Here is a 125,000-nt window from a genome sequence, read left to right on the forward strand (position 1 = left end):
TGGAGCCACCCATAGTGGACGTTTCTTCCTGCCCCCCACCCCCCACTCAATTAACCTAATCAAGACAATTCATCACTTTCATGCCAAGTGACCTGCGTTCCAAATGTTTCTGGATTGCACAAACTTGATAATTATATTAATCACCACAGTACTCAAAATTGTTTGTTTATTCTTTTTTTCAGCCTCCCTCCCTATGACTGGTGACACCAACATACTGTTTTGAAACCATAATATGGAATCTTGCCCAAGACATTGAGGAATTTATGATCCAACTCTCTAAACATCAGGAAAATATGTTGTCTGGTTGATTTTTTTTAAAGAAGAGCTTCACTTAAGATCTAGGTCCAGCATGTGAATTGAAGAGAGAAATCAAAATAATGAGCACATACCCACCATTGGACTGATGCTTTAAAACTAACATTTGTCCTCTGAGATCATAACAAATATTTTAAGCTTTCATCTAGGATCAGGAGGCCAAATTAGACTTTGTAACATAACCAGTAGACATTCATTCTCTCTCAGCTCTAGAGGCCTGACATTCCAAGACGAAGTCCCAGCAGATTATATCCTAGTGACCCTTGTGCCCCCGGATTTAAAAGGCTACCTCTGGATATGTTTCCATGTGGGCATTTCCCCCTCTACTTCGCACTGCCTTTTTCTTTAAGAAAGCCAGTCTTCCTGGGCTAAGGCTTTACCTCTATACATCCATCTGTTCTCGGTGACCTGCAAATGCCCCTGTCTTCAGATACGGTCGGGTCTGAGGCTTTCATATATGAATATAGAGTGATGGACTCAATTCAGGGCATTACATTCTGATGAGATGTCAGGAGAGAAGCAAAATACTTTACATCATCTTCCGAGGAAAGACCTAATTTTTAATTATACATAGGATAGATGTAGTCTGGTATAGGAGCATGGTGTTTTTCTTTTTCTCACTTGCTGATTATATATGATTACTGTAGGTGTATGATGGGGATGGTAGGTAAGTTCAGAAGAGAAAAATTATAAGAGTTGTGTCTGTGGTCAATTTGGGTGGGCCCCAGGATACCCAAGAATCCAACCATTGTTCTGCATATCTCTGCAAGTCTGAATTTGGATGAGATTAGCGCTGGACCACAGTGTGTGAAGTTCTCATGCAGCAAATCAAAGATGTGAATGGAAGATGCTGAGTTTTCCTCCAAGAGAAGAAGAGATTCCTCCTGTCTGTCTGTCTTTTTGAAGGAGAACGTCTTTCTGTTCTGGAGGTCAAAGAACTGAGACTCACAGTTATTTCTTGTTTCTATGGATCCCTCTCAGTCCTTCTCAGTGTCAAACTGGATCTAGATGTGGAAAGTGGATTGTGGTTGATTCAGTTTCTCTTGGGAACTCTGACTCATGCAGATGTGAATCTCCAAAGCCAGCGGTCTACTCCTCCTTACTTGTTCATGTGCATTGTGACTCTTGCCTACTTAGTCATGGTTGTCATCCTGTTGTTGCAAAATTTAGAAATCAGAAAAATCTCAGCCATCATTTCTAGTTTTATGACTCCTTGTGTGAATCAGAAGCTTGAGTGATTACACAATATTCAAAAGACGAAGAAAAGAGTCTTCTGAACTTTCTGATGCACAGGCCACATGGCCTAGAAGGAATCATTTGTCAGCTGTGACATCTAGATTCCTCCCTCTGTAAAACGGGAATGAAATATATCCCCTTTCATCTCACAGCATCTCTTCAGATCTCATGATAGCACATGTCAAAGTTCCTTAAAAGTATGAGTCTGTTGTGTAACAGAGTTTGCTAGGAATGCTGCATGGTGTACACATGACTTTGTTAAGATGGGTTTATCTTGAATTAAATGTTTCTACACCTGGCACTGGAGGTACACCTCAGCAGCTAACAGCACTTGCTGTTCTTGCAGAAAACGGGGTTGGGTTTCCAGCACCCACACGCTGGCTCATAGTCATCTGTAATTCCAGTTCCACGAAACCCGGTGACTTCATCTGGCCTCAGCAAGTACTGAATGCACATACATACATGAAGGCCAACACTCATACATTAAAAATAAATAAACTTTAAAAAATGTTTATAAGTTTCCAAAACTTAGGAAACATCTTTTGGAGGTAGACACCTTTGGGAAACTTCCAGGCAGCTAAGGCCACTCTTCCTTCTCATTCACTGTCCTGGCTGACTTGGGAAATTCAGCAAAGATTCACTCTTCTAGCGAAGGTTCTAGAATTCTTCCATGACCAATGTTTCCATAAGGCACCAGAGGACCAGAGGAGGCACATGCATCATGGTAATCTCCAAATGACTGATCCTATGGGCTAGCCTCTTCTATAAAGGTCACATCTAGATGGTGATTGTCCCATGTAACACAGAGATGTTGGTGGAGTTGAACATATGGAGTATGAATCATTGCTGTTAACAATGGGAGCACAGTTTCATCTCAATTAGCTTTCCTAAGATGTTTTCAGCATGTCTTTCAGTATGGTAAGCCCTAATGGTCAGAATGATGGGCAGTTCTTTTTTTCTTTTTCCTGTATAGAACTCTAGACCATGGGGATGAACACTTCAGAAAAGAGTGAATTGCAAGGAAGAGCAGCATCAAATAAAAAAAAATGTCAAGAGTAGAAAATATGCTGAATTAGTCTACTTTCCTCTCAATCCTTTCTCACCTTCCACCTACCACTCCGAGCAAGAATCCTTCTGAGAATATTTTCTCAACTATTTTTTCTTTTGTTCAAATTACACAGAAAAAAAGAATTGTGTGATTAAAGCCAGCAGAAGGTTTTGTGTTTCTTTTTGTCACTGAGTCATAAAGAAAGAAAACAAAACACACTAGGCTCAACCTAAATCTAACCAATCACATAACTTTATTAAACACAGCATCAACAGAAAGAAAATATGTAGTGCTTTCCCAGGAAGGAATAGTGCCAAGAATAGAGTAATTTTCTGGCTTTGTCTTTGATATCTATAAATTTTGTTCCATGTGGTTCACTATGTTACTGAACAGCTGTTGATATTAAACATGAGGAGAAAATCACAAATAGACAGTAAAATACATCAGGGGTTAGCAGATACTAACTAGCCATACCCCACAAGGACCCTATTCATATGTATTTTAAACCTCAGACTAAGCAAAACATTTTCTTTTCTATTATTCTATCTCCTCATTTTTTTTTTTGTGGCCAAGTGTGTATTGGATACAAAACTTGTTCAGACCAAAACTTGGCATGTGAGCTCTTGATTTGACTGCAGTTGGGTTACCACCAATTTGCAAAAATGAAGTATGAATAATAATCTTACTTATGAGAGTGCAAAGTAAAATAAATCTTTGCTTTGCCATCTTATCAAGGAATATAAATCGATCTGGCATGCAAGTCAACCTTAATTTCTTATGTAAAGGTTCCAGATGTTGTTACAGCTCTGTTTTATAAATATAACCAGCATGTTAGACATAATGATAGATCTAAAGATGCCATAGATCTCAGACATGGCTCTTGCTCAATGAACTCCATCCAAGCCTTGAGCCATATGATTCAGAAACTCGACTGGGCTCACTTGAGAGCTTTGCCTCGATGCCTATGCTTCTGGCCACCAAAGGCTCACTGGTGAACCTCCTCCTGCTCCAGCAGAGGATTGGACATCAGCTCCCAGCAGCTCCCCACTTCTAGTACCCTCAGTTCCAGGGAAATCTGAGGCCACTGACTTCCACAGGAACCTAAGCACATGGGCAGTGTCACATAGATATACAGCATTAAAAAACAATAAGAGTAAATCCATAAAAGGGGAGGTTTACAAACGTTATCATAGCCTGCACTGAGACTAGCCTGCCAGCTTGACAAGTGAAGTAGGCCCAGACCCTCACTCAGTGTTGCTCCTTTCCCTGCTTATGTCAGGCTTTTGGGCAGATGTTTTTTTCCTGTTTGCAACCAGCGATCCCTCATCAGAAGTTATCCCCAACCCATATCCCTGCCTTGGTTAATACTTATTTATCTAACACATGTGATCATGCCAGTGTGCATGTGCATGCACGGACATGGAAGGGCAACTTGCAAGAGTCTATTCTCCATTTCTACCATGTGGGTAGGTTCCAGGGGTCAAAGTTGGGGAGGTGCTTTGGCAGCAAACACCTTTACCCACTGTGGTATTTTCAATAAGAATGACCACCATGGGCTCATATATTTGAATCCTTGGTTCTCAGCTTGTGAATTGCATAGGAAAAATTAGGAGATATGGCCTTTTCTGGGAAATGTTTGCCACCAGGAGAGGCCCAAAACAGAGTCTCTCTCTTTCTACCTCTTGTGTGGGGATCAGATATAAGCTCCCAGAAATTGCTCCAGAGCCTTACCTGCTTGCCTCCTGTCATGATGTTTGCCAAGATGGTCACAGACTTACCCCCTGAAATGGAAATCACTCCCCAAATTAAATGCTTTCTTGTTATTAGTTAGCTTTGTCCAGATTTGTGTTCACTAAGCCATGCATTGAGTTACCTCATCAGCCTTCCTGGCTATTTTTCCTCATACCTCAGTCTTGTATAGTTCTGCACCAGGAGTGACTCTAAATGCCAGGGCATGGAGTGTCTACCCTATTGAAAGTTGATTGTTCTGGGTTGTATAAGGTCTTTTCTATGTACATATATAGTAAGCTTGATATATAATAAGCTTGATTTATAATAAGCTCCTCCTGAGCTCTCCTACATCCTCCCGTCTCTTGTCCTTCTTCACATTCGTTCTCTTGGTTTCAAGATGGTTTCATTTACACTTTCACATTACCTGTGCATTAGCATTTCATGTGTACATGTCAGATCTCTGACCCATGACTGAAAGAAAATTGTTGTCTGTAAGACACAACACAATTTCTTCCAGTTGCATCTGCTTTCTTGCAAATGATGTCGCTCCATCCTCATATCTGTAAAGCATTCAATGTGTACATAAACTATAGCTGTATGTATTCCTCTGTCGATGCGCACCTAACCAAACTGCCACAAAAATGCCACTGTGCACGTATCTTTGTGACATGGTTGACTGAAAGAACCTAGTGGGGAAACCCCCACTCAACTCCCGATTCTGCGTGCACCCAAGAATCACGAACAGAACATAACACCTTGATGTAACAACAAGAGGTATTTTAACGGCGGAGCTCAGGTTTCAAAGCTCACAAACAACTCTTTGGGCTATTTGACATACATTACATGAATCACAGGTCTCAAGTTTTATTTCCTTTCAGATAACATCATGAAGAAATAACCCACAGAATGGGAGAACTTCTATCTATCTGACAGAGAAGATGAATCGAGAATATACAAAGAACTCAGGAAACAATGTAAGTACCAATTAAGCAACGAAATTCATGAATGGGCTAATTCAATGAGCATACGGTCCCTCAAAGATAAAGCAGGAGGGCAAATAATCACATGAAAGATGATTAACTTCACCACCCTTGGAAGAGATGCAAATGAAAATTACTCTGAGAGTCCATCTCACCAAAGTTGAAATGGTGTCCTCAAGAAAGCAAATAAAAATAAGTGCTGGGGAAGATATGGGGAAAGGGGCTCCTAGTATACTCCTACTTGGAATTTAAACCAGTCCAGACACTAGAGAAGAAAAAAAAGAAGCTTCTATTATGTTCTCAAGCTATCCTCCACCTAGGTATCTGTTCCAAACTTTGTCTTCCTATTTGAGGTTCTATCCTCACCTGGGATCAGTGGCACCAGATGTTTTAAGATTAAATTAAACTACATTTTATTTTAGTGTATACATGTAGTCTCTTTGTGTGTCTATACCACATGTGTGCGGGTTCCTGTAGAGGCCAGAAGAGAGAACCAGGTCCACTAAAGCCAGAGTGACAGGTGGCTCTGAGCTGCCCAGTGTGGATACTGGGAACTCAACTCAGGTCCACTGGAAGAGCAACGAGCACTTTCAATTGCCAGCCCTCCAGCTGGGCATTGGTTTCTAATGTCCCTTGCTTCTCTTCACCTGGGATCATCTTCAAGCTCACTCCTCCAGCCCCCACCCCAGCCATCCGTGCTCAGACTTTTTGATCCCCTTCTATCAAATCTGGCTTGAAGAGGTTTCACTTTTCTTTCAGCATAATAAAAACCTGACTTCCTTGATGTCTCTATTGTCTTCCAATTCGCTGAATTTCTCACCCCCCCCCCTGGCCCCATTTTATTTTTTGTCTGACATATTGAATACTTTAAGACTGACATTGGACCTGTTGCCATCAGCCATCTTGGATCTCTTTAACTCTTTTACACACACACACACACACACACACACACACACACACACACACACACAAGGCCCTGTTCTCTGCTGCCTGTAAGAAGGTGAAATCCTAGGCACTGCTGAGCCGTTGTTTCCTCTTCTCTCCCCTTGGACCACTGCAGGCTACTGGAAGAAATGGTACAACCTTATATGATGGTGCTAATGCCAGATTAGAATCCTCCACTGGCCTCTTGTCTCCCTTTGCATTGACTCAGCTTTCTGGTCCTTAGAGTCAAAATCAAATCTTACCCAAGCTCCTTTGTTTCCCACTCAGTCCCTATGCCCACTTTCCCATAACAACCTCGTGTCCTACTTCAATCTGATGACTGAGGTCATCACAACTGATTCATGCCAACTTTCTGCCTCAATTCAGTCTTTGCTTTATCTCAACCCGCACCCTTCCTTCCTCCCTGGAATCACAGAGGACACGGTGTCGCTTCTCCATCCCCCCTCCTCCCCTTTCCCTCCATGTGCTTAATTCCTCTTTCATCTTCTAAGTCTTCTCAACTCGTTGCTGTTCTTGAGGTTTTGAAGGCTAGTCTCACAGTTGGGTTGGCCATTGTCCTAGAACTCATATGTACCCTTCTCTCAGTGACTCCATGGCATAAATCAGGTTGTCTGATTCCTGTTGTGAGGTCCTTGGTGTGAGAAGCTAGATTCTACTCACTTGGTGCTTAGTGAAAGTCTGGTCCCATAAGGGCATAGTTTTACTTATCTGCTTTAAAAAAATAATCACATTTTCTTTCTTAACCATGCCGGGCTATATTCCCTTAGAAGCCTGGACTAAAATCAAAACCTAAGCAGACCAACGAGCTGGTATATGGTTCAGTGACAGAGAGCTTTATTGGCATCCACAAGGCCCCAACTTCTTCCCCCAGCACTTCAACCAACCAACCAAAGTAACAGGAACAAAAGCAAGATGAACAGGTCCACAGCAGGAATATCTCAGTCTCTCATACCTTTTTATTATTATTATTTTTAATTAAAAACATATGCATGTGCCTTTTATTAAAATACAGATATACATAATATCAATTTTTCTAGGACTTTATGTGTTAGAACAGATGTTTTAATTCACATTCTTAGTGCTGTCAAAACACAGGGTTTTACTTTTATCAAATACCCTTTAGTGTTTCAGCTGGAAGGATAGACTATGTAAACTCTGTGGCCATTGCCAAAGGAAGGCACTAGTTTAGTCAATAATTATAACAACAACAATACTACTAATAATAAGAACAGCAGCACAGAGAGTCTGCCCATGGAAAAATATCAAAATCAAATCTGATAATCTAGAAGTATTGTACTACATAATACTTATTTGATTTGACAACTCCTAAAGACAAGAATTTACCTTTAAGTTGACTTCAAATAAAATCAAATAATCAAGTAAAATTGTATAGAGTTTGTTCTTCCTATCCAGGGGTTCTTTATCTGTGGAGTTAATATATTGTGAACCCCAAATTTAAGACTGTGTAAATTTCCATGAAGCAAAACTTAAAATATCCATGTTGTGGAGGACCCTGATGAGTCTACAGGAAGTGTGTCAGCAGGGAGGAGTCCCTGCTGTGCTCCTGCCAGGTCAGGGACCTCAGCTTCCCTGGAGCATTTTCAGGGACTTTACCCTTCAGCTTGTGCTAGTGCTTTGTAATTGAACCCACAGATGAGAATTTCATCTGCACAGAAAGTGGGCAGACATTCTCCTCGCCATTATTCCCATGACCATGCATGCAGTCACACTGCACATTGTAGATACTTTGGATTAGAAATTATAAGCGACCTATGGAAGATTGGAAAGTACACAGCAGGAATTCACATGTGCGTGATGAAGAATATAAACACAGTATTTTGTGGGACAGTTTTAAGCATCCATTGGCATTAGCATCCTGATCCTGGGACCAATATTTTAGCGAACCAGCGGAAAATTTTATTTATTTTATTTATACCACTTAATACACTGAATTAATTGAACTTTCTTCTGACACATAATTTCACATGTGCATAATGCATACTGACCTCATACTGGCTGTTTTCCATCTCTCTGCCTCCCCCACCAGCCTCTTCCTCCCCACAAAGCTCTCTGACATTCCTGTCCACTTATTTTGCTTTGTGTCTCAAAGGATTAACATTTTTAAGACTGTATTTTAACTTTGATAATAGTTTTAGATTTACAGAAATTTTGTAAAACCTATAACATTTCTTCATGCTCCTTTACTCAAATTTTCTTTCAGGTCAACACTTCACATTATCATGCTGCATTTCCCTCCCATATGGAGCCAATATTGATTTGTTATTTACTCTACTAATCAACCTCTCGCCACTGCACATCAGTTTCACTAGTTCTTACAAGCAATGCCATTTCTGTGTTCCAGAGTCACATTCTAGATGCAGTATGACAGGGACTAGCTGTGTCTTTTCTGTTTTAACTGTTTTTTTTTTTTTTTTTTTTTTTTTGGAGGGGGCCTCTCAAGCGGTTTTCCAGAGGCTTAAAAGGTTTTAGAAGGACACCCAGCAAGAGAGTCCTTGATCTGATTTTGATGTGTTTCTCATGGTAAGGCTGAAATGATAATTTTTGGGGTCAATGCCATTCATCCAGCATGGATGGGCATGAGTCATATGTCTGAGTACCAGAGATATTAACCTTGATCTCTGTGAACACATGATTTTCTTATCAGTCCCTGGGCTGATTCCTTTACTTATCATGGAAGGGACAAAGCTGTTTGGTTTAGCTCCACGTTACAATAAGGACCTTGAGGCAGGAGAAAGTGCTTTGAAATATTGGTTGTCCCATACTCTAACTACCTCCTTGCAAATACATAGACATAGACATAGACATAGACATAGACATACACATAGACATAGACACATAGACATAGACATATAAATAGTAACCAATATCTTGCAGTGCTTCCCAGTGCTAACCATCCTTGTATTACCAGGGTTAGCTACATGCAGGGTGTGATAATCCCTCTTGTGTTTTTTATATTGTACCTGTGAGCAGCTTTGGAAAAATTCCACATCAGAATAGCCAATCAGCCAACCAAGTAGTCAATGGTGAACTATACAACTAAACATCTCAATTTAAATGCATGTTTAAAATAAAATTTTCTTTTCTCAAGGTGTTAATTTTGTGTCAAACTTTTATGTGCCTCAAGATTCATGGACACTTTTCAAAACTTTTTAAGATTTACATTGTATGTGTATATGTATGTGTATATGTATATGGCATATGGGTGTTGCCCGTGTACGTGTATGTGTGTCTGTGGACAATATTCCCAAAGAGTCCAGAGAAAGGCATTGGAAGCTCTGGAACTGGAATTACAGATTGTGGTGAGAGGCCTTGTGGGTGATGGGAATCAAACCCTGTCCTCTGGAAGAGCAACCAGTGTTGTTAACCACTGCACCATCTTCCATGGCTGCTTTTTGATCTGACACTAGAGGTAATTTAATAGGCAATTGGCACATCAAGAAAAGTGGTTTGTGACTTCAAAAGACTACAATATGTCTGTGTAACAGAGGTACTTACTGTTGAATCACAGAGAAAGCAGAACTTGCTGATCATCTCTATAGCTGGTTCCAACTAAAGCAATTATTGTGATTATCAGTATAATACACACACACACACACACACACATATACATATATATATTATTGTCATACAAATTAATACTCTTAGCTTTTAAAAATAGTGAATATATTTAGACCTTAGTGGGAGGCAGACTTTGTGCTAAATGATCTCAATTCATGCTCAAAAAACTGTAGGTTAAATCCCACTAGTGCATTGCTAGTGACATATTTAACAAGTTTTCAGAGCACAACAACTGAGCAGTGTTACACTAGTTTTAACTCTACAAGCTAAATCTGGCTACCTCCACCCCAGGCAAAATCCTCATGATACTTGCATTTCAGTACTAACATGGATCTGTGAGCTCCGGGTGTTTTCTGGTCACGCCTCTTGGACTCTCTTCTGGTGGAGAATCACCACTTCCTGTCTCCTCCCACGCCTGGAAGGAAGTCCAGGCCTATTATCTCCCCTGCTCTGTCACTGGCTGATCAGCTAGCTTTATTAACCAATCAGGGAATGGTTGGGGAGCAATGTTTACACAACATTGAGACAGGAGACTCTCAGAGTAAGAGTTGTAACCAGATAGGGGTTATAAGAGTCAACACTTGAAGGGTAATCTTTACATAGTGCACAATAACATCATGCCCACAGTACAATCCTACTCTTGTGAGACACACCTCCCACAACAGCAGAGTGGCTTAATTAGTCTCCAGATCCACATGGCTAGATTTGAACACTGGATAGGTTGTAGTTGAGCAGTACTCCCTCAGGTGTGATATTTAAATCCTAATGCTTAGCGTCTCAGAATGTAACTATATCTAGAATAAGTCATATTGTGTCCTTGCCCTGCATTGTCATACCTCATAACGATACACACAATAGATTCACTGTGATGCTTTATGTATATGGGTGCTTTGCGTGGATGTATGTCTGCATATCATGTGCATGAAGTGCCCACGGAGGCCAGAAGAGGGAATTGTATCTCCTAGAACTAGAGCCAAAGATGGTTGTCACAGACTATGTGACTTACCTAATACTAATTCACTCCCCCACATTCTGGAGGCTAAAAGTCCCAGAGTGAAAACCAGACCTGACAGGTTCAGCTTACTCTGAGGCCTTTCTTTTTGGCTTGCAGAGAGAGCTACCTTCTTATTTTAACTTCCATGTCTATTCTCTTGAAGCTAATTCTTCTGGAATCAATAGGTCCCAATTTCCTTTTATTTTTAAGGACACCGATCAGATTGGATTAAAACTTAGACAATAGTGGCTTTGCTCTTGTGGGTGTGTTCTCTACCAAATTCAGGAAATACATATGATACTATTTGAGAAGTGGGTCTTCACTCATCTATCATGAATGGGTCAGGTCCCTATACAGTGAATTGACAAGGAAATTTGTCTGTTTTGCCCTCCTGCTCTCTGTAATTCCGTGATATTCTGTCCTGTCTTTCAGAAAGTAGATTGTTTATTGGACCAAAGGCCCTGTCAGAGCCTGGGACTTTCCCAGTACCCAAAATTATAAGACATGAATAGATAGTTAGTATTGTGTAAGAGTAACACAAATAACTAAGGTGGGGTCATGTTCTGACGTAATCATGTTTCTCAAGATCTTAATTTTAAAACTGATGCGGAAGAAACCATATGTAGAGAATTGAAACTGGGCCCATCTTTCTGATTTTGTACAAATACCTGAAAACAAGGCCTGGGACTTTGATGTTATTATAGAAAAACATGCCTCAGCATATAGATTTGGACAATTACTTTTTGAATGAGACACTAATGGATTTAAAATATGGAAAAATACTGACAATTGACTGAGTCAAATTAAAAAGTCTTTGCACAGCAGAAGAAACAACATACAGAGAGTTAATGGGCTACAGAATGGGAGAGACTCTGCCAGGTTCTCATTTAACATAAACTGAGTATCTCAAATGTATAAAGGACTCAAAATATTGAGAACACAAAGAACATGTAACCCAACCAATAAAGCGGCCAATGAAATAAAGAGATGCTTCAAAAGAAATGTCAACAGTCAGTGAATACCCGAGGGGAAAGTGCAGTATCCTTAGTCATCAGGGAATAGCAAAGTACAATTATATTATAATCCCATCTCACCTCAGTCATAATAGTGATCACGGAGTGAAAAACAGTCAAATAAATAAGGAATGTTGACAAGGATGGAGGAGGGGACCTTCCTGCACTGTTGGTAGGACTGTTAACTAGTACTGCCACTATGGAAGCCAATATGGTGGTTTCTCCGCATCCCAATCATGACATCCAGCTTTACTCATCCTGAGATTGTACCTGAAGGTGTCAAACGCACCATGTGATGGGAAACACAAGCTCACTCATGTTGATCATGGCACTGTTGATGGCAGCCAAGTTCTGGAATCATTTCAGGTGCCCCCTACCCCCTAAGAGATGAATGGATACTGGAAGCATCGGGTAGAAATATTACAGACTGCAAAGCCCTGTTCCTCACAAGGAAGAACTAGACAAGGACATTTTCAGGAAAAAAAAATCATGGAACTGGAGTTTTTATAAGCAAGCCTTGGGACAATCATGAGTTTCCTCTCACATGTCAAATGTGAAGAAGTAAAAAGATAGTATGTACATAGGAGGAGTAAAGTGGTCAGGGGAACAGGGTGATGGGTATCCAGGAGAGTAATGGAGAGTATCCTCGTGCCTGTTGTACACATGTCTAAAAGCATCACAGTGAATCTATTGTGTGTATCGTTATGAGGTATGACAATGCAGGGCAAGGACACAATATGACTTATTCTAGATATAGTTACATTCTGAGACGCTAAGCATTAGGATTTAAATATCACACCTGAGGGAGTACTGCTCAACTACAACCTATCCAGGGTTCAAATCTAGCCATGTGGATCTGGAGACTAATTAAGCCACTCTGCTGTTGTGGGAAGTGTGTCTCACAAGAGTAGCAAAATCTCTAGCAATTTTAGTATTACTTATCACAGAAGATGCGACTGTAGGATGGTTTTGCTTCACATGACAGAATAAGATATTAAGCTCATATAACCACAGGAATGACACTTATTGCTTTTATTTATTTATTTTTTTACCTCCACAAGAAGCTGGCATTAAAAGAAAATTTAGTGGTGACAGCTTCTGCGGGCTGACACGTAGGCTTTGTGTGCTGTTCATTCAACCCCTGCGATAACTCCATTTGTTCACTTAGCAAATATTTGCTAAGTGTCTATATTCTGGGGATTTTTCTAAGGACCCTTTCAAAGGAGACACTTTAATCCTAACCATAGACAAGAAAGTAGCATCAAAAATCCAATGAAGTGACTTGACCTCAGGCTCATCACTTAAGGGGAAAGAGAACCAACTTGGAGACGGCAGGTAGAAGTCAGACACATCTAGATCTTCACCTGAACTTTTAGATTTGTCTCCTTTACTAGCTTTCAAAGTATGTATCCATTTATTGATAGTTACATTTAAATTTGCTTTCTTTTTTTTAAAGAAAAACAGTCACTACGATTGATGATAAGCTTCTCATTGCTCTCTTCTCTTCCATCATAAACTTCCTGGTATAGCTCTGTGTTCATGTCTTGCATTTAAGCCACGCAGTTTAAGATAGTAAATAAATCTGCTTGCTTTATGTTCTAGGTTGTGAACGAGGAACCCAAGACTCTACCTTTAAAATGAAAAAGTTCATAAACCCAGAGGAACTGGAGAAAGGAATTCTAAGAACTCCCAGACGGACGCAACATTGGTCGATCCATTAAGTGGAGAAGTCAGAGGAAATAAGATCGCTGAGACAGTGAATGGGGCTCAGCTGCATTCCTGAGGACACTGGGGAAGCTGACACCATACACCCAGCAGAAGCAGACAGCAGTGGTGTCAGCTTGCTCAGTGGCTGGATCAAGAGCAATAGAAACTGTCAATCATCTCTGTCTCCTTCCTCAAGGGTGCCATCAACGATTCCCTCAAACTAACATGAGCAGTCCTTAGAGGAAAGAGCAGGAGACAGATCTTGAATTAGGTGAAGCTGTAGAGGATGCATAGAAGTATCACTGTCACTGTGGGTAGACGCAGACCTTCTCTGAAGCCACAGCTGGTGTGAGGGCTATAGAGGAGAACCATGGTTTGAGTCACACCTGTGAGGCACCCATTCTATACATTAAGGCCTGCTCCTCCTCATGGCACTCTGAAAGAAAATGGGTCTGACAAGTCCATGTCCCTCTATCTAGAACCATAGCTCATACAATGGACAAAGAGCAATCTCTCTCTCTCTCTCTCTCTCTCTCTCTCTCTCTCTCTCTCTCTGTCTCCCTTTCTCTCTGTGTGTGTTTCTCTGTCTTTCTCTGTCTCTCTCTATAAATCTCTATCTTCTATCTATCTGTCTGTCTGTCTGTCTATCTATCTATCTATCTATCTATCTATCTATCTATCTATCTATCTATCTATCTACATAATGGTGATTACCATCCCAGAAGAATGTGACTTCTGAGACCAACCTCTCCCTTCGGTAACCTCTAGATGGAGATGTAATCTCGGACTGTATCCCCACTGCAAACACACAGACATCTTCTCAATCACATAACAGGGTGAAGATAGCATGAAGCAGGGTTGGATACCTGTATCATGGAACATATTCCACGTTAGTATGTAAACACAGATATAAATGGTTCCACATGTGTCAGTCAACATATCTGACATACATATACACATATACATACATATATATGGACCCAGTCTTTTGGATGGTATTGTCTACAATTAATGTATGTCTTCTCTCTTTTGTTAAACTACTCTGGAATTAACATTCTATATATCTTCATCTACATCTATATCTAGTTTATAGCTAATCTATATCTACAGCTACAGCTATATCATCCATATTTGTATCTGTATCTCTACCTGTGTATCACTGTCATTGCTGTGATAAAACATCGGACATAAGTAACATAAGGTAGAAAAAGAATCCCCCTTCATAGTTGGGGAGCAACAGTACATCAGCTTGGTGGGAATCGGGCAGAGGAACATGAGATGGTTGCCAGGAAACCGAGAGAGAGGAAGCCCAGTGGTCAGCCACCCTCTTCCCCTGTTTCTTCAGTCTTGGATTACAGCCTATGGGATGGTGTTGTCTACCATTGACGTAGGTCTTCCCTCTTTTGTTAAACTCCTCTGAAATTGCCCACACACATGCACTTAAATGTGTGTTTCCTAAATGATTCTAATTCCAATTCAGTTGATGTTAAAAGCTGGCGATAGCAGCTTATTTAATCCTGTGGTCAACCCAGACACACATTTTCAGTGTCTTCGGAGAGCACCCTCGGTTTTTTGAGAATATATCAACTAGGAAACACAGACATTGAAACATGAGATTGAATAATGTGAGCAATCGAAGGAAATAATTCAGGGGGACAGAATTACTTAAAAGCTGCCAATTACATTGTTAAAATAGTTTAAAGGGTGTTAGTCTACACCCAGCAAAAATAAGCCAGTGTGAAAACTATCAATTCACGATTAAATAGCTTTTCACAAATTGAAATAAATTGACAAGTTTCACTGCTGAAGCTTTAATAAAAGTCAAAAGACAGAGGTAGACATGTGGGAGGTGAAGTTCAGAAGTGCCATCAGAGTACAGGTAAAAAGACAAATGAAATAAGGCACTTGTCCAGTTTGGTTTTGTTGCCATGATTAGACACTGAGCAGAACCAGTGTCTCCTGTGGATAAAAGGCTTTATTTGGCTTCCAGGGTATAGATATATATAGTCCATGGAAAGACACCAAGACCAGGGAGGAACCCTGCTTATTGGTTTGCTTCCCCCGGGTTACTCAGTTGTCTTTCTTAGACAGCCAAGGTCCACCTGCCTAGGGATGGCACTGCCATCAGTGGACTGGACTGGGTTATATCAGTAATCATGAAAACATACTACAGGCTACACCCATGGAGAAATTCCTCGATTTCCTCTTCTTAGGTACGTCAGGTGGACAGCTAAATCTAACCATGACCACATTCTAAAAGGTAGTAAATGTCATGGAGAAATGACCAAAGAAAATCAGAATTTAGACTGTAAGAACATAAAATATATTTCAAAGGTGTAACTGTAGCCACCAGAAAAAGTGTTAATAAAGGGTGTTGATTGAGACTAATTCCTCTGGGGAATAGACGTGCACCATCAGAAAGTAATTGACTTTTCAATCATTGCCTAGCACATGCTGACACACATTTATGTAGCAAAATGATATCTAAATAGTATGCACATGAAGTTAAGGGAGGAACGGAGATATTACCACTCCAGAGGAATGGGACTTCTGAGACCAACCTCTCCCTTTGGTAACCTCTGGCTGGATATGTAACCTTGGACTATATCCCTAACATAAACACCCAGATGTCTTCACAATCACATACCAGAGTGAATGAAGCAAGAGGCAGGGATACCTGCACCATGACAAGTATTTTATGTTAGCATGTAAACAAAGATATGAACGGTTCTACATGTGTCAGCCAACATACCTTCTGCCCTCCACTCCGTGTCTGCTCAAACAGCTCTACCCAGAATCCCATGTTGAAGAACCTGGAATGCTACATTAAAGTACTCATTGTATAAGGATTGTGGGAAGTGGCTGAATGGCAGGCAACTGGTAGTCTACGTGGTGCCTGGTGACGTGGCCTGGTGAGTGACTATCTCCTCACTGTAACAAAATACTCAACGTGAGCTACGTAAGGGAAGAATGATGTAATTGGCTCATGGTTTCAGAACGTTTGTTATTGCTTGACTGACTTCAAGTCCATGGCAAGAATATTATAAAGAAAACAGAGTAAAGCAGGTTTATGTCACTCATCCGTAGGTGACAGGAAACAGGGAGTGGAGACTTGATACTGCTTTAATCTCATTTCCCACGACACATCTTCAAATCAGGCCCAAGTTTCTGCCACTGCTGCTATCTTCCAGAGGTCGACTCAGTCAAGTGTCCATACACAACAACCTACCATTTATGTCAGAGCTACTTGTATCCACTCAGCAACACCATCAACTAAGGACTGAGCCTTCAACACACGTGCCTCTAGGGAATGGTCCAGCACAAGCCATGGGTCCCTGTATCTAGCCTAGCATTAAAGGAAGTGAATAGAATCCCTTCCCAACTTGAAACATTTGGCTGGAGGCCAACAAGGTCGGAGTTGCTGGGCAGTGATTCAAGACCTTGCAACTCTGAGAGGATGGATGCTGCTGTTCTCGGTTCCCAGGGAGTCTACCACTACTTTAGAACAGGCATTCCCTCCCAGCAGTTACCATTCTTACTTGAGCTGGGGAAAGGCTCTACCTTGAAACCCAAATCACAGTATTTTAAAAGGAAGTTTGAGAAAGAAAGGCATTCACTTTGCATTCAGAAAGGAAGAGGGTTCTGCTGAAGGCTACAGGGAAGCCAATGGGAGGTGGCTGTTGCATTTTGTGGATAACCCCAGCTGATACCAAAAGGACTGCTTATTGACACTGAGACTCTTTGTCAAGCTGTATGACATTCTAAATTGCTTAGTGTTTTTATACATTTAAAAACAATTATTGAAGATCCCCAGATATTTCTCAAAGCCTCTTCCCTATTTAAATTGAGGTTAGAAGAAAGGAAAGAGAATTTTTAAAGTGTCTTTAATGACAAAATTTGTCTTTCAGATCCTGCCAAGTTGAACCAAGAAAAATGTTTAGGAGATACTGAGTGTCCCTTGTTTTATGCCCTTTCTGGAGAGTCCTTGCCATGCATGGAGGGCAGAGAAGTTCCTGTCAGGGAGAGACTGATGTTTCTCTTTCAGCCACGCCTTGACATCCCCCTCTTGAACAAAGAAAACCTCACACCAGGGAAGACAAATTCTGTGTCCTTGTAGATCAGGATACAAGGAGTGTCACTTTACCCTCAGGTGTGAGCATAGTTAAAACATTATTATTCAAGCTACAAATGACCAAGCACTGCCCTATCCAAGCTAGGCTCAGTGAGACAGCCAATCCCCTTTCGAGAGCACCCAATCTGATGCCCCATGATCTCTGAGCCCTAAAACCACTAAGACCACCTAAATCAAGCCCAGATGCATTCTAATCAGTCATTCCTGACATTTAAAAACTTTTCTAACACTCTTACCAATCCAGTCTAGTTTCCACGGAGTGTCTTTCTCCAGGAAACCATAGTAAATCTAACTTATTTGGCTCTAGGGGGATTAGCTTGGTTTTTGCTGAAGGCTTTGATAGGTCTTAGGAGTGTTGTGGCTCTCTCTTCCCTTGCTGATTTTCCTTGTCTTGAACACTAAAGAGCAGTGCCTTCCATATTCCTGGCTGTAATGTCTATGTTCTCTACCTATGACCCTATGGATGCTTTCTATGGATCTCTGATAACATTCCCTGTAGACTTTTCTTTCAGTTACTTGTATGGACAAGAGAGTACTCCTGCTTCACAGTGCTAGGACTATAGCTTTCTAAACGCTCTTTGTAACCAAACAAAGAGTGAATTAGCAGCACAGAGCTTTGAAGACCCTAGGTAAACCTGGCAAGATTTCAATAACTTAGTTCACTTCACGATTTTTATAATAGTCTCTCCTAGCTATATAACCTCTCAATTTACAAACATAGCTTTTCTACATATATTTCACTGAGATATTGAATCCAATTTTTAAAATCTGCAAAATTAATAACAACAATAATAATAATAATAATAATAATAATAATAAAATAAAAACAAGAAGCCTGGAGGACAGAAAACAAAGAATCAAAAATAACACATGGGGCTTTGAAGTCCTGACTTCAGTTCTTTCTTTGGCTCTGATGATGGAAAACTAAGTCACAAGTCTTCATCTAAAGAGTTCTCAACTCCAAAGCTGTACCTCACCTACTCATATGGATCACCTCCCCTTTTCCTCCTCCTCCCCACAAGCTCTCTCGCCCCTCCCCCATGCTGGATAAGAGCTCTAAGACTAAGCTAAAGCTGCAAACCTCCTTTAATTTTTTTTTAAGAGTTATGGTTTTGCACAGTAGCCCAGACTGGCATTGAATTCACAGCGATCCCCCTGCCTCCACCTCCCAGTGTGGGGGTGGGGGGACCAGGAGCCACCAGCTAAGAATAAGTACACTAGAGTTACCCATGCTCTGAATGAGATGTTGAGAAGGCCAGGCTGTCAGTTGACCCGTGGTTCCGGGGAAGTTTCAATTCTTCAAACTGGGGGTTGGGGGGTGGTGGTGGGGTGGTTAGAAAACCCCCAAAAAAACAAAAGAAAAGAAAAAACACCACGTCAGTTTTAAAACTGCTTGGACAGCAGATTCTTTTGGTTCTCCTGAGTCCCAGCTTCGAATCATCGCGAGGGCCTGTTGTGCTCCTCTGAATGTGGGAATGATCTAGATGGGGGGAAAAAGAAAAAATAGAAAAGTGAGGGCTGATAGAAAAAGCTCTTTCGCACCTTGGCCATCAGCTCACCTCTACCTTCTTGGAGTGGGGTGGAGGGCATTCTTATGAACTCCCTGGGGTCCTGGGGGTGGGAAAGAGGGCAGGAATGAAGGCTGGGCCCCAGCATCCGCAGGAGGATAGGCTGTGCTGCAGAATAACCCCGAGAGAGCCTGGGCGGTGCAGTCCCAGTTGCCTGCAGAGCCCAGCAGCCAGGAGAAGCTGGCTTTGGATTCTGTCTTTGAAGAGTTCTCTGGAAGTTGGAGGGGCGGGGCAAGCGGCGCTCTCCTGTCCTACTGGAGACTTGCGCGGGAGTGTGAGCAAGAACTCGGGCTGGCAATCACAGTCCCAGGGGTGTCCCACTCCTGGGCTGAGGTGGACACAGGGTGCTGCCCACGGGGTCGGTAGGGCGCAGGCGCCGGTCTGGCAGAGCGCAAGGGCAGAATGGAGGGGCTGGTCTTGCTCAAGGCCCTGGTCACCCGGCTGCTGTTCCTGTTGCATTCCCTGGTCGCCGTCTGGAGAGTGACCTGGGTGAAGGAAGAGCACCGTTACTGGCTGCTGGCCCTGCTCAACCTCTTGCTGGTCCTGGAGACAGTGCTCACCCTCAAGTTCAAGCGCGGACGAGGCTACAAATGGTGAGAGTGCCCTGGGAAGGGAGGGCGCACAGGGTCCCGGGCATTGTTCATCACGGTCTTAGCAGGAGGAACCAAAACCTTGTCTCGGGTGTTTGTGGTTTCCTTGCTGGTATTTGGGCACCCTTTGGTTCTCCGTGGAGTTTGGTCGGCACATGGGATACCGATGCATCTTTTAGGCATGCCAGTGGTACCTTGGGTCCCAGCGCAGCACTGGGAAGGATGGAGCCCGGACGGATGGACTTAATTGGCTAATCAGTTAAAACCATCTACGCTAGAGGAGTGGAGCTGATTGCTGGGTGTCCTGCTTTCTTAAGTTAGAGTGCGAGCCAGGGGCCTGTCATGGATGTCCGTGCAAGAACCGGGATGCCTTGTGGGGCAACAGAGATCCATGAAGAGCTGAGCGCTCCTGAAGCCTCTGCCGCACAGTGCCGCCCCTCCCCCCACCATCAGCACCTTTGGTTTTTAGTCTCTTCCGCTCTCCATACCCCTCGCTGCGCCTGAGGTTTTAGCCACTTCCAATTTCTTCCAACCCCAAACGTCCCCAGCTCTTCCAGTGTGGAGCCAGTTTCAGGTGTCTGGGTTTGGTGGCTTGGGAGCTTGGCAGCCTACTTCGGGAACCAGGCATGGTTTGTGCTACAGACACTGGGGGAGGGACCAGCAGGTAGCGGGTTTTGTCTTAACCTCAGCATGGAAACTCTCTGGGTTCCTCTGGCGGCTGTAATTCCCTCTATAGACCCAATGCAAGTGGAAAGGCTAACACAAAGGTTGCCTGGCCATTTGCAAAGAGTACCCACTGATGCCCACTCTTACCATCCAGGGCAAAGTTATGCCTCGCGCTAACCACCCCCCCCTTTGCTGTTGCATTAGCTGTTATGTTCAGGAACAGAGAAGCCCCCTTCAACAACAGTGCCAAAAGGCTATATATTTCATTGTCACTGTGGGAAAAAAAATGGGCTTTGAAGCTGATATGAACCTTAAAGTCTCTGCTTTTGAAAAATGTCTAGGATTGTCGATGCTGAAGTTCATGGAGGGACCGGGAATGGTAGCAGAGCAAGGATGGGCTTGGTACTTCCTAAAATCCCTTCCACAGACAGTTTATTAAGCACGAGATATTTGTGGCAATTTCTAATCGGACTTCTTGATATCACAAAGAAAAATCCTATTCACTTCCCCAAAGAAGTCCGATTCATATTGGGGGGAGGGGGGAACAAAAGAGGGGAAAGTGTAAGTTATCCCACACTCTTAAAACAGATAAACCTGAGATTTGTTTGTTTGTTTGTTTGTTTGTTGTTGTTGTTTTTGCGTGGTTGAAATACACTAGAGTAGACTTATCTTCTATCGCAGGAGGAGGTCTGAGACCAAAAACTGTCCGTGTAAAGTAGTCCTGACACCAACCACGAGTGCTTCTGGGACAAATGTCAACCTCAGACTCAGAAAGGAGCCAGCTCAGCAAAACCTGAAGTAGCCCATTAGCCGCCAAGAGTAGTCCAGGGCCATTCTGGGCTGGTAGACTATTAGCCTCTTGTGTGCATTTTGCCTGACTGCTGATTCAGGCTGCTGTGGTGTTTCTACCCAAGAAGGGAAAAATCATCTGGACAAAATGTGTGTCAGTGAGTCAGATTTCTGGGTAACTGGAGCTGGGCTGGGTTTAAGATGTGGGCTGCAGAACTGGACTTAAAGTGGAATAGGTGACGGGCATTCCTTCCTTCTTACTTGCCATGTGGCCCCAAGGAAGTCACTTGATGTCTGTTCCAGATCTGCAAATATGTATGTCACAGGCTGTTGAAGAATTATGTGGACATATATGTGTTGATGGTTAATGAATTATAAGAGGTTTTCTTTATCTCCCATTTTATTCCCTTTTGTACATATTAAAACATTCTATATTAAAATATCAGCTATTAAAAGAACATTTTGTTCTTGTGCAAGGAACTTTAACAGAGGGATAAGTCAATAAACCATTCATTCAGAGTACAAAAATGCAGAAACGATCTTCTATTTCAAACTAGAGACCTGTGCGGTGTGTGGTACATTTGAGCACTGGCTCAGAGAACATTTGCGGGCTTAATCCCATCCCAAAGAATATTTGAAAGGAAGCTGAGGGGAAAAGTTGATATGTCTAGCTTATTATAAAAATTCAGGGACAAATGAATATTCGTTAAGTGGTACAAATGACCCACAGAGTTCCTCCCAATGCCCACGGTACACTTTGATGTTACCATACATAAGCCGTAAGCCACTCTGCAAAGATGGCCATTTGCACTGTAGATAAAAACCACAGACAACTATGAGAAAAAAAATAATGGTCTACTAAAAATATACATGAATTATCCTTGAACTATCAGGACGATGAGATGGGTTTCGATTTGGGATCTTTTACATTCTAGCTAGGTTGGAGTGTTCTGAGAAAAACACAGCATAATCATTCGCTGTTTGACAGCGTTAAGAACAGTTTTCTGTCCAAATGTTCCATCGGACAGACACAACACATATTATCTATATGGCAAAATGGTAATTTTATTTAGTTGTGTGTGTAGAGTCACATGAACTGAGATAGTTAACTAGGTAAACTTTTGAACCGTGGGCCTTATATTTTGGAACTTGCCCTTAGAACCAAAAGTATCTGTATGTAGAGGAATGAGCAAAACCACTAACATCCCATCGTACTGGGGAAAAATAAAGGTGAAAACACCACGATTCACATTAAAGGACTAATTGGAAAATTATGGTTTATTTATACTGATGCTATTGAAAACAGTGTGGTAGATTTTAACCACTATACAAGAGGGCTAGCCACAGTGTGTCACCCGGACACTGCAGGTACAGACTTCTGTACCATGGCTCATTTGCTATCAGGATGGACTTGGAGGAGAATTATATGTTTTCCCAATTGGAGACATTTGTTATTTCCATCCAAGAATAAGAAAGAAAGTAGCTGACTGAGAACAATTCCAGAAAAAGGAGAAAGAGGAAGAAGAAGAGGAAGAGGTGAGAAATTATTCTTTAACTCTGTTTTCTTGATTTTTTTTTCTCCATTATCTAGGAAACAATCCTATGAATTGTCATTTGGGTAAAGTCAAAGCACACAAGACAGGGTTTCGGTTGCTTTGCAGATAACAGAGCTAGAGAGGAAGAGTCCATCTCAGAAACTGTTGCTCTCCCATATTAAAAGATCCATCGAATCCAAGAGAATCCAATCGTTGGCTAGGACAGAGTAGAGCAAAGAGAACAGCTCGACCCTGTAGGCTGAGGTTAGGATGCACACACAGGGAGTAGAAACCCCATTACAACGACTATTACATTCAGGGACTTCCTTTGGTCTATTCAAGGCTAATTAGAATAATATTCATTTTCTTAATATTTAAACCTGGACCCTAAAAAACTAAAAAGAGGGATTTGGCACAAGTCCCAGTGCTGTAAAGGACAGCGGGGACTCAAGCTCCTAATGGAGCAAGCGTGCACATGTCTCTAAGGACATCTTCTCAACCCTTTGGAAGGGAAATGTGGAATTAGATGCTGAGCCAGCTGCTGAGGGACAAGGAACATTACGGCATCCCGGATAACTTGCCAGCTGGAGCAGTTGATGCTGGAATCCTATAGAATCTGGAGGGTGGATCTGTGACACACCCTTGTGAAACCTGTAAGAAACCCCAGGGGGGCTTGTTCTTCATCCCCTCCCCGACTCTCACCCCTGCCACCCAGTGTTACCTGGATATTCACTTGTGTTTCTGCAGGATGGAATTCAGCATCACTTAGTTTCATTTTTTTTCTTGATTTCTATTCTCAGTTGTCTGGGCAATGATCCAGTGGATCTGAGAATTATCATTTAGGTAAAGTCAAGCACAAGGCAATATTTCACTTGCTTTCCCAGCCAATAGTGATAAAAGACTCCTGAAGGGATAGAAAAATTACCCAAGATTGCGACAAGTTTGAAGCCTGGTCTTTTGGAAGGTATCTGGGAATTAAAAAAAAAAGTTCAAGTTGAATTTACTGTCAGAAGTACAGAATTCCAAACACAGATCTTTCTTCATCCAAACATCAATAATACAAAGTTTTGGGTTTTTTTTTTTTGAGCTTTTGAGTTAGTAGGTGTGATCCTTCCTGTCTATCCCTTTTGTTTCCTTTATGTGTGATAAAGCAAGAACTATTTTTTTGTGTTTGTTTTGTTTTCTAGACAGTTCAATGCCATCCTGGTGACCTGTGCTGATTTTTCTTCTCCTGAGTGTTGTAATTATTGGCATATGCCACCAAACCAGGCTTGACAATTATTTGTGTGGCAACTAACAGCAATATTATGCCTGAAATTTGTTGTTGTTGTTGTTGTTGTTTTATTGAAGGAAATACATGATTTTACAATTCATGTTTATATGAATCTAAAAAAATAAGTGAATATTGAAATCAACAAAAAGGAAAGTGAGAAAATCGCATGAGTGTTTTTCTGAAGGAATTTCATTATTATTAACAATATAAAAATAGTATATTGAACATTTTATATGTTTCTGCATAACTACAATTAAATTCATACTCAGTAGTCACCGACTAACTCTATAATTCATGACAATAAAATATACCTAGTTAGCAATAACTGCATGCCAGGATTTTTAAATAAAAGGTAGTATTTTGATTAAGGGCACAAATGTATGGAATGATTGTCATTATGACTCTTTAGCATTTGCCAAGTTTCAGGGTCTGCCAGATTCTGGAAACATCGGTGAGCCCCTATAATCCAACAAACACAGTGATTGCTTTAGGTTGCCCTTTTTACCATTTTCATGAGGGAAACCGAGGCAAGGAGTTGCTAATCTTTTCACCTAGGCTCCGAGCACTGGGACCAAAGAGTATGGGAGTCAGGAATGTTTTGAACTCTCTTCCTTGTCTGCTGCAGTCTTCAATATCCCAGAGGAGTCAGAGGCTGATAAGCAACAGTGGAGAGGGGAAGGAAGATCAGGTAGGGTCTTTGAGCAGCAAGGGGATCAAACGGGCTGAGAGCTGCATCAGAAGGGAGGATGCAAAGCCCAGCTAAATAGAGGATGCTCTCTGCTGGCAGAGCACAGAAACCTGAGCAGATACCTCAGGTGGATGCTCTGAGCCTCAGCCTCCATTCAAGCACAATGAACTTCAACACTCCTTGTATGTAACAGGTGTGTAAATGTGGAAGACAGGGAAATAATAGATGAAGTAAGTTTCTGCCCTCCAACCTGACACATTTTTTTAATCAAAGGAGTCAGAAAATGACTAAGGAAGGCTGTAACTGATAAACCAATGAGCTAACATATCCGTGAACGGACACTTGGTATAAACAACAGAGGCCTGTGTGGTGTGGACTATGGAATGAGAAACACTCTGCTCTGATTGGTAGCTCGAGGGGCTCTGTAGAGATTGTGATGATATCTGAGCAGAAGTTATAGGAGCGAAGAGGTCTGTGTTCCTTATGTTTCTCTTGTTGTGAAGAAATACCAGGGCCAAGGCAAGTTACAGAAGAGTTTGGCTTCTGATCCCAGAGGGTAGAGTCCATAACAGTAGGGACAGCATGGCAAGAGGCCACAGGCATGGCGGCAGTGGCCGGAAGCCGAGAGCTCACATCCTGGACCAGAGACACAGATCAGAGAGAGTGAGCTGGAAACGGTGTCCAGGCTTTTAATCTCAATGCCTCTGTCAGTGATATACTTCCTACAGCAGCACCACACTTCTTAAAACCACCCCAAACATTGTCATCAACTGGAGACCAAGTATTCAAACACCCCAGACCATGGGAGGCCACCACAAGGGCAGGCATATTAGAATCATCCAGGGAAAGAATATGACGGGGATAATCCTATGTGCTTTGAGATACCAGCAAAGCATTGTCAAATGACTGTGTCATCTTTTTGCTGTGCTCCTTTAGCAAAACAGTAGTATTTGGTTTCCCCCTTGGTCTATAGACTACCAAGTCTCGGGTTCTTGGCCATCTGAGCATGGGTTTCATCTCATGAAGTGGGCCTTAAATCCAACCAGATAGTGTTATTTGTCTTCAATCCCATTGATCTTTGGAAACCCAGATGGGCTGAAATAGTGGGGCATTTGAAAGGAGAGCCTAGAGGCTTCCAGGTGGTCAATGCGGACCACGAAATTTCTCTCAGGATATAGACGACACTTGGCCTAAATTCATTTGCTGCTCATGTTTCCTGAAAGTTCTCCAGATTCCTAGTTTGTTTAGCAATACTTCTATGGCTAATCAGATTTTCCAGCCCCATCTTCAGGGAGTCAGTATATATCCTGAGACTCAAGACATGATCTGTATTCTCAATACTTGTGGAAACGTGCTCCAGGCGATGCATCTTCTGTGTCCCCAGCCTCAATCTCGGTGTAGAAAGTTGAGTTAAGGTTGCAGTGACTTTGGAAGCACACATTGAATGGCTCCCTTCCTATGATGTGTTTTTGTGTCATTCTTGTGGAGATCCAATGCCAGTTCTCCTCTTATATTGCTTCTGTGATGGGGTTTCAAGGCAAAGTCACTGTTTCATGATGGACTGGGGACAGATGTAATTGTCACACTTGAATGAGACTTGGGTATCAAGGAAATTGAGATGCTGACTAATGACCAAACATTGTCCATGAGAATACACAACTGATAATGTATAAAACGGAAATCAAGATGACAACCATCTTTAAAGATTTTATTTCTTTTTTCTTTTGTCTTAGAGGGGAGAAAAGAAAAATATCAATACAGATAGCTCAAATACATCAGCACAAAAATAGTCTTACTTTAAAATTCTCAGTGCTTCTTCTCCCAGCAGTGACATTATTACTTACACAGAATTGGGACAAATGTGAACTGTTTAATTTTCTCAATCATTAGAGAATTTACATGGAGGGGGAGTTTCTTGTGTGGGTGCCTTACCCTACTTTGTAAAGTCTTCTGGAGTGTTAGTATTGGGAGACTGAAGCCCCAGTCTCCCAGTGTATCAACAATGTAACAAATGTATCAGCTGCATTTGTTTTGGAAAACCAGTGTTTCTTTTCTTCTAAAAATCATAATGCAGGTAACATAAGAGGTACTTGTTTGAAGGTTACATAGAAGGGATATTTAGGACACAGGAAATTACTCATACAAAGTGACAAAGTGGCAGAGTAGGTGGTGACTTGATTCCTTTTCTCTAAATGTAAATTTGTTTTATATATATATATATATATATATATATATATATATATATTATATACATGCATATATATCTCCACATATATATGTATATACATATTCTCTCTCTCTCTCTCTCTCTCTCTCTCTCTCTCTCTCTCTCTCTCTCCACACACACACACAATCTTAGAAGGGTGTTATATTTTAATTGTGGTTTATGTGTTCAGCCTCAAAAAGTTAGATGATTGTGTGTATTAAAGATTAATAATTCTTAAGTGAATAGAATTTCTCCTCTAACTTGCATGACCATCCCTGATTGAGTTATTTGTAGTTTCTCTGCTTTCTATTTCCCTGGGTATCCTTACTGTTGTATAAAATATTATGGTTCACTTGGATTAGCCACCTGACAGCTTGGTTGGGTTATTCTTGAGTCGTCTCTGGTGATGCTGAGGAGGAGGATAAAGGTGATCATTCCAGGGTTCCAATGGAGATGATAACAGTCAGCAGCCATGGAACACTGGGGACATACTAAACTTTATACATATCTACTACCTTCTGTAATCCTCAAATGACCTTATGAACTCATTTGCCTTTGAAATTCCAACTTAGTGTGATTTTTACCAATGTCCGGCAAAGTGACTTGTCTAAGGGACAGCAAACCAGGATTCCCATTTCATTGTCTCTTCTTGCTATGAGGGATAGGACACTTTCCACAGGGCATGACAGTTCACAGCTCATCCATTCATGTGGAAGCAGATGTCTTTGTAAAGACCAAATAGGTTATGAAGAAAAGAGAGACCGAAATTCTAGAGAGCTTCAGTTTGACTCTTTAAGGATTCAACCTTGTCTATAGAAAAGAGTAAACATTATTATCTTTATGTATAAGGAAATAAATTATAATATTACATACATAAAATTCATGATGTATTTTATCACAAACCACAAAGTTCCTATAATGGTGACCAATTTCATTTCACTTATGCCTTAGTAAACAAACATTTATTCTCAACCAACAAGCCGTCCTCATATAAAATGTTGCCATGTCCCTGAAGAAATATGAGGTTTGTCCAGCTACATGTGTGTGCTTGAAAAGTGACAAAGGCTCTCCAACAAATTATGTCCTGGGTGCAGGAGAATTAGATGGTCAAGATACAAAGCCAGCTATTGTCCAATGGAGAGGAAGAGGAAGAAGGACACTGATTGAGGAACTATCATGATTGTGCTGACGTCTGAGAGAAGAGGATAGAGTTACTGACACAGGCTGAAGAAACTATGGTGTCAGTGATTCTCGAGGTTATGTTCAGAATCCGTTCATGTAGAAAGATGTCACAGTTTTCCTCTGCTCAGAAATATTTTATGTTAAGAATTATATATGGGTCCTCAAGTCGATCCATACCTTTCCCCTATCACTAGTTTAGTTGTGAGGCAAGGTCCAGAAGTTCAAATACCTTTATCTGATTGTAATAAAGATGGCCTTGCTTCAAATGTGCTTTGAGATTGAGTAAGGAATTTTGAGGTTGAATATGGCATGTAGAGAACAAGTTTCCCTTTCCACCTCCATCATAATTTGCAAGTATGTTTTTTTATTTAAGAAATATTAGCAACTGAAATTTTGTAATTTGGAATTTTAACATTCACCTTCAGAATTATCTCTCTGGGCAAAACCTTTGTGTGAGCAGTCCCTGGGGAGCCTCAAGTAGTCAATGATTCTATTGCAATGTGTAGTCCGTTCCCAATCTTTTCATAATTCCCCTCCCTCTCTTGCTAGAGCCTGCTTTATAGACTTCAATGAAATAACTGAAAAAAAAAGAAACTATCATCTAATTGACAGTCATTCAAATATGCCCAGTATATTTTCTTGAGGGGGGGAGGGTTCCCTTGTGCTTACAGCTACACAGTAATGGCCTCCCTTCCCTGTTAAAGGCACACACAAGGGATCTGGGGATGGGGGTAGAGGAGAGGGGTATGTTACTTTAAAAATAAATGGATGCTGGCTGGGGTCAAGATAGTAAGTTCTTAGGAGTTCAGAAGCTGTGGCTTTACAGACTTGGGACCATTCTACATGTTATAGATGGGCAGGTCAATAAGGCCCAGCTATAGACAGGAACTCATGGCAGGCCCTTGATGAGGAGCCAAGATGGAAGTCACGCAGAGAAACCAGCCCATTTACAAAGGGGCCAAGAATCTTTAAATCATAACTCAGGCCCTCCCAGAAGGACAACTTGGCATAGTTTCTTAATTTCCAAGAAAACAATGTTTCCAGAAATTATATTGGCATATTTAAGGGGCTTTACCATCAGATTTTGAAACTTGAGAGTGTGATCCTTGTATCTGTATTCTGTTCAGTAGAGTGTAAAATACCACATAGTGAAATGGAAATTAAATCAGTATTCATGGAGAAGTAATTTTTGCTTCATTTAAATATTACCCATATCCACATTTGTATGTATGATTAGGAGCCAGAAAAATTACAAAAAGAAAAGAAAACAAATGTAACAAGTGATATTTGGTTAATTTCCCTCTATATGTGTGTATATAATGATCTATGCCTAAAATTGAATAGGTGTTACATTTTCAATAAGAAAAGAACAATAGGTGTCATTTTTAGAAAGAGCAAAATGGAATCCTAATTCTAGGCTAATGCTGAATTGAAATAAATAAAATCCACTCCAGCCTTTAATGTGCTAAATGTCACGACATAATCATTTTATGAAAAGTGTTATAATTTGTGGAAATGACTACTTTGTATGATAAATAGCATTTTAGTTTTATTATGAAAGGGAAAGAAAGAATGCAGTGAGTACGTCTTTTGAAAAACTTGGTGCAAAGCTGGATGCGGCATTGTGTGCTTACAACCCTAAGGATCAGAGGTTCAAGGTCATCCTGAGCTGTCCAAGACCCTGCTTTAAAAGAAAAAAAAATAAAATAGGGAGAGGGCTCAGAGTTATGTTGAGCAATACATACATAGATGCTCACATGGTCAAGAAATGAGACCAGGTAAACACATTTGTTAATAGGCTAATAATTACATCAGTATGCAAAGGAAAAACCTATGAGATGTTTCTTTGGTATTAGAAAAGAAAAGTTCAAAGGACGTTTTAAGAAAACACAGCTGAGCAAGACAATTTGGTGTTATACAAAAAAGCTGTGTCTGGCAACTTTAATTTTCTGACCAGATTGCATTAATTGAGATTATAATACATTTGAGTTTCTCCAAACAGCTAATTCATTGATGGTGGGCTATTGTCAGTTCTGCAAAGATTTTCCACTTGGATGTTTCATAGTCCTTAAGTGATATGAGTCAGTGTCTGGCAGTATGGTGTGTGGTATTTTTATAAATAACTGTCCAGAAACCCAACTCATTTGATTTCTGAGCAACCCAACTCATTTGATTTCTGAGCTGGTTATGTCTTCTTGAGGCATTATTCAGCATGCTAGTTGCTTGGAGCCTAATTATTCCCAAAGCCATCAAGGCAAACACACACACACACACACACACACACACACACACACACACACACACGCCAAAATTATCTGGTAGCTCTTAGGAAAACTGATGTGAATTGATTCAAACCCTCCTTGGTTTCCAAGCTAAATAGTATTGATGACATAAAATCCATAATACTGTAGATTTCGGACGACAAGGTAGCTCAATGCATAAAGGTGCTTGCTGCCAAGCCAGAGGACCTGAGTTCAATCCTCAGAACCCACATGATGAAGGGAGAGTATCAACTCCCGAGAGTTATTATCTGGACTGCATGAATATATGTGCCATGCATGCATGCAACAAACACCAAATAAACACATTATAAAAGCATCTTAAAAGATATTCTGGTCTCCCAAATTAATATATTGTGGCTATCTTCTCAGAGTGAGAGCAAAAAAACAAAACAAAACAAAAACAAAAAAAACAAAAAACAAAAAACAAAACCCAGAAAAAAGACACATTAGTTTCACTAAATAAAATTTCTGATAAAAATTATTAACTTATGGTTTTATTTCAATATGCTATTTCTAATCAAACCAGGATCTGTATCAAATCACTGTTTGTAGAGAGCCCATATGAGCCACACCCTCTTAAGGGGGAAAGGGCACCCTTTAATTAGGGGCAGAGAGTCAAAATTGTGTGTGCACTAAAATAGAGAATTACTTGGAGGAAGGTACATAACTCAATGATATCCAACACATAATACACACTAACATGCACATGTAATTATAAATTTTGAAGCATATGAAGAAAAAAAATGCATAATGGGAAGGCTTGCAACTCAAGTGACCTGGGAAAGTTTTGTAGAGGAGTCTTTATCTTGTTGACGACAGCCAGGGGAAGGACGTAATCAGACTCCATTGAGGCAGAGGACATCCCAGACAGGCAGACATGTTTCTGAAGGCCTGAATCTCCCAGTGTCTTCATGGCCCTTGAAGAATATGGTAAAAGCTTAGTGAGGAAGAAACATAACTCAGCCCAGAGGTACACAGAGTTGGGAGCAGGCTGTCTCATAAAGCCGACAGCAGGCAAGTGATCCCCACAGCTCTCCACCTTGCAGAGGTCAAGTGAGAATCTAGCACTTGTGGGTTGTGGTGTTCTCAGCAGTGGCAACAGCACCCTCTGATGCAAGCAGACCAGTGGTTTCTGTTTTATTTGCATACAGAACTGATGGGGAAGACAGAAGTTCTGTAATTGAGACTCTGAAATGTTGGTCACACGGGTCACATTGCTCTACTAACACTCTGAACTGGTCTTATGTCTCAAAAGGCAAGTAATATACAGACATTTAGGAAAGGAAGGCAGTATTGCAATTGAGCTCTTCCGAGTGTGACCGCTGCTACTGACCATTCTGCCTTAGAGGTAATGAGTCATTGGACTGGAGAAGTTGTGGGGAGGGGGGCTCGGGAGTCAAGATCACATGCTGCTCTTCCAGGGAATCCAGCTCTGGTCCCTAACTTCTACTTTACACAGCTCACAACCACTTTAACTCCAGATCCAGGGGGTCTGATGCCATTTTCTAGCCTTTGTGGATACCTGCTTACATGTGGTGTGCATATACAAACACACATATACACACATGCACAAAAACATATATTAATTAACCTTTTTTGAAAAAGAATAAATGTTGAATAATAATTCTCTAAAGATCAGGGCTCAAAAAGTATTTTTCGAATTAACTAGACTTCCATAAGTAAAAGGTCCGTGTGCATGTTTGTAGATTCATCATTTTTATTCAGTCAGTAATTCCTTATTCCCAAATACGAGCATTTAATCAGTTTAGTATTTGCTGAACAGACAGTAACTGAGCACTAAACAAGGTAACAATGTGCTGTCTTGGAGAAGAGGATGTTAAAAATCAGGGAAAGGCAGGGATCAGGAGACAGGTGGTCTGCCTTCAGAAAGCTGATATTATGAAAGCCAACCTAACATCCACGTGATTACAAAATAGCACCGCATTCTTTGGGTCTCATGGACAATGCAGATTCCAAACACTGCCTGCTGTGCCCTGAACGTACAAGTCGGATATAAATAGGCAGACATGCACAGAAGAGTGTCCCCAAAAGGCTTTGGTTGTTAGGGGGCAAGGAGATGCCCATGTGTAAAGGTGTTCGCCATCCTTTTTTCAAAGCTCAGCCACATTAGGCATGCTGATCTGAACAAGGGACATAGTTTGTTAGGGGAGGCAGTGCATAGAGTAGAATGTGAATTATTCCTCAACCTGAGTCTCTCTTCTCACCTTCTTGTGTGTCACAGAGTCCTAAGAAGGAAGGGTTGAAGAAAGGAATATTCCCCAAAACTGTTTTTGCTTTAGCAGCACTGGGGCTGGAAGCCAAGGCTCCAGAAGAGCTATACCACTAATCTATTCCACATTTTCTTTGGTTTTATTTTGCTTTGTTTTTAGGTAAACAGTAAGTTGGGGCTGAAGTTGCTGGTCTTGAAAGGATGTGCTAGGGGTAAGGCACAAAAAAACAGGTCCCGGAGCCCTGACTATGGGGTGAATGAGGTTAGACTTTCTATATTTCCTAACACAGAAATTCTTGAATATTGAGTTGAGAGAGAGAGAGAGAAAGAGTGTGTGTGTGTGTGTGTGTGTGTGTGTGTGTGTGTGTGTGTTTGCTGAGCTAATCTCCTAATTAAGGGGAATACACTGAAAAGGGATAATGATACTTTTTCTAATTATAGAAATGGATCTAACGCATCAGAGATATTAAGGTCATTGGTTTATTTTCAACTTCCTTTGAGTTCTACTGTGTTCTGTGCCTAGCACCTCCCCCAGATTATTATTTTAACAGTATTACTGGGGATGTTAGGCTCGAGATTAACTTGAGGTTAACAAACTTTTGTTTTGCCAACATTCGCTATGTCCAAACACAAGCAATTGACATATGCAGCTTGCCCTCTGACCAAAATTGACGTTCTTCCTCGTGTCTCTCAGCAAATCTTCCTCATGTTTCCTGTGATACATAAGGTCAAAGAGTCGATGGTTTCTTTCTTTTAAGAGCATGCCCGACATGAGTTTTTGACATTTCTCTGCAGCTCAGACATCTTCCAAGTTAGAGTTTAATAATATCTTGACCCATAACCTTTTGCTTCAAAATTGGTTTTGGCAAGAAATCAAAAGTAGAAGAGTGTCTATATTAAATATTGATTTTTAAAGACGTTTTTCTTGCCCTTTCTATTTCTTTCTTTTTCTCAGAAGATTAAAGACAATAACGAAGGTTAAATAGCCTTTTAAAACTTCACCCATTTTTCCTTTTTCCCCTGTTACTTTATTTATTTATTTATTTATTTATTTATCTCTCTACCTTATAATAATGTCATTTGGGTAAAGTTTAATCTCGCAACTACAAATAAGTACTAAAAACATTTTTACTAAAAATGAATTAACTTAATAATTTGACTTTGAGATACTCTTATCAAGAAAGAATTTAATCCAAAACCAAACACAATTTGAAGAAATAAGCTTGAAAAAGAACCTTACTTGTCTCTTATTATTATTTATCATCATCATCTTTGTTTGGTTTTAAAAAGAAAAGTCTTAATATGCATCACGAATTGGCCTCACGATTGCAATCCTCCTGCATCTCAACCTCCAGGGTACTGAGATTACAGGTGTGCATCACTGTGCCCAACTTATTATTTCAAATTATCTAGATTCACTTCCATTGCCCACTGTACTGGTTTTATTTCCTTTCCTGTGATAGAAAACATCCTGGCGCAAAGGCAACTTAGAGAAGAAAGGCTTCATTTGGTTTCTGATCCCAGGTCACAGTCTGTTATTATGTGGAAGTCAAGGCAGGAACTTGATGTTTCATATGCACAGCCAGAGCACAGAGAGGACAAATGCTTGGGATTTTGCATGCTTCATTCGTAGCTGTCTTCTTGCTTACACAGTTCAGAGGGCAGGCATAGGGGATGGTGCCACCCACCTACACACTGAATCTGCCCAACTCAATCTCAGTCAAGAAAATCTCTCTCACCCATGCCCACAGGCAACCCAATTAGACAATTCCTCTCTAAGAGTCTATTTCCTGGTGTCTTAGTCAGGGTTTCTATTCCTGCACAAACATCATGACCAAGAAGCAAGTTGAGGAGGAAAGGGTTTATTTGGCTTACACATCCATACTGCTGTTCGTCACCAAAGGAAGTCAGGACTGGAACTCAAGCAAGCCAGGAAGCAGGAGCTGATTCAGAGGCCATGGAGGGATGTTCTTTACTGGCTTGCCTCACCTGGCTTGCTCAGCCTGCTCTCTTATAGAACCCAAGACTACCAGCCCAGAGATGGTCCCACCCACAAGGGGCCTTTCCCCCTTGATCACTAATTGAGAAAATGCCTTACAGTTGGATCTCATGGAGGCATTTCCTCAACTGAAGCTCCTTTCTCTGTGATAACTCCAGCTGTGTCAAGTTGACACAAAACTAGCCAGTACACCTGGTGATTCAGGATTGTGAAACTAAGGGGCAGAGGTAGAATTTCTCAATAAGCACCAGGATAAGCTGTTGTCCACTGAGCTCATCCACCTGATGCTGAGGCATACTGATCCTCACCAGGCCAATGCTGCTACTGTGTGCTAGCATGGTTTTGTTGCAGATTCATATTCATAAGTGAGGTAGGATTTGTAAATTAAATGATATGATACAAGTGACTCCTAGTCCAACGAAACTGCTTTTAACAAGGGAAGGGAGTTGAGAGGGCTCTTTTAAACATGCATGCTGAGACAAGGCTATGCAAACACATCACACAAAACTTCTAATGTAGGAGCTGGAATGGGAGACTCACTGAACCCCCATCACACTGATCCTCTGTCACCATAAAACTCTGAGAAAGTCAACTCCATTGGCAAGGCCATGCAAATTGACCCTTGGTATGAAGAGGTGATTGTCACCATGCTTTTGCTGCTGTGTGCATTGGAAAATGAATTAGGAGATCGTCAGCTCAAGTCATTTGAACCTGAGTGTGTCTCCATTGGTCCTCTCTTCAGAGCTCCTTCTGAATTTTGAATCAGGAAATAACAAATATTGATGTGATGGTTTGTATATGCTCAGCCCAGGAAGTGGCACTATTAGGAGGTGTGGCCTCTGTTGGAGTAGATATGTCACTGTGGGTATGGGTTATAAGACCCTCATCTTAACTTTCTGTAAGACAGTCTTCTCCTAGCAGCCTTCAGATGAAGATGTAGAACTCTCAGCTCCTCCTACACTACGCCTGCCTGGATGCTGCCATGTGTCCCATCATGATGATAATAGACTGAACCTCTGAACCTGTAAGCCAGCCCCAATTAAATATTGTTCTTACTAGGGTCGCCTTGGTCATGGTGTCTGTTCAGAGCAGTAAAACCCTAACCAAGACAATAGAACTAACCTCTCGAAAGCTCCCAAATGTTTAGATGTCTTTTTTCTTCATTTCTTTCTTTTAATTTTTCAGGTTTAGCACATGCACAGGAGATCAATGAACCATTCTCCATCCTTGTCCCCACCATTTGGATTTTGTGTTTAGTAAGAGGTTATCATCTGAGAGCTCAGAAGTTCAGGTCGAAGATCAGGGGAAAAATTACTATCAATTTCCTTGAAATTACAAAGTTGAAATAAATCCAGGATTTGCTCTGGCTGCAAAATTTGCTTTCTGTAAAACATCTTAAATAGCAAATAAGCAGTGTTGTGCCTGAATATAATTGATGGTGTCCCAGGATGCCATATTACAGTCAGCTTTTATTAATTGGATTAGGGATTTGGTGAGAATGGCAGCTGGCAGCAGCCTTGCAGTTACTGTGTGCCTCTGTAATCCCTGTGGCAGAAATCATGTAACAATAACCGAGGGTGACTGTGACTGGGCTCAGGCGTTTTCTTGGCTTCTTTTAGGTAGGTAGGTGTGTGTGTGTGTGTGTGTGTGTGTGTGTGTGTGTGTGTGTGTGGTGTACAAATGAGTTCACATTGTGGGAGTTCATTGTGTAGGGGGTATATGTGCACATGGAGGCAAAGGGCAGACATTGGATGCCCTCAGCACGCACTCTTCAACTTCTCAATTGAGACAGAGTGACACACTTGCAGCTAGAATTTAACCATTCAGCCATCCTAGGCAGTTAAGGTGCCTTGGGATCTGACATTAGGTTCTCAGGCTGTACAGCAAACACTCTACCTGCCGAGCCATCTCCTCCACCTCTTAATTGTCTTCCCTGAAATTTTAAAAAAACAAAAGCTAAAGCCTCTTTCTCTGTCCTCAGGCTTTCTCCGGCCATCTTTGTGTACCTGGTCAACATCATGCCGTCCCTGTGGCTTCTTGAAATGCACCATGGAAACCAGGTATTTGTTCCTAAAAAGATGGTGGCTTTGAGCAGCCATCCACTCGCAGAATAGTGATTTGTTTCGGTTATGAGCTTTTCTATGGGGGTTGGAATTATCTAGAATTCAAGATGTAAGAGGCCAGGGGCAAGAGAGAGTGACTCCATAATCTCATTATTATTATTATTATTTCATAATGCGATAACGAAATAATAGTGATTGCTTCTGGGTTATGATTACTTGACTAACACTTCTTGTCAGTGATTTCTTAGTTTGCTTAGTTTGCCATGATTAAAACCATGACCAAAAGCAACTTGGAGAAGAAAGGGCTTATTGGCATATAGGCCTGATCACAGTTCCATTGAGGGGAGCCAAGGCAGAAATTCAAACAAGGCAAGAGCCTGGGGCAGGCACTAAAGCAGAGGCCATGGAGGGGTGCTGCTTACTGGCTTGCTCGCCATGGCTTGTCCATCCTGATCCAGGACCTTCTACGTGAATAATCCATTAACAAAATACCTCCTTAGCTTTTCAATAGGCCAGTCTGATAAGGCCATTTTCTCCACTGACTTTCTCTCTTCTCGGGTGACCCTAGCTTGTGTCAAGTTGACCAAACTGGAGCAAGTACAGTAATCTTTGTCTATGATCCACCCTCCTGTCCCTACAACACACTAGCTATGGTTCATGGGGGAATGTGAACATGATGTGTGTATGTAGTATGTGTGTTGGTCTGGTATACAGGCACATGCATATCTATAACTGTGTTCTTCCTGCAGAAGCGAATGGAAGACACAGGATGCTCTCTGTCACTCTCTTCTGATTCTCCTCAAGGCAAGACCCTGTCCCTGAACTCTATCAGTAAGCCCCCAGCGATTCTCCTGTGTCTGTCTCTCTCCCTGCCTGCTCTGGGGACATGAATCATGCATCAGAGCTTACCTTTCATATGGTTGTTGGGATTTGCACTCTACTCCTCATGCTTGGACAGCAAACACTTCTAGTCACCAAGCTATTTCCCTATCTCTGTGAATGTGATTTAACTCCTGTATCTTTAGTGAATTCTAAGAAGTTATGCTATGAGTCTTGCTATGCTAAAGCCTTGTTCTGGCATCATTTGAGAATATAGTTCTAAAAGCAAAACTGAAACTAGATTAAACAACACTTTTAGCTATTCCCACATGAATGCATTCAAACTTCTAGGGACCATTGAAAACACAGGGCGATGGGGATTCCAGGAGACCAGCTTTTGGTGTTTGTTGAGTTACAGTAAAACAGAAATCTTTGGGTTGGCGAGAAAGCTCACCAGCTGTTAGGAGTTTCTGCTGCTCTTGCAGAGGACTAGATTTCAGATGCCAGCATCTGGGAACACCTGAACATCTGGGTATAACAAATCCCAGATCTCTAATGACCTCTTTGGACCTCAACATGCACCAGCATGCAAGTGCACACACACACACACACACACACACACACACACACACACACACACACACTTTAAAACAAAAATAAAATGGAACCTTCCTTTAGAGCCCTGATATTAAATGTAAGGAAGTTATATTATGAAGCCCATCACAGGGAAAGGGACCGCATATATCCAACCACATATGACCAATCCAATTGGCTTCCAATCCAATCCCCTTTGGAATGCAGCTCCCATCATTCTGGTTGGTTTGTTTTCTTGAGTCACAATGTAGCCTGGTATTTGCTATATACCCCAGGCTGGCCCTGAACTTGTAGTAACCCTTCTGCTTCACCTCCCTGAGTTTAGACATTCCCCAGCATACATGGCTTATGTCCCATTTTAGACATTGACCTGCATCCCCCATGGAACTGTCTGGCTCACGGCCTCAAGACTAAGCCTGTCCTTTGCTTTGTTAAATCTCCTGCACAAACCTAGGGGGCTTCATTGATAAAATGCTTTAGGCAAGATCTGCTCCAAATTGTCCTTGCATGGATTTCTTCATTACAACTGTTGTTTTACATCAGGGTTGAGTCTCCGGCTTCTATGTAACTTCATCTAAAAAGGCTTCTTCCTTTAAACTTGAGGCACACGGAGAGCAATTTACCTCCGTGGATCCCTTTCGAAGAAACTCCCAAGCAAATATCAGTCCTAAAGCCATGAAGAAAACATTTCTCCTCCTCCTCAGATCTCTTGCTAAAACTCATTAAAGTCTGAGGCAGCCTCCATGTCTGTATTAAAGAATGTTTGTAGCCATAGATTGGTTGATTCAAGTCACCATATGTTTAATAAAACGACCACAAAGAGAGAGGACCACTTGAGTCTTCTTTAAGGACTATGACAATAAGCCATGGCGATTTGAATCAATTTCCTTTCTTTTTTTTTAATATTTTTATTAGGTATTTTCCTCATTTACATTTCCAATGCTATCCCAAAAGTCCCCCATACCCTCCCCCCAACTCCCCTACCCACCCACTCCCACTTTTTGGCCCTGGCATTCCCCTGTACTGGGGCATATAAAGTTTGCATGTCCAATGGGCCTCTCTTTCCAGTGATGGCCGACTAGGCCATCTTTTGAAACATATGCAGGTAGAGTCAAGAGCTCAGGGGTACTGGTTAGTTCATAATGTTGTTCCACCTATAGGGTTGCAGATCCCTTTAGCTCCTTGGATACTTTCTCTAGCTCCTCCATTGGGGGCCCTGTGATCCATCCAATAGCTGACTGTGAGCATCCACTTCTGTGTTTGCTAGGCCCCGGCATAGACTCACAAGAGAGAGCTCTATCTGGGTCCTTTCAGCAAAATCTTGCTTGTGTGTGCAATGGTGTCAGCGTTTGGAAGCTGATTATGGGATGGATCCCCGGATATGGCAGTCTCTATATGGTCCATCCTTTCGTCACAGCTCCAAACTTTGTCTCTGTAACTCCTTCCATGGGTGTTTTGTTCCCAATTCTAAGAAGGGGCAAAGTGTCCACACTTTGGTCTTCGTTCTTCTTGAGTTTCATGCATTTAGCAAATTGTATCTTATATCTTGGGTATCCTAAGTTTCTGGGCTAATATCCACTTATCAGTGAGTACATATTGTGTGTGTTCCTTTGTGATTGGGTTACCTCACTCAGGATGATGCCCTCCAGGTCCATCCATTTGCCTAAGAATTTCATAAATTCATTCTTTTTAATAGCTGAATAGTACTCCATTGTGTAAATGTACCACATTTTCTGTATCCATTCCTCTGTTGAGGGGCATCTGGGTTCTTTCCAGCTTCTGGCTATTATAAATAAGACTGCTATGAACATAGTGGAGCATGTGTCCTTCTTACCAGTTGGGACCTCTTCTGGATATATGCCCAGGAGAGGTATTGCAGGATCCTCCGGTAGTACTATGTCCAATTTTCTGAGGAACCACCAGACTAATTTCCAGAGTGGTTGTACAAGCTTGCAATCCCACCAACAATGGAGGAGTGTTCCTCTTTCTCCACATCCTAGCCAGCATCTGCTTTCACCTGAATTTTTTATCTTAGCCATTCTGACTGGTGTGAGGTGGAATCTCAGGGTTGTTTTGATTTGCATTTCCCTGATGATTAAGGATGTTGAACATTTTTTCAGGTGCTTCTCTGCCATTCGGTATTCCTCAGGTGAAAATTCTTTGTTCAGCTCTGAGCCCCATTTTTTAATGGGGTTATTTGATTTTCTGGAGTCCACCTTCTTGAGTTCTTTATATATATTGGATATTAGTCCCCTATCTGATATAGGATAGGTAAAGATCCTCTCCCAATCTGTTGGTGGTCTTTTTTTCTTGTTGACAGTGTCTTTTGCCTTGCAGAAGCTTTGCAACTTTATGAGGTCCCATTTATTGATTCTTGATCTTACTGCACAAGCCATTGCTGTTCTATTCAGGAACTTTCCCCCTGTACCCATATCTTCGAGGCTTTCCCCTACTTTCTCCTCTCTATAAGTTTCAGTGTCTCTAGTTTTATGTGGAGTTCCTTAATCCACTTAGATTTGACCTTAGTACAAGGAGATAAGAATGGATCAATTTGCATTCTTCTACATGATAACCGCCAGTTGTGCCAGCACCATTTGTTGAAAATGCTGTCTTTTTTCCACTGGATGGTTTTAGCTCCCTTGTCAAAGATCAAATGACCATAGGTGTGTGGATTTATCTCTGGGTCTTCAATTCTGTTCCATTGGTCTACTTGTCTGTCGCTATACCAGTACCATGCAGTTTTTATCACAATTGCTCTGTAGTACAACTTTAGGTCAGGCATGGTGATTCCTTTCTAACAGATACAATCATACAATATGGCTATCATCCACAATAACAATTCATTTCTCTCAAATGTTTTCATAATGTAAATGTATTACACAACTAATTGCTACACAGGTCAAAAATCATTACAACCAATAGCATGCAATCAAAACCTCACTTTTTAATAATGATGATGATGATAGTAGTGGTAATAGTAATAATAGTTTTGAGCCTCAGGCATAATGTCTGTGATTTTCATAGTACAAAAGAAGTCAAACCTTTATTGCTGGAATTTGACACTGAACATTAAAATGAATGTCTAGAGATTGAAGCAGGAAGGACAAGCAGAGACAGAAGTCAAAAATGAGAGAGATGAGAATATTGGGATTATCTTTAAAGAAATAAGTGGCATTGCAGAACTGAAGGCGACACAGAAATCCACTCTGTCCTTTCGTGATAATCACTTTTGTTGCATAGGACCTGATATTTCAGAGTTTTCAATTAGATTTTCTTACTAGATTTAAGGACCCCATTCATTAAGCCAGGGGCAGCCATTTCTGTTTTATAGAAGAAAAACCCTAGGGCTTAGAAGGTTTAAATTCAGAACCAACACTTGGTCCAGAAAGAACACACTCTCTAAAGTTTCTGAGGAGCTTTCATAAGAATCATCTGAATGTTTCCACGTTGGAAAGAGTCATTTACTTTCCATTGATGGAACCATGACTAAGAACACGCTCTGCCCTTGCAGAAAACCTGAGTTCGAATCTTGCCACCCACTGGACCCACACCTTCCTGTAACTCCAGCTCCAGGAAATCTGACACTTTTTCTGACCTCTTCAGTCACCGGCTGGCATGTGACATGAAAATGCAGAGAGACTTACACATATGCATAGTTAAAATAAAATGTAAATCATAATTTCCACTACTCCCCATTTATTTACATCCCAATTGTCCTAGATGACCAGTTTCATACCTTCATTCCCAACATGATATAATTTAAACAAATGTTAACAAAACCATTCTGAGGATCACAATTCTAACCCCATGTGAGCACTTTTTCTGACAGAGCACACTGAAAATGATGGAAAGGGCCTGTGATGTCCTTGTTACGTTTGAGCTGAAAGGATACATTAGGCTTTAATGACACAGCCATAAATACGTAACATTCTGGTACTATAATGACCTTCATAAAGTCCCTTGTATGACGATTCCTGAAATGACAGGCCCAAAAGCAGAAGAAGTCAAGTTAGGGTTAAGGATTCAAACCTGTATGTGTGGTGGCCTTAATGTCGTGAAAAGGAAGGTTCTGTTAGTCTAAAATGGAATAGCAGGAGAGCAGAGGAGCTCAATTACCACGATGTTCATGAAAAGTCCTTTGCTGCCAAATTAGAAAGCACTGCACTCAGGGGTGACATTTCCCATAAATAGCAAGGTGTCTGTGGAGTTTTAGAGATAAAGGGATCAGATCCTATCATCTCTCCAGTTTTAATATACAGTATATTTTCATGCCTATAAAAAGGTGATCACATTTTGTTTCTAGTGACAATTACGTAATTAAGCTCACAAAGGTAAACTGTAAATGGTGATTTGGGGTCTCGACAAAAGATTAAGTGTTTTGTCACCATTACCTCCTCTTGAAACCTTAGTGACATGAATGTATACATGTGTGTACACAAACGTGTGCATAAACAACAAACACACATAAGCATAGTCACATAGATTCACACACATGAACATATGTGCACATAAACATACACACACATATAGGCATTCACATATGCTACTCACATGAACGTACATGTATGTGCAATTGTGCACACACATATGAACACACACATGTGCATCCATACACATACTGACTTGCACTTTCACTTGCATATACTCACATCCGTATGTACATGCCCATCCCACATGAACGTACATATATAGTGTGCATGCTCCTAGTTACTTGTGATGTGTGCAAACACAATTCACTTGGGCTCAGAGCAGAAAATCATGGCCTCTTGGCAGACTCTTTTGTCTATTTATCAAATTGTTTACAGAATAATAAATGGCATGGTACCAAGAATAACTAAGAAAAAATTATTTCTTATGGTTTGAGCTCTTTTTGTTCCTCAATAGATTCTCTTAAGTAATATGTAGTCATGGAGTGTGATAGTGATGGTGACAACTATGGTAATAGTGGTGGTGGAGGTGGTGGTGATAATTGGTGGTAGTAGCTCTCTTCCTCTGTCTGTTTGTCTGTCTGTCTCTCTGTATGTTCTTTCTCTGTCTCTCTGTCTGTCTTTATTACTATCTCTCTGTTTCTCTATGTGTCTCTGTCTCTGTCTCTGCCTCTGCCTCTTTCTCTTTCTCTTCCTGTGTGTGTGTGTGTGTGTGCGTGCTTGCGTGCGTGTGTGTGCGTGCGTGCGTGCGTGTGTGTGTGTGTGTGTGTGTGTGTGTGTAAAACATTTCAGCACTCCAGATGCTTAGAAAAAATCATGCACTCCCTAAAGCAGGTCGGCAAAGTATGCTCCCACAATGGTTATTTTGTCAAGTGTTGTCTCTTTGTTTTCTTATAAATTTTTCCATATCTTATTTTATCTGTTTCCCGGTATCTGTCTAGATCAAATTACAAAAGGTTTGTTCACAGACACTCACGTACAAAAATGAAGAAAGGAAAGAAAGAAATTATCTTCTAGGTCAATTCTCAAATTTCCCACAACCTTAAGTTGGCTTCTATGGCAACACTGGTGTCCGGGATACGAGACATGCTGACCTTTTGTTTGTGCCAGTGTCTGGCCTGAAGGGTGAAAAGTGATTGGATTATTTATTTAACTGGAATGTTATTTTTAGATATAGAGTGTTTGGTACGAAAGAAACTCCTAAAATAAATGCTTCAACAGGCTTGTATGTATTCTCAAGAGTTTGTAGCACAATTGATCCAACAAAGGTTCAAGAAAGGGACCCAGTTACTAACCAACAAATTTTATAGCTTTTTAAGATGGCTCAGAATCTGAATCCTCCTATGCAACAGGATAGAGAGACAGGCAATGAGCATTCACCACGGGTGTCTTCCACCTCAGATTCTGGTCCCAAGCGATGATTGCGCATGCGTCTCTGTAGATGTCTCCCACCCTTATAATCTTTTGCGTGGAGTGAAACTGCTTTGCTGTGAATTTGTTGCGATGGTTTGTGCATACCAGCTCTCAATTCTTAGTATTGCAGCACCCAATCTGAGAGAATGGCACAGAACTTCAGCAGAAGAGGAGATGTCAATCAAACCCTGTCATCCCACAGAGCCACCAATGGAATGGGGAATATCCTTGAGCTGGTGAGAACTTTCTCCACCATTTATAGAAAGCTTCCTAAAGTTGTCCAAGTTTGGGGGACAAGAATTGCAAAATAAGGTTGTTTTATTATATTGATTAAACCCATATCATCCTCATCAGGTGATGTACATTACATTAATGAACTTATGCACGAGGAACACGCTCTCAACATGTGTATAGAAACATAAACTAAAAAGGTATTATAGCCTACTATCTGTATACAAATTTATATCCCAGCACTGTTTTTTAAAAAAATAATTATCTTATCTCCACTGAAATACATCTGCTAATACATTGACAATTGCCTGTGGGTTTGTGGGGTCTGTTTCTGGGTTCTCTGTTCTGGCCCATGGTTCTATTTGTCTCCTTTTACCCAATGTGCACTGTCTATGGAATAGCAGCAGTAAGTCTGAAAAGGCACAGAGCATCGGGGCTCCAGCTTTGTTCTGCTTTAATGCTGTGTGAGCTAGTTTGGATACTTTACCTCTCCACATAACCATGAGACTCAGTTCTTCACTCACCAAAGAACTTGATGACATCATAGTTGGACTGATATCGAATACATGTCAAGTCATGGACCACTGGCATGTTGACAATGTTGAGTCTCTATATCCATGAACAAGAGACCTCTCTCCAGTTAGTCCCTTTGATTTTAGTCTTCAAGGACTGTGCACATAGCTAAGAGCTAGAGCACATGCCTTATAGATGCAAGGCCCTGTGTTTGATCCCCATAAAGCAGAGACTGACTTAACTCCTCAGCATTTAGTATTTTTTACCATATATGTGTGTGTACCTGATATATATATATGTGTGTGTGTGTGTGTGTGTGTGTATGTTTATATATATATATATATATATATATATATATATATATATATATATATGTATATATATATATATACATATATATATATGTGTGTGTGTATGTGTGTGTATGTTTATATATGTATATATGTAAACATATGTGCATGTCTGTGTATACATATGTATAATATATGTATTTTAACAGAGGTGCATATGTAACATGTATACACATTTTGTTAGACTCATAAGCAAGTACTTTATTTTCCACAGTGGCAATGTAAGTGATACTGAATTTCAACCCCAATATCTATTTCTTTACCAGTATATAGGAAGAAGATTGACCCTTGAATATCAGATTTTACTCCACAATTTGTTTATTAGGTCTGAAAAATTTTTTTCTTCTTCCCTCCCGCCAAGAATTCAAGACTTTCTACATATAAAAATATGTCTGAACAAAGGCAGTTTTATTTCTTTTATTCTGATGAGTACAACTTTCCTTTTCTATAAAATATATATTGCCTAGATATATGATATTAATATAATAGCAAAGGATATTTTCCAAAATAGAGTGATAGGGTGGCTCTTTTTCTTCACTTGTCTTATATTTATAGTTGATAATGATCATTTTGAAAACAGTTTACAGAAGGAACTCAAGACTAAGAACTCTCTACCATCGAAGGGTGTTTTTTAAAATGAGTTCTAGAGTAGAATAGAGCGATCCACACATTATTATCTGAGTTTCATTTAGATCTTACCTTTGTCACTGTGGAGAAGTCACTCGGATTTTTATCTTAACTGAAACAATCATATTTGTCATGATAATGTGTTGTCCCCTAGAAGTTAAATGTGTTGTATGTGAAGCCACACATGTGAAGCAAAGCATGTGAAGACACATGGGAGAAATGTCAAGAAGAAAGTGACAAAAAATTAAAAATTCTTCATCTTCCTGTGTGGATTGACCAGTTGTAGGTCACTTCTTTTGCTTTGTCATTGTGTATTTGGTATGAGAACTGATCCAAATGTCAGCTTTGCCCATCGTAACAGGCAGCTTAGATAGATCACCTGGAGCCATTATCCTGTCTACTTGCTTCATAGATCTTGTAGTCTTTAAATATTTCAGTCTAAGCCAATAGTAACATTTTAAAATTTACTTAGAAGTTGAAAAGGGAATGATATTTCCTTCCTCTGGGATATACTATGAGATCTAACAGTTTGTCAAACCTAAGAGTAAAGACAGGCTCATTTTTTCTTGCTCTACTATGCATTATTGAGTAAATGCTAATTATTCAGAGTAAAGATAGGACTATTACAATTATTATTCTCTTCCTCTGAGTAAACAGATGGACACTATTTTTTTTTCTAATTAAAGTTTTACAGCAGCAATGGACAAAAGGAAGATTGTAAAAATTCCAATGTTAATAAATTCAGGTTTTTAAATCAATAAAAGAAAAATATTGGATTGTTTTTATAATTTTAATATGGAACTTATCAAACTTTGTTAGGCATCATACTTTATTATGGGCTGTAATAAAACACCCAATGATCTTTAAAACATTATTAAATTGATTCTTTAAATATCACAAGGCATCATCTTATTAGCCGTGTAAGGTTTAAATTAACCACATGTTGAGTAAATCCTGCTTTAAAAGCCCCATTGTATTTCTTTTGTAGCGTGTTCATTTTCCTTAGTTATTAAAGAATGACACTTGGAAAATGCTGACAAAAACACACTGTTGACCAGGAGCTGAAAGCCATGTTGAAGTAGATAATCATTTACACACTGACAGTTCCTGAACCTGATGTCTCTGTTCAACAGGCCAGAGGCTTTGTCGACAATTTATCCATGGTATGTGAACCGGTCTGGACCTTAGGACTCCACCAAACACTCCTGCTAATATTAATCATTGGACGGTGGCTTCTCCCCATTGGAGGCACCATCACTAGAGACCAACTCTCAGAACTTCTTCTGATGTTTGTGGGGACGGCGGCCGACATACTGGAGTTCACTACTGAGACTCTGAAGGAAAATAATGTCAGGTAAGTTCCTGATGCAACGTCAGCACCACAGGCTTGGCTTGCTGCTCTGTTGTTTATCCTGCACCTGGCTCGTTGTCCTATTGTCTGTATGTGGCATATGTAAGGCTTTTAAAGACAGCTTTATGTCAGGGCTTGAGGGAGGACTTATTTAGTGAGTTTGTTTTCTATGCAAGCCTCAGGAACTGAGTTTGGATCCACAATTCCCATGTAAGCACCAGGCATGGTGGTGTGTATGTGTCATGTGTGTCTAGGATCACAGCACTGGCGATGTGAAGACAGGAGAATCTCTAGGGCTCACTGGAAGGCCATTCAAACCAAATTGGTAAACTCTTAAACTCCGTGTTCAGTGAGGGTAAGGTGGGGCTGATAGATAAAAGCACCTCACATCAAACCTCTGGACTCCATATGCACTTAAACACATGTGCAGACACATCAGGTACACATAAGGACATGAATGAACATCTATTCACATATACACCACATGTACTATATCTATATAGATATATAGCTATATCTATACACACACAAAGACCAATCTTTATCTTAAAAAGGAAAATGCAGGAAGGAGGTTCAGGCTGAGAAAGAGGATATACCCACCCTGGATAGAACAGAAAATTGCCATATAGTTACACCATAAGTCCAGGAGGGTCATGGTGGAACCACAGCGACTACGGGTATCTGGAGACCATCTCTATCCTCTTCAGCCAAGTGTCAGCAGTACAGCCCATGTCATTATTTTCTCCGAGATCACCTAGCTCCAAGAGCCATAGAGACACCGTCCCTTTCTCTAGCTATAGAATTTACATTTCCCGGTGAGAAGGAGAACAGAGCCAATGAAGTTTTATTGTACAGAATTTTATTTTTAGTCAGTTTTGTTCAAAGTGCCCAAAGGCTTTCTGGTGGAGATGCCTATAAATTAAAACTTATTGAGTTGGTACTTTTATTTTTGCCACCAGCAAGCAAACTCGGAATCCGTGATCACATCTGTTTATGGAACTGCTTTCTTCCCATTAGGGATTTGAGTCTCCGTGCCTGAATGTACTTTAAGCTTGGGTTGTTTTGTATGGTGCTATAAAAATAAATTGGAATGAGGCTGGCTTTTAATGCTACGGTTTACTTTATCCCACTCTCCTCAAACAACAAAACATAAAGCCTGAGCCAAACACACCGACTTATTAAATAAGCCTAATTTCTCAATCACAGCGTGAATCACTATTTATAAGTGAGAGATTTTTTTTATAAGAACACTCATTGTTTTGTACATACTAAATTATTTGTTCAGTTTATTAAGTCAACATCATTTTTGAGGTATCAAATATGAGTTGGATGACTGTAGTCACTGTGTTTATTTTCATGTGGTGGTTCCAATGCCTTATGCTTGATCAGCATTTTACATTGAATAGTAATTTCAAATACATTTAAGATCATTGCAGTACAATGTCACTACTAGAGGAACATCAATGGACCATGATGGACCCCCTGAAATTATGAACATGGATAGTTACAAACCTGACATCTATCTATAAAATGAATGCATACATGCTAAATATCTTCCAAGTACAGAGACAGCACAAGACAATAAAGGGCTTGAAAAGAGAGGGCTTTGTTTTACGGAGCTAGTCGTAAAACGAGAGAAATGCCAAACCCGGTTATCTTAATGGGCTCTGCGAGTCCCATCCAGAAGTATCATCAAAGAGTAATGGATCCCGTGTTTACCAATAAACGTTGATTATTAAATAAGTTGATTTAATTGTTTGACCCATAAAAAAGCGCCCTTGGAAGTCACTCGGCACTGCTTAATTGACTAAGAACTGATTTGTTATTTAACATGTGCCAGGTACCGTGTTAGGCAGAGCTTGGGGAACAAAACCGTAAACAAGTTATGAACCAAAGATCACACAGTTCAGCCAAAACAAGACTGTTTCGGTCCAGTGAGAATTTAGGGAGGACTGGATGTTTCAAAGCATCATCAATTTCTCCAATTTTTTTTTTCTACTTACAATTCAATTCAAATACTTTCTGAGTATATATTTTGGAAATTTTGAACTTGTGTTTCACGCCAGTTAAAGCTTAATGAGGCTGAATAAATTAGAGTAGGCCTGTATCTGCAGGCTTCTCATTCGTGGGTAGAAAGTGTTCTAGAAATGACTCCAAGTTCATTATTGCCCTACAGCACGGATTACATGACAATGTTGTACAATGTTTTCTAAGAACTTGAGTGTCCTACAAGCACCCTCCTATAAATAATAAAGGATATTTTGTTACAGATTCCATTTCTAAATATCTTCCCATGTTGTTTTCGATTGTATTTCCTCAAATTGAAATTATTTTGTTTCAGTATTTCCAGATTGTGTCAGTGGCCTTTTCTGATTTCCCTCCTGTCCCCTTGCACCTCTGTAACTCAAATACACCTCAACCTGTGGTCAACTCCCAAAATGCATCTAGACTTCCTCTTCAAAAAGCTTGCTTCCGAGTTCTAAGTTCCTGTCTCAGGTCTCATATATACTGTAAGAAACGATACCAAAAATGTCGTGTGTGTGTGTGTGTGTGTGTGTGTGTGTGTGTGTGTGTGTCTGTCTGTCTGTCTGTTCAGAAAAGGAGACTGGATCCAATGGAACTGTAGTAACAGCTGGTTGTTAGCCACAATGTGATGCTAGCAATTGAACACAGGTCCTTAACTGCTGAGCCATCTTCCACCTCATAAGGATGTCTTATGAATAACAGAGTTCTCTGTAATACAATGTATTGGTTTATCTCTTTTGGGTTATGTTTCTTGCTGCCATACATAGGAAATAAGAACAAATCCAAAATCAGAAGCATATTCCTTTTTCTACCTATGGGACTATTTAGCTCTCTCTGTCTCTGTCTCTCTCAGAGTGTATGTGTGTATATGTTTGAGTGTGTGCATGCTTGTGTGTGTGTATGTTTGCATATGTTTGTGTGTGTGTTTCCATTTGATTTAACTTTGTGCACTGTGAGATAAACCTTCAAGTTCAGTATTTTGGGCAATGACCAAGCTTGGACTAATTGTCTCGAAAATATCTGTTGAAAATACTCTTTCTGAGTTCAGCTGGTGTGTTTATTTAAAATCAGTTGACTGCAGGTATAAGAGCTCCAATGAGGCATGTGTGTGCTTGTCCTTATACCAACCTCACAAGGTGGTTTTGGTAGACACTGTAGCACTACTTTCTAAAAACCATTGCTTCTGGTAACGTGGGGCTTTACCTAGCCATGTGGCTGTGACCATCTTACTGAGTTTTATTTAAAAAGCAACCAAACCAAACCAAACCAAACCAAACCAAACCAAACCAAACCAAACAACAAGCAAACATACAAACAGAAAACCTTGTGGTCTTGTAGGAAGTGAGCTAACATGAACGATTATTTGGGAAGCTTCAGAATTATAAAGCCCTCTCATCTGTGAACGTGAAAATTCTGAGCTTGTTTCTGACATGTTTGCCTCCTTTTGGAACCCCCTATCCTCTTACTGGCTTGCCTTGTCCAGCCTTACTATGAGGGGAGGTGACTAATCTTACTGCAACTTGATATGCCTTGCTTCTTGATATCCCCAGGAGACCTGCAGTTTATGAAGGGAAACTGAGGAGCGATGGATGGGGAGGGAGGAGGCAGGGGTGAAGGAGGTGAGGGATGGAGACAGGGAGGAAAGAGAAATTGCCCTTGGGATGTTATATCATAGATAGATACTCTTCAACTCACCTTTGCATTTCAAGTCCTTTCTCTGCTTTTCTACATGATTCTCTTGAGTCTTTTATTATTTCTTTTACTAATTTTTATTATTATGTCTTATATTCTTTCTGATGGAGGTTTTTTTTTTCTTTCCTTTCCCTTTCTCGTTTTTAGTTGCTTTAGTGGAGACATTATTTATATACGTAATGATTTGGTAACCAGCAATGACACACAAAACTTACCTATTTTGTTTCTATCTCCAGGTTTTACTGTTAGATCATCCTCCTTATAAGTGAAGACACTTCTGATTGTTGCCAAAGCATGCTCCATGAATTTATTTTTTTGTCTTATTCTACCATCTTGTAGCCCTCCTCTGCATCAGACAGATACAGTAGAATTGAACATTTCAGTCTCAAGAGAAATATTTTGGTTTTCTCTGTTAAGGGTGCTGTTGCCATTCTGCTGGCCCAGGCTATCATTATAAACCTGAGGAAATGTAATTTTTTATTTCTACATCAGTGAGAAATTTTTCTTATGTATATTGAATACCATGAGGTCTGCCTTTTTTGATATGATTTTTATTTTGGTGGTTGTTCTTTATTATAAAAAAATGACTGTATTATATTAACTGATCTTCAGATGTTAAATCACCTTTGATGCCAGGATAAATTGAACTTAGTTGTGCAGCATAGTTCTTTGTGATGTGGTTTTTTGGCCTGATTTGCCAACATTTCTCCTTTCTTCCATCTTGTCCATGGGGCATATTGTTCCCCAGTATTATCTCTAAGGGTATCTCATTCAAGCTTTTGAATCCAGACAACACTGGCTTTAATAAACGTACCAGGAAGCATCATTTTTATTTCTATTTACTGAAAATATTTTTTGCATAATTGATATTTCTTTCAAGAATTTATAGAATTCCCCAAGGAAGCAATCTGGACCAGGCCTTTCCTTTATGGGAAGTGGTTTCCTTTTCCTCTTTGCTCCCTCTACCTCTTCCCCCTCATCTTCCTCCTCCTTTCTTCATCATATCTAATCACTAATTCAATATCATTTCCTCCTCTAGGACTAGTTAGATATTTTATATTTTTCTTATTTGGGGGTGTGCTTTTCTCTCAAGGATATTTTTTTCTCTTTCTTGTAAATAAGTGGTCTTTTGCCATGAAGTTCTCCTGCTGTTAGCATACATGTGTTAATAAGTTCTGTGGCCTCAGAGGTGAGCCCTCTGTTTCATTTCCTGGGTTTAAATGTTGACTCACTCTCGTTCCTTTTCCCCAGAGAGGATGGGCTTGCTTACTTGTTGGGGGAGGATTATCGGCCTATTAATTAATTATTTAACTTATTTATTTATAAAGACAGACGTGTGGGTTTTATTGACTTGATGATAATCATTCCATTTTCATTTCTTTCTCAGACTTTAGATCACCAGTCTTTCTTCTCCAGCATCCAGAGTCCCACGTTTACTTCTCGGCACGGCTGTCTTACGTTCCTATAGATTCTGGTGTCTTGGTCCTTTATTTAATATAATTCAAAATTAGTTCCCAAGTAAATGAAGATTCCTCAAAATTTCTCCTTCGTTTTAAATTTTAATTGTATTGTACTCTTGTTATGAATTAAATTGGTTCAACACGTTTAAATGTCCCGAGGCTTGCTTGATGAAGCATCTAGCTTTCTCTAGAGGGTGCTCTGCTTGCATAAGACGGATGTGTTCTTGTTTATACTCTATCATAGGTTAATCCTGATGCAGCTATGGTAAAATACAACAGCATTAGTCCATTTCATCATGGCTCCATCTGCCTCGTGGACCAAAACTTCATCTCAGTCTCCCGAGGGCTATTATGCCAATACATATATTATGAGTTGGTATGTTACTGCACACACTATGGTTTTGTCCTTGACAATATTTACACACTATGGATTTTCTCCGTTATGATATTTTCATTTAACAAAAGGGTAAGATCCCTCTCCATCCCATTTGGCAAAATCATTTGGTTTTGTTGGTGGTGGTGGTGGTAGTGTTTGTTTTTGTTTTTGTTTTTTGTTTTTGATAAACCTGCTAGCAAGACACTTTTCAAGTCTTTCTTTAACTGGACTAAAATAGACTAAAAAGAATGTTTATTTTCGCCTTTTGCTTGAAGAATGCAGCTTTGTTTTCACAAAGGCTACATGGTTGACAAGTTTTCATTTATGACACACATACATGCGATACAAATATCTATATTGCGTATAGGCCGCTCACTCAACCAAGTGTTTTGGGAACACCACTATCTCCTTTCAGGTTTACTCCTTGCTTATTCACAGCTGCCCTGCACATGAGGAGTCGGCTTGCTGCCCACAAGGTTTCCTTTTCTCCATCGACCATCGGTGTGGCTGTGCTACATCTGGGCACACATGTCAGCCATCATCTCTAAATGCTGTCCCTGCTTCCTTTTCCCATCCCCCTTCTGAGGCTGCTGTTGCAAGTGTGTGTCTGTGTGTTTGGGGTTCTTGGTTTATTCCTTTTGAATGTATTTAACTTCTCTGAGCTTCAGATCAGACATTTTGCTGTGGGTCTATCTGCCAGGTCATTCACCTGTCTAATACTATCTCAAATCAAGACATGAATTCAGACCATGGGGTCTTTCAAGTTGATTTTTCCCATCCGTCCCTGTCCTGTTGACTCTGAGGGTCTCTGTACTCATACCACGTGGTTGCTATATCTTCACTAAATCTGTGGATTCCTTGAGTCTTTTACATTCCATGTTTCTTTAGCTTGAGCACAGAACCGTTTTCCAGTTTTGAAAAGATTAGTTGCTTTGATGTCCTTGCTTTGTGCTAAATCATGTAACCCTTAGTTACCGGCTCCTTGTTTCTCTTTTTGACGTATCACATACTTTGTTGATAATTGGCCACTCTCCATACATCTCTGCCACCATCACAAGCTTCTTCATCTGTTACCTTAAAAAAATGCTTTTATCTTATGTGTATGAGTTTGCCTGTACACATGTATGTGCTCCACATGTGTTCAGTGCCTGCAGAGACCAGAAGGTGGTTTATGGAGCTGGAGTTACTGGTAGGCACTGAGAACTGAACCTGGGTCCTCTAAAAGACTAGCTAGCACTCTTGACCACTGAAACGGTTCTCCAGGCAGACCTCTCCCTTTGTTTCTTAATCGGAGCAATCTATCAATTTCAGGATGGCACTGGCTGATGCTTGGCCTATTTATTTATTTGTTTGAATTTATTTATTCATTTATCTTATTACTCAATTATCTTGTACTAATGCTTTGTAAATAATATTATTGTTGTTCATTTTTATATTATTTGTCTTATTTATTTTATTAATGTATCTATTTGATTTTCAGTGTCACTTTTACCTTGAATCTTGCACAATTCCAATACAATGAAGTAGTTTGCAATTTGTAACTAGAGCAGAAATGGATATGGAACTTTAAACACTTACAGCCACACCTACTGAAGATGTGGGATGTATTCAGATGCACACCTGTGCTCAGAGAACCTTCATTTAAACAAGACCCAGTTGGGCCCTCTCTGCACATGCCTCTACTTTCTTAGTCAGCTGAGTGCACAGGAGAATTTACCATGTCTTTTTAGAAGGTCTGTAATAGATTTGAAGTCTATTCATCACTTACATGAATTGGTTTAAAAGTTTTAAAGTTGGTTTTAAAGTTTCACTTTCATTTCTAAACAAACCCATCATGTCTCTGGACCACTACATTCTTTTTTTTTTTAATTTATTTTTTATTAGATATTTTCTTTATATACATTTCAAATGCTATCCGGAATGTTCCCTATACCCTCCCTCCACCCTGCTCCCCTACCCACCCACTCCCGCTTCTTGGCCCTGGCATTCCCCTGTATTGGGGCATATAAGGTTTGCAATACCGAAGAGAGGCCCCTTGGACCACTACATTCTAAATGTGAGCTTGCTCGCTCTCTCTCTCTCTCTCTCTCTCTCTCTCTCTCTCTCTCTCTCTCTCTCTCTCCCTCCCTCCCTCCCTCCCTCCCTTCCTCCCTTCCTCCCTTCCTTTCTTATTTCTTGGAGACAGGGTCTCTGTGCAGCTTTGGAGATTCTGTAACTCACTATATAGATTAGGCTGGTGTTGAACTCATGGAGACCCACCTGCCTCTGCATCTTTAACGTTGAGGTTAAAGGTATGTACCAACATGCCTAGCCTTTTCAAATTGCATTCTAAACTCATTCAGCTCCTTCCAGTCTCAAGGAACCTCTCACTTTGAAAACCCAATCTCCGATTGATCAAGATGGCCTTAACATGTTTTATTGGGGTACAGAAAACGACTGGGGAAGGAATGGCTGCAGGGACAGGAAGCTGGCCTGGCAGACAGGAAATGAGATAGAAGAGAAGTCGGGCTATAAAAAACCCCAAACCCCATTCCCAGCGATATACTTCCTCTAGCTAGATTCCACCTCCTAAATTTTCCATAAGCTCTCCAACAGCGCCACCAGCTGGGCCCCAAACTAGAGACCAAGTGTTCAAACACAGGGTCCTACAGCAGGAATCAGTGGTGGGAGGTGGGGGAAGGCTGACAGTTTATATTCAAATTACAGTCAGCCTTGGCTTTCTCTCTCAGAGCATTTCTTACAGGAAATCTGAAATGGTTCTTCACTTCCCGCTCCTGTTGAGTTGTAATCTCCTCTCAGCTCTTACAGACATAAGATCCCTGTCTTCCAGATGTATTAAAGAACCTAATGAGCGGACAACATCATAGAGGATGAAGGGGCTCCAATCTTGCAGTGTTTGTGGGAACACCCGGGCCTCACTTTAAAACTCAATTAATAAACAGAAATCCCCATCCATTTTAATCAGCTGCCCCGCCCCTAGCCCCACCTCCTCATCAATCAGCTGCGCCCCCCCCCCCTCCCTGGGGGTCCTCCAGTGCTTTCTTTCCTAGGGTTTAAAACCTCTCCCACCTTTTGTTGCAGCATATTGCATTGATTCTTCCCACCAGCTGCAATCATCTGGAAGAAATTTTTCTTGCCCCTTTAACTTTATCCTACACAATGTCTCTCTCCCTCTCCCGACGGCAGCTGAGCCGGGAGCATGCACGCCCTAGACATTGCTCTTACCTGCAACTGTGCTACATTAAGGAGAGTCAATGATGCTGGATTTGTTGCTTGTCGCTGGTTAATTTGCACAGCATGGATGGTGATCTTTGACAGCGTGTCTAATATAACCCATATTTGTGAAGGGGGGGAGGTATCTGTTGACCTTTCTATTGGCCGTGGCTTCTCTGTCAAAATGTTCATGAGTCTAAATTGAGCATATTCGGGAGAAATAGTTCATCACCTCTGGGAACACCCTCTATAGGATTTCTGAACACAGATTGTTTATTAAAAAGAAAAAGTCTGTTTCAGCACCATTACTATATTTCAGAATATTTGACAATGCAGAAAAGGCCTTTCGTATGTTTTTCCTGGGCTCAATCTCGTGAACTCTTTTTTTCCCCTTGAAACCTTTGTGCTTTCTCTTCTCTTTCTCTTCTTTATTGTCTCAATGTGTTTGTTACACTTTTAAAAGTGCATGAATCCTATTTGTGCACTGTCTCTTTTATACTAAAAAAAAACTCTCCATTTTAAAAAAATAGTTAAGATAATCAAAGAGTGACTTATTTTATATTTTTTTAATTTATTTTTATGTGCATGGATGTTTTGCTTCCATGCATATTTGTTTTTTTGTTGTTGTTGTTCTTTTTGTTTTGTTTTGTTTTTGACAAAAGTGGTTCTTTTTTTTCCATTTTTTAATTGGGTATTTATTTCAATTACATTTTCAATGCTATCCCAAAAGTCCCCCCACCCACTCCCCCACCCACCTACTCCCACTTCTTGGTCCTAGCCAAGGCTTGGTCTGTACTGAGGCATATAAAGTTTGCAAGTCCAATGGGCCTCTCTTTCCACTGATGGCCGACTAGGCCATCTTCTGATTCATATGCAGCTAGAGACACGAGCTCAGGGGGGGCGGGTAATTGGTTAGTTCATATTGTTGTTCCACCTATAGGATTGCAGATCCCTTCAGCTCCTTGAGTACTTTCCCCAGCTCCTCTATGGGGGCCCTGCCATCCATCCAATAGCTGACTGTGAGGATCCACTTCTGCGTTTGCCAGTCCCTGGCATAGTCTCACAAGTGACAGCCATATCTGGGTCACTTAGGCAAAATCTTATTAGTGTATACAATGGTGTCAGCGTTTGGAAGCTGATTATGGGATGGGTCCCCGGATATGGCAGTTTCTAGATGGTCCATCTTTTTTTCTCAGCTCCAAACTTTGTCTCTGTAACTCCTTCCATGGGTGTTTTGTTCCCAATTCTAAGAAGGGGCCAAGTGTCCACACTTTGGACTTCGTTCTTCTTGAGTTTCATGCATTTAGCAAATTGTATCTTATATCTTGTGCATTTTAATTTCTGGGCTAATATCCACTTATCAGTGAGTAGATATTGTGCGAGTTCTTTTGTGATTGGGTTACCTCACTCAGGATGATGCCCTCCAGGTCCATCCATTTGCCTAGGAATTTCATAAATTCATTCTTTTTAATAGCTGAGTAGTATACCATTGTGTGAATGTACCACATTTTCTGTATCCATTCCTCTGTTGAGGGGCATCTGGTTTCTTTCCAGCTTCTGGCTATTATAAATAGGGCTTCTATGAACATAGTGAAGAATGTGTCCTTCTTACCAGTTGGAATATCTGCTGGATATATGCCCAGGAGAGGTATTGTTGGAATCTCTGATAGTACTATGTCCAGTTTTCTGAGGAACAGCCAGACTGATTTCCAGAGTGGTTGTACAAGCTTGCAATCCCACCAACAATGGAGGAGTGTTCCCCTTTCTCCACATCCTCGCCAGCATCTGCTGTCACCTGAATTTTGATCTTAGCCACTCTGACTGGTGTGAGGTGGAATCTCAGGGTTGTTTTGATTTGCATTTCCCTGATGATGAATGATGTTGAACATTTTTTCATGTGCTTCTCATCCATTCAGTATTCCTCAGGTGAGAATTCTTTGTGTAGCTCATTTTTTAATGGGGTTATTTGATTTTCTGGAGTCCACCTTCTTGAGTTCTTTATATATATTGGATATTAGTCCCCTATCTGATTTTGGACAGGTAAAGATCCTTTCCCAATCTGTTGGTGGCCTTTTTGTCTTATTGATGGTGTCTTTTGCCTTGCAGAAGCTTTGCAATTTTATTAGGTCTCATTTGTCAATTCTCAATCTTACAACACAAACCATTGCTGTTCTATTCAGGAATTTTTCCCCTGTGCTCATATCTTCAAGGCTTTTCCCTACTTTCTCCTCAATAAGTTTCACTGTCTCTGGTTTTATGTGGAGTTCCTTAATCCACTTAGATTTGACCTTAGTACAAGGAGATAGGAATGGATCGATTCACATGATTCTACATGATAACCACCAGTTGTGCCAGCATCATTTGTTGAAGATGTTGTCATTTTTCCACTGGATGGTTTTAGCTCCCTTGTCAAAGATCAAGTGACCATAGGTGTGTGGGTTCATTTCTGGGTCTTCAATTCTATTCCATTGGTGTACTTGTCTGTCTCTATACCAGTACCATGCAGTTTTTATCACAATTGCTCTGTATTACAGCTTTAGGTCAGGCATGGTGATTCCACCAGAGGTTCTTTTATCCTTGAGCAGAGTTTTTGCTATCCTAGGTTTTTTGTTATTCCAGATGAATTTGCAGATTGCTCTTTCTAATTTGTTGAAAAATTGAGTTGGAATTTTGATGGGGATTGCATTGAATCAGTAGATTGCTTTTGGCAAGATAGCCATTTTTACTATATTGATCCTGCCAATTCATGAGCATGGGAGATCTTTCCATCTTCTGAGATCTTCTTTAATTTCTTTCTTCAGAGACTTGAAGTTCTTTTTTTATTATTATTAGGTATTTTCCTCGTTTACATTTTCAATGCTATCCCAAAGGTCCCCCATACCCACTCACCCCCAATCCCCTACCCACCCACTCCTCCTTTTTGGCCCTGGCATTCCCCTGTACTGGAGCATATAAAGTTTGCAAGTCCAATGGGCCTCTCTTTGCAGTGATGACTGACTAGGCCATCTTTTGATACATATGCAGCTAAAGACAAGAGCTCCCGGGTACTGGTTAGTTCATATTGTTGTTCCACCTATAGGGTTGCAGTTCCCTTTAGCTCCTTGGGTACTTTCTCTAGCTCCTCCATTGGGGGCCGTGTGACCCATTCAATAGCTGACTGTGATCATCCACTTCTGTGTTTGCTAGGCCCCGGCATAGTCTCACAAGAGAGAGCTATATCCAGGTCCTTTCAGCAAAATCTGGCTAGTGTATGCAATGGTGTCAGCATTGGGAAGCTAATTATGGGATGGATCCCTTCATATGGCAATCACTAGATGGTCCATCCTTTCATCACAGCTCCAAATTTTGTCTCTGTAACTCCTTCCATGGGTGTTTTGTTCCCATTTCTAAGAAAGGGTAAAGTGTCCACACTTTGGTCTTCGTTCTTCTTGAATTTCATGGTTTGGCAAGTTGTATCTTATATCTTGCATATCCTAAGTTTCTGGGCTAATATCCACTTATCAGTGAGTAGATATTGTGCGAGTTCTTTTGTGATTGGGTTACCTCACTCAGGATGATGCCCTCCAGGTCCATCCATTTGCCTAGGAATTTCATAAATTCATTCTTTTTAATAGCTGAGTAGTATACCATTGTGTGAATGTACCACATTTTCTGTATCCATTCCTCTGTTGAGGGGCATCTGGTTTCTTTCCAGCTTCTGGCTATTATAAATAGGGCTTCTATGAACATAGTGAAGAATGTGTCCTTCTTACCGGTTGGAATATCTGCTGGATATATGCCCAGGAGAGGTATTGTTGGAATCTCTGATAGTACTATGTCCAGTTTTCTGAGGAACAGCCAGACTGATTTCCAGAGTGGTTGTACAAGCTTGCAATCCCACCAACAATGAAGGAGTGTTCCTCTTCCTCCAAATCCTCGCCAGCATCTGCTGTCACCTGTATTTTTGATCTTAGCCACTCTGACTGGTGTGAGGTGGAATCTCAGGGTTGTTTTGATTTGCATTTCCCTGATGATGAATGATGTTGAACATTTTTTCATGTGCTTCTCATCCATTCAGTATTCCTCAGGTGAGAATTCTTTGTGTAGCTCATTTTTTAATGGGGTTATTTGATTTTCTGGAGTCCACCTTCTTGAGTTCTTTATATATATTGGATATTAGTCCCCTATCTGATTTTGGACAGGTAAAGATCCTTTCCCAATCTGTTGGTGGCCTTTTTGTCTTATTGATGGTGTCTTTTGCCTTGCAGAAGCTTTGCAATTTTATTAGGTCTCATTTGTCAATTCTCAATCTTACAACACAAACCATTGCTGTTCTATTCAGGAATTTTTCCCCTGTGCTCATATCTTCAAGGCTTTTCCCTACTTTCTCCTCAATAAGTTTCACTGTCTCTGGTTTTATGTGGAGTTCCTTAATCCACTTAGATTTGACCTTAGTACAAGGAGATAGGAATGGATCGATTCACATGATTCTACATGATAACCACCAGTTGTGCCAGCATCATTTGTTGAAGATGTTGTCATTTTTCCACTGGATGGTTTTAGCTCCCTTGTCAAAGATCAAGTGACCATAGGTGTGTGGGTTCATTTCTGGGTCTTCAATTCTATTCCATTGGTGTACTTGTCTGTCGATATACCAGAACCATGCAGTTTTTATCACAATTGCTCTGTAGTACAGCTTTAGGTCAGGCATGGTGATTCCACCAGAAGTTCTTTTTTCCTTGAGAAGAGTTTTTGCTATCCTAGGTTTTTTGTTATTCCAGATGAATTTGCAGATTGCTCTTTCTAATTTGTTGAAAAATTGAGTTGGAATTTTGATGGGGATTGCATTGAATCAGTAGATTGCTTTTGGCAAGATAGCCATTTTTACTATATTGATCCTGCCATTTCATGAGCATGGGAGATCTCTCCATCTTCTGAGATCTTCTTTAATTTCTTTCTTCAGAGACTTGAAGTTCTTTTTTTATTATTATTAGGTATTTTCCTCGTTTACATTTTCAATGCTATCCCAAAGGTCCCCCATACCCACTCACCCCCAATCCCCTACCCACCCACTCCTCCTTTTTGGCCCTGGCATTCCCCTGTACTGGAGCATATAAAGTTTGCAAGTCCAATGGGCCTCTCTTTGCAGTGATGACTGACTAGGCCATCTTTTGATACATATGCAGCTAAAGACAAGAGCTCCCGGGTACTGGTTAGTTCATATTGTTGTTCCACCTATAGGGTTGCAGTTCCCTTTAGCTCCTTGGGTACTTTCTCTAGCTCCTCCATTGGGGGCCGTGTGACCCATTCAATAGCTGACTGTGATCATCCACTTCTGTGTTTGCTAGGCCCCGGCATAGTCTCACAAGAGAGAGCTATATCCAGGTCCTTTCAGCAAAATCTGGCTAGTGTATGCAATGGTGTCAGCATTGGGAAGCTAATTATGGGATGGATCCCTTCATATGGCAATCACTAGATGGTCCATCCTTTCATCACAGCTCCAAATTTTGTCTCTGTAACTCCTTCCATGGGTGTTTTGTTCCCATTTCTAAGAAAGGGTAAAGTGTCCACACTTTGGTCTTCGTTCTTCTTGAATTTCATGGTTTGGCAAGTTGTATCTTATATCTTGCATATCCTAAGTTTCTGGGCTAATATCCACTTATCAGTGAGTACATATTGTGAGAGTTCCTTTGTGATTGGGTTACTTCACTCAGGATGATGCCCTCCAGGTCTATCCATTTGCCTAGGAATTTCATAAATTCATTCTTTTTAATAGCTGAGTAGTACTCCATTGTGTGAATGTACCACATTTTCTGTATCCATTCCTCTGTTGAGGGGCATCTGGGTTCTTTCCAGCTTCTGGCTATTATAAACAAGGCTGCTATGAACATAGTGGAGCATGTGTTCTTACCGGTTGGGACATCTTCTGGATATATGCCCAGGAGAGGTATTGCGTGATCCTCCGGTAGTACTATGTCCAATTTTCTGAGGAACAGCCAGACTGATTTCCAGAGTGTACAAGCCTGCAATCCCACCAACAATGGAGGAGTGTTCCCCTTTCTCCACATCCTCGCCAGCATCTGCTGTCACCTGAGTTTTTGATCTTAGCCATTCTGACTGGAGTGAAGTGGAATCTCAGTGTTGTTTTGATTAGCATTTCCCTGATGATTAAGGATGTTGAACATTTTTTCAGGTGCTTCTCTGCCATTCGGTATTCCTCAGGTGAGAATTCTTTGTTCAGCTCTGAGCCCCATTTTTAATGGGGTTATTTGATTTTCTGGAGTCCACCTTCTTGAGTTCTTTATATATATTGGATATTAGTCCCCTATCCGATTTGGGATAGGTAAAGATCCTTTCCCAATCTGTTGGCGGCCTTTTTGTCTTATTGACGGTGTCTTTTGTTTTGCAGAAGCTTTGCAATTTTATGAGGTCCCATTTATCGATTCTTGATCTTACAGCACAAGCCATTGCTCTTCTATTCAGGAATTTTCCCCCTGTACCCATATCTTCGAGGCTTTTCCCTATTTTCTCCTCTATAAGTTTCAGTGAGACTTGAAGTTCTTATCATACAGATCTTTCACTTCCTTAGTTAGAGTCACGCCAAGGTATTTTATATTATTTGTGACTATTGAGAAGGGTGTTGTTTCCCTAATTTCATTCTCAGCCTGTTTATACTTTGTATAGAGAAAGGCCATTGACTTGTTTGAGTTTATTTTATATCCAGCTACTTCACCGAAGCTGTTTATCAGGCTTAGGAGTTCTCTGGTAGAATTTTTAGGGTCACTTATATATACTATCATATCATCTGCAAAAAGTGATATTTTGACTTCCTCTTTTCCAATTTGTATCCCCTTGATCTCCTTTTATTGTCGAATTGCTCTGGCTAATACTTCAAGTACTATGTTGAAAAGGTAGGGAGAAAGTGGGCAGCCTTGTCTAGTCCCTGATTTTAGTGGGATTGCTTCCAGCTTCTCTCCATTTACTTTGATGTTGGCTACTGGTTTGCTGTAGATTGCTTTTATCATGTTTAGGTATGGGCCTTGAATTCCTGATCTTTCCAAAACTTTTATCATGAATGGGTGTTGGATCTTGTCAAATGCTTTTTCTGCATCTAACGAGATGATCATGTGGTTTTTGTCTTTGAGTTTGTTTATATAATGGATTACATTGATGGATTTTCATATATTAAACCATCCCTGCATCCCTGGAATAAAACCTACTTGGTCAGGATGGATGATTGCTTTAATATGTTCTTGGATTCGGTTAGCGAGAATTTTATTGAGGATTTTTGCATCGATATTCATAAGGGAAATTGGTCTGAAGTTCTCTATCTTTGTTGGATCTTTTTGTGGTTTAGGTATCAGAGTAAATGTGGCTTCATAGAGCGACTTGGGTAGAGTACCTTCTGTTTCTATTTTGTGGAATAGTTTGTGAAGAACTGGGATTAGATTTTCTTTGAAGGTCTGATAGAACTCTGCATGAAACCCATCTGGTCCTGGGCTTTTTTTTGGTTGGGAGACAATTAATGACTGCTTCTATTTCTTTAGGGGATATAGGACTGTTTAGATCATTAACCTGATCTTGATTTAACTTTGGTACCTGGTATCTGTCTAGAAACTTGTCCATTTCATCCAGGTTCTCCAGTTTTGTTGAGTATAGCCTTTTGTAGAAGGATCTGATGGTGTTTTGGATTTCTTCAGGATCTGTTGTTATGTCTCCCTTTTCATTTCTGATTTTGTTAATTGGGATGCTTTCCCTGTGCCCTCTAGTGAGTCTGGCTAAGGGTTTATCTATCGTGTTGATTTTCTCAAAGAAGCAGCTCCTCGATTGGTTGATTCTTTGAATAGTTCTTCTTGTCTCCACTTGGTTGATTTCACCCCTGAGTTTGATTATTTCCTGCTGTCTACTCCTCTTGGGTGAATTTGCTTCCTTTTGTTCTAGAGCTTTTAGTTGTGTTGTCAAGCTGCTAATGTGTGCTCTCTCTAGTTTCTTTTTGGAGGCACTCAGAGCTATGAGTTTTCCTCTTAGAAATGCTTTCATTGTGTCCCATAAGTTTGGGTATGAAGTGGCTTCATTTTCATTAAACTCCAAAAAGTTCTTAATTTTTTTCTTTATTCCTTCCTTGACCAAGCTATCATTGAGGATAGTGTTGTTCAGTTTCCACATGAATGTTGGCTTTCTACTATTTATTTTGTTATTGAAGATCAACCTTAGTCCATGGTGATCTGATAGGATGCATGGGACGATTTCAATATTTTTGTATCTGTTGAGGCTTGTTTTGTGTCCAATTAAGTGGTCAATTTTGGAGAAGATACCATGAGGTGCAGAGAAGAAGGTATATCCTTTGATTTTAGGATAAAATGTTCTGTAGATATCTGTTAAATCCATTTGTTTCATAACTTCTGTTAGTTTCACTGTGTCCCTGTTTAGTTTCTGTTTCCATGATCTGTCCATTGGTGAAAGTGGTCTGTTGAAGTTCCCCGTATTATTGTGTGAGGTGCAATGTGTGCTTTGAGCTTTACTAAAGTTTCTTTAATGAATGTGGCTGCCGTTGTATTTGGAGCATAGATATTCAGAATTGAGAGTTCCTCTTGGAAGATTTTACCTTTGATGAGCATGAAGTGCCCCTCCTTGTCTTTTTTGATGACCATGTGTTAGAAGTCGATTTTATTAGACATTAGAATGGCTACTCCAGCTTGTTTCTTCATACCATTTGCTCAGAAAATTGTTTTCCAGCCTTTCACTCTGAGGTAGTGTCTGTCTTTTTCCCTGAGATGGGTTTCCTGTAAGCAGCAGAATGTTGGGTCCTGTTTGTGTAGCCAGTCTGTTAGTCTATGTCTTTTTATTGGGGAATTGAGTCCATTGATATTAAGAGATATTAAGGAAAAGTAATTGTTGCTTCCTTTTATTTTTGTTGTTAGAGATGGCATTCTGTTCTTGTGGCTGTCTTCTTTTTGGTTTGTTGAGGGATTACTTTCTTGCTTGTTCTAGGGCGTGATTTCCTTCCTTGTATTGCTTCTTTTCTGTTATTATCCTTTGAAGGGCTGGATTCGTGGAAAGATATTGTGTGAATTTGGATTTGTCATGGAATACTTTGGTTTCTCCATCTATGGTAATTGAGAGTTTGGCCGGGTATATTAGCCTGGGCTGGCATTTGTGTTCTCTTAGTGTCTGTATAACATCTGTCCAGGCTCTTCTGGCTTTCATAGTCTCTGGTGAAAAGTCTGGTGTAATTCTGATAGGCCTTCCTTTATATGTTACTTGACCTTTCTCCCTTACTGCTTTTAATATTCTATCTTTATTTAGTGCATTTGTTGTTCTGATTATTATGTGTCGGGAGGAATTTCTTTTCTGGTCCAGTCTATTTGGAGTTCTGTAGGCTTCTTGTATGATCATGGGCATCTCTTTCTTTATGTTTGGGAAGTTTTCTTCTATTATTTTGTTGAAGATATTAGCTGGCCCTTTAAGTTGAAAATCTTCATTCTCATCAATTCCTATTATCCGTAGGTTTGGTCTTCTCATTGTGTCCTGGATTTCCTGGATGTTTTGAGTTAGGATCCTTTTGCATTTTGTCTTTTCTTTGACTGTTGTGTCGATGTTCTCTATGGAATCTTCTGCACCTGAGATTCTCTCTTCCATTTCTTGTATTCTGTTGCTGATGCTCGCATCTATGGTTCCAGATCTCTTTCCTAGGGTTTCTATCTCCAGCGTTGCCTCGCTTTGGGTTTTCTTTACTGTGTCTACTTCCCTTTTTAGTTCTAGTATGGTTTTGTTCATTTCCATTACCTGTTTGGCTGTGTTTTCCTGCTTTTCTTTAAGGGCCTGTAACTCTTTAGCAGTGCTCTCCTGTAATTCTTTAAGTGACTTATGAAAGTCCTTCTTGATGTCCTCTATCATCATCATGAGAAATGTTTTTAAATCTGGTTCTAGATTTTCGGTTGTGTTGGGGTGCCCAGGACTAGGTGAGGTGGGAGTGCTGCGTTCTGATGATGGTGAGTGGTCTTGATTTCTGTTACTAGGTTTCTTACGTTTGCCTTTTGCCATCTGGTAAGCTCTGAAGCTAGCTGTTATAGTTGTTTCTGTTAAGAGCTTGTTCTTCAGGTGACTCTGTTAGCCTCTATAAGCAGACCTGGGAGGGTAGCACTCTCCTTAGTTTCAGTGGGTAGAGTATTCTCTGCAGGAAAGCTCTCTTCTTGCAGGGAAGGTACCCAGATATCTGGTGTTCGAACCGGACTCCTGGCAGAAGTTGTGTTCCACTCACTAGAGGTCTTAGGATCCCTTGTGGAATCCTGTGTGGGCCCTTGCGGGTGTCAGGTGACTCCGCAGGCAAGGTAGCCCGGGGCTCAAGTGGAGCGGAAGGAGCTTGTGCCCCAGGTCAGGCCCGGGTAGTCTGCTTCCCTATGTACCGCAGTCTCAGGTTCCTCGAGATTGGATTGGGGCCTGCGCTATGTTCCACTCACCAGAGGTCTTAGGATCCCGTGGGGAATCCTGTGTGGGCCCTTGCGGCTGTCAGGCGACTTCGCTGGCAAGATAGCCCGGGGCTCGAGTGGAGCGGAAGGGGCTTGTGTTGATGGTTTTTAATCTTGACTATCTACATGATGGGATTTGAAATCACGAAAGAGGTGCACCTCTTGGTGTGTCTCTGAGGGTCCTTCCAGAGAGGTTGAACAGAGTGGGGAATGCTCTCCCTGAGTGGCGATGGCATCTTTATCTAGGCTGGGTTCTGGGACTGAATTACAAAGAAAAGCTGAACAATTAAGAGGAACACTAGAATTCATCTCAGTCTGCATACTGACTGTGGATACAAAGTGACCAGTCATCTCCTGCTCCAGCCTCTGGCTCTCCAGGAAGGTGAACCACACCCTTAAATGGTGAACCTGAATCTCTCATTTTCTTCCTCAAGTCACCTTTGTCAGATCCCTGGAACAAGTAACTAATAGAGAAAATCATATGGTTACACTTGGACTTGTTTAGGTCTAAGGGTAGCCTAGAGTTTATCTCTATATAATTTGAACATGAAATTGAAATGTGAAGAATTTTAGATAGAAGGCAGTATAAAAATAACATAAATAACAGACCTAATTATTGCTTAGTTGTCAGAATGTATATTAGAATTCCAAACCTGGAATTGTTCTCAGGTCTCTAGGTTAATAAGTTATTTAATTTTTTTATATTCATTCTGAGGCAGGCACCGTCATGATCATCATATAAATATAAACATTAGAAATATAGTCTCGGGACTATGTGTAATAAAATAAAGGTAACTAATGTGCATTGCCTCCCTTCCCACACACACAGCCTGAGTCAGATGCTGTATCAAAATATATATTCACAGTAAAATAATACACTTAAACTGTCCCATGAGATCCAGTAGCTATTGTGATTGTTAAGTGGTACAGAGGACTAAACAAAAGCATGCAAATGTTAAGTGAGAAGTGAACACAATGTAGCCTATGAGTATCAGTCTATGCAAATGTTAAGTGAGAAGTGGACACAATGTAGCCTATGAGTATCAGTCTATGCAGATGTTAAGTGAGAAGTGAATATGATGTAACCTATAAGCAGTCTAGCGTCAAAGGCCTTTATTCTGGTCTTCTGGGGGTAGTAGGGTTGGTGTTTGCATCCCCAGGAACCATACTGTGTACTGCCACTGTACTCCATGGTATTACAGACAAATGTTTGGGGCTGAGTTATTAAAGTTTGGTAATGCAAGAAACTTCAAAAGTGACCATTTTAGAAAAACACTCTGCATTTATTTCAGAAAGCCTCTCTAAAATATCAACCATTTTCTTGCAAGCTCTTTGGGATTAATCCTAACAGAGGCTTTCTGCCCCGGAAGTGATGTAGTCTGTCTTTGGGCGATATTTTTAGAAATGATAGATGCATCTAAACACCTTTGAGGCTAAGCTTTCACTCTGAACTTACAAGACAGGGTTTTACTTTATTTCCCACACTGAATCCCTTCAAGCACAAAGGGGAATAGGCATCAGTGTCTCGATCTGTTCCCTACCTAACCCTGCTCTGATTTTCCTGGCAGTGATAGGCTCTGTCCTTTTATGCAAGTTATAAATTTCTCTCCTCGTGATTCATGCTTCTGATGTGTGCTGAACATTCTAAAATACAGGAGGACTAAAACTTACCATTCAATTCTTGGTAATGGTACCAGGATTCTAGTGTGATGGCTGTTTTGCATTGTCAACATAATGGGCTTTAGCATCATCTAGGAGACACTTCTGGGAATATCTCTAAGGGAACTTCTGAACAAATTGGACTGAGAAAGACTCACTCTGAATGTGAGTGTCACAGTACAGCCTTTAGTGAGTTATTTAGTTTGTACACAGGGTTCCAGAGGGCCAGAATGAAAGAAAAGATGGGGGTGGGGGATAAGCAGAGTGCCTACGTTAACCTCTATCTGCTTCCTACCTGCAAAATGCCTGTCCTGCCATTTAAGGTGGCATCACTCAAACCTTGAGGCAAGATAAATCCTTCTTGCCAAATTTGCTTTGGCTATCTGTTTCATCACAACCAGGAAAAAATTAGCTGAAAGACTAGATGTGGGCTGGAGTGATGGCTCAGCACTTAAGATGTGAAGGCTCAAAGTCTGTTTCTAGCTCCTAAGTCAGGCAGCTCAAAGCTGCCAGGGACTCGAGCTCCAGTGGCTCTGCTGCCTCCCTATGGTTTCCATGGGAATCTACATACACACATACACATATGGATACACATATACATATGCACACACACACATACACACACACACACACACACACACATACACACACACACACACACACACACACACACATTAAAAAGCTAATAGCCACTCCTTTAAGAGGATAGATGCTAAAATCAGCTAACTTTATTCTTTCTTTCAAGAAAATCTATTTGGACATACTTCCCTGCCTTACTAAGTCTTAGTTCCTCCTTGATCAGACATGAAAGCACAGGTGCCTTCTTTGTTGAGTTGCTAGAGGACTAAGTATAATCCTAGAAACCATGTATAATATTAGTTTAAAATGGAAGGTTTGCTCTGTATAGACCCTGACAGGTAAAGAAGCGGTTTAGTCTACCTTCTCAAGGGACTTCCACTTAAAATTCGATTTTACATTTCATGGGAACTGACCTGTGCTTGCATTTGACTCTGAAAAGCCATAAATCATCTCGCGCCACAGGCACATAATTAGTTATCAAGGGAAAAACCACTCGCTGCTCCTGGGGAATGGGATCTTTTCTATTCTGCTCTACCCTAATTTAGGTCATTCAGTCACATCGTTTTGGGCTCATGACCAAAACGGGTTTGTCTAGAGAATAGCTCTGTTTCCATGAATGGACACAAGAAGCCTCCCATTGACATCATCAACAAGGTCATTGATCAAACACACAGGTTTGAGCAGATTCCAACACAGAGCCTGTGGCCATCAGTTAGAACATTTCATTTGGGGACTCATTTGCTCAGTCTAAAATCCACCTAGCCATACTCGCTCACAATATCTCTTAATTTTGTTAATAAGATACCATGGGAGATATTTGAGGGAGGCTTATCTAGATCCGAGTATCTATTATCAAGTTATAGCATTATCAGTCTGGCAACCCAGGTCAAATTTTTTTGTTTGTTTTGAAATAAAGACAAGATAAGCTCATTTGAGAGCAGCTATTCTTGGATAACCCACAGGACTCTTGTAATTATTGCCTTTTCTGAGCTCTCGCAGACACCTTCTGATGACTCCCTTATATAACCTAAGTAGGTGATAATGGTAACTTGCCTTCTGTCCTTCAGAATCCGTCTTCACTTTGAAGGTGAAGACTCTTTAATTTCTGTCACCAACCTCTTCTCCAAATTAACTACTGAGGCAGATGGTGACGGCTTTGAAATTTCCTTCACAAATCCAGCTCTTATTTCTTAAGATCTCCACACTTGAAGCATTTATGGACACCCCTGAAATCACCTCATCGAGTCTTCTCTCCGGCACACTTTCTGATGCCTCTCTAGCCCTCCCCATGCAAAACTCCCACTTGGGAAAAGTTGGAAACAAAGGATCTGTTGTTACATCACAAGGTCTTGGTCTGTTTGCTTGTTTGTCTTTATCTTTGCATCTATGCAACGTGTGTTTTCTGAAGCTACCTTTCTGGGAATTTCTTTAAACACAGACCACATGAAAGATTGGGTCTTTGGTTGAAAACCAAATCAAACTTTTTGATTTGTACATCTAATTAAACTTTTCTATGGAAATATACTGAATACCTATAATTTCCAGGTACTGTTCTAGGGACTGAGGATACAATAGTGAAAGAGGAACACATCCACACACCCATACCACACATATATATACTACACACACAGACACACACACACACACCATAAACAAACACTTAGCCTTTTAGTCTATACTCTGGTGGCAAGTTGTTGGTTACTGAAATTACCACTGGAGTTTTCCTCCTAAGGATGGCTTACCTTCACTATGTTGTGTTTTAGATTCATAAGCACCAGCATGCCCTTTTCAATTGTCTCTTTGCTTTATTTTATTTTTTTTTAATTTCTGTGTATATGCGTTCCCCTGGGTTAGTACGTGTGCCTGGTACTAGAGGTCAGATCCTTGTGGACTGGGGTTATAGAGGGTTTTAAGCTGCCCTTTGGATGCTACAAACCAAACTCAGGTCCTCTGCAGTAACAAAGCAGCAAGTGATCTTAACCACTAGGTCATCCCTCCTGCCTTTTTAATTGTTTTTTATTTTCAGTAGTCTTGGAGTCGTGGGGCTATCATCAGCTTTTTCTGGAAAATCATTATTGAAACGGGGGGGGGAAGGGTTGAACATTTATGTCTGTATTTAACTGTTTCTGATAGTATTTCTATCCTGTAATCTTTCTAAGGTGTCATCAAATTAGAGAAAAATATGTCATCAATAGGTTCTATTCCAATTTATGCTTGTGATTACTATGATTGTTTATTATTATTATTATTATTAATTATTATTATTATTATTATTATTATTATTATTATTTTAAAAGAATAGATCACACGTAGACCATGCTGGTCTCAAACTTGCTATTTAGCCAAAGACCCAATCTTTCATGTGGTTCTATTACCATGCATGTTTTTAAAATCAATTTATTAGAACACAATATATTTTGTCAACTCATAAAATACTTATTTAGTCCCTAACAAGCTGTGATTTATCATCTCTCTTCTCTGAGTGTGGGTGTATGGTAAACTGCTCATTTAACGTGCTCTTATCTTCTAGAACCAACCCTACTCTGGTCTCTGGCATTCTTGTGGTGTGGACGTGGAGTATGCTGCAGTTCCCCCTTGATCTGGCAGGTAAATGTTTTTTTGTATTTGTATAAATAAATAGAAAATTATGACTCCTAAAGATAAATCATACTAGCACAAGGGCGTAAGTTGAGTGAGGTCATGTTTAATATCCTAGCGTTAGCTCTACTCCAACTTAGGAAGAAAGTTGACACTCAGGAAAACCAAGTGTGGACTCACTTCGGTGTGTGTTGGACTTAAGATACGTGAGTGTAGCCAGGTATGGTGAAGTGCATCCTTAATCCCGACACTCTGATGGTGAAAACAGGAGGAGCAGGGCTTCACACTCATCCTTGGCAACATAGAAAGTTATAAGTCAGCCTTGTCTATGTAAAATTTCATTTGCAGAAAGACCCCCAAAATTAATAATAATAAATACTTGAACAGTTAACTACACTGCTTTATATTCAACTCAGTTAATCCTTCTATTACTTAGCATCTCTAATCCTGCCAAAATTAGGTGAGATATATGTGCCTCAAGTTTTCCATCTGTGAAATGGGATGACCCAGCAGTTCAAGTGACGACTCAATAATGCAATAAGTGCTAAGTGATTTGGCAATGTGTAGTCTCCATATTTTCAGCCAATCACATCTTGAGATCCACATGTATTGTAAAAGGAACAAAGGATTTCAAGCCGTGGTACGGAAAATTAAGATTTCCTTTAATGGCAGCTCTTATTCTAACTTTAAAGAATACATAAATCTTCAAGGGTTGGCAAGAGGCAAACTGTTCGGCTTGTCTTCATTTTAGTGATTTCCTACACTATTTTAGTGTTTCTGTATTTCTGTATTCTGTATGTACCCACCAGTCATACACAACTGAATGGATTTGTATGACATCAAGCAAAGGAACAACCAAACTCTTCTGTCATGCTGGCCCTGCTTTGCCTGGTCCTTTGCCCCATGTGGCTCCCATGGTGGACAGCAAAGATTCAAAACTGTTCTATGACCATGGAACATTGCATTGGTCGGTGTCAGCTTGGAATCATGCCATAACTCTTTCGCATGTTAGACATGTGCTGCAGGAATTCCCCTCGTTGGTGCTTTACTCTGGAGAAACCCCAGACTTTTGTAATTCTTTTTCTAAGTATATTTTATTCTGTGTGACACTCTTCCTGATGGCTTCAGGGTGAAGCTAAGTCAGAGTGAGTACATTTTGGGATCCACATTAATAGATGCAGGGGTCTTTTATTCAGGGTATTCTTAAAAAGAGATTTATTTTATTGATGTAAGTGCACTGTAGCTATCTTCAGACACATCAGAAGAGGGCATTGGATCCCACTACAGATGACTGTGAGCCACCATGTTGCTGGGAATTGAACTCAGAAAACTCTGGAAGGGCAGACACTGCTCTTAACTTCTGAGTCACATTCAGGGGTCTTAAAACATATACTTTCTTGGATACAATTGTTTCCTGGAGAGATAGGGAGGGTTGCCTGGCTTTTTTCAAATTAGGAAAACAAAGAACAAAACTAAACAAACAATCAAAACACAGTTTGGGCATGGCAATGACCTCTTTTAGTCCCAGAGGTCTGAAAATAGTCTCAAGCAGATCTCTGGGATTGAGGCCAGCCTGGTCTACTTGTGAGTTCCAGGCTAGCCACAACCACATACCTAGATCCTTACCCAAAAAAAGGAAAATACAATCCAATTAGAGATTAATAATCAAAAATGAATATATGCAAACAACTTGCTGAAGTATGCTTTAGGGGGTATATGCTACTTGTAAGCCAGCCAGAAGCCAGCCAGCTGTCATCCTAATAGACTCCTGGGCTCCATCTTTATATATTGAGTAATATTACCCTTAGCAGGTCTGCTAGGAGGAATTTCTTGGGCATAGCTTCTTACGAATGGCACTTACTAACCTTATGTTTGTCTTTCATGGCCATTCATTTGCCTTCTCCTATTTTGTGGTTTACAGACTTGCTAAGAAAGTTTGTATTCAAAGAGGAAATTTGGTAAACGTACAGAGGTGACAATTCTCTGCAGCTGTTGGAAAAACAGAGACCAAATGTCGCTTCTGACTAAACTGCTATTGTATTCTCTAACAAGCAGTGCGTTACAGTCACCCATACCAAAGCTGCTTCATGATATTTGTACCCTATTGCTGGATTGAGACATCCTTTGTTGGAAAACTCCAAATGGGAGGCTTTATTCTTACAAAAAAGGGATTATTTTCTACCCTTGACCCTGAATTAAATTTACATCTTAGAAATTAAAACAAAAGGTTCATCTGTTGATGGGCTCGCCTTTTGTTCAACTGGAAAAAAAAACTATGCAATTATACTCGTTCTCTCATAAACTGGGAGACAAAAGCAGATGGAATTAGGACCAAATAAAATAATGGCTTTTATTCGGGCTCCCACACATACACACACCATCACCAACATTAGAAAAATATGTTTAAACGTGAGTTAAATTTGAATTTGAATTCTAAGCACTCGAGTTTTCAAAGCAGAGTTTGCCCACGTGGTTGGGAGAAGTAGCACTTAGGGATAATGTTGAGAAAAAACATCTGGAATGGGCTGTGCTGGGAACTCTGCCGTTCATATGCTGCAGTTAAGGGTCAAGAAAATCCCTCACCTGCCTCCCCCAACAGGAAGAATGAAGGAAGAAGCTGAGCAGAAAGAGAGATATGGTGTTATCCTAACCAGAAAGCAAGCCAATGACTAGAGACCCCTGTTTTAGGATTCATGGTATCACAGGTTTCAAGGAAGAAACTAAAGCGCCTGGAGGTCATGCAACATGGCCAAGATCTCAGCGCTAGAGAGCGATGCACACACGTGCACACAATTTCCTTTACACCTCCTTTTCTATAGTCTATTTAATAGATCATCCCCTACAGGGAGGCTGTAAGATGGATACTGAGCCTTTAAAGTGGATGTAACCATGTGGCCAGAATCAGGGTGGAGTTGAGGTGAAGAAATGCCCCCTATTCCTCCACATTAACCTGGAGGGCCATTCTCCCTCTTTCACAACAAGACCACCCTAATGGCTGTCCCATGCCTCTCTCCCCTTTGCATTTCCAAATGTTAACCGTTGTTTCTTTCATTTTTCCTCCAGTCCAGTTGAAACTGGTATGCCCCGCCTCAGTGAAAGCCAGGGGCTTCCTTAGGGTTTTCCTGTGCCAGTACAGTGCGGATCTATGGGCCATTGGTCTCAGCTTCTTCATCCAAGACGGTCCCTTCCTGGTTGTGCGCCTCGTCCTGATGATCTACTTTAAAGTGATCAACCACATGTTGGTGTTCTTTGCCGTGAAGAATTCCCTAGTGATGGCTCTGCACTTCTACCGACTTGTGGCTTTGATTATGGCCACGAGGGACTTCATGCGAGATCATCCAGAAAGCCCCAAACCGGAGCACAGTGGCCCAGACCAGCCCTCTGAGAGTGGTCCCAGTGAATGGGAGGATGCTTCCCCGGAGGCTCTGCCTTTGCGAACCTCACCTGTCACCTCCGAGGAGTCTTACCCGACGACACCTTAGTTATTGCTTCCAACATGAAGCTGCGAGGCTTAACTCGTTCCTTCTTACGCCCCCATGTTTGCATACACCAGTTTTTTAAGGAAACAATACAAAAAGATGATCTTGTATCAAAGCCAAGATAATTTTTTTTTTCATCTGAGTGGAAGGAACTTTGACGTCGAATGGCTGTCTCTACAACCTCCTGCTCTGGTAGCGGACATTACACCGCTCCGAGAACCATTCTAAATGATTGGTTTTTATGGAACTGCTTGAAAAGCTGTAGACAGAACGGCATAGCACACCCTTCAAAGATTTAAGGCAGACATTTACCACCCCCTTCCCTATTCCTTGCTCTCCTTGGGTGCCTAGTACTACAGCTTTTGACTGGCTGGACTACGTCACTCTCTCATCTGAGGTTTTTTGCAATGTCCCTCTGACATTAAAACAAAAAATGTATATTCAGTGAACGCTGAACAAAAGAGAGGAAAATGATTTTAAAATCAATTTGCTGGAAGTTGGGAGCTAGTACTGCCCTGCTTCCTCGGTGCAGAAAAATAGCTGAGGTAGCTGCACAGGCCTTTACAGGAATGCCCTTTTCCTAGACCAAGGTGACATTCCATGTGTTCTTAGAGCATCGTGATGGCTTTGGACTTGGGTAGCACAAAGTTTACAGCAAGCCACTTGGGTTCTAGCAACTTCATAGTGAGTGAGACAGCTGCAAGGCACACTTTCTACCTAATGCAATTTACGGGACCGTTGACATCTGAATACCTGATTACCTTTTTCTAAGTTGTCAAGGTGCATCATGGGATCAATTTCAAAGAGCACTAGCATGCAGTGATGAAGGAATTTGAGGCCCTTTAGTGTTACCATGGTTTCTGGTAGGGGCCAGCAGCCTCTGCAGGAGCAGCAACACTAACAGAGTTCGGCCTGAAGCCTGGGAAATACCACCAGCGGCCCCAGCCTGGTTTCAGGAACAAGTTGGTGGCAGTTGGTGCCAGTCTCATGCCTCCTGGGAATCATGGTGGCTTCATTTCCCATGAACGAAATAGTCGGTCTCTTCCACAGCTCTGTACATTCTGGGTGGAAATAACTCCAAACTTTTGAAAGTAGCTCTTGCTTTTAAATATAATTGTGACTTGGCAATTTTCGGAAGCGCTCTAAAACTGTAGTGTTAGAGTTCAAAGCATCAGCCAAGCTATGCTAGAATCCCCAGGAACCCAAAGATGTTTATTCAGGAAACTTCCTAAATTGGAGGCAACCATTAGACAATCAGTTGGGACAATTTTTTTTTTAAATCTATGAATTTCTGGTATGGTATTTATCCACTATGTTTGATAACAAGTATATAAACACATTCTATTTTATACAAAGCCACAACTGTTTTTCTAGTAATTTCTCCTTCTTTTATCCCTTGGGCTTTTTGTTTTTAACAGTGTCATGGTTGTAAACGGTTCACGAAATGAATGGAATGCATTGGTAATTTTTCATAATAAGTGTATGCAAGTTAAGGTCAAATTTTAAAGGTGTGTTATTCAAAGTTCTTATCAATGAGATTTGGGAGCTTGGTTAAAAGCATGTATTGCTCTTGCAGAGGATCAGGATTTATCCCAAAATCTACTCAGTAGGTCTTATATCCACTTGTAACTCCAGCTTTTGAGGGGTCTACTTCTAGCCTCTGTGAGAACTGACTGCATTCGTGTGTACACATACACACACATGCAGATTTATTAAAAATAATGAAAATATTTTACAATAAAAACGTCAGCAATGGGAAGAAAAACAGAAAAAAAAAAACAATACTATTTCTCAAACTGCCCCAGTCTCCACTAAGTGTGCTGGATGCTTTGTGCTGAATACATGACATATATGTGTCCCAATGACAGGTATGTGCCCCATAACAAACATGTGTCCTCATGACATATATGTGCCCCTTTGACATATATGTGCCCCTATGACATATATGTACCCCTATGATATACATGTGCCCCTATGACACACATGCACCCCATGATATATATATATACATGTGCCAATGACATATATGTGCCCCCATGACATATATGTGCCCCCATGACATGTATGTGCCCCTATGACTTACATGTGCCCCCATGACATGTATGTGCCCCTATGACATATATGTGCCCCCATGACATATATGTGCCCCTATGATGTATATGAGCCACTCCTTACTGCCTAATTGCTCACAGCATATTTTTGTGATTATTTTTCCTCAATAACAAACACTGAACCTCCAAAAATAAACCATCACATAGTATGACTGTTGGAGGGATAATTTTAAGTGCTTTTGAATCTAAGGCTTGGCGTGGTTTCGTGAAAGACTTTCTTGTGTTTCAATAAAGTATTTGGACAGCCCTCCTCCTCAGGCCTGTCCAAAATCTGGCTTAATTTGGAATGCCAGGAAGTCAGAGAGCACCCAGGACCAGCTTGGTAATTAATGGATGGTCAAAAATAGACACACAGTCTTCAAGGCTTTTCCAGGAAAATCTGCTAAAGACAGCATTTAACTTAACTGCCAGTGTTTCCATTTCCTTATGCTGGCTGCTTTGATCATAGGAAAAATGTCTGTTTGCTTAGTCTAGGTTTTATCTCTGATGAAACGCTAAAAATATACTCAGTTGTATGTTTATAATTATTAATATTATTTTACCCCTTAAAACTGTATGTTTTTACTGTAGGCTCATGCACATTGTGATGTTTTTAGATATCCAAGTGTTTGTCATAAACGGAACAGAATATCAGTCATCTCTTTTACGTCGGAGTCTTGAGACTTGTTTACATTTTATTTGTAGTGAGACAGCTTAATCACGTAGACTCCATTCTAGCCACAGTACACGTGAAGCCCCACCCCCTACCCCTGAGGAGGGGACTTCACTTACAATTGCTGAAGCTGTTGCTGATTCATTAAGTTCAACCAGCTATTCTTTCTGCAAGCATATTCACCCACTAGTGAGAAAACCCCGTGACCATGTTTACATGATGCTGTGTGGACACAACCTCAGGACCCTTTTAGGCTTTATATAAACTGAGTAAGTCTTAAATGCCACAATACTGTGCATAGGATGAGCATAATACTCTGTCTGATTATTCCACCAAGTTTGGTTGCTGTTGTGAATGAAGGTGTTAGAATCCAGAGGCCTCAACTTGTCAACCACATTGGGAGCTTCCAGGGAGAAGTGTGAGACAATTCTGCCACTGGCTCTGGTGTCCCACAAGGCCGTGAAGCCATAAAGCTATGTCCATGTGTTGATGGGTTCCACTATTACCACCCTGTGTCTTGGTTCAACAGGAGCCTTTCAGAGCTGTGGGAAAGAACACCGTGGAGACGTCAATTTGTTATGTTGACATGGTTCCAATGTTCAGTGTGGACTCTAAACCATCGTGGTCCTTTCCCATGAGGAACTGTTACACAGATTCTCCAGTTAAAAGGGAGAACTGTTGTGACTCAGCCTGTTGACCTCCATTCCATGACTTGTTTAAATAGAAGGCAAGGGCTCACAGATCAAGATGAGAAGACACTGTGGGTTCTTTCCCTGTGTTCTCATTCTCGGCTTTGCCTTTTACTCAAAGGGACTTTTGATCCATCCTTGGACATACCTGAACTTTCAAGACAATAAGAGCAGCTAAACAATGTCTGAAGAATGAGCCACCAAGCACTTGGACTTTATCAGTTTTTGTCTTTGAGGTCTTCCTTAATGAAATAACTTGTGAGTGTGTTTTCTGTGAATATTTCTAGATTTTGATGGGACTGGCCTTTTTGTTTTATTGCCGACATTAAATATTTGTATATGGCTTTCTCCCCGTGCCTATTTTATTCCCCCATTGCCTACTTTTTGCGTTTCTCTTCTATACTGCAACTCATTTCCTCCATGGTTTTTAAGCTCTGCCTTAATAAGTAAAACTGATCTATTCAGAAGATGATTAAAGCGGCGTTTCCAACCAGCGAGCAAGGAATGACCAATTTTATAACTGATGTTGGGAAAATGTTGCTACCCATCTGGAAAACATAAAGTGGGGATTTTTATCTCATGAAATCTATAGAAATAAATTCCAGATGGATTAAATCTCATCGTAAAATGAAAACTATAAATACTGGATGGAAATACGGAATGTCTTGAGCGTGTGGGGGATGGGCAATGTTCTCTGAAGCAAGACTTGGAACCTAGAAGCAGTTGACTGGCAGCCTTTTCTATGGGAATGCCTCTCATTCATGATAAAAGGTGTCAGAAACATACCCATTAGGAAAATATAAGAGCTAGTGTAGTCAAGAAACAGAAAAAAGGGAGATATTAGGGAGGAAGAGCCAAAGGTATATTTATTCATAAAAGTTTGGACATCTAAAAATACTAAAACTTATATAACAATTAAACATCTACCTTCAAAGTAAACAAGCTTAATAGCATGCAACACATTTTTGAACAAATTTTCCTTACAACATGAATTATGGCCTCAAAATGTGTAAATTTAAACTTCAGAAGTATAAGAAAAGTTACAAATGATGCTCAGAGTCATAAATGAGTAAGTTACCATAGGTGTGTGTGTGTTTGTGTGTGTGTGTGTGTATTCTTCTATAGATATAACATCACCTCCTATATATTATTTAAAAGACTCTGTTTTGCATGTGTATAGGTGTGTGCTATGCATATATGTGTTCTATTGTGTGAGCACACGTGAAAGCCTTCCCAGATGTCCTATGTCTTCCTCAGTCACTTCCCACCTATCAGTGGCTAAGCCAGGGTCTCTTTGAGAACCGAGCACTCACTAGCTCACCCAGCCTGGTCAGCCAGCTTGCCTGTCTCTGCTTCACAGGACCTGGGTTGCCTGTGATCCACCAGGCAGGTAAGCAAGTACAGGAATCCTGGGGATTCAGACTCTGCTCTTTGTGCTTATTGGGCCAGTGCCTTACCCACTGGACAATGTCCCAGTCACAAGTCTTTAACTTCCAGTGACAAGGACTGATTTTTAACAACAAGTTTTCTGTTTTTGTGATTACTTCTAATTCTAAGATATCTTATAATGAAATAAGCACAGAAGAATAGCTGGAATATGTTTTTTTAAAAAGACAAATGAGAGAGTGTGTTTCGTATATTTAACTACATTACACAGTTACAATAGACAAGAGAATTTGGTTCTGTCATCTGAATAGGCAAGCCAAAAATTTGAATGGAATAAAGTCAATAAATATGCTGAACTACCCAAGGGATTTGGCTACATGATAAATCACAGGCCAGGAGTAGAATATTATGAATAGCTTAGGTTTTGTAAAATATTAAATTGGATCTCTACTTCAATCCATATGTTGAAAATGTTTCCAGATGGGATCAAGCGATTAAAGATTAAAATTTGAAAAAAAAAAATAGAAAATGTTGCTTTTGTACTTGAAATGGCAAGAATGACTTTTTAATAAGACATAAAACAAGGATGCAGAAGGGATTCACACAGCAGCTCATGGAAAATTACACATCATAAGAACATCACAGGCAAAGAGAGCTGAACAGTGAACTAGGTCATAGAATAATAAAACGATAAGCCGGGTGGATGAGCGTGCGACAAGTATACCTAAGCAAGAGGTTCCCTAAGGAACCAAGAGCTCCCATAAATAAGAAAAAAAATTTAAAAGTTTTTTTTGTAAAAAAAAGCAAAATGTCATTGAAAACTCAAAACATAAGCAAAAGTCTTATGCATATGAGTCAATACAGAGTCAATAAAATAATAAAATAGATCACAATGAGTAATAAAATAAATGAACAAGGAAAAAGTAAGTCAAACTATGAGTAATCACTTCTCACACATTGTGTGGAAAACAGCCCACTTATTTTTTTTAAGGTGTTACAGTAAAAGGAAGCTAAGAGAAGTTAGGCACCACTGCCTATGGGTAATGAGGGCACACACTGATAGAGTTTTGCAATAGAACTCAGAGATGAAAATGAACGTTTGCCATCTGGCCTAGCAATTCAACTCAGAAGAAACCATCCTGAGTGTAGGTGTTGGAGTATGCTGTAAATTTGTTTTTCTGTCCCTCATTTCCCTCCTTACCTACCTAAAGCATTCTCTGATTGGCTTTCATAAAAACCTGATGGCCAATTAGCTGGGCAGGAAGTGGAAGGCGGGGCTTCCTGGGAAGGAGAAAGGAACTCTGGGAAAAAGAAAGAGGAAGAGGCTTTCAGCTGTAGATATCAGAGGAAATGGACATGACTATGGACCTGAAAGGTATCCTGGATGGGGCTAGGTGGTAGGGTTAAAGTAGATGAGCTAGTTGAGAGTGTGACCAGCTAAGGCCCAAGCTTTGAAATATGAAAAGGTCTCTGTGTGATTATTTAGGGGAACTAATTGGTTAAGGAATAATTGGCATCATATTAATTTGCAGCTTTAACTAATATATAAAGAATTTTAATTATCATCTTTTTTTGCATGAATGTATGACCGAACCTGGAGTAATAAATAAATGCTGGGATCAAGGTCGCCTATCAATTTTAAAAAGGTTGGTTGATCTAAGATCATTGATAGGAACAATTACTTAGAGCAGCACTTCTAATTGTGGTCATGACCCCTTTGGAGGTCAAACAACCCATTCGGAGGGGTTGCCTAAGACCATCAGAAATATCAGATATTTACATTATGATTCTGTAGCAGATTTACAGTTAGGAAGTAGCATTGAAAATAGTTTTATGATTATGGGTCAGCACAATATGAGGAACTGTATTAAAGGGCCACAGCATTAGGAAGGTTGAGAACCACTGGCTCTCTGGAATTTGTTAAAATTAAGGATGAATACAACCTAGCATCTCTTTGTGTTATTGGCACCATTATTAGTGGCTAATAAATATGAACAATGCTTATATTTAAAGATTATGGCTATTTCTGACTCTATTTGTTTTTAATGCTTTTTATTTCTTTGTTAAAGTTTATCTTCATTAAGTGTATGATTTTCATTTTTTTACCTGCATGTATGTATGAGCATAATGTGCATGTAATACCTATGGAAGACAGAAGAGGGTGTCAGATCCTATGGAACTAGAATTCCAGATGGGCTCTGGGACCCAAACCTGGTCCTCTACAAGAACAGTAAGACTCTTAATAGATCAGCCGTCTCTTTAGCCCTGGGTTTATGAGTTTGTGTACACACACACACACACACACACACACACATTTCAGTTACAAATTGGCAGATTACTTTCAGTACTTAAAAGGAACTCTTGTTTTCTTGCAAACTTTCCACGAATCTGCTCTCTTGTATAGAAAGTCTGATAACATTTTATCAAAAACGTAGCAGGTAGCAATCATTTCTTTTCAACCCAAGAAAATAAAGATTTTACCATTGAAACCAAGAAAAATTCCACAAAACACTTGATACATCAAAAGCTTAGACCATGCCAAATTCTGTTTGCCTCATGAAGAACTGAACACATGGGGAAGGAAATAGTCAGTGGAGCTATAATAGCCTAGAAGATCAAGCTGACTAAGGGGCTCACTGTGTCCTGATTGATAAGCATCACAAAGATTAAATTATGATCGCCAGTCTGACAAATCCTTACTCTAGGAGATTTATGGAGCTACCAAAACTAACCATACAGAAACTTAGCTTTGAATCACATAGCCAAGCTTATTTTCTGGAGAGAGACTGGGTACTGAATGGAGCCTTGGGCGGCAGGGGATGGGGGTACATGTCTGAAAGAATCAATGTGTTTGTTCCCAAGTCTATTTCCACAGCTCATCTAACTTGAGGATGTAGCCATTTTAGATTTAGTCAAATATTTACCAAGTGTACAATGGGCTGCGGTGTATGTTCTAATGGGTCGTATGCAAATCTGACCAAATCATGGAGCAAAACAAAAATTTGTAAGCCAACCATATGTCAGATATCATTTATGTCCAATGAAGAACCTGGGCCAAGAAAAACTGGATCTGTAAAGTAGATATGTTTTCTCTGTGGAGAACATTGGCTCCTGCCAATAATGTGGCTGGAAAAAATACTGATGGCTGTGGTCCTGGTATCTTGGGGGTTGTTCCTTCTTTCTGGCAAAGATTGGTGCTCTCTAATATTTAAGGGTTTCCAAGTGATCTGCATGACAATTAACAGGTGGGTCAACAGCTGAAATTATGTCATCGGATCTCTTGGTTTCAACTGGTTGAGGTGACTTGTACATTCTACTGGTCTATCTAGATCAAAGGTTTTTATAGATGCTGGGTTTGCTCTCTCTCTCCTGTTGTCTCTATACACATCACAGACACAGCATGTACACTCTATAAGAAGAACACACCGGCTCTCCTGTTCAGGCACCCATGGCAGATTCAGATGTATCCTTTAAGCCCATTCTTTGTTCTTGCAGCTTCTTCCTAAAGAACCCTTGGCTCTGCAAGATGTTCTGGTTGCTGTTTTCTGAGTTTCTCTCCCATCTTTATCCTGCCATGGATAAAGCCAGAGTTCAAGAGAAGAACAAAACAGAGAGGATGAACATAGGTTGCAAAGGGTACTTATTAGATTGGTTTACATAATACAGGCTGGAGGCTGGACAGTCCAGCCATCTGCACACCAGGGAGGATAACATGAAGTTGGATGTCGGAGCAGTCAAAAGGTGTTGCTAAAATCCATAGTCATCAGTCTAGGTTGGAAGGATGAAAAAGCTGGATTCCAGTGTTGGTAAGGTATGGTGGCAGGGATGGTGCCAGCATTAACAGCAACACAGCAGATGCACTTACCAGCAAAGAATGCAGGCTAGCAGGCAAAAACAGCCCTGCCTTTTGCTCAGATGTATTTATATCTGGGCTCCTACTCCCTAAAGGCATTGCTTACTCAAGGGGGGGGGGGGTGTATTCCCTCTGCACACATCTTTTCAGGAAGTAACTTCACAGAGGGATCCTTCTTAGTCAATCCAGTCAGACATCTCTAACCTAAGCACTCTAAACTAAGTATTTTGGTTTAATTTAGCATTTCCACCTTTCTTCTCTCCAAAATTCCTCTCCTTCTCTAATTGGTTTTCTCTCTGCCTGGTTTCAAATCCACAGAATAATTTCCTAAGGTGTTTTCATATTCATGCATCTCTTTTGTTTAAAACACTCTCAGAAGACCCACTACCAATAAAATCAAACCTAACGTCCTAAGACATTCCCAAAGACATGCTAGTCTTGATCCAGTGATTCAGCTCCATTCCCTACAGTGCAGTCACCATAAAGAACTTTCCTGTATCTGTCACTGACTTCTACACTGTGTGCTTGGAAGCAAAGCTCTGTTTGTTTGTTGAAAACTTCCTACAACTGCAATCTCACTAGCCAACTCAAGTGTGGTCGCCCTGATCATGTCCTTTGTGAGCAGCCTAAGTACACAAGAGAAGAAGGACCTTGACAGACATCCTTCCAGACTGGGAACAGAGAACTCTTTCCTGACTATTCATTTCTAGAGTTCCCAATGGATCAATAATGCCAGGGAAGATCAGGTGGTCACAGGACTGTGGCTGCTTACTTATCGTAGACGTCTGCTACAGTTTTAGAAGCAACAAGCCCAGGGCCTCTGGAAGTTTGCTCTTTCTGAGTCTGAATAAGCTGGACATGTCGCCCAGTGTTCACTAATCCCACGAGTTCTATGTAGACTGCCTCGGTATTGCCTTTCCACTGATTCCTGATCCCCACAAAGATTTTGATTGGCTCTCCCAGTGATGTTTCCCACGTACAGTTCACCAGCTAGTTGGCACCACCCTCCTCCACAACAGCTTCAGAAGGCTTAGATCACAGGCTGCATGGTCCTGGTTCCCAGGCTGAGTGGCTCCACTGGACTTGTCTCTACCCTGCTCCATCATCTGTACTGTGACAGTTAACTACGATTCTGTCTCTGCTGTCAGGCTTGCAGCTTCTTGAGACCACAGGTTATGTTTTATACTCCCTTATAATAACCAGAGAGTTCTGTTTCCAGAATACACTGGGAATTTTTTTTTTAAACTTTCTGGTACTTCTTGGCACACCCCTGCCCTAGTCTCTCCCACCCTGAGCCAGGTGCTTCTCATTTGATTACAGTTTACATGCATGATCTGTGGGGGAGACTATCACATTTCTCTTTCCCCAGTAGTCTCTTACATTTGTTTTATACATTTATCCTTATCCTCCCATAATTTTATATGTGTGTGTGTATAGTGAGATAATAGATGATTTATATATGATACGTAGATAGATAGATAGATGGTAAAAGTTAAATTGCTAGAGATAGATGATAGATGACAGATGATACATACATAGATGATAGATTGATGGATAGATAGATAGATGATTGATAGATCCCATTAGCTCGCTATTACTCTATTACTGTATGACCTTTCACTCTGTTTGGTCTCTTTCTTCTTCCCAACAACCCTCCATTTTGTGTGTGCATTTACACACCCGCGTATATGTATGTGTATGCCTGTGTGTATATATATACTTGTGTGTTTAGTAAGGCCGATGGTATGATCATGGATGAAATTTATTTACTAAAGTTAAGAGCAACTGGCTAGTGGTTACACCACAGACGAATGTAATCTCACCTCCATTCCCCAGAAATCATTAACTGTCTACAGTCCCCTTGGGCACTGAAGAGGCCTCAGGATCCTCCTATGAGAGACACTTGACAGGCCCAGTTTTATGAAGACAGTCACAGCTGAAGAGAGTCCGTGGCTACAGCCTCCATGGCCCAAACAGCTTTTCCCAGCCCTGCTCCCTATCCCACCCTGCCCTTCCTCTCTTCCCATGCCCTTTCCCTTGGTGTTTCCTGATCCTCAAGGAGGGGGGTGACACAGACATCTTGTTTAGGACTGAGCACTGAACAGTTACTTATTCTCATCACATTAACCCATTAATGCCTCAGCATTAATCTCTGTCCACTCCAGAGGCTTCTCTCACCAAGCCTGAGAGCAGCATTGATTTGTGTACAAGCATAAATATTTAGAAGGCGATTTGACACTGTGTCCATTAAACAAAACTGCCTATGACCTCGTCAGCCATAGGGTTTTGACATAAATATGTACATGTACATATACTACATATATATCATACATATATACACTTCAAATTTAATCAGAAAGTAGTTGGTTATACCCATAACAGTTGTGCCCCTAATGCATCGTGGGCACATATCCCCTGACATGTTACTATTATTGTTGCATGTGGGTAAGTTCATTGTTAACTGCTCCCTCTCAGTGGCCTACCTAGCCCCTTCAAACACCGTGAAGTCTAGTCAGCAGGGAGAAAGCTTCCAACTAAGCTCTAGTGTGGTTTCTTTATGTTTTGCAACATGTGGCAACTTCAGCAAAGGAGACTTACTTACCATATAGTTCTAGGGGGAGCCAAAAACAATGGCAGTACCTTGTTTTGCTTGGGGGCTTTTTAAAGGCTCCTGATTAGCAGCCCATAGGGAGGAATCCCTTACCACCCACTGGGATTTCCATGGGTTTCATTTAATAACTACATTTATCTTTATTTCCTTTCTAGCATTTTGACAAGTCAAAGTTTCTTATTGAATATATTCATAGTGTCTCACTTACCTGCAATAAAAATGTGGGATTCAAGACTATCTGACTTGTTCATCTCTGTCTATTGGCAGATATATTAGTAGTGGCCTGCACACTCATTTTTAGTACATCATGTTTTATGTGCTTGTGTGTACAATAATTCTTTTATAGTTATACACGTGAATATATTAATGTGTTATTATTGCTTGTGCATTTTCTATTGTGAACTGGGTTTTTTCCCCTTAAGGGCATCCATTCCTTTCTACTCTACTTCCGTGTATGAACTTAGAAAAGATGCAATCAGAGAAAGCACAGGCTTTCCCACCCGAGTCCTCCCCAGGTCTCTGCTGTTTCTTTGTGGCCTCTTTGCATTTCCCATGGTGAAATGGGAGCACTATCCACATTTCCCATGGTGAAATGGGAGCACCACCCACCACTCCTCACATTCTCCATGGTGAGATGGAAGCACCATCCACCACTCCTCACATTTTCTCAGCATCACTGTCGTCCGCTCTGCCCTGATAGGGCTGGTTGCCTCTTCATACTCAGAATAAACAGGTCCCATTTTACTGAGCTGGGTGACGCCCTCCTTTCCTGTCTCTCCTCTTACTGGTTCAATGAGAAGATGTTTGCCACAAGCTTTCTCCCAGACTTCTCTTCTGTATTTCTACACACACACACACACAGACACCCCTACCTCAGCTCATCGTGCACACAGATTTCAAATCCTCGTTTGAATCCATTTCTTTTCTTGCCTTCCCTGAATGTTTGTCAACAGAAATTCCCTCCTTCTGGTCACTCCAGCTTGGTGTGGGAGCTGCTCTTTGGTTAACTTTCTTCCTGTACTTGTTGAATTCTAAGAACAAGTTTTCTTTTACAGTTACCACAGCTGTATTACTTTCTCAGATTCTGTAGGTCACATGCTCACAGCCACAATGTCAGGCATGCGTACAAGTGTATAGGAGAGGATGATCTCAGATCCCACCTTATAGTAATGTTCATTTATCAGCAGTTTGGCAGTAATCAGCTTTAAACTATTAAACTATTAAAGATAAATGACAGCTGGAAAGATGAAAATGTGATAATATACTGCTATTCTTAAAGACAAAAATCTCATCACAGTGCAAGCATTGGAGAAGGATATGGCTTACATTTGTGTTCTGAAAAACTGCACCTCTCTATGTCCTTAATACTACTTCTCTGAAGACCAACCTAGACTCATTGGGAAGAAAAGAAAATGCCTTGGAACTTTGTGATTTTGAAGCTGGGCCTAAATGGTAAATGGAAGAATTGAAACTTTCTTTTATTCATGATCAATGCCCTGTGCACACTGTCATGTTACAGAGAGAGAGACAGAGAGAGAGAGAGACACACACACAGAGAGAATATCCATATACACATATACATATTATATATGTGTGTGTGTATATACATTTATGAATGATCAATGACATCAACAGAAATCTTCGAAGATAGATTGTTTGAACCGTTGACCATCATGTGAGGAATGCATAAGTAAGTCACACATCGCCATGGCTATTTAAAAACAGCCACGGTAACCACATAAGCTTTGCTCGGAGCTGCCCACCCTCATTCCCGGAAAGCACTTCCTTTGGTCCTCAGCGGGTTTTGTATGGAATCTGAGGTTCCTGGCCCTGCTTCTGTTGTGCCCTTTGAAACATGAGAGGGCGGGCACACAGGAAATGAAATGGGATCCGAGGAAGCTGGTTTGAAAGAGATGAGAGTTGTTTGTGTTTTGAAAACATATCTTTGTAGGTTGATGGCGGTTGATTTCTATGCTATGGCCCAGGTCAGATCCCCAAACATTACAACATCTCATCTTGAGTCTTATATGATTTTGGCAATAATCTACTGTCTGGTTTTCACAGGTATGTATGCTTCTCTGGCAAAGGCTTCTGTCTGAACTCAGACATGTTTCCACATTCAAACTCAAAAGACCATTCACGTGCAAACACGGTACAATACTTAAAAGCATCATGCACATTTTCGGAAAACCCCACAGTGAGCTCCTGGGAGCTTGCCAGGCCAGGAGATACTACTTTTTCACAGGTGAGCGAGCAGCGAAGTCTATTTTCACAGAAGAGGGGTAAGAACATTGCTGGGAAGAACACCGCGGCCATCCAAACCCAACAATCTCGGCTTTCGTTCGTTTGTTTGTTTGTTTGTTTGTTTGTTTGTTGAGACATGGTTTCTCTGTGTAGCCCTGGCTGTCCTGGAACTCACTCTCTAGACCAGGCTGGCCTCAAACTCAGAAATCTGCCTGCCTCTGCCCCCTGAGTGCTGGGATTAAAGGCATGCACCACCATACCCGGCTCCTAGATATTTTCATTTCTTTGAGATTATTGTAAATGTGAGCATGTCCATGATTTCCTTCACAGTGTATTTGTTGTTCTGTATAAATTTAAAGGTACGTTTTTCCTGTTTCTGCAGATGATGAGAGGGAGTTTTGCATTGAATCTGTAAATAACTTTTGGTGAAGAGATCATTGACATGATATTTTTACCAATAATCATAGTATATTTTTTCTGTTTTATAGTCTCTCCATCTTTCTGAATGTGTGTGTGTGTATATATATATATATATATATATATATATATATATATATATGAATGTACATATAATTTATATATGTGTAGAGATATAAATGTATATATATATATATGTGTGTGTGTGTGTGTGTGTGTGTGTGTGTGTGTATAATTGTAGAAGTCCTTCACTTCCTTGGTTAGGTTTATTCCTAGATTTATTTTTTATTTTATTTTATCTTATTTTATTTTATTTTATTTTATTTTATTTTATTTTTGAGACAGGGTTTCTCTGTGTATTCCTGGCTGTCCTGGAACTCACTCCATAGACCAGGCTGCCCTCGAACTCAGAAATCCGCCTGCCTCTGCCTCCCTCCAACAATCTCAACCGTAGCAAAACTCTTTTATTTGAAAATGTCAATTTCTCTCAGAATGCTCTCTAATCGCTTTGCCCACTGCTTACAATGATATTAAGGAAACACGTGGGATCAAAAGCCTTAAAGGAAAGCACAGCTTTAAGGAGATTGTCTGTCCACGTAAGAGCATGTGTCCATCCATGCACTTTAGACAAGCACTTTCAACTGCATGATGCTCGCTTGGATATGAGGAAACAAGTCACTGGATGCTGTTAGTTTTGCCTGGCAGTCAACTGCAGAAAAAGCAACAGTTAGTGTTTTTGAGTCCCCCACACCCCTTGATTCTTGACAAGTTTTCAACATGGACTGGGCAGAGCTCCCATACATCACTGGCTCTGACGAGCTCCTGACCCTGAGCCTAAACATGTGCAACCCATTCCCTAGTTGTAATCTGGATTTTAAAATCCTATTCCTGCTTGTAAAGCAGCACCCACCAAAGCAACATGGTGGCGGGCTCTGTGTTCACTGCACTTCCATAGTAGACTGCAGGATTCAGGAGCGGATCCATTTATTATATGGCATGTGCCATCTCCTGGGTGACAGCCACATTCATCAAAGCTCCAGTCCCTGCGAAGGGATAATGTTCAGGAAATATTTGAGCAGCTATCGCTCTTGCCCCATGGCTCTTCCCAAAGTTAATTTTAAAAAAGCTCCTTTCTACCAGTCTTCCAAAGAATACAAATTTTGTGTCTCCAACTTCTTGGAGAAGCCAAAGCAAAACAATTGTGATAACGTCTTCTTCCTTTTTTTTTTTTTCTACAGATCCCTCAAAGGGGCTCTTTGTTGGAGCATCCTGCTTTGACATCCTATCAGGGGCAGCTCGCTAATGATTTATTATCACAGACTCTATTTCCCAGGTAAAAATTGAGACATGGTCTCTCAAAGTATTGAACTTAAGACTACAGTACTGTATTTCCTTAGCTTTCGGGAAAATCGAGAAAAGGGTAGCAGAAAGACAGCCACCCCAGTCACAACCCAGTGAAGAGCAAATTCAAGATCAAAATGCCCTCTCTACAAAGGCAATTTAGAAGAATAGAACAAAATTAAGCACCTTTAGTTTTTACTGTCACATCCTGTGTCCTTGAAATAGTCTTACCTACTGCAATGTGAGATTTAGACAATAATTTCGTATTTTTAACTTTCTTTCTACAACCTCTTTGGAAGCAAGTTCTATCTATCTATCTATCTATCTATCTATCTATCTATCTATCTATCTATCTATAGATGTATGTTTGTATTGAACATTGGACAATAGTTTTATATGAGATGGAGCCTTCTGACTGAGTCTGAATCTTCAGCTTTGTGAAGCAGCTATGTTCCATCAGTAAGCAGGAGTGAGCAGAAGTCAACTTTAAATGTTTTCTTCTCTATGATTTGAGGTTTTCTAGGCTTTAGTCTCACCAGCAAAGATCATCTGCTGTTTTCATAACTGCATCCAAGTGTACCCCATAAAAGAGACAACCGCTGGAGCAAGGTAACTGCTCAGTCAGTGAAGTGTACCCTGAAAGCACAGACCTGAGTCTGTATACCAGCCTCACAGAAAAGCAGGAAACAAACCTACACACCTGAAACCCCAAGGCTTGGACCAGGGGTGGAGACAGGTGGATCCTGGGAGCTCATTGGTTAGTTAGTTAGCCTAGCTGGGTAGGGTAACTCTAAGTTCTGTGAAAAACCCTATCTCAAAATATAAGGTAGAGAACAAACAAGAAAGGCACCTGATTTTGACCTCCAGCAACCACATGCATGTGCGTGTGTGTGTGTGTGCGCGCGCGCACACACACACACACACACACACACACACAGACACACTGCTCCATACACCCATACACATATGCACAAATGCACACTAATGTACATTATGAGCGCTCACGCGTGCGCATACACAGACACACACACACGCACACAGGCACACAGATGACAACTATTCCCATAGGTAGGATCAAAGTGGACTCACTCTATGTTCTTAACTGTTAACTACTTTGCTATCAACAGCTTCCACCTTCCAGAATGTTCCCATGCTCCTTAAAAATGGAGAAGCAAGGCTCGACTGGCTCTTTCCAGTGAAATGTTTGAATCGTGCACATTTGTTCAGAGAAAACGCTTTCCATTGTTTCTGCGGCACTGGGACTAATTAGGTCAGAACGTTTTCTTTTGATTGTCTCCCTTTTCTGAATTTAATGAAGGTGGAAAAAGAAATAAAGCTAATTTTCCCTCCACATGCTAGAACCCTTTACCACACTTGTAGGACAGTTAAGAGCATCCAGAGCACAGAAGACAAACACGGAGGTGGCAGGAAGTGGGTGGGGCTCTGGAACAGATCTTGGGACTTTCCATGACACAGAAGCCCGCTTCCCTCCCAGCCTGGTCCCTGGGGGCATAAGCCCTTGAAGTTACCCTCCTGGTGAGTCTGCGCATCAGTACACTCAAAGGGAAACAGAGGCTTCCTTTCTCAACCCTCATTTGCATAAGTTGAAACTTAATCCAACTCTGCTGAGATGTTCCTCAGTTCTGGCATCTGCCCCACTCTTGCCTTCTCCTTCCCCCTCAACTTCCCCAGGCTTTCTCAAATCAAACCGGCATAATTTCTCTCTGTGAAAGCTCAATTGGTGACCTTGGGAAGTCAGAGCGGCTTCCAAAAGGAATTCATTACTGTGTTGAGGTGACATTGGCTTTCATGAAAACGAATGTTCTGAAACAAACTATCAGCTTTGGAAAAATAATTCATCACATTTTTTTTTGGTGGGGAGGAGGATAAAATGTCTCGCGTTAAAAAGGACCTCTCGTGGGTGACCTATCTGTCATGAAAAGCGTTGTTAGGACAGTCTGTGCTGTTTGGAAGCCTGGAACATGGACGCTTTCATGCCGACTTTCAGGAGAACAAGGTGAATCATGAAACACTCAAAATTATTCTCCCGTGGTTCTGTTGAAATGATTCTAATTGTTTCTGAAGGTGCACCTGGGAGACAGAGATGGGAAGTGGGGTTCCTGGGTTCTGCCCAGTTCAGTGAGTGATGGGGATGGGCGGCACTTCTGCAGCTTCTCTGTCAGCCAGCGGACTCCTCTCACTGTCTGGGCAGGCTCTGCCAGTTTGCTTCTTCTCAAGGAGACAGAATACTTACTGCTTGCTCCAGAATTTAAAGGTTAACAACACACCTTCCATGATTTTTTTCCTTAATTTTGAAAGATTATAGTAAAATTATGTTTATTTAAATCTAAGATTAATGTCTACCCTTCAAGGAAGCTTATTGGGTAGCGACGCATGCTACCAGGTCTGACTAGCTGAGTCCAATCCCCAGAATCCACGTGGTAGAAGGGAAGAAAGAACGTCCTGCAACTTGTTCTCTGGCCTCCATATGCTTACCAGAGTACCATATGTGTGCATGCATACACACATGTGCATATACACTAAATAACTGTGAAACTTAAAACAACATTCACGTGTCTTATAGCTTAAGCCCTAATATTATGTCATATTTACTTTAGACGTTTACTTATTTGAAAGAAGGTGAGGGTTTCATTTCAGCATTTTTTAAAAATTACGTCTATGTATGTGTGTATGTGTGTCTGTGTCGGCACAGGCATTTGAATATAGGAGCCAGCAGTGACCAGAAGATGTCATTGAATGTCTTGGGAGATGGATTTACAAGATGTTGTGAACTGCCCAATACAGATGCTGGGAAATGAACTCTTCTGCAAGAGTAGTCAGTGTTCTTAACCACTGAGCCATCTCTCCAGCTCCACTTTTCCTCTCTCTCTCTCTCTCTCTCTCTCTCTCTCTCTCTCTCTCATTCTTTCCTTCCTTCCATCCTTCCTTTCATTCATTCACTCTTTCTTTCTGTCTTCTCTTATTGCTGTATGTAAGCATGAGTGATGTGCATGTGAGCACAATTATCAAGGTGGACCCATGGAGGTCAGAGGACATCTCTGCAGAGTCATTTGTCTTCTTCTACATTCATTTGGTCCCAGAAATCAAATGGAGGTCACCAGGGTCATGTTACAAGTACCTTGAAGCCATCTTGCCTACACCAGACCTTCTCTTCACAGGAATATATAAAATTATGGAGGGATGGAGTGAAGGCCTTCGTATCCTTTCTCAGGCCATTCCCCTTTCTCCTCCTTTAGTGACAAACACTCTCATAAACCTGGTGTACCCTATCAGTCTCTGGCTGTAGAGCTTTATTGTCTAACTTAATACACCATATTTGAAGCACACAATTCTATTCATGTGTAATTGTCATGATTCCAGTTTGCATTCTGTCAGAGCCCTGACTCGCTGTTGAAAGCCCCATTCCCTTTTGCTCCTCAGCCCTGTGGTCTCTAGGTAAAGGGTGAAGTAATGGGTAAGAAATAACAAAACTTACTTTGGACCAGGGACCTATAAGCAGAAGTGTAAAAGCTGGGCTTTCAAGAAAGCCTGTGCTTCTTGATATGAAGACAAAGGTTCAGATTTGCCCTTGTTTTTATGCTCGGACTCTAGGACTAAACAAACAAACCTTGTCTGGCACGGGAACTGTTATCTTATAACCTTCAGAATGAAAGATCCCAGAGAAGAAACGGAATAAGTCATGAACCCCGTGGAAGGGGCTCTGACTGCTCACTGGAGTCTGTATGAAAGGCAAACCAATTAAATGTTTCTACACATATTCTGCCGTTTCCTCTTCGATGCCAGACAGAGTAAATGGCCTGAGCCTCCTGTCCCTCACTTTGTGGGATCAGACCAAGACACCTTCACTTACACTGTAACAGGACAGGAGTGTGCCCCACTATTGGACTTTAGAACAGTGACATTCATACTGTCCTATTGGAGTAGGGCTGTAGCCAAGTAATCCTAACTCATGCAGTGTTACTTTGGAGAATTTTACAGAATGCCAAGAGCCTAACAAGCTGTTCTGAAACTTAATTTCTTAACTAAATACTTTATGTGTCGCCTGTCTACCTCGACACCATGTAGGTGTGTGTGTGTGTGTGTGTGTGTGTGTGTGTGTGTGTGTGTGTGTGTGTTTGTGTGTGTGTGTCTATATACCTGAACACAGTACTTCATGAGTACACACCCCTGAGCTCTATCCCCAAACCCCTGGTTACCTTCTCACCATGTTCCCTAGGCTGCCCTTGACTTCATATGTTAGCCCGAGCCTGTCTAACATGCATTAGATTGCTTCTGCCTCAACTGTTTCAGTCACTGCCATTACAACCTACACCAGCAGGCCTGGCTATATCCAGATCTACTATCCACGGTCTCTCAGCTACTTCATTTCTTACAGGTATTTAGGCTATAGCTGACTTTTTAGTTGCCAGTTACAATGCCACGGAATCCTGTTCACCTGCACAGGCAAGGGTTTCTCTGGTGTCACACACACACTCACACACACTCACACACACACACTCACACACACACACATACTCACACACTCACACACACACACACACACACACACACTCACACTCTCTTACTCATATTCAATGAGGGCTCTGGCTGACAGCTCTGAGACTCTTACTTACTGCCAAGTGGCTTTTCATTGATAGTAATTGCTTGTCTCCATGAAGTACACTCTGATGTTTGAGGATGTGTTTATCTTACATACCGAACAACTCGATATACTTAGTCCTTTATCTTAAACATGGATCATTTCTTTGCAATGAGAATATTCAAGATCCTCTTTTCTGGCTCTTTCCAATTACTAAATAAAGCACCATTGACTGAATCATCCTTCTTTTAACCGATTTCCAGACATTATTCCACGTGTCTCTCTGTTATGGGATTTCCATTAGTCATTCTCTTCAAACAGATTCCTACAAGACAAATTATTATTTGTGAATGGTCATATATCTGTAGTTGTATATACATGTTCATAGTTGCATTTTTAGACATCTATAAACTATATTGGGTCAAAATTTCTTGCTTCTCTTATTTCATTTGTTAAGGATTTTTTGGGGGAGGGGGCACAAGAATGAGAAGTAGCTAAAAAGATTTTGACTTCCATGAGCTTCATGTTTCCTTCTTTCTTTTTCCCTTCAGAGGTAAAACCCTCAACTGTGGCCCTTTTGACCTTTGGGGTCAGGTCTTTCTTGCGGTTGGATTACCCTGTGCATCACAGGACATGGACTAGTCTCAGTGGCCCCCAGTAGCACAAGCCTATGCAGGTGTGAACGCCAAAAATGACCCTAGGCATTGCCAAGTGTTCTTGTGGGAAAAATCATGTCATGAAATAACCCCAGGTTTATCATTCTAAATAAATATGTTGAAATGAAGACTGAAATCCATTGTCTTCTGGCTAAGCTTGGGGAACTTAACCGAGCCATGGTAGTATTAAATTGGGAGACAGTAGTCAATTTGAATGTATGTAGATCAATTTATGACCGGGATGTAAATCAAGATTGGCATTTACTCACGGAGGCTATTTTACATGTCAGTCAATTAAATTTAAGCAGAATATAATTGCCTCTTAAAAGATAAATGTGGGAGAATTAGATTCTATCATTTGTTGTAGAAATTGTTTATGCCTGAGCTGACAAATTTCAATTTCCTCCCACTTTTTCTCACCCTTATGCCCATCCTCTTATAGTAAAGATGGTGAGGCAGCCAGGCAGACACGTATAAAGATAGCCAAACACAGTAACAGTTGGTGCCGAGACAGAGGAGATTCAGGGGTGATGAGGAAAACGCTTACTGGACCCACACGCTGCAGAGAGACGGCTGTAACCTAGCCCTCTGTGCTTTCATGACCACTAGGAAAAAGGAAACCTGGTCATTCACAGTCCCCAGGGACCATCTGTCAGGGACAATACTGATGGTTCTGAGACCTAGGTCAGACAGGAAGTCATCCCTCTGGGCCTAACAGAGGCCCTTTGTACACCCTGCATCAGTCCGCATCCTCAGCAAACACTGTAATAAGTTGTCCAAGCTTAGAAGAGGCTGTAATTGCCTGTTTTAGAAAAATACTGATTGTAATTTACAGCTCTCACAAATACTCCTGAAATCACCAAAACGGTGTATGTTTAAGAATTTTCTACATAATACTTTAAAAATAATTCTTGCAGGTGTCTATTTGACGTTCTGCAATTTTTTGATGAATTTATGTCTTTTTTGACTCTACTCTTAACAGGCTTTTAAAATACCATGATTTGTGCCTTGACCCCCCCCCCCAACCCCAAATACTCAATGGAGCCATTGTGGGGTCACTGTGGCTTGTGCTACTAACTTAATAGCGATTTATGTAACTTCATTTCCCCAGTCAGCTCAGTCGCTCACACACTGTAAGTCTCAGGGGCACCTTATAAATTAATAATTTTTAAAAGCCTGTAATAATAGCTGCGAAACCAGCAAAACCAGCGCCAGGCAGGTTTCACTTTCTGTTCCAAATTGCTAGCACAGGTCTATTAGCAAGCTGTGCAAGACAAAGCTTAGAACATCTTTGCGTATAACCCGTCCTTAAAAGAAGATTCTACAGAGTCGGTCCAGGTGAAACAGCTAAGATTTTCAGTTCTTGTTGCAATTCAGAAAACGCTGGTATTTATCATCATCATTATTGTTGCTATCGTTACAAATAGTAGAAGTTGGGATGCATAAATAAAGCCCTGCCCCAGAGGCAGCCTGGAGCTATATTCCAGCAAGTTAGTGTGTGACTGTATTAGGAGAATTTTATCCATCATCAATAAAAAATGAGCATCACCATTATTATGTCAGTTTCCACAGTGACGGCTGTTTCTGTTATTACATCTCATAGTAAAAGGGCGATTCTCTTCCCCCATTCTATGGTGTCAACCCATCCACCTTTCCCACATGAAAATAAAACGCACAATCTTATATGGACTCTTCCCTAGTGAGCACGAATGCCCGTGTAGACGGGGGCCTTGGTCACAGTGATATTAAATGGTGGGCAGGAAGGAAAAGTAAACTGCATTTTTAAAAAAAAGTAGAACAATAATAACCCTGAAACACTTCCGTCCCTTTATCCAGAAAGGAATAGAGCTGAATTAAATTGGATAAAAATACATATTTTGCAGAGTGTGCCTATGCTTTTTAGTGGCAGAATTAGGCCAGACCAACGCCCTTGATGCTTCACTGGACACACTGTCTGGTACACCAATAGAAGCAAATTCTTCACTATACCCCAAGCTCACTGGGTCAGGCCTGTGAATAGAGAATGAAACAAAGACATGCCCCTCCCCAGCATCATGGTAGTTAGAGGCCCCTTCCTCCACTGTTCTTTCCCTTTCCTCCCCTGAACATTAGTATTTCTATCATCATCGTAGTCATTGTCGTCGTCACCATCATCACCATTAAAATTATTACTATAACAACAACAACAACTACTACTACTACTACTACTACTGTTATAACCCAACAAGCCCAAATGATGCCATCAGAGGTATTGATAAGACTTACAGTTAAACCCTTGAAGAGTATGCACAGGAAAGTTCCAGAAGACAAAGTTTGGAATAGCATTTCTGACTTATGGTCCACTACCACCCCATTTTAGCTGTCTTCATTTGTGGTGGCCTTCCACTCTTAGTACAAGGGCATCTGACCACCTGACATGATTCCCCACTCTAAGCAACAGTGACTGCCTCGTCTGCACACTTTCTGTTTGTAGCCAATTGGGCTTTAGTAATCAGTTGTTTTCTCTCTCGCCCCCCCCCCCCATGGATTTAGCAGGTTAGCTGTGAAAAGGCTTCATTCTTTTATGGGCAAAGGATCAGAGAAAGCTAACCCGCCCATAGAAAAAGAACGTGAGAGAATCAAATACAAGAAATGGAGGAGGGCTGCTGAGATGACACAGAGAGGATACAGAGACTGAGGTCAGGGCATGGAATCCAGGCAAAGAAGGAGAGTACCAATTTCTACAAATTGTCTTCTGATCCTCATATGTATGTAGTGGCATTCAGGGGCTCACATACCCGCACCAAATCAATCAATCAATCAATCAATCAATCAATCAAGAACATTTAGAAATAGGAGCCGAGGCTTAGTAGATTAATAGGTGCTCCTGAGGGGAGGGGAGGGGAGGGGAGGGGAGGGGAGGGGAGGGGAGGGGAGGGGAGGGAAGGATCATCTTCGTGGATCCCCATTCTATGTCCCTGTGAGGTCCCACTGAGCAGCATACTTCTCCTCTGGTGTGGTGAGACTCCAAGGTCTTGGTGCCAGGGTTCTGCCGTGCTTCTAAATTGGTATAGGGTCTAAAGCTGCAGGTATGTGTCTTAGTTAGGGATTTACTGCTATGAACAGACACCATGACCAAGGCAAGTCTTATAAAGGACAACATTTAACGAGGGCTGGCTTGCAGGAGTCAGAGGTTCAGTCCATCATCATCAAGGCAGGAGCACGGCAGCATCCAAGTAGGCATGGTGCAGGAGGAGCTGAAAGTTCTACATCTTCATCTGAAGGTTGCTAGCAGATTATTCACTTCCAGGCAGCTAGGTTGAGAGTCTTAAAGCCCATGCCCACAGTGACACACCTACTCTAATAAGGCCACACCTTCTAATAGTGCCACTCCCTGGGCCAAGCACATATAAACTATCACAGAATGAAAAGTCCTAAAACCATCTGAATCCATATCTTTCCAAGGAAAGAATACCTGACCGGGAGCCTTCTCAGGGCCATCCATAGGAGAAAAGGGACTCCATATGTAGACTCTGGCAACCACAGGTAAACTGTAGCATAAGGGTGTGCACATGTATGCACACTAAAATAAATAAATAGAAGTTAAAGAAAATAATAATTAAGGTGTTATCTTTTAAGATCAAAGATTTGGAAGAGAAACAAAAAATTTTATTTATTTAATTCATTCATTCATTCATTCATTCATTCATCCATTTATTTATTTATTTAAGGCCTGATGGGTGTTCTTGGTTTTCTGCAATCAGTTTGGGTCAACATACCTTTTATCTCTGGCGAAAACACAATCCCTGACAAAAGATAACATATCTATAAATAAATTCTTAGCAAACACATGGGACTTTTAAGTCAGAAAAATACAGGGATTGTAGTGATAATAATTAACAAGTTACTCTTTGCTGTAGGAATGAGAGGTAAGCATATCAAGACTAGAGCACTTATTAAGTGCTGGGTTTTGCTGTGACCAGAGCTTAATGAAGGCTAAGGCTAATAAGAAATAAATCCTTGACAAATAAACTTCAATACATAGAAGGATGCAAAAATAATAACTGCATTTAAATGTAAGGAAACACGAATGCTTACCTTCAGGACATAGAGAGAGCTCAAAATCTGACATGTTCCCAAGGATGCTTTTCAATGAATAGTAAATTTGGGGGGAAAAATCTCTCTTTGACTGTTTTCTACTACTATTTTTGAAAATTTTAAATTAATTCTATGGTCTGTCTATTTGGCTAAGCAACAGATTAGCCAAGGAGATCATGTTGCAAGACATGCTGGGACCATCCAGCACCTCCCAAGGATGGGGACACAGCTGAGGATCATGAAAGCCATGAAGCAAGCATGGTATAAAGAAAACAGAGCCTCTCGTTTCCATCCACCCTTCCTGTTATTTTCTCTCCACATAGCTGTGAAGCCTTCCCCTACTGACAACAATCTTAGCTTCTCTGAGCTAAGTAGCAAACATCTGTACTTAGCCCTCATAGTTTTTCAAACGTAAAAGTCTTTCTTGTTTCATAAAAAGAAAAGGCTGTCATGTGTTTCAGTTAAATAGTTTTGTTGGTAACTAGTTTATACAAACCACATTCTTCTACTAGGTATGCAAAGAAATTGGTTTTTTTTTTCAGTTATACTTAATAATACCACCACAGCCAAGATGCATAGCAACGGTCTTAGCTAAGATCACCATCTATGTGTTCGTACTCAATCCCATTAGGTAACAACTGGCCTCTTTCTTGGCTCCTCATATAAATGGGATAATAGAAACCACAGTCTCCAGCCCCTGCTTCCTTCCATCTCAATGACTCAGCAAAGATTTGTCTAAATTGCAAGTGTATGACTTTGCTGACTAATATTCCGTTGTATAGCACTATGACAACTTTTGTATCATTTCATTAGTTTGATGACCCATGATAATTTTAATGCATGGGGAAATTCCAAACAAAGGTGCTTTACCTATTTGTAGGAGGCTACAGCATAATTATATCTAATTCTCTTCAATACATACCTTTGGTTAAGAGAAAAATAAAAGAAAGAAGAACAAAGCAGATCAGGTCACTTGTCATGACAGTGATGAACAATACTCTCGACAAACGTACAGCCTTGGAGCACTCACAGACTTCTCTGAGGCCAGAGACGCATTGATAATGCCACAGTCACATCTCAAACATCTCTGTCTCTGAGCCTTCAAACCGACTTTGCTTACCAATGGCTGTGGCTGTATTCTTTAGCCCTTAAGGGGTGTTTACATAGGAACTTTAAATGATGTTAGTGCTTAAGTAGCCCAGATGGCACTCATAAACCCAACCCATACCATGTCTCACCTACGAGCACTGCACTTTCACATAAAGTTTAACAAATAAATAAAGAATAAAAGAAGCCATTCCCTTCCAGCAAGGAGAGACTGCCCAAAGAAGATCCAGCAGGGAAACCTCAGAATGTTCTGGCTTCTCTGCCTGGCATGCAATGAAAGCCCCCTAAAACAATCATCAACTCATAGGACCCAACAAGAACTTCCCAGGGAAGTCTTACATGATAGGTAGGCTCATCAAGAGGAAACAAAAAGTTATAAAAACTAGAAAAAAATTTAAAATACTAAAGATGCACTGGTGTTTCCGTGGCTAAGAGATATGGGGCCATTGTGGGAAGAAAAGCTAATTCTACATAGAGCAATCAGATATTCAGTCAGTTGCATGTGGTCATGAGCTGTTGGGATATAAACTCAAGATGGCACGTCATGAGAGATGCATCTAGGGAAACAATTAAGAGAGAAATCTGGAGGTAAAATCCCTGGACTCAGCTCTCTTCCTAAAGAATTATCATCCTCTAAGATAACTGAAATCTCTTCGAGAGTCTGGGAGGATACAGAGTGTGTTAAATTACTAAGAACTAAATAAATGGTTTTTATAGATATGCAGGCATTTCTTCTTTTATGTTATCAGATGCCTGGGGATAAATGGAGCAAACAGCAAACAAATACATTCAAAGGAAATTAATTAATTAGCAAACTGCTTGTAGTTCAACATCAGAATTAATGAAACTTGCTACAGACATCTTTTAAATTGATTATTACAGATTGTAACCAAAAAGCATAAATGTTAAGTCAATGACCTTGGGAATCTATTATAACAGTTTTAGATTTTTATTATTAGGGCCTGGCTGTTTTCTGAGTCTAAGAGGCTACCAGAAAGGATAGTAGTTTTCAAGGCTAAAAATTTGCTCTCAGACTTCATTGCAATATTCCTCTAATTTTTTGAAACATACTGATTTTGAAACTGCAAATCAGGAGGATGTTTGTTGAGGGTTTTTCAGAGGAGACTTCAAATTTCAAGTGGGTATGGTAGTGTGTGGCTGTGATCCCAGATCTAAGGAGGTGGAGGCAGGGGAATCAGAAGTCCGCGATCAGCCTCAGATACAGAGAATCTGAGGCTAGCCTGGGCTATACGAGACCCTGTATCAAACACTCAAAAGGAAATAAGACATACTTTTTAGAGGAGTCTGGAAATTAGCTAAAAGACAGTCAGAATGGCATAGCACGCAAACATTAGTTTAAAAATACAAAAAATAATAAAGCTTATTAAAGGTATACAGGACTACAGATATAGATGTGAAACAATGCAACTGAAGCTCATTAGAGCATGATACGATACACATTGGATTCTATGACTAAAAGTACAACAGGCATACACAGATTGGGGACTATGGAATATTTTAATTAAAAAAAAAAGAAGGATTATTGCTGCAGTCTTGTAATTATTGAGACTGCTGACCAGTGCTGTTTAAAACTCTTTGTAGTTCAGGTTCATCATCATTTTGGATAGAAATAGGGAAATGGCATATACTGCCTCTTACGAAGCAGGGTTTCTTGCATCATCTAGCCTAATTAACTGGTTAGAATAGACATCTATAAAATGGCAGCCTAGCACTTCAGGGTCCATTATCCTCACCCTGTGAAGCTGTTCTCCTTAGCTGACTGATTTCTCTCCGTCAGAGCTTGAGGATCCTGCCCCATGACATATTGAGAGAAGCCTCTATCCCAAATCTCTTTCTCTCTTCAATCCTCTCAGTGGTTATGACAAGCTGCTAATGGGTTATGTAATGAGCTAAAGTCCCCAGAAGGCTGTGTCATATGGTTGGACTTTGGGTTTACAGCTTAACACAGTTCATCCCATCAAAATTCAGCAGTGTGTGATCTTGTGTGCATGCTCTTCTAGACAGCACACTGTAATTAAAACTGTTGAATTTTTAAACATTTGCTCTAGAAAGCAACCAATCCCCTAAATCATACCAAAAAGAAAAAGAAAAAAATCAATAGACCCAAGGAGAAATGTTTCCAGGTAAATGTGTAACTGAGAGCTTTCTCACCTGTGTGTAAATTTCCTGGAATAACAACTGTGAGAGTTAAATATACTTATAAATACCTAAACCACATAGCTAGGCATGTTCTCTGACTAGCTCATAACTTAATATCTTGTTTATTCTAATCTAAGTTCTTCCATATGGCTGGTTACCTCCACTCCTCCTCCTCCTCCTCCTCCTCCTCCTCCTCCTCCTCCTCCTCCTCCTCCTCCTCCTCCCTCCTCCTCCTCCTCCTCCTCCTCCTCCAAGTTTTCCTGGGTAAAATCTCCTGATCTCCTGATTCATTCTCTCTCTCTCTCTCTCTCTCTCTCTCTCTCTCTCTCTCTCTCTCTCTCTCCATTTAATCTCCCTACCAGATGTCCTGCCTTCTATTTCCTGCCCAAGCTTATAGGCCAATGGACATTTTATTGACAGGTGCTGCATCCATACAGTACACAAGAGATTCTCCCTACATGTTTGCATGCTGCACATTGAAATGTATTTCAGGATAAACATTTTCAGTGTCCAGTGACCGGTCCTTTCAGGAAGACGGTCAATATTATTTGGAGGCTTTCAATAGAAATAAACCATATTTCTCTTTCCTCATTAAAGAGGATCTTTATTTGACTTGCAGACTATATTAATATGCCATGGAATTTCACTATCTTAAGATATGTTATCAAATGATTCTAAATCAGAGTCTTGGAATATACTACGTTATTTTTTTTTAATTTGTTTTGCAACAAATCCCTTTTGGCAGGCAGCTTGAGGGTCTTGGATATCATTCCAAGACTGGCTTTCCCCAGCTGTAGGGTTGGGAATTGCAGTAACGACTCCTTATTTTTATTCCAGTTTGTCTCATTGTGAGCAAACAATTTTTTGTTCAGTTGCCAAAGTGATATTAGCTACTACTTTATTTGGAGAATTAACAAACTTCCTGCCAGGCTTAGGAGTAAAAGAATATATATATATATTCATAAGTTTTCAATGAAATGGTAACCGATTGTCAAATTCAGCAGAAATACTGCAGAAATTTTACACTAGGCCCTTATAAATAATACCTATATCATAGAGATAAGAGACAAAATATATTGGGTATTCAAACATTGATATAAGCCTTGCCAGGACAAATTATGGTTAAAACCAAAAAACCGAACCAAACCAAAAGTCAAAAGCTAAGCGATGGTCAGAAACGAATCCCCTCTGCCTGATTCACGGTCTTACATTAACGACTAATTCATATACAAGAAGACTAAGAATCACTGAACACAACTCCACATTATTGTACCTAAAGGAAGTAGGCCTTACAAAAAAAGTGCTCACTAAACAATAAGGCATAAATTCCATGAGACAACACACAATGGTGAGACAACACTACAAGAGAATTCACGAATGTACCCGTTCTGCTGGTGACGTCATACAGAACCCATCCCAAAGACCAGAAACGATTTCTACCGAGCGAGGAAGAGCAGCCGCGAAGGACACGCGGGAAGATCTGAGCGGCTCCTGGAAGAAGGCAAAGTCGAAGGAAAGCACTACACCGCTCAAGCACCTCGGCCTGTCGTGAACACTGAAGTCTTTAAATCTGGCGAAATTCGATCAGATGTGCTGAGTGGCACGCAAGCTAATAACGAATCAAATCAAATCAAAGTGAAGTGTTAAATATAATTGAAATAATCTTAGAACCTACAGGAAAATCATTACAGGAGAAGACAAAAAAAAAAAAAAAAAAAAAAAAGATAGAAACTTTCACATCTCAGAAACTCCCTTTAGCAGTAGACTTCCCAGAAGTCCATGCAGTTGTGCGTTAGAGGCACTGGGCACAATGACTGTTGGGCAAGATTTTATGTCCAGCTACATTTTAAATATAAAGGGAAAGAGACTTTCAAACACATACCCAGTGAAGAGTGTTGATACACTCATCTCAAAGAATAATTAACTCTTTTCAAGAAGAAACACGAACTCAGATGTTGACAGAATGTCACTGAATATAATTGTTTATTGACTGCTAAAACAATGTACGACTTTGCACATTTTACATGTAAAATTATAACTTTAATTGGAAATAAGAGAGCTTATTAAAGAAGGATTTTTAAAAATAATCTCTATATTGTACTGGACAGAAAAATGTCACACACGTGAGAACTTGTTAGGTAATGTTAGTAACTGCACTGTTTGGTTTAATCCAGAGTATCTACTGATTTCATGAGGACTTCTAAGCCGATAGAGGAAAATATAAGACAACATTAAACATTTTATTAACTTGAATCAGAATAGGTAAAGAAAGAAAAAAATGGAAATGCTATGAACAGGAAACCCAAAGTCTGATGATAAAAATAAATCTAAATAAATAAAAATATATCTCAGGCTGGGTGGCACATGCCTGTATTTCCAACACTGAGGAGATAGATAGACACAGAGGGGGTAGCTACACATATGTGACCAGGTAGATCTAAACAGGATCTAGCATTTTCCCAAGGCAGCTGGATTTTATTATGACCAGAACCTCAAGAAAAGACTAAGCAGATCAATAAAGGTAGGAGATCAAGCTTACAATAATTGCTCTCTTATGTTTGTTAATCAAAATCCAAGCTAAAACTACCTTATCAAACTGGAAGTGGATGGATAGATAGATAGATTGATAGATACATAGATGATAGATAGAACTTCATACTTACAAACAATAGAAAAAAATCAGATTTTCTTTTTCTTAAAAAGCTGGTCTGATGTAAAGTTCAGACCAATAATTATATGAGTGAAATTGAAACAAAGGGTAATAAAAAAGAATAAAATTCTTAAGCCATGCATCAGAATCATGGCTCTGTATCTTTGACTACGGGAAGCTGGCCTGCATCTGTACCAAGTCTTATTCTAGGTTAAACTCCAGCAGAGTGGAAAGGTTGAACTTTGCAGACAGCAGATCAGAGTGGAACAGCGTCAGTCAACCATCAGAAACTGCATGATCCAAACAGGCAGAAGGAAGACAGTTGAGATGAGAATATTTTGAGTGATGTGCAAACCCAGAAAAAGGTTTCAGAGACAGGGAAGGGGGTGGAGGGAGCAGAGAGAGGGGGAGAAAGAGAAATGGAGGGAGAAGAGGAGGAGGAGGAAGGGGGAGGGAGAGGAAGAGGAGGAGGAAGGGGGAGGGAGAGGAGTAGGAGGAGGAAGGGGGAGGGAAGGAGGGAGAGATGGATTGACAACAAAGGAATATAAAACATACTTTCATTCCAAGCACTCAGGAAACATTACTTGCATTAATATATTCCACATTGTTTGACTCTCGAAAATTAAATTAAATTAGTAATCCAAGAGTAAATAGATGCTTTCTATTAGAATGTTTGAAATTTAGGAAGCATGTCTAAATTGCTTGTAGAAATTTAAAAATATTTAGAGCTGAATAACTACAAAATGCATTAAGTCATGATGAGAAATGTTTAGCTGGCGTTTTATTTAGAAGGAGATTAGAGCCTTGCATGCCTTCATTAAAAAGAAAAAAAACCTAGAATATTTGAAAGTAATGGATTCAGCTTTCAAATAAAGCAGGAACCAACAAGCTCTTAAATAGTAGAGAGACGAAATCTTCATAAGTAAGAAAGATTTTAATTCAAAATGAGTAAGAAAAGCAAATCAAATAAACCAAACTAAACATTCTTGTTTAAGAAACTAATAAATAATCACATTCCCAAAAGGAATGAGTAAGAAAACAGAGGAGCTGAAAACATTATGAACAAACATGATATAATCACAGATATATTTATTTTTTGAGGTCATAAAGGAGCATTGTAACAAAAAGTAAGAGATGATTGAAAACTTAATGAAATACAATATTATTTTATTATTTATTATCCTTATTTTTGAGACAGACTCTCACTATGTAGCCTTAGCTAGCCTGGAGATCACTAGAAATACAATATTTGTAAAGAAAATGGCCAAATCAAAACCAAGAAACTGTAACAAATGGCCATTAAAGGAATTTAATCTAGGATCAAAATTATTGACTTCCTAGCTTATTTTCCAACAAAATGAATTCCAGGGCGTGACTACTCTTAGGGCCCACTTTGTTCAAACATTTAAAAGTCAGTAAATACAAAATATTTACCCAAACAGAAAAACGGAGGAAGCTGCCAACTTTTCTTTTTTTACAAGGCAAGAAATAACCTTGAAATCAGAATCAGAAAAGAACACACATAAAAGCATAAAAATTATGAGTGCAGACAGAAAGTTCCTAAATAAAACCCTAGCGTAACATGAGCAGGCAGTTCACAGAGGAAAAGACTTACAGGCATGTTAGCTTAGACTTTACTAGCATTTAAGCAAAAGCACATAATTAAAACACAAAGACTGGGGCTGGGGAGGTGGCTCAGTGGTTCAGAGTGAGCACTGCAGGTGCAGAGGGCTGCCGCTCACTGCCCCTTCGGTGCATCTCACAGCTGCTTGCAACTTGAGCTTTAAGGGATCTGACGCCCCCTGCTGGCCTCAATATACACCTGCAGTCATGTGCCTATGCACAGCAACCACACTTGCAAACCAAATTACTATTTACATAAACGATTGCAAACATCTAGGAGGTCTGACAATAGGAAATATTGGCAAAAGTGGGGAGAAACTTATAATATCCATCTTTGGTGGGGAAGTTGTAAATTGCTACAACTGCAAATATTTTGTTCAACAATTGTGTAATATCCAATGCAACTGAAAAAACAACTCACCTGCATGAACTGAAGCGTTATTGATTTGTGGTGTGTGAACTGAAGTATTACATGTGTGTGTGTGTGTCTACTGAAGCACTATTTACATATGTGTATTTGTGAGTGTGTGAATGATAGCATTGTTGATTTGTGGGTGTTTATGTGTATGTGCTGAAGTACTGCTTATGTGTATGTGTGGGTGTGTATGTGTAAGTGCTGAAGTACTGCTTGTGTGTGTGAGTGTGTGTGTGTATTGAAGCACTATATGTGTGTATATGGGAATATGTGAATTACAGCACTATTGATTTGCGTGGGTGTGTATGTATATGTGCTGAAGCACTTATTTGTGTGTTTATGTGTATGTGTGTGTGTGTGTGATTGTGTGTGTGCTGAAGCACTAATTATGTGTGAGTGTATGAATGACTCTATCCATTCTGATGCCCCATCAACCACATAAGACAATCTTACAATGTTGTGTGGCAAGCACAAAGTTGTGCATAGAGATACTTAATAAATCATGTATTTTTGTGCTATCATAAAATATGAAGGATACATGTCATATCATCTCCCCCTACTGTAGGGTATTGTTCATGTAGACTGGACTAAGCCAAGTGCAGGAAGTTGAGGACATTAAATCACCTTGCTCTACAATGTTTTTCACTTGTAATCTGTTTTTCAGGATGCAAACCCCATGTGAGGTCAAGAAGTGAAATCTCTCAATGTTTTCGTGGGCTGAAATAGCTCAGAAACAAACAGGAGATTATTAAAAACTGAAGCTTCTGTTTACAGAGAATATAGATGATGTGTGAGCATCTCAATGGGTGTTGACAACTGGTTTACAATTGTAATGTTTCTTTCTGTGATAGGCTAAATGGCACCCCATGAATGATGTGTGTAGTTACCCATAGCCTACCAATATGATTCATTATGTATCTAGAGGATCTTGCAGTGATGGTCATATTATGAATCTAAAGGGTGGCGCGTTATCTTTTAGCACTGTGATTGGGTCAATAGTCTTCAGGTAAAGAAGACAGGCGTGTCGATGTCAGGATATGACAACCAAAATGGAGCTTGGAGAGACGTGGTTACAAGCTAAGGCATGTTAGTAATCTCTTGTACGTGGGGAAAGGGAGGGAGCTCGCTCCATAGATCCTCCGGAAGGAGTACAGAACTTTAATGGATTGAGTTGGACTTATGACCTCCAACCTTGTAAGACGCTAACCCTACACTGCTTTAAACTATAAACTGTTGAAAAATTGTTATAGAAAGCCACACTAGAACAGCAGCATTTCAACATTAATGATAATGATAATAATGAGGATGAGGATGATGACGATAATAATAATAATAATAATAATAACAACAACAACAACAATAATAAGCATCAGAACCATCCACCGAAAGCCAGAAGCTGTTAACAGCCAGCTTCTGAATCCAGCGACAGCAGTCTGTGTCCGTTGCCATGGTACCTGTCACACACCTCATGCGCATGCGTCCCCTGCATTAACTACGTCATGTGCAGATAAAAGATGCGCACCCTGACCCCTAGCTTCCTCTCTCTTTCTCACTTCTTTCCTTCACCTACCCCCATCAGGAGCGCCTCTGTCAATAAAGACCTCTCACTTGAGATCTGTGCCGGCATGGCGTGATCTCTCCAGGAGTGCGTGGCTCCATCTAATAATAACAATAATAATAAAATATCTTCACAAGTAGAACCAAAATGGCAGTTCCTTAACTTTAAAAGACGTCTGTATTCATACAATGCAAACATCCTCATAGCCAAGTGTGGATTATGTTCCTCTGAAATCATATGTGAAACAGAGTTGTTCATTATTCCTTTTTTTATTTAATGCCATATTGGAAATTCTTCCAAATCCTGGAATGCAGGAAAAATGGACGATGAAAATCTTGAAGGGATATAAAGGAAATTTCCATTATTTGCAGATGGCATGATGAAGAATAAAGATCCAGAAGAATCTGTAATGAATATTGAAGTGGAGATGTGAATTTAGCAAATCAAAAGGACATGAGGCTCTTTGAAGACCTGGCTAATTTCGTAGCCATTACAGTCAAAGATGAGTCTGGAACATTCTGTTATGTCAAAAATTAAAGCAGTGCCCACAAGTAGAAGGGGGCTGTGTCAAGATGTTAACAAAGACAATTCCAGGAGGCTCCTTACTGTCTCTATAAAAGAAAATTTATTCTCAGAATTAGTAGAAGCAGGCATTGACATTGGATAAAATGATAATACATAAGCCAGTAATGACAGCAAATGAATAATGAGGAGAGAGCTATTTTGTTCAATACAGGCTTGTATTAATTCACACAAGTATCACAGATGGTTCCTTAAACTATTAGATAGATAGTTAAAGAGGACTGAGTCTTTTTTCAGCTTTAAAGTATCTCCTCACACTTCAGCGACTTATTAATTAAAGAGATATAGATGTCAATGAGGAATTAATGATCATCTTACAGTGAACATGACAGCCATCAAATGATCAAACATAATTCCATCTGCAGATGACAAACCTATACCTTCAGATATGTGTAATAGAAAGGCTAGATATGATGGAGGGATGGAGGGAGGAAGGGAGGGGAGGGAAATTAGGTAGAATATGATATATCACTTATAGGCAAATAAATAGATTAGGTCAATAGAAGATTGATAGATAGATGATAGGTACCTTACAGATAGAGCTCAGGGATTGGTGGGTTTTTCTGTTAAGGGATTGGTGGGTTTTCATGCCCAGGGTTTGGTAGGTTTTGTGGTAGCTGAATGTGTCCATAGATAGATAATGTATGATAAAGGCTATATACAACTGTCTGCCCCACCTCTCCTTCTGTCTGTCTGTCTGTCTGTCTGTCTCTCTCTCTCTCTGTGTGTGATGCTGGCAAACTGTGAAAAATTAATTCACATTGAATGTATTACTTTACTGGAATTTGTGAATAGTCTCTACATGGAGAATTTAGAAAAATAAAAGAATATATATAGCCGGGCATGGTGGTGCATGCTTTTTTTTTTTTTCATTTTTTATTAGGTATTTAGCTCATTTACATTTCCAATGCTATACCAAAAGTCCCCCATAGCCACCCACCCCCACTCCCCTACCCATCCACTCCCCTTTTTTGGCCCTGGCGTTCCCCTGTACTGGGGCATATAAAGTTTGCGTGTCCAATGGGCCTCTCTTTTCAGTGATGGCCGCCTAGGCCATCTTTTGATACATATGCAGCTAGAGTCAAGAGCTCCGGGGTACTGGTTAGTTCATAATGTTGTTCCACCTATAGGGTTGCAGATCCCTTTAGCTTCTTGAGTACTTTCTCTAGCTCCTTCATTGGGGGCCATGTGATCCATCCAATAGCCGACTGTGAGCATCCACTTCTATGTTTGCTAGGCCCAGGCATACTCTGACAAGAGACAGCTATATCAGGGTCCTTTCAGCATAATCTTGCTAGTGTATGCAATGGTGTCAGCATTTGGAAGCTGATTATGGGATGGATCCCCGGATATGGCAGTCTCTACATGGTCCATCTTTTTATCTCAGCTCCAAACTTTGTCTCTGTACCTCCTTCCAAGGGTGTTTTGTTCCCACTTCTAAGGAGGGGCATAGTGTCCACACTTCAGTCTTCATTTTTCTTGAGTTTCATGTGTTTAGGAAATTGTATCTTATATCTTGGATATCCTAGGTTTTGGGCTAATATCCACTTATCAGTGAGTACATATTGTGAGAAAAATAAAAGAATATATATAGCCGGGCATGGTGGTGCATGCTTTTAATCCCAGCACTTGGGAGGCAGAGGCAGGCAGATTTCTGAGTTTGAGGCCAGCCAAGACTACACAGAGAAACCCTGTCTTGAAAGAAAAAAAGAATATATATAATATACACTACTGCATTCATGAATGAGAATGTGTACTCTTATACAAATCAGTATTATTCCTAAGTATACTTACTATCTAAAAGCAAGAAAATCAAAAGAATTCATCCATTCAAAAAAGAATTTCATAGATACAATAGATGGATGGATGGATAGATAGATAGATAGATAGATAGATAGATAGATAGATAGAATAGATGGATGATAGGTAAATATCTGCCATTTGGATATAAAACTCAAAAGGTAAACAGGGCAATGTAGTCATAATATTTACAATTTGAAAGGGAGTGTGAGTACATATCTGGAATTCCCTCAGAGTAAGAAAGAAATGAAAATCTGATTGGAGCACTTAGATACAACCCTTCATTCAAACAGAGTAGTAAGCATATAAGGATGTGGCTTCGTGGGTCTGTAGGGAACAATTGTCATTGACTTTAGAGAAGGAGGCATGATTATCAGTGATGTGCATTCCCAGGATGAAAACAAGGCATTGCATAACACACCATTCTGCCAAGTCGATAGAGCACTGATAGCTCCAACAGGCAGCTGGTCGATTCTTCTTTTTTTTAATTTAATTTTATTTTAAAAAATTAAAATCGATTAAAAAAAGCGATTCTTCTTTTTTAATTTAATTTTATTTTGTTTATTTTATTTTATTAGATACTTTCTTTATTTGCATTTCAAATACTATCCCGAAAGTTCGCTATACCCTACCCCCTCCCTGCTCCCATACCCACCCACTCCCACTTCTTGGGGCCCTGGCATTCTCATGTACTGAGGCATATAAAGTGTGCAAGTCTGTATTTATGTGTGAAGAGACAGAAGTGATGCAAGAACTGGTTGAAAAAACATGTAACTCTGCTCATCTTTCCAAGTTTGTTTTTCCACTTTTTTTTTCTGACATAGCATTGACTGAAAGCAACTTGACAGAACAAAGAGTTAAGTTGGAAGAAAGACTTTAGTCGGCTTGCATGTTACAATGGAAGCCAAGGCAGAGACAGAAGCAGAGATCATGGAGGAGCACTGCAGGCTGGTTTGCCTCCTCTGACTTGCTCAGCAACTTTCTCATACAGCCCAGTCTGCAGGCCTAGGCTTGACACCACCCGTGGTGGGCTGTGCCTTCTTCTACTGATAACAATAAAGAAATGGCACACAAACTTGTTCACAGGGCAGTCCATTAGAAACAGTTTCTCAATTGAGATTCCCTCTTGCCAATTTGACAAAAAAACAAGCCAAACCAAACAAAACAAAAAAAATTCAAAAAACAAAACAAAAAAACTAGGCAACATCAATAGTTGTTATGCTGTTTGTTGTAAGAGATGCGAACTATGAGAGATTGCTGCCAGACTATCAACTTTGTGAACTCTTAACTGTCAAGCTCTTCTGCGAGGAGTGCTGGAGAAAGAAGAGCTGGTTTTCTGAGTCTCTGACTACCTTATCTAGTGCATAGAAGCCATTTCCAGTTTTATTATATTTAAGTTATTATAACATGATGGTTCTTGGTGGTATTACTATGATTGATTATTATTAATTATATTGCTATTCGCTATAACTGTTCATGTACACATGTGCGCCCATGTGTGTGTGTGTGTGTGTATAGGCACATCCATGTTGAGGTCAGAAAGCAACTTTCAGGAGTAGGTACTCTCTTTCCAAACTTTGTTGAGTCAGGGTCCCTGAATTTCTGCTGTGCTTTGCACCCTACACTAGCCAGCCAGGAGCTTCCTTTTGAGTCTCTTGTCTCTCCATCCCTTCTCATTGTGGGAGGGCTGTGAGCATGCCCGTCCATATGGCTTTGTATAGAGTTCTGAGACTCAAACTCAGATTATCAGGTACGTGCTGAAAGTTCTTTCATACACTGAACCATTTGACTCTGTTGATGTCACATTTTAATATGATGATTCCATTGTCTTTGTATTTTATTGCACTGTTTTTGCCATAGTTGACTTTGACAAGTGTTCTCTTTTCTCCTACCCACCCCTCTTCCTTGCATTTGCATACATTTAGACACATCCAAAATCTCTCAAGCAGTCATGAATAGCTGAAAAATGGCTTCTTACCCCATTTTCCAAGGTCTACTAGAGAGTTCAAGCTTTCCCAAGGACCAAGACACATGCCATTCATCAATGGGGTTTCTGCTCGGTCCATAAGGAGCCAATTTAAATTTCTCCCCACTAAGTAATACGGCAGGTCACGTCCTGATGTCAACATTTGCTTTGAGTTCTTTTCCACTCGGTGGGGTTTATAACATGTGTAAAGTATTTTCTTTCTTGGCTCTTCAAGAGTGGATTACACATGTATGTAAAAGCAAGAAGGAAATGAGTGTATACTTTTCCAGGAAAAAAAAGCCTTTCAAAAATGAATGATCACTTTATTATTTTCTCAGATAAAATTAACTCCATCACTTGAAAGAAATACAACACTCATATTTAATGCAAAGTATTGAGATGAGAGAATGAAATACGTCTATATTTATAATTCATCACAACATTTTATATTCAATTTTCACTTTGCCAAGATGCATCCATCACTGTAATTTAGAAAAATAGAAGAATCATTAATACTTTACGAAGAAATGTCAGGGGGTAGGCAGAATTCCTTCTAGCACAGGTTTTATTTCAGCACGTCGTATTTTCAGCTCTTTGATGAAGACAAAAATCCCAAGGGGAAAAAGTAAATGTTGCAATATGTCCTCTTAATATGTGAGACATACAGCATTAGCCATCGAAGATTACAAACGTAGTTAAAAAGTAGCATCTGTCCTCTGGTCCGTCCACTCTAGGGACTGACCACAGGAGCTGGCCACTGGAAGAATGAGAGTTCATTTTTCCTTTTGGGTCCAGTTTTCATGAAAAGACAGCATCATGTCTCTAGGGATTGGCCTCAGAGCAGCATTTTGTAAATCACTTACCATATATCAGTCTCCACTCGACAGACTATAAGTCGCTGGTGCTTTCTATTGGCGAAACCTCGGGATATCTATAAAATGGAAGGAAATGGTTTCCAGCAGGACAAGCTACACAGATGAAGACACACGTGTGCACAGTGAAAGTGGTCCAGACTTTCCCGCAGAACCCTCTTTCCTTCTTGACTTTCCAATCCTGCCGAGGAAAATTGAAGCTGTAAACATAATCTTAACTGAAACCTATTTTACTGGACTCAAATAATTCATCAACAATATCACAAGGTTTCTTTGCTCTTAAGCCATGTTTTCTGCTAATTGCCTGGCTGATCCTCTAGTGAGTCTGTAACTCTCCACTCAGGCCCTCTCAGAGCCTGATTCCAACTTGTCTCATATTAGTGATGAGAGCATTGGATCCACATGCAACTTGCTCTACATTAAAGCCTTTTGAGATGGTCCTTCTGGAGATTTGGTCTCTTTAACAGCTAAGAAAGCATGAAGAATATCGTGCAGAAACATTGATTCAAAGAGAAAGGACCGTGTGCCCCCCCACCCCCTGTCATTCATCATTGTAAATTAGATTTCTCTAAAATGAAGTTGCAAATATGGGTTTTATTACTCCATTTATAAGCTTAGACTTAAAAAGAAATAATCCAAACTGAAAAGCAGCTTTACCCTTTAAGGAAAAGGTGGCATGCATCCAGGTTCACAGGCAGCCAGAATCCAAACAGGTTCAACAAACAGCCATTTAATGGTGTGATTTTTCTGATGAGTGATAGATACAGATTCAGCCTGGAAGCTTTAAAAAAATGGTAATGAGGTTTTGGATAAAAATATGTTGGAAAAATCTCACCACCAAAGAGTCATACTATTGAGCAGAAAAGGGTAGCCTCTGACTCAGTTTCCCATTGTCTAGCTTCCTAAATACAAAGGACAGAAGGAGTCACACAGAAGCCAAATAAGAGACAGGTGATTCTGAGGACCAAAGGCCAAGATAGAAGTGAAGAGATACAGACTTAAAACCAAACAAGGACAATGTAAAAGCAGATAGAGCTACTAACTCTTGTCTTTCTTTCTTTTTTATTTATTAGGTATTTTCTTCATTTACATTTCCAGTGCTATCCCAAAAGTTCCCATACTCTCCCCCCCAGTCCACTACCCACCCACTCCCACTTCTTGGCCCTGGCATTCCCCTGTACTGGGGCATATAAAGTTTGAAAGACCAATGGGTCTCTCTTTCCAATGATACATATGCAGTTAGAGACACGAGCTCCGGGGGATACTGGTTAGTTCATACTGTTGTTCTACCTATAGGGTTGCAGACCCCTTTAGCTCCTTGGGTACTTTCTCTAACTCCTCCATTGGGGGTCCTGTGATCCATCCAATAGCTGACTGCGAGCATCCACTTCTGTGTTTGCTATGCCCTGGCATAGCCTCACAAGAGACAGCTATATCAGGGTCCTTTCAGCAAAATCTTGCTAGTGTATGCAATGCTGTCAGTGTTTGGAGGCTGATTATGGGATGGATCCCGGGGTATGGCAGTCTCTAGATGGTCCATCCTTTTGTCTCAGCTCCAAACTTTGTCTCTGTAACTCCTTCCATGAGTGGTTTGCTCCCAATTCTAAGAAGGGGCAAAGTGTCCACACTTTGGTCTTCGTTCTTCTTGAGTTTCATGTGTTTTTTGGCAAATTGTATCTTGTATCTTGGGCATTCTAAGTTTCTGGGCTAATATCCACTTATCAGTGAGTACATATCATGTGAGTTCTTTTGTGATTGGGTTACCTCACTCAGAATGGCTGAGAAGCACCTGAAAAAATGTTCAGCATCCTTAATCATCAGGGAAATGCAAATCAAAACAATCCTGAAATTCCATCTCACACCAGACAGAATGGCTAAGATCAAAAATTCAGGTGACAGCAGATGCTGGCGAGGATGTGGAGAAAGAAGAACACTCCTCCATCATTGGTGGGATTGCAAGCTTGTATAACCACTCTGGAAATCAGTCTGGCGGTTCCTCAGAAAATTGGACATAGTACTACCAGAGGATCCCACAATACCTCTCCTGGGCATATATCCAGAAGATGTTCCAACTGGTAAGAAGGACACATGCTCCACTATGTTCATTGTAGCCTTATTGATAATAGCCAGAAGATGAAAATAACCCAGATGCCCCTCAACAGAGGAATAGATACAGAAAATGTGGTACATTTACACAATGGAGTACTACTCAGCTATTAAAAAGAATGAATTTATGAAATTCCTAGGCAAATGGATGGAACTGTTGTCTTTCAAACCACACTTCAGGAAAGACATAGCCTCCAGCTGTTAAAATACACGGGTAAGCAAAAAAGATAGGAAACTTTTTCATTTACATAAGAACAACAACAACAACAACAACCAGCATCCATTGTAGTAAAATAACACCAATAATGGTGGAAAATCTCCAGCAAATCCAATCCCCTCAGTGGAAGAGAGTGCTGATGGTCAGAGGGATCAGACTGCATAGTCATGCTCTCAGGGTTTCCATGGAGGATGCTAGGACCTGCAATGGTGTCCCCCAGAAGCTGATGTTCCTGTCCTCCAAGATGCACACTCCAAAGAGTGTGTTTAACTTTTTAATTATTTCACATCATATGGGTGTGCCAGGGATCATGTTTTGTTAGGAGGATGTCAGGGACTGAGGCATTACACAAAAGAAAAAAATTGGTACTCTTGGAGGTTACACTTTTTTGGGGGGGGGGGAGCCAAAATCAAACATTATTTACAAAATTAATGACAACAATAGTTGATTGCCATCAAGTTGGTGTGAGTAAAAACTTCAGAAGTATCACTTCTTCTTCATAGGTTCACTTTCTTTTGGTGCCTTAATTCCTCCCTCTGGAGCCCTCAACATCCATCTTCCCTCATTTTGCTTTAACCAACCTGTTTTAACTTTCAGCATGGCTGATGGTTTTGTGCTGTAGTTCTGACAGGTGTCTTATCTCTCTAAACAAGGGTTTGGGATGCCAGCCAGGTCATAGAGTGATGGGACCCAAGCACTGAGGATACAAACTCCCCACAAGATAGGAGTCAAAACACAGCCTTGGGGATCTGGTGTTAATGGAATCGAATGAATGGTGACAGCAATGCATGTCACATGGGAGGAATTTTCATGAATGAAATCTGGGAAGAGCAAGTAACTTGGAGAACAGAATGGAGGACAGGTTGACTCCACTGTACAGACAGCGCTTATCCAGATGTTTAAAGAATGAATTCAAGTTATCTTACATTATAAAACCTTCTAAACTAAGCACAGTATAGTCACTTTGATTACTATTAGTTATTATTGTTTTCAATTAGGAAATTGTGTGTTTTTTCCCTTATGCTACCTCTAGATATGAAAGAAATATAATACAGATTTAAAATCTGAAATGGCCATCTCCACTCCATTTTAGATCTTACTTCTTTGTACCCTGCCTGACATGTGACTTTCAGACAAAGGGCAAACTCTGGGGAAGACAGTGTGAAGGGAATGAAAATTAAGAGTTACAGAGCAACAGATTATATCTGCAAAGGGCAGTCTGGTTGAGAACGATTACATAAAATATACAGTGAACTTGCTAAACAAAAGTGTAGAAAACAAATCATTAAAATAAAAAATAAAAAATAAATGACGAAAGACTTCCAGCTGTAAAGATGTGACCAGTGAGTATATGAAACCAGACTGTCCTCTGTATCTCACCAGGAGGTGTGAACAGAAGCATCAGTGAAGGATCAATGAAATCTAATCTTTTATGTAAGCTTGACAACATTCAGAATTAACTCAAACCTAAGATGCAGGGCACTCCCATAAGGGATTTTCTTGACTGGGTTATTTGAAGCACGAAGACACATCCTAAATGTGGGCAGCACCTTCTGGTGGCTGCCTGGGAAAAAGGATCTGGCATAAGGAAGATTTGTTCTTTGCCTACCTGTCTTCACTCTTGCTGGCAAGTTCATCCATGCTGTTGCTGCAGCAGTACTTCCCTCATATTAATAGCAACTTCTTCACGATTCTATCAAAGACTGATGTTTAACATCTCTCAAGTGTTGGGCCCTGTTAACTAAGGTCATAGTCTACCATTGTCCAGACAACTCTCTAGCTCTCTGCACAAAATGCCAGGCTCCCTTTACCAGCAGGGCTTCTCCTTATCTGACCTTATCTAGGGAGCCAACCCCCCTCCCCGACCCTCTACCTGTGGACTTTCCCTTAGTCTTGGTTAGATTATAGGTTCAGCTTCCTTTCTATCCTTCCTGATAAGAACCAATAGCAAGCACCTGGAATTCCTGGAATATCCCTCCATGCAAATAAGCTACGTTAAATTGTACCTAATAGTACATACCTACCCTTGAAATTCCTACCCCCTTCCCCAAAATCTATATAGCCCTTGATTCATCTCAATGAACATTGAGCTGCTTCTTTGAAGCTTATCCTGGTAGTCATTTCTGTTGTACTCATGGGCAATCAGAACCCTGGCCTTCAACTCTGTTTCCTTTGTTCTCATGGGCTGGTGGCCAACAGTCCCTGGGGAGAAGGGAGGAGCACACTCAAGGAATCCTCTAAGAGTTGGGTGCCAGATTGGAACTACTGTGACATCACAGTAGAAGGAGGATCACAAAGGTGATTTTCTCAAGACCAAGATCATCCATTGCATCTTGAGATTTCCATGAAGATAAAAAATATAGCTACACATTTTCTTGCAGTGGAAGACCTATTCTGACCCTTTCCCCATGGGTGGAAAAGTGAACATAAGGAAAATGATCGAACACACATACATATAAAATTTGTACAACTTCTATTTATGATAGCCAAAGAATGAAGGCAAGTCACATTCCCATCAAGACATAAATAGATAATGCCTAAAATAAGTGTACAATGGACTATTCTTCATTCATTAAAAAAAGTTTATGCACTGGTACATATTATTGTAGAAAACATGTTTAGTGAAAGAAGACAGACACTAAAGATCATATATTGCATTTATAGGTAATGTTCAGAGTAGGGAAATTTGTAGATTCAGAAATGCATTGGTAGTTGTCAAGAAGAAAGAAATGAGGCATGGTTACTAGTTAGTAATATGACATCTTCCCGTTGTGATAGAAAGATGTGGTACTCAAGAGACGGTGGTTGTAAAACTGTAAAACACTGTGAAACTATTTGTCATTTATTGCATATTTAAAATGGGATACACAGTAATTTTTATCATGTCTATTTTACCAAAAATAATGATAAAACCAGAAACAGAATCATTTAATTTGCCACAATTTGGATGCTGAGTGTCTCCCAAAGTTTTCTAGGTTAAAGGCTTCCTTCCTGCTGTGACAACCTTGGAAAGTGGTGGGTATTTTAAGAGCTGTGTCTTTGTGAAGGAGCTTAGGTCACTGGGGATGTGTGAAGGAGTTTGTGAGATCCAGGTATATCCCTCTTTCTCTCTGCCTTATGGTCAGGTTTGGTCCAGCATATGACCCCACAATGATGTGAATCAGAGGCTCAGAGCCATGCTCAACTAAACATGTCAACATGGTGAAATGGGCGAACCAAAGGAAAGCTTTTCTCCTTATAAGCTGATTAAAGGATTTGCCCCAGTGAGGAAAAGCTGACTAGCACCAAGTCACCAGAATGACTGGGAACTCTGCAGTGGAATCCTCACCAAGGTTTAAGTATGACAAAGAAGAAGGAGTTGAATTCCACTGAGTGAGCAGTTCCATACTTAACATCAACCCTGACAAGCTATGAGTGTTTCAGACATGGAGCACAAAAATGAGGAACCTGGATCCTCCTCTCCAACTACCGTGGCGAGCATTGAGAGCATTAGCTGTTTGGGAAAGGAAGGAAATGGAGCTCATAGGAGCTTAGTAATTTTGACAAGAGACAGTTCAAACTGAGAGACAATTATTGTCAACTAAAAAGCTCATAGATACTGTAATTGCCAAAGTTTGGGGGTGTTGAGTATCTCATTTTGTTTTTGCTGCAGAAATGGCTGTTCCAGAGTGAGATGAACAGCTGTAGGAAATCAAAGGATAATTACATTGAGCACTGAGCATCTGTATAGTGTATGTCTGAGACCAACTCATATGGCAAATAACACAGTGTAATTCACTGGACACCATAGATTATTTTCCACTTTTAACACCTCACAGTGGGAATTAATCCAATGTGAGTTTTGGAAGGAGCTATTTCTATTTTTTAAAAATGGTTCTTGCTTATGTACTACCATGCATAGATGTGTGGAATCAAGAGCCACCACTGAGCAAGGTCTTGTGACCTTTCTGTTTCAGTTAAATGACTTCGTGATTTACATTATGAGTGATTCCCTCACCTCAAGTTCCAGAAGAGAAGCCAAGGCTCAGAAGAGGAGCCAAAAAGATTGTAAGGATGGATGCTTTTAGGGGATTGTGACATAATGGTATGAACACATAATAACTCACAGTCGTTGTGACAGCTTACAAAGAATCCAGCACAGAACTCAGACAAGACAAAACCACAACATGATGGAGAAGAGACAGGTGTGAAGTCCCACCCCTAGCTGAGGACTTTCTGAGGACTTATTGCTGCTACTGGGAGAGGAAAAATAAGAGCTTTAAAAAAAAGGTATGACACTTAATATATGGACCACACTCCAAAGAGGACCCCATACCCAGAAATTGTCGACCTTCACAAACGAAACGCAATGGAAAGAGAAAGAGGGAGAGACAGAGACAGACGCAGACGCAGACACAGGCAGAAAGAGACAGAGTCAGAAAGAGAGAGAACATGAAGCATGAAGTTGTTTGGGTGGTGGAGGATCTGGGAGGATCTGGGAGGAGGTGGGGAAGGTGATGAATATGATCGAAGTACTCTACCTAAAATTCTCGAAGAATTAATAAAAAATTATTAAATAAATAACTGTAAATTTTTTAAAAAAGAAGAGATGGGACCTCCTGAACAGCATTAGTGCATGTGGAAGCAGATATTACTCTGCACAAAAGTCAGAATGAAGTCAGCACTCTATGGTGTTACCATCCACACTTACAATCATGACAGCCAAAGCTATGAAGAAATTATTCCTACAGGGAGAGGGAGTTTGGTTAAAGAGAGAGAAAATCCTATTTACTTTCCTCTGAAACAGTGAGTTTTGTAATTGATTTCTTGGTAATCTGAGACTCTTAGTAATAGAGTTATCCCATCGCAACGATGCCAAATGGTGAGATTTTGTGGCATGGGACCATAGAGGTGAGACTGAACCATGTATTAAAACAGAAGAGCAAAGTCTACTCTACTGAGGCCAGAAGAGAATTAATACCTGTCAAAGTGAGAGTCCGGCTACGGATCTATCAACGGAAGGAGTGGCAGGCTTTTATTTCACATTTTGTGGGGAGCTAAATTATAGTAATTGCCCATTATTCATGGTCATGGTTTCAAAATGTTTTACGTTTTTCATATAAGCATGCTGGCCTTATACTTAGTGAGTTAATGGAAAGTCAGGTTAGGAACTTCTGAGCCCTATAAGACTCACCATGATGTATAAACACCTGACTTATGAGACGACAGAAGGATGAGCTGTGCTCAACTAGATAGGTAGGTAGGTAGGTAGATAGATAGATAGATAGATAGATAGATAGATAGATAGATAGATGATATAGATAGATGATAGAGATATATAGATATTGATATATAGATAGATACAGATGATTTAGATGCAGATACAGATATAGAGCTGTAGATGTAGATATAGACAGCATAGAAGAAAACTACCCCTTCTGATAGGAAATAACCCATATTAACCCATATGCCTGGGCTAAGCATTTCTCACGTGGTGGTTAATGTATCTACACACAGAGCTTAGAGGAGTCTGCCTCTAAGGGACAGCATGATAAGAAACCATCTGTTGTTCTGCTTTGGTCACTACTGCAGGCTCTGATGAAAGATTTAGCATATGTGACCTTTGGGTTTCTCCCAAACAACCTAGGCGATTGTTATGATAACCCACACATCAGACATCAGACGTGTCATCTTAAGGAAAGCTAATGGCTCAACATCGTGGCCTCTGAAATGACAGCTTTTTAGTTAAACTCTGAGTAAGTGAGGAGAGGAGACTTCTTTAGGTTGATTTAGTAGCAGATCCACCTAACTCCCCTTTAACATTTGTTTTACTTTGCCTCAGTCATCAGAGACTCCTGGTTTGCAAACATTCTGACCTTGTAGCCTAATTTGGTGTTTTATGACAAAGATGTTGAAAGTATGCTTTAACAGAAAATAGGTAAAAATATCCATGTCTCCTTGCAGGGGAAATAGAGACAGCCAAATTACTGGGGGTTGTTAGCCAGTCAGATGAGCCTGTTTGGTGAGTTCCAAGCCCATTAAAGATTCTGCCTTAAAAAGAAAAAAAAATGTAGGCAGCTCCCATGGAACTCTGCCTAAAGTTGTCTTTCAGCCTCCATATATAAATATAAATTATATATATACATATATATGTGTGTGTGTGCTTTTGTATGCCTCTATGTGTCTGTGTGTGCACACACATGGACTGACATGTATGCCCATACATATAAATACATATAGATATACATTAAAAATAACACAAATAAGCGATTTCCTGCATAGGCTGAGATTTCATTTTTTTAATTATGCGAAGATATTTTCTCTTAGGCTCATCTGTCTTAAATGGACAGAATCTGAATATTCATATTAGGACATGTCACAGTTCCCTGCTCACTGACAATCTCTCCAAAACTGAATTTTACTCTGCAAAAAATTAAATTCTTTGCGTGTTTTAGTTTCTACGACTGTATATATTATTTTTCTTTAAACAATTATTTGTGCATGCGTGTGTGTGTGTGTGTGTGTGTGTGTGTGTGTGTGTGTGTGTGTAGGCATTTATGGAGACCAGAAAAGAGTGCCATACTTCTGAAGTTCACATGTAGGCTGTGTTGAGATGTCCAATGTGAGTCCTGGGAACTGAACCTGGGTCTTCTACAAGAGCAGTGCACACTCTTAAACTCTGAGCCCTCATCTTGGGTTTATTCTACACTGAGCACATCTCCCCATCCCCCTCATCTCCCTTCTATGGAGCACATCTCCCCATCCCCCTCATCTCCCCTCTATGGAGCACATCTCCCCATTCCCCACATCTCCTTTCATCTCACTCTACTTCTGTGAGTCCTATTTGTCTCATGGACAGTTCCACTTTTACATCCAGGTCACATAAGCATCCATGTGATTTTTGTGTCTGTATAAAATCCAGGACCCACAAGTGAGAAGAAAACACATTTTATTTACCTCTCTGGGGATGTCTTAAGTCACTCACTGTGATTACCTCCAGTTTCACTCATTCTCCCACAAACAATCTGACTTCCTTCTTCCTTATGGCTGAAAAGAGTTCCATTATATCTAGTTCATAGTTTCCTCTTTCTTGATGCCCGGATTGCTTCCTTACAGCCACATGAATAGTACTACAATGAGCAGGGAACGTTGAAATACACAAATATTTCTCTGAAATGTCAACAAGGAGTCCATTGTGTAACTAACAGGAGTGATTTGCCTAGATTGCACGGTAGATATATTGGGGGAGGGGAGAAGGTGACTCACTTATCTCTACAGTGGTTCTACCAATCTTCAGTCCCACCAGCAGTGCATAACTGATCCCTTTGGTCCACATTTTCACCTGCATTTGTTGTTCGTTGCTTTTTTAAAAGATGGAACCTTGTCATAGCTTTCTTTTATATTCTTCTCATGGCTAATGAAACTGATCATTTTTCATACATGTGTTGGCCATCTGTACTAACATTGCATCCAGCACAGCAATCATCTCCAAGTGATTAAACCCTATTATAAGACCTAGAACTCTGCCTGTCATGGGAGACATAGGAAAAAAAATTTCAGGATATAGGCACAGGCTGGCACTTTGTCAATAAGATTCTAAATTATCAGAACATAAGGCCAATAATAAAAGAGGACCTCATGAAATTCAAAAACTCCATGCAGAAAATGAAGCAACTGAATGAACATAGAGAAAGCCCAAAGGATGGGAGAAAGTCTTTGAAAGATTTATATCCAAGAGATGATTAATATCTAGGTTCTACAGGAGGATCAAAGAAGTAGACCACAAAAATATCAAGCAACCTAATGGATAACTAGGCTGATGAGATGAACACACAGTTCTCAGAAGATGAAATTTAAAATATGTTAGGTTGGACACTGCACAATTCCTCCTCTAGGGTCCAGCCTGGTGAGTCTCCTGGAACTCCTCACCCATATCTTCTTTCTAGTCTGCCAGATCTAACATGAACTGCATATCCAATGATCCAACCCAGTTTGGCCTCCCTTGTGTATACTGCATCTGACCTCTGAACTTATTCCTGAACCCAACTCACAGAACTCTCCCACATCAGATCCAACCTTCCTGCCTCGTCCTATCCTACAGAACACAGGCTTAGACCAGGAAACAATCCTATATGCCAACCCAGTTCCCTTAGTCTACCTAGTTCATTCCAGCAATGCAATTACCAGCCTCTAGACCCAATCAGTCTGCATACCCACTCTTCTGCTCTGACATGCTCTTTCTATATTAGACATACAACTAACAAAAGAAGTCTGCGAGCCTAGATATCATAGGAAAACTACCAACAATATGAAAGATGAAGCAAGTATCTTCTATCTAAAATTTACCAGTCAGGCTACAAGTCTTATAGCAATGTTTTCCAATGAGAACTTTCTGGATGAAGCCCAGAGCACATATTTTAAAAGAATAATCATAAACTTTATCAACGAATTCAAGCAGTTTAAAGAAGACATAAAGAACGACTCAATAAGATTAAAGAGAAAGAATTTAAGAAGAATAAATGCTTAAGTGGTGCCCAAGAAGAAACATAAAACTGATGTGAATGATAAAAACAATTTAGGAATTGAAAATGGAATCCAATAAAAAGATAGAAACACTTAAAAGGACTCAAGCTGAAATGAAAAAGAAATTGAAAAGTCCAATAATTCAACTAGAAAACTAAAAACGAAAGTCTTAAAGATAAAAAGAATCAAGTAAAAGATAG

At 40.4% G+C, this 125,000-nt stretch overlaps 1 protein-coding gene and 1 long non-coding RNA gene across 3 annotated transcripts; one reads left to right on the top strand and one right to left on the bottom strand.

Annotated features, from left to right (window-relative positions):
- Positions 1-19,496: 19,496 nt before the first annotated feature.
- Positions 19,497-78,406, top strand: Tmem26 (transmembrane protein 26). Of its 2 annotated transcripts, XM_006513768.1 has the most exons (7): positions 19,575-19,841; positions 36,670-36,748; positions 37,501-37,582; positions 44,127-44,240; positions 46,859-47,079; positions 71,059-71,135; positions 74,190-78,406. In XM_006513768.1, exons 4-7 carry the CDS (start codon positions 44,151-44,153, stop codon positions 74,606-74,608), a joined length of 807 nt encoding a protein of 268 aa, XP_006513831.1. In that variant the 5' UTR covers positions 19,575-19,841; positions 36,670-36,748; positions 37,501-37,582; positions 44,127-44,150; the 3' UTR covers positions 74,609-78,406. The 2 variants fall into 2 exon arrangements, with proteins under 2 accessions (NP_808462.2, XP_006513831.1); NM_177794.3 differs by lacking the exon at positions 37,501-37,582 and having other exon boundaries at positions 19,497-19,841; positions 74,190-78,405.
- Positions 78,407-94,530: 16,124 nt separating this feature from the next.
- Gm32931 (predicted gene, 32931) lies at positions 94,531-118,525 on the bottom strand. The gene is made up of 3 exons (NR_168586.1): positions 117,908-118,525; positions 113,967-114,156; positions 94,531-94,834 (listed from the first exon to the last, which is right to left on the bottom strand). It is a non-coding gene; the product is annotated as a predicted gene, 32931 (long non-coding RNA).
- Between the last annotated feature and the right edge of the window lie 6,475 nt (positions 118,526-125,000).

Source organism: Mus musculus, chromosome 10 (assembly GCF_000001635.26).
Source record: "Mus musculus strain C57BL/6J chromosome 10, GRCm38.p6 C57BL/6J".
Lineage (NCBI taxonomy): Eukaryota > Metazoa > Chordata > Mammalia > Rodentia > Muridae > Mus > Mus musculus.

Coding starts and splice junctions, on each gene's coding strand:
- Tmem26 (NM_177794.3), top strand. CDS start 19,651: ATGGAGGGGCTGGTCTTGCTCAAGGCCCTGGTCACCCGGCTGCTGTTC. Junction 19,842..36,669: donor CGCGGACGAGGCTACAAATG/GTGAGAGTGCCC, acceptor CTCTGTCCTCAG/GCTTTCTCCGGCCATCTTTG. Junction 44,241..46,858: donor TGGGGAATATCCTTGAGCTG/GTGAGAACTTTC, acceptor TCTGTTCAACAG/GCCAGAGGCTTTGTCGACAA.